Source organism: Podarcis erhardii (genome assembly GCF_964252035.2).
Source record: "Podarcis erhardii genome assembly, chromosome: 1".
Lineage (NCBI taxonomy): Eukaryota > Metazoa > Chordata > Lepidosauria > Squamata > Lacertidae > Podarcis > Podarcis erhardii.
This window is the reverse complement of record NC_138497.1, coordinates 50,143,943-50,288,121: the sequence shown is the minus strand read 5'-3', so window position 1 is coordinate 50,288,121 and position 144,179 is coordinate 50,143,943. Positions and strand designations below refer to the sequence as shown.

Here is a 144,179-nt window from a genome sequence, read left to right as displayed (position 1 = left end):
CAACTTTTTCTTGTATTTGTCATTTAAGAGCCCTGGCTAGGACCACGGTGACCCCTTCTCTTATCTTAACTACACATCAAGTTCAAACCTCTGTCATATGCATAAGACATGTTATTAAAAATTTCCTTTTAGAGCTGTAATCTTGTTATACCTCTGATGTTGCAAAAGATTAGTTTAAACCTTCTGTCTTGGAAATGATGTACTCCAGATGGTTTGGACTACAGATAACTCCCATTATCCCTGACCACTGGCTATACTGGTTTTCATGGGTTCAGCAGTACAAATTGTATTCCAGCCGTAGTGTCATCCATGTACATGGTGCTTTGCAAAAAAGGAAAAATAGTGGCCTTGTTATCTAGATAATGACTCAGGGAGACCACAGAGGTTGGGAAATGAAAGGAGAGGTAAACAGGAGAACATGTGACTGTTGCTTTTCCCAGTATTTATGCTTAGTTGCAACATGTTTTCCAAATCTGAAGAAAAAGAGAAGTTGCTGGTGCCACACAGTTTATGTGCTCCATAGCATTTAAGAGTGGATTGAGGAGTTACAGTGTTAAAAACTTTAATCCATGCTTTATTTTTGTAAAACAATATTTAGGGGTACTCTCATTTAGTCTGAAACTCAGGAAACACTGTGATAGGAATTGAGGCCGCCATTGAGGGTAGCAATGGAACTGACGATTCACCATGATAGAGAAGAAACTTTTTTTAAAAAATAGTTTCTTCTCCCATTAGATTCACAAAATGTTTAGGGGTGTGCGTACCCCTGCGTCCCCCCAGAATAAAAGCCATGGTCGTAAGTGCACGGCTTATAATTTTGATTGTGCTTTCCTTTCAACTGTTTTAAAATAGGGGTATTGATGGCAGCTGAAAATTTCCAGGATTTGGGCTAATCCCAATTTTACCATTTCCCCCCTCCTTTTTTGGATGGTAAGTAACACACAAACCAGGGGCAGGTGCTTTTTCAGCCCCAGGGCCACATAACCTCATAGGAAACCTTCTGGGGGGCACATTCCAGTGGTGAGGGGACACAGAGGGAAACGTCAGTGGAGCAATGGAAGAAATTCTTAGCTTTCTACAGTTGGCTACATTTCAAATACACCCAAAACAGAGGCTTCTATACAAGCCCAGCTTGCTCCATCTTCCATCCATGCAATCAAAGGCTATTGTCACAGTGAAAGGACACATTCCACCCAGCAAAATGTGAGGGGGTGGTCTGGGGAGGGACGTGGCCTAGGTTGAGTCTGGAGGGCCAAGTACTGTAGAGAGTTATTGAGGGACCTCCAGAAATCATTTCTTCTCCCACTGACCTGCTTCCCAGGGTAGACCCTGAGTGATTTTGTGCAGAGCTCTATCTCTGGTCCTTTGGCTCTCAGCCTATGGCATTTGCACATGTTATGGCAGAGATTTTTGCTCACAACTTGTAAACTTGGTATCAGGGAGGTGTTAAGGAAATCAGGTAAGTACAATAAATAACCACAGCTTGAAAAAAAAAGACTCTCAAGAGGTAGTGGTAGAAAATTGCTGCTGCCTTCCATTCCCTTTTCCTCTCTGCTATGGCACTGTGCTAAAGAGCCTTCAACATACAATCACGTCTGTTTACTTACGAACTAACGTAAGTCATCTGGAAAATGGAAGAAAGCATCCCCGGCAATTGCAGGTAGAAGACATTTCTCATTTAGTTGTATCCATAATGTTCTTTCCCCACAAATTGCTTGTCAAGCTGCCTTCAACATAATTAAGCTAAGCTAGTCAGACAAAGTTACTGTTATTTTTCAAAGAGTCTGTGCTGGTTGCCAGCTCCTTGACTCTATTTTTTCAGGACAGTTAAGCACAGTCGCCTGTGGCATCTCCCACAAGGAGTTTAACCCTGCTTGTCAAAACCTCTGAATTGCTTGAAGGTGGCTTTATTTTTATTTCGCTTTTCTGAAGGCGTGTTGCTGTTTACCTTTCCTAATAGATTTTCATTTCTTACCCACATTTTCTTTCTTTTCTTTTATTTTTTTTGATCGGCAAAGCTGATAGAACACCAGTAGTTTAAAGGAATCTGTTGTGAAGGTCTGCTATAGAATCTTTTCATTTGTGCTGCTCTTTATATTTTTTCTTTTTAAATGGCCACGTGATGAGTGGAACCTTTCACTTCTCATAGATCAGGCATGTCCAACAGGCAGATCGTGATCTACTCGTAGATCACTGGATGTCTGTGGTAGATCACTGGTAGATCACTGGCTCCCCCCAAAGAAGCTCAACAACTTTGGCCCCCCTAAAAAAAGGCTCAACATTTTTGCCCTGAATCCCCAAACACAGGGCTTTCCTTCCTAAGAAAAGTTCAACAACCTTGACCTGAACCCCCGAAAAGGGGGTAGATCACTGCCAGTTTTTAACTCTGTGAATAGATCACAGTCTCTTGGGAGTTGCCCCCCACCCCCCGTCATAGATGAAGCTTAAAACAAGAGCTTTTGTAGGAGCAGTGATTTAATCTGCCGGAGGTTCATTTTGCTTCCAACTGTTGCAGCGACACAATGCATTTCTCTGTCCCGGCCAATCCATGTAGGTGGGTTGAGTATAATTACCCATACTGGAATTTGGCCAGGATGTTGGTTTGAACATTCCTGTTTTCCACAAACTGTACGGAGAGAACTTGAATATATCAGGGCTGCCGAGGACCCATTTTCACAGTTTATTCAAAGCAGTCCCACCAATATCAAACTTTCCACCATCGCCATGCGACTGTATTGACTGGGACGAAAACTTCCCAAATTGCCACTGTGATTTTCTGCTTTAAAGTTTAACACTCTCTGTGTACCACCACCCACTGCATTTCTACTTATAAGAGCTGATGTGATTACATCTCAGAGCTGGATCACAAGAAAATAAGGTAATTTTCTGAAGAGCAATTCATTGCAATAGGCTAACCATGGTTGGTTAGAGACACCATTTGCTGCTGTTCTTGAGATAAGTAGCAGAAGATGAGCTGATGAACCTTAAACCTCGGTCCTAAACAACTTCACTTTAAAATAAGCCTCTTTGGCTTTGATGGAATTTATTTCTATGTAAGCAGACTTTAGTAGTGAAGACGAGTAATGGGGAAAATCTAGCATGCACTCATTTTTATCACAGGCCAATTGACTAAAAGTTGGTTCTCTAAGGCAGGTCTTTTGAAGCATATACAGTTAAGATCACTTTATATGAATTAGTTACACCTTAACATCCATTTTACTCATCCTGTCATAGAAAAAAAAAAGGTTGTGGAAGAGTACCCTTTCAGATCGACTTCTGTGATTGTATGGAAACATGTAGTGGTAGCACTTCCTCCAGCAGCTATGCAGTGATAATCCTCTTATCAGTTAAAGCAGTGTTCCCCAACCTTGGGCCTCCAGCTGTTTTTGGACTACAATTCCCATCATCCTTGACCACTGGTCTTGCTAGCGAAGGATGATGGGAGTTGTAGTCCAAAAACAGCTGGAGGCCCAAGGTTGGGGAACACTGAGTTAAAGGACTCAGGTAGGAGGTGATATGAAAGACCTATGCCTAAGACCAGGCATAGGCAAACTTGGCTCTCCAGATGTTTTGGGACTACAACTCCCATCGTCCCTAGCTAACAGGACCAGTGGTCAGAGGTGATGGGAACTGTAGTCTCAAAACATTTGGAGGGCCGAGTTTGCCTATGCCTGCCTAAGGCATTGGAGAGCTGTTGTTAGTCAGAGTGGACAAAACTGGGCTAGATCTGACCTGGTATAAGGCAGATATAGCTGGGATAAAGTATTATAATGCACAACAGCGGCTGCATGTCTGCAGCTGCATTGGTGGAAACACCTCAATCCCCCTTTCTGGAAGGAGAGAGCACATTCCAGGCACCCACCAATCTCTCTTGTCAGTATCTGTTTGGTGGTACTTGGGACAAGTTGGACAATGACAACGTGGACCTAGAGTACAAGGATGTGACATTGGGTATTGTAACACCTAGGTTACATCTTCTGCACTCCAACAGCCACCTCCGATGAGCAGCAAAATTGGGTTTTAATCTCCTTGTTTGTGCTATAATAGTCAAGAGGTGTTCTCAGGCTTCGGGTAAGAATAGATGCTGTTGGGTCCCATGCATTTAAAGCAGTGGCGTAGCGTGGGTTGTCAGCACCCGGGGCAAGGCAAGTAATTTGCGCCCCCTAACCTGTGGATTTGCGCCCCCTAACCCGTGGATTTGCGCCCCCTAACCTGTGGATTTGCCCTAACCCCAGATGTTGCGCCCGGTGCGGCCGGCCCCCCCTGCACCCCCCACGCTACGCCACTGATTTAAAGCACTCTTGGACCACCTGTCAAGAATGCAGAGAACTGTCACTCTGTAGGTTCGGGATTCTTAACAAACTACGGTACTCATTCTAGGCTTCTCCATGACTGTTAAAGTGGTACAAGAGTGTTTTAAATATATGGCATGGATGTGTCATTGAGCTTAATGGTTTGTTTTAAGACAAAACACAGTTGAGGCTTAGAGGGCTTCTCTTAAGGTTGGTCCAGCAGCTGGGGCAGAAGCTAGGCTGCTGTTAGGAGCAACAGTGAGGTTGCTGTTAAGGGATCTGCACTGTCTCCCAGTTAAATACTGGGCAACTGTAAGGTTTTACAGTGGTACCTCGGGTTAAATACTTAATTCGTTCTGGAGGTCCGTTCTTAGCCTGAAACTGTTCTTAACCTGAAGCACCACTTTAGCTAATGGTGCCTCCTGCTGCTGCTGCGCTGCCGGAGCACGATTTCTGTTCTCATCCTGAAGCAAAGTTCTTAACCCGAGGTAATATTTCTGGGCTAGCGGAGTCTGTAACCTGAAGTGTATGTAACCTGAAGCGTATGTAACCTGAGGTACCACTGTACTGCGGTTGTATAAAGGCCTAAATAGTCCAGGACTGTTTACCTAAGATAGTGCCTTTTCTTTGCTCGTCCTGCTTGAACCCTTAGATCATCAAGTAGATCATCATGTGAGGGCCATACATGTGGGTGTTCATTTAACAAATATCTGGGGCACAGCTTTTTAGTGCAATGTCACCCACAATTTGGAAAACAAGCCCCTGGAAATTAGAACGACACCAACCATTTGTTCTTTCAGGTGTCAGCTTCAGAGTTCTTTGGTTCAGCCCGGCTTTTTCAGGGTAGCATTGCTGCTGGGTATTATTCTTGTCAGGTTATACTTGCCAGTATATTATACTTGTCAGTTATATAAATGGATTTGTTGTATTTTTGCAGTTTCAACTTGGTAGTTTGTTTCCATTTCCTTTTTTGTACACCACCACAATATTTTCAAGCAACGGGTGGTTTATACCTTCTTTAAATAATTAAATGCAGGGGTGGCCCACCCTGTTTTGCTGTCTGAGGCAAAACAGGAAGGTGCCGCTCTCCTGTCCCCCAGCCGTAGCCTCGCTCACTGGGTTGAAATGGCAGCAACAGCTTCTGGTGAGATCTCCCTGGAAGCTGCCACCACTGTGCATCAACTTTGCCCATGGGGTGTGTGTCCTGCCCCATGGCATTCTGCCCCCCAAGGCAGCTGCTTCAGCCCACCTCATGGGCAGGCCAGCCCTGAATAAATGGAACCATCTTATCAAACAAGGCAACCATCTCATCAGTGGCACAAACAAAATGGAGGTCTCTCTCTCCCACCCTGCTTCTGGAAGGTCTATGGCTCCTCCTACAATGACTAACCCTTTTCTGTCCATGGTACTGTTGCATGCCCTCTGCCACAGTCTGAAAGGCAAGTCAAGATTTGGCAGGGCTGCATGTCATCTGAGCTTAAGCAATAGCTCACAGCTGCACACACGAACCTCTGGGTTGCAATGTGTTTGTGGAATTTAGGCCAGATGAAACAAATTGGACTTCTTTCCCTGTAATGTGTTCAGGATCAGGATGCCAGACTTTAAATATACATCCTCCGCATCTGTTAGAAGAAACTGACCCAGTAATTTTAAACCATTTTGTGATTTCTATGCTAGGCTTGTGGTTTTTATATAGACATTCATCTGAGTCTTCCCCCCCCCCCAATTGTGTCAGCTGTAGTCATCTTCCTGCAGTTAACCACACAGTGTGTCTTAGAAACCGAGCATGCCAATAACCTCAGGATGCAGTTCTTTCTCATTGTGGCTAATGGAAGAGCTGGATGAAGGACAGGAAAGCAGAATCAGCGCAAGCTTGGCTGAAATAGTGGTTAAGCAAGAAGAGATGGGCTGGGGCACGGGAGGAAAGAGGCACACATCTATTCTTGCGTGTTCGTATGAAATATTCACAATGCCATGGCTGAATGGAAGTCAAAGGACTGAGTTTAGCTTAGCTTGTCTCATATTCTGTTCTCAAGAAAAGCTCTGTTAGTATTATTATTTTTAAGAACAACAGAAAAATGCTGGCCAATTACTTTTTATAATCTGTATGGAACAAACTAAATAAGTAGGTGCCTACAGCCCATTCCTATGTTCTACTGCATGGTAGCCAAAAAAGACAGGATTAGGTGCTGGGCTCCCAACTGGAGCAAGACTATAACTATAGCTATCGAGCTATATCTTGTGCTGATCTTGATAGCTAGGTGCTGCCTGTCTAGAAGGACCCCATGTATCCTATGGGCTGTGGAAATGGGCCTTTCTCGCTAACCTGCACCAGCAAGTGGACAATCGAACACTATATTTGGGTAAAGATCCCAGGTTCCATCCCTGGCATCTCCAGCTGAGCTAGGAATGTCCCCTACCTCAATAAGCCTGGACAGCTGCTGCCCATCAGTGTAGACAACACTGAACTAGATGGGCCAATGGTCAGACAGCATTCTGTGTTCCTGTGTACACAAATACACACATACATGACACCTGCAAGTATCAGCATATTACAACAGAATCTTTATCAAGGGAAAATATTCATGGTGACCCTTCATTAAACAACTAGTTACCACAAACAGACAAAATGAAATGTGTGTGTCCCTGTCGTGCACTTGCGTGCCAAGGCCCCGTGACCCACAGTTCCCCTATGGACAATAAATTACATGGGCACAATTATATTGGTTTATGTGTTCAGATAGGCTACAACTTTATTGTTTGCAGATGTGAGCAGTTTGGCTTAGGCATCGGATGAAGCCAGGCTATATCTTGACTCCCACCTATCTGCAGGGAGTCTAAATAATAATAATAATAATAATAATAATAATAATAATAGTGATTTATACCCAGCCCATCTGGCTGGGTTTCCCCAGCCACTCTGGGCAGCTCCCAACAGAAGATTAAAAACACGATAGGGTAAACCACCAATAGGAGGAGCTCTATGACTTACCGTACATCAAATAGGGATCCCCCCAAGGAGTCTCCGTTGTGGTTGTGACATGGCCGGAGGCCCCAGATCCCTTTAACAGGATACCCTTACTGAGGAGGGGCAGGTGAAGGCTACAACCTCCCTTCCATCCAAACAAAAGTTTACCCAATGCTTAACCGCCACTCGACACCAAATGGCTCACCACCAATACCCTCACACCTGCAACCAATCCCTGATGCATTCTGAAATGTCATTCAAGCAGATATCATTGCCAGCATCGGAAAGGTGCACCCCATCACCGTGAAACAAGGCCTCCTGCTCAAAGGTGATGGCAGGGTGACGTATCACACAGCCTCTCAACTGTTGCACTTTTTGTGCAACTGCGTGGTTTGCCTTCTTTCTGGCTCTATTAATGGCAACCGGGTCTGGGCAACCACGCCAACAATGTCTCTCCAGCACCTGGTACCAAATTATGGTTAAGTTTGGGTACAGGGTCACAAGCTTATCAAGGTCCTCCTTGATGTTCCAGGTTAGGTTGACACCCTTTTCTGATCCTCTTTTCGATCACCTGGAAACCAACAATACCCATGTTTACACAGCAGTGAAGGGCCCTGATTTGACTTCTAGTGTATATCTCTAATCATTTCTCCCTTGGGTTCAGTTCCATCAACTCCTTCCTCTCCTTTATTGATTGTTATATTTATATGGCCATTCAAATGCTTCCTTATCATCCTGAACTACCACGTTAAAGCCCTACCATTGACTTTCGGTTTCCTTCCTCTGAAATCTGCCTAGCTCTCCTGCTACTGTAGTACTTCTCATTGCCAGTGAAGCAGTTAGGCCATTTTAAACATTGGACTTCATGGTCTTATTATGCTCCCTTCTTATTATATAGCAATGTGCATTACTTCACTTACTTTCAGAGTGGCAAGCCAGCCCTGCTGCGCTGGAGGGAGCTCTTGCATATTCTGCAAAATGGGACCCTGGACATCCGCCCCAATCACACCTCTGTCCATTACCCACGTGTAGATCCCTACGTATTGCTGATTACTCTGAGTTCCATTCTCTTCACTCTGCTCCATAACTGTTACTCTCTCCTGCCATTTCTGGTTTGCTCCCATCATTTATCTCCCCCCTTGACATTATCCTCACTTCCACACTTGAATCAGCGGATGTTCTTTTTGAATGATTGCAGACTCCACACGAGGACTCTTCCGTTCCCTTTATAGAAAGTTAGGCTATAATGTGGTCATGAAATTGGATCATTATAACCACAATAAAAACACAGCTGTCTTCTTCTCTGCTTCATGTTGGTAAATCTTCATTTGAGATCCCTTGTGTGAAAGCATTTTACTGTATTTGATTAGGCAATACTGTGGATACCAAAGAGGACTTTCATACTACTGGAACGCATTTCTGAACCATAGAATGTGGATTTTGCGCAAACCTTGGGCTCTGATCTGCTGGAAATATAGTTTTCATTTTATTACTTTATCTGCAATGAATGGTTATTCATTTCCCTAATATTTTGTTTTTTTAATGACCAGTAGATTTTTACAGAGTTGTTATTCACACATCATACACACACAACAGATCATCTAAAATTAATGAAAAATACAATAAAAAGAGAAATTGATTTATTCCCATTTCTTGAGGACGATTAATGATGAATTTAAACTGATTATCTGGGGAAATAACCATATTTAACATAACACACACACACAGAGAGAGAGAGAGAGAGAGAGAGAGAGAGAGAGAGAGAGAGGTGGTTAAAACAATTTGTTACGTTTCAGAATGAAAAGATGTATGGGTGGAAACCTTTTGTTACTGAGTAATTGATCATGGGAAGAAGTGTTGAAGAAACCTCTTCCTAATCCTTCTCCACATAGAATTTGATTCAACAGAGTGAGCAAAGATCAATTAATCACACCAACTGAAGGACTTCAATCACATGCATACTTCCATGGGAGAAAGCCACATTGAACACAGTGACTCCGTTCAGACTAACAATAAGCAAACCATGGTTTAGTACAAATGTATGAGCATGTGGGCTTCCAGACAGATCATGGCCACTTGCCTCCTCCTCTGGTCAGCCCTTGCTGCACTTCTATGATCTAAGCCAGAGGTAGGCAAACTAACGCCCGGGGGCCGGATGCGGCCCAACTGCCTTCTCAATCCGGCCCACAGACGGTCTGGGAATCAATGTGTTTTTACATGAGTAGAATGTGTTCTTTTATTTAAAATGCATCTCTGGGTTATTTGTGGGGCATAGGAATTTGTTCATTCCCCCCCCCCCAAATATAGTCTGGCCCACCACATGGTCTGAGGGACGGTGGACCGGCCCACGGCTGGAAAAGGTTGCTGACCCCTGATCTAAGCCATGGTTTGTCTTAGCATGCTGTCCATACTCAGACTCATGGTTTATTTCTTCCAGACAATGCATAAACTGTAAGCCAAGACAAACCTTGATTACAGCTTGTGGTTTGTTTGGAGCTCACAGTAGTGTGGCACATTTGGTGGATTGTGAGGTCCTTGGGGTGAGGATGTTAACCACCTGGTGGCACCTGGCCCAGGGGTTGCAATCTCTGCAGGTCCTAACTCTCAACAGCATGACCTGGATGCTCAAATGCCTTTGCAGTTTGTGCTACTGGCTTCTCTCTATCTGACTGGGTGTCTATATTGCTGCAGGTCAAGTGATGATTTTCATGTGTCACAGATATATCTGGGCATCACAGATATAAGACCAGGTTGCTTTCATATCTATTCACATGCAAACGAGTCATCACATAACACTTTCCGATGGAGTCAGTTCACACGTGTATTAATTTGATTATTCATTTCCAGTGTAATTCTTTGCATGTCTACTCAGAAGTTCAACAACATTCCCTTCCAGGTAAGTGCGCACGTAATATTGTAGCCTTTAAATATTTTTGCCCCCACCTTCCAATGGTGTGGTCCACAAGGCAGCATACAATTTGTTCTTTGAAACAACATTGTCATAAAAATAAAACAGCCTAAAAATAGAAGCCTATAAACACAGTATGATTAAAAATAACATAAAACACAGCACAACGGGAGGTAGTGCAAAGTTAATCAAATGCTGTTAAATGCTTGGACAATTTTTTTTAACCTGGCCAGGTGCTTGGTGAATTAAACATGTGGGATCCATGTCATTTTCTTGGCTCTTTCCAGCTGTGATTGATAAACCAGCTTGGGGAGGGTGGTTTTGAGCTAGAAAAATGACAGGAGGGTAGAGGTTTAAGCAACTTGTACCCACGCTCACTCCTCATGTTCATTCACAGCCTGACTTTTTTTTTTTAATATAAATATTTATTAAAGTTTTTTAAATATAAATGCACAAATAATAAACAATCTTACTTCTGTCACAAACATAGTTTCATCACTTCTTTGGACTCCCTCACGTCTCCCGCTCCCATTTACATCATTAAAAGTTTTTTTTCCAAACAAATTATCAACTTGTTTACAATCTCATATCCACTCATTCAAATATGATCTAGCAATTCTTCCAAAAAATTTTTATATTTTCTTTAGTCTCACTTATCATCAAATTTAAATCTAATTTAGTGGTGGCCAATTTTTTATAATCTAGCATCCTTCTTAACATTCAACCAAATTACAATGTTTTTGTAGATACATCTTAAATTTCTTCCAGTCTTCCTCCATTTTCTCTTCTCCCAGGTCTCGGATTCTGCCAGTCATCTCGGCCAGTTGCATATAGTCCATCAGCTGCATCTGCCACTCTTCCAGTGTGGGTAGATCTTGAGTTTTCCAATTTTTTGCGATGAGTATCCTTGCTGCCGTTGTTGCATACATAAAGAATGTTCGGTCCTACAGCCTGACTTTTTTGAGTTCAAATAAACGCAAAGGGGAAAACCACAGAATGCTGTTTAATGTGTGGTTTCATGAGCTTCACTTGTCCATCATCATTAAGTTTATAGTACCCAAGTGTAGAGAAATCAACCCATTTACATTCAGGAAAGCAATTAGAAGTTAGAACATTTGAACAGTTTCAGTGAAGAGGAATTATCCTTACAGGAGTCAATTTTCTCCATCTTTGCTGGAAGCCAAGCATTCCCTTCTGCCTGTTTGGGTCCAAGTGGACAGAGAGTGGAAGAAACTTGCTAGCATTTATGAGCTATCTTTTTAGTTCATGGAGGGGAAGGATACAAATGAAGACAAGCAAAAATATCAACTTGATTTTTTGGGGATCCTTAGCATTTTAGTAATCAGAAGAGGGATCAAGAAAGATCCCTGGCCAGGCTATTTGGATTCCTGGGGACAGCCATGTTTTTCTGGGAGTGATGGCATGTCATCAAACCCTGTTGCTCCCAAGGTAACTTGCTCTATGTTCAGCCAAGGTGTGCTCATTCAAGCAAAAGTCCTTGTATCCTAGCTACTCAGGTTGGCAGTGGTTGGATACATCATTTCAGAAGGTTTAAAAGGAAATTATTTTTATTTGGGGGGGGGGGCAGAATGGATAAAGTGTGTAACCTTTGGATCACCTTATAAATTGTTTAAAATTTACCTTTATAATTAGTGTTTGTGGATGGATTTTTTTGAATTTGCGCTTTAAAATCTGCCTGGAAACAGAATGGGACAGATCTCCAAGAATTGGGATGCAATGGACTTCAGTGGTTATGTCCATCCCTACATGAGGAGGGAGAAAATAAGAAGAAGCTATTTGCTTCATAGTTTATAGGTCAGCCCATAGTTTCTACAGCAGTCATCCAGTGGAACTTGCCCATAGCTGTCAACCCCTTTTTTTGTGGGAAATTCCCTTATTCCAGTGCCATTTCCCGCTGCTTCCCGCTGCTATGCCGGATTGTTAGATATCCCGTCGGCTGTCCCTGGGACAGGTGAGGCTGCTGATCCCTTATTTTCGAGGCTGCTGATCCCTTATTTTCGAGGCTGCTGATCCCTTATTTTCAAATCTGAAAGTTGACAGCTATGATTACTTGCCATGAACATTAAATGGATATTCATGTCCCAAAAATTTGGGCACATGCACCAAGCTGGGGAGTAATGATTTGCTATGACTCCATGTTGTGTTACTATACACATAAGAACATAAGAGCTTGCTGGATCAGGCCAATGGCCCATTTATTCCAGCATCCTATTCTCATAGTGGCCAGCCAATGCCTATGGGAAGCCTGCAAGCAGGAACTGAGCACAACAGCACTCTTTTCTCCTGCATCTTATAGCAACTGGTATTCAGAAGCATACTGCCTCCAGATTTGGGGTCTCTTCCTCACATGCTACCTGAATGCTACTATAAACCTGGGTGAAAACACCCGGGGTTGTACATAGTTTGAAATGGCCCTTACAAGCTACACATATATATCAACAATTTTGTGACTCGTCCATTTCCAAGTGGGTTTGGGGCCTGCCAGGAATCTCTTCTTCCAAATGCAAATAAAATAGCTGGTAATGTAGGCACACTCTGTACTTCAGAAAAGAAACATGAAACTCCACAGTGTGATAATCCCCACTATAGCTTTGACGCTGGGGCGGGGCGGAGGGGGGAGGAATGCTGGAAAATATCCAGAGATTCTTCGAGGGATATTGGGAACGCAACCGGGAAAGGGGGGAGGGAAATCTGGAATCCAAAGGGTGCAAAACTATTTTTTATCTTGTTTACTTTTATCTGCTTTATTCTTGAAGGGGGGGAACTCGTGGAAGGGAATTGGGTCGATCTTAGGGGATGGGAATTTTCGAAAAATTGGGTTATTGATGATAAGTGTAATTTGGGGATAAGAATTTGTTGAATTGATTTGTTAAACTGGAAGACAAGAGGGGGAGGGGAGGGGAAGTCCTGGTTATTGGAAAAAGATTATAAATTGGATTTAATTTGTTTTAAATTGGAAAACTTTAATAAAAATTATTTTTTTTTTAAAAAAAGGAAAATATCCAGAGATTCTTGTGGATGTCATTATTAAGTGGTACTCTCTGCTCTTGCTCTCTGGGCCTTGTCTTTTCCTCAGGCAGCCTGCCCAGCCATCACTAATCTGCTTGGACAGTGTGGTCCTACCACACACTCCAAATATTGGTAAAATATTGTTTCCTGGCAATGATGTAACTGGTATCTGGAGTTGCTGGGAAGCAAGAATGACCATGTGCCAAATGGCCTGTGACACTGAGCCCATCCTTTCCAAGTTTCATTATTCTTCCTCCCTACCCCAACTCTAAATGGCAGGTGCCAGTGTAGTAGTAGTAGTAGTAGTAGTAATAATAATAATAATAATAATAATAATAATAATAATAATAATAATAATAATAATTTTTCTCTACCCTGCCCATCTGGCTGGGTTTCCCCAGCCACTCTGGACGGCTTCCAACAAAAGATTAAAAAACATTAAAACATCCGTCATTAAAAACTTCCCTAAACAGGGCTGCCTTCAGATGTCTTCTAAATGTCATATAGTTGTTTATTTCATTGACATCTGATGGGAGGGCATTCCACAGGGCGGGCGCCACTACCGAGAAGGCCCTCTGCCTGGTTCCCTGTAGCTTCGCTTCCCGCAGTGAAGGAACCGCCAGAAGGCCCTCATCGCTGGACCTCAGTTCATTGCTAGCTTTCCTTCTAGGGCTAATAGCTGCTTGGTGGGGGATGGGCAGGAGGGATAACTTCCTCTAGACCATGACAGGGGATGAAAGGGCTTCCCCATATGTGTCATGGTCCCCATCCTGACTGTGTTTTCCTGGGACCTGCTATTTAGAGTGTGGGAGGGAAATAGCACTTGAAGTGACATATTTTGTGTCACATATAGCGTGATCACCAGGCACCAGGACTGGGTGACATGTCTAATTTGTTCAATGGGATGTTATTTATTTCAGTTTTATTGGGGGATCTGTACAAATATTTTACAATTTTGTTTAAAACATTAATGTACTGCCCTTCATTGTAAAAATCCCACAGCATCCTTTTCCAATAACATTTAACATAAGCTGGTGCTTTTTAACTGCTTCTTTGCCTCCTCCCCTTTTCATTCTCTTCATGTCATTCCAACATATGCCTCTTACAGGAAAAACAAAATGGGAATGGCCTGTATCGATTGTTTGAACATTTCTGTGAGGTAGGTTGGGTCGGGAGTCAGTTTTAAAAGTTGCTTAAGTTGTAAATAGAAATATGCCATACAAGTTAGACCTACATTTAAAAAAGCTGTGTCCAGAGAGAAGCTTTGAGTTGTTTGTCAGGGAAAAGCCCCCCTTCCCAGCATGCTCTTTTAATTTCCATCCCGTTAACCATGCTCAGTGGGAAATGCAAAAGGCTATCTGTTCGAAGTTCATGGCTGAGCAAAAATTCAAACCTTGATTTCCACAGCCCTCCTTCTATTCAAGTATACCAGAAGTGGTCTTCCAGATATGACCTTTTAATTTCATTTGTAATGTCTATTGATTTCCTACATTTTCCCTGTAGCTAGGCAAAACATTCAATAAATTATCAGAACAAACAGAGTTGAAAATGAGATCGTTTAGCTGGGCAATTTCCTTTCAATTCTGCAATGTGAGGTAGGAAAACAATGCTGCAGCCTGCTTTTATCTCATTAGAATGTTTCCACTTATGTTTAATGGCCACAATTAATTAACCTTCAAGCAAGAGCCTTTTATCTTAGATACATACCAGGATTCTGTAAAAAGAAGAAGTTTGTGTTTTAGTGTTCTCTTGTTGACTGTTGGTTGAAAAAGACAAGAAAAAAAAATACAAATGGCAAAAATTAAAATAAAGCAAAAAAACAAGTTTCAGATGGAAATTGCACTCCATTACCATTTTGCGAAAGCCTGTATTTCAGATTTGAACTGATTTCAAAATAGAAAGGCAAGCAATGAACTGAAAACTCATTTGTGCACAAAGCACTGCAAAGTGTAGGGTGTAGTTTAGCTTTTTAAAAATATTCTGAACAAAGTGGGTAAACAACCAGAGACCCGTTACAAATAGTTTTTCCACTCTTTGTTTCTACACAGCTTTTATCTCTCTCTCTCTTTTTTAAAAAGCTCTGCAATCTCCAGTTGCTTACACGATCATAGATTTAATCAATGGTTAAAAGGGTTTGTTGTAAGCAGACACAATTCTGACAATTACGGGATCTCAGCTTACTTGTGTCATATTGATAGAAAGGAGCACATCATCAATGGTGTCTTCATTATACCAAGAAGGACAGAATTCACTATTATATGACAGAACCACCTGAGAAAATAATAAGATTTTGTCATTACTCCCATGCCCTGCTCCAGAATTCGTTTAACTGCCATATACTGTTGACTCAGCATTAAAATAATGAGCAACTTTAGTCTGGTCAGACAAAAAGCAAAAGAAAAAAGCAAACATTTTCAACAAAATAACCATTTTAATTCCTTCATTATAAAAGCATTTTATTTGAAAGCTAACCCCAGATACTGGTTGTCCACACCACACCCTCAAGCCTTACTAACTGAAACTCATCCATCACAACAGGACTAGACAGTGCTCTGGACACCCCTTGAGATTCATCTGCCATCATAGCGGAGTCCCGGTCCCGGTGGAGGCAAGTGATTATTTCCTCAAAATGCTTTGCAAAGAAGTGTACAGTGAGCTACCATCAGTTCTACCACCTCCTTTGGGCTGTAAGAGGCCCAACACTGCCCAGAAGAGCTCCGACTGGATGGCAAAGTGAGGATGCAATGGAGGCAACAAGTACTGTATTGGCCTGAATATAAGCCACCCTTTTTTCCAAAATTCTGACTGTGAGAAGTTAAAGTGTGGCCTAAATTCGTGACCTTACAAAAATTGGCTTTTACGATATCGCTGCTGAAACAGACACACGGTAAAACGGAACAAAAAAAAAATATTTTATTGATAATTTGCAAGCTTGAGACTGTTATGCAATTAAGTCTAATGTCATTCATTGCTTTCCCCATATTTTACAGTGCAGTAGTGATTTTTTATTTGCATTTACGGTGCTACAAACAAGTGTTTAACCCACTTGCAGGTCCTCTCTAGTACCCGTAGGATTTTCTTCTACGTTTGCCATTTACAGGTGTGAGTGCCTGCAGAATTTTAAGGGAGTGGCTTACATTTGGGTATTGCCTGCTGAGGGCCACCTGCTGGGGGCCTGAAGGGCCCTTCCCTTGCCTCTTTCCACCTGGCTTGGGGCGGGGCCTGACAGGCCTCACAAGGACTGTGGCTGCTGCTCAGCAGAAAGGGCTCCTCTTTTAAATTGTTTTTGATTCTGTGTTGTTTTAAATGAGACCATCTTGGCTGTGAGCCCTGGAAGACCTGCACCCTGCCTTGCTGGTCCTTTCCCATCTGTCCAGGGAGAGTGGAGTGCTGACTGACTCCAGCTACAAAAACTGAGGCTGCTGAACAGATTCTTGGACTGGAGTATTTTGTATGGGAGGTTGAGAGAGCTTGTTGCTGTTATTGATATTATTGTTGTATCTCTAGTTTTAGATCTACGATTTACATGGAAATTGTTTCCATTTGGTTGTGTACTTTTTGATGTGTTTTATTTATTGCTTATGACTTCTGTTATGTTTGTAATTATGTCAGTCTTGTCATGTTGTAAGCCGCCTTGAGCATAGTTTCAACTATGGAAAGGCTGCATACAGATAAAATGATGTTGTTGATGATTGTCTTTTCTCTCTCCCCCCCCCCCCCCGAATTCTAAAGGTGCGGCTTATTTGCGGGTGCAGCTTATATTCAGACCAATATGATATTACTCAGAGCAGACCTGGCATTCAACAACAGCAGCTGCAAACCCGAAGGCTGACTGATATGACAACCACAGTTCCCCAGGTTGGAGGAGGGTCTGGCACATAGCACAGTCACTCACTGCCTGCTCTGTGTGCCCCTTACCCAGCCTGTCCCACTGTCCCCTACCCTGAACCATGGCGACTGGGCCCTTCTGCTCTCCCTAGCCCCTCTCTTCCCAGGCATACCACACAAAAACCCTGAATGTAAAAACCCTTTAAAATAATTTAAAGCATTTTAGACAATGGGGTCAATCATAACGAAACCGAAACCAGCTAAACAATACTGCAATTCAAATGTGTGTTCAGCTGCAGCAACTTTCATAGCTGCAGTTAGTCAGGGCCTCACCCTACTAGGCCAGATGGAAGAGGCCTGTCAGGCAGGGAGCAGGACCCCCCCCCCAAAGACTCACATCTGAGATAGTATCCGGCCTCCTCAGCAGCCTCAGCTGCTTCTTTTTTCTAGCTGTAAACATGCTCAGCATTTTATTAATATTTTCTCTTCTCAATTTAAACATTAAAACCTTTGAAAGCTTGCAATTTAAGTTTAAAATACCGTATTTTTCGCGCTATAAGATGCACCAGACCATAAGACCCACCTAGTTTTTGGAGGAGGAAAACATGAAAAAAAATATTCTGAATCCCAGAAGCCAGAACAGCAAGAGGGATCGCTGCGCAGCGAAAGCAGCGATCCCTCTTGCTGTTCCGGCTTCTGGGATAGCTGTGCAGCCTGCATTCGCTGCATAAGAGGCACACACATTTCCCCCTACTTTTTAGGAGGGAAAAAGTGAGTCTGATAGAGCAAAAAATACAGTATGTTGTTAACTTGCATGCGCTCTCCTTCCCCTTTCAATGGTCTTCAAACAGGTTTGGTGTCATGCTGCAAATTGAACCTAGGCACTTTTCATGGAGAATATTTACCGAATGCAGTCTGCATTTCCAGGTATCATTGATAGGAAGCTGTATCAGACACGGGGATGCTCTTTTTCTTCTCAGACAGTTTTAAGAAAGTCAATACAACTTTTTCCATTTAAATCACAATGAGCCTAGAGTATAATTTAACAAGTCCAGCCAGAAAACCAGACAAACATGGAAAGTGGCTCCCCTCCTGTTGTCAGTTACATTGACTTTAGTTAGTACTACATACTAACAAGGGCAATGTGGGAAAAGTGCCACTATAGTGCTGCAACGATTCCAGATTCACCCAACAATATGTATTAAGTTGGTTTGCTTGATTGTACTACAGCCTTATTGCCTGGAAATGTCACTCCCAGAACCAAGAAACTGATTAGCTTCATATTCATCAGCTCTAATCAAGGCTTATGACTTAGCCAGGGTAATAATACATACGGAAACCTTGTTCTCAAATTGAAGAAAATAAGAGATATAAATAGAAAGGTGGTAGTTTGTAGTTGCTTAACATGTGGAGATTATTAAAGCTCTTCTCTTGGCAGAAATACAACTCTCTCTCTCTCTCTCTCTCTCTCTCTCTCTCTCTCTCTCTCTCTCATGCACACACACAATGGGGAACTTCAGTGAATTATGATGCTTTCAGTATGAATTTGCAAAATATGCACGTGCCTGTTGGGTTAGGTCAGATAGCACTGAAAAGACAGAGGCTGACAGTGTTGGGGGTGAGACATTCATTCCCAGAAACAACACTGGAAGTTACCAGAAGCGGGAATGCAACATGTAGTCAATATATGTGGACTTCTGACAACATATATGATCATGAAACAAGATGTACATGTATTTATTTATTTCATAAAATTTCTATACTACTTTAAGGCTGCTTGGTAATGTAGCCATGTAGAATGGCTTTTCCAAAGCCTGGTCTAACATTTGAATAAGATACAGTACTGTAATATTCAATGATTGCTACTCACTGAATAGTGACAGGGATTAATGCAATGTAACCCTTCTAAAATACAAGGGCTATGATGTCAGACTTTGGATGTCAATTCCAGAAACTATTGCATTGCTCAGAAGTGGATCTGATATTTAATTCAAACTACAGATGGAACACTTCTCGCCACCCTCTTCCTTCTGTTGCAAGAGGCAGTAGGTAAGGTCTCTATCTAGCCAGATGGCTGGAAACAGGGCTGGATTTAAATTTATGTCATGAGTTTATTTATTACGTCTCTTTATAAAAAATACTATAAAGATTGCATGCAACATTTGATGGATGTTGTACAGTTACAACTGATGTAAAGTTTCCTATGGATTTTTTTTTGAAAAAAGCATATTAATGCAGGTCAATATCACTTATAAAGAGAAAATGAACTTTTTGTGTACGTGTACAAATGCGTATCAGAGAGTACCAAAGTTTCTAAAAGTATATAAAAGTACAGGAAAAAAATAAAAGTATTACAATTCAAAAAAACTATTATTATGATTCTTCTTCAAACAAATGCTTAATAAATATATTGTTCATACAAACAAGTTGGTTCAAGTTGAACATTTCTGGTGTAATCATTTTCCAAATATCATATCAGAATCTGAAAGGAACATGAAATTAATCCCTGTCCCAGAAATTCCTGTCTGTTTAATATAGTTCACAACAGAGACCCAGTCAGATCCATGGCTGAACTGTGCCTAGGGTGCTGAACTGGGGTTGGGGGAACCCTGCCATGTACTCCCGTATCCAGTCAACAGCTGAAACAAAAAGTTCATTTTCTCTTTACAGGTGATACTGACCTACATTAATATGTGGGTTGTTTTTTTTAATCCATAGGAAAATTTACAACATCAGTGCCCATCCATCGAATGGTGTATGTAAGTACTGGTGTTAGATCTGTGCATGCAAATTTATTGTCTTACAGGACAGGAATAAATCATGCATGCAAATTGTGCATCAGAGTCATGAAACAGGCTGTGGGATAACCAGTCTCATATAACCAACATGCTTAAGTCTCATCAGCCACTCTTCAGTTCCTATACCAATAATGTAGGAACTTTTGCCACTTTGTAATTAAGCTAAGTTCTACTGCTTGTGCAACTTTCTGACTGATGTATGGAAAAGCACATGAACCAGACCTTTGAGAAGTTTGTAAGTAAACAGTTTTAAACTTACCTAATGTGTGGTCTTTTCCTATGTTGTGGGGAGAGATAAGTTTTGAAACTCACTGGGAAGAGCATACTTTAAAGGTCTAGCAGCTTTACCTCGCTGCATATCTCTGCTGTGGTTCTCTCACCAAAGAGTACTTGCCTCAACCTTGGATCTTGGAATCCAGGAATTCTCCTTTCTATATTTATTTTCGCACCAACACAGGCTTCAAGTTCAATTAAAAATATGGATTTTTTTTTACAAATGAGGTGAACAAGTGAAGAATTGCCAGAGATGTTCCTTTCTTGGAGTGCCATTTGGTCTAGGGCTGGTTCTGGGTGGCTGCCGTCATATCACGAGCTAGAGGGAGCCCCAGCTGACAAAGCACCGCAGGACTGGCTAACAAAGCATCAAGGCAGGTTAAGCAGATGTGTGAGTTCAGCACAAGGTGAGGCGGCCAGGGCATCCCATTCTGCTGCTCTTTTCCTTGACCTAACCTCCCAGGATAAGGCTATCAGTTGCTACTAGCCTGATGGTTATTCTCTGCCTCCATGCGCAGTGGTAATAATGTTTCTGAATTCCAGTTGCTGGAAACCACAGAAAGCAAGAGTGTTGTTGCACTCAGGTCCTGCTTACAGGCTTCCCATAGGCCACTGTGAGAACAGGATGCTGGACTAAATGGGTCATTGGCCTGATCCAGTGGACTCTTAAGTTCTTACATTATCAAGATCTGGACCTTGTGTACAGTGGTACCTCGGGTTAAGTACTTAATTCGTTCTGGAGGTCCGTTCTTAACCTGAAGCACCACTTTAGCTACTGGGACCTCCTGCTGCCGCCGCGCCACTAGAGCACGATTTCTGTGTTGGGATTCGCAGGATGATGAGTAAGTCTGCAGGCTTCAACAGGCTTCAGCAGGCTGATGGAATACTCTGTGAAGTGCTGGGTCAGAGTGACTCAGCAGGAATGTGATTGGCTATCACCTGTTTTAAAAGGAAAGCCTGTTCAACAGTAATTGTGGTTGTGGTGTGGTGCTGTAGTGTGGTGGTGCTCTGGGGGAGAATATTCGTTTGCCTTAAGGTGCAGTTACTCTGTTTGAACTGCTTTTGTAAATACTTGTATATAGCTCACATTAAAAGACTGCGGCATTCTGTTCTCATCCTTAAGCAAAGTTCTTATCCTGAGGTAATATTTCTGGGTTAGCGGAGTCTGTAACCTGAAGCGTATGTAACCCGAGGTACCACTGTATTGTATTGAAGGCAACTGAGCCTCAAAAGTTTGTAGTTCCCATGATTCCACCAGCCTCCTGCTGTGAACTGACTCCTTCTTACTACCTGCTGTTTTGCGCTACTTATGAGGAGAACAGAATTAACAGGCAGGGCCAAACTGGTAGCTTAGAGGACACTGAGAACCTGGACACACATGTACACTCATGGTGAATTCCAGAAAGATGGGCATCATAGGGCAACAACAATTCAATTAATACTTTTTGACTAAAAGCAACACCTGCTTCCTGCTTCTGTTTTGTGTAGGATGGCATTTCAACACTTCCTCTGCTGGCTTTCTTCCCCAGAGTGATTATCACACAGTCTCTACTTGCTTTGAAATCATGAGTCCAACTTCCAGTGAAGGCCTGATACACACATCCTTTGGATATGATGCAGAATCTTACAGATATATAAGTTCATGCTCATTGCAGAGAGGCAAGAGCCCCATAAGGCACAGGGCTGCATATGTAGCATAGTGTAGACTAGAGTTCTCATTGGCTGTTATCACTTGAAGAGGAAACCCAGGTGGAGGGGCCCTGTCCCCACAACTGCACAACTCCTCAGACCCCTTTGCAATGAAATTTTACAGTGAGGAGGCTTCTCACACAGGAGGGAACCTTGATCCTCCAGTGCTTCTACTTATGTGAGGAGCCTTATGGATCACCACTGCAAAAAGTAAACATGTGAAGGGGTTGGAGAGAGTGGGGCTAAAGGTTTATCTCTGCTCTATCCATGTTCCCTGTTCATGTGATGGCACCAGAAGAAGGCTTAGGATGGCCCTGTATCATACATCATGTATCATTTATCATATCATACATCAGACCTTCAGTTGTGACTTACTTGCCAAAAAGATTGAATGTACTGTACTGATTTGACCCCACACACAGTAAAATTGACTTAAGAAAACAAAGAACAGGGAGGAACACTCAGGACAACTGTTCCTCCAGTTAAAGAGATGTCTACAAAGACTAGCTCTGTCCTGAATGCGCAGGCTTTCACAAAAGATATAAACAAGACTCAGATATCATAGATAAAATTGATTCCCCTTGGCATCCATCCTAGTTTGAGGTCTTGACTATTTCCTTCTTCTGTAGGCACAACATTTAATGTGGGTTTTGCAGGACGATCTGAAATAGAAGAGAGTGTTGTTAAACAGAAACAGGTTCTTTCTTGCATGGTAACAAGAGCTAAAGCATGCAGGAGCTGCTGCTTTTTAACTTTGTCTAAACTGAAGACTTAAACCCCCCTAAGCATTTCATTTAACATGTAACTGCTGCTTTGGGAAAACTGGCTAGGCCTGATTTTCACATGCTTAAAACCATAAGGTATAAAGATTTGTGATGCTTAGTCCCTCGGATATACCTGTGCTCGTATATACCCTGTGAAGAACTTCCAGCAAAAAGCTTAGGACTGATTATTGAGACCCCTGCCCCCGTAGCAGGATTGGAACCAAGAACCCATTCCCCTTACCTCCTTCCTGGATAAGAGGGTGCATTGTTTGGGCTTGTCCACACTTCTGTTTGGCCTGCTGTTTCCCCCCTGGGGAAAAATCACTCTTTACTTCTGAATCAGAGAAAATGCCAATCAGGTTTTCCACGGACTGACATTTGCTCTGATCAGGCAATAGAGAGTGGGTTTTCCGGGGGGAAACAGCAGGGCAAATGGAAAACTGCTCTGACCCACATCTAGAAAGCACGGGACAAGCGGAAACCTTTTGCACCTTTGCTTTCTAGGCACAGGACAAGCGGAAGTATGGCCGAGCACTTAGCTCCCATGCTGCTTGACTCCTATAAGGGATTTATACTGAACACCTGCTTTGCTCTGCCCTTATTGGGACTGATCCCAAGACTCACTCTGCTACCACTTAAGAGCTTATAATTGGATGCGCCAGGCTGCATGCCAAATGTCACAAAACATGTAATGGCACACGGCAGAAATAGACAGTATATGTATGCCAGAAACACAGGCAAATATGTTGTCACAAATGTAGGAGGCAAGATTCTAAGCTTTAAATCTAGCATATGTTGCTGCTTAAATACTTGCTTCCCCCTCCCAAATTCCCACTTTCTCTCACAATATATACAGCAGCTACATTGTGTGATTGTTTGCTTAAAAGATGGACTCGGCCTTTCATATATGACATTTTAATTTGATTTTCATTTTTAAATGGTGCATTATATACCACAGAGCATAGAAAAAGAAAAACAGTATTATCCATATGTGGTCTCATACAGATATTCTTACACATTCAAATTTTCTCCTTTCATTTTTTTTAAACAATAATATCAAAATAACAATGAAACCATATTTTAACCAATGTTATTAATGACAAAGCCAAAGCATATAAAACAGCCGCAGAGGCAGTAAAACACCATGCATTTCAGACTAAGTCCTAAAGGAAAAACTAGGGAAGTTTTTAATGTTTGATGTTGTTGCTTTTTTATTATTGTTATTGGAGTTCTGTTGGGAGCCACCCAGAGTAGCTGTGGAAACCCAGCCAGATGGGCGGGGTATATATATATATATATATATATATTTGCTTTCGTAGATTTTCACGGGTACAGGAATGCAGGTTTTGGTGTCCTCGGGTGTCTTCCCGTGTAAAAGTTGGGGTGTCTAGGCGACGTTTCGACGAGGTCTCACTCGTCATCTTCAGGCTGGTGCTTTCGGCTTCTTGTTACTGGAACAGAGCAGGATCTCAGTGTTTGAGTTCCTATAAATACTGTAGAGGGGGTGTGGTGTATAGCCTCCAATGTTCTGGGCAGAGAGGAAGTTCCCAGGCTAGTGTGCCTTTTCTTCTTTTGTTCCTTAATTACTTGAGAGATATCTTGAGTGATTTCTTGAGTGATATCCTGAGTACCACTTAGGTGGGTCATTAGGTGTGGATTAGTTGTTAAAGTCTTTGTGTCTTGACCTCTTGAACTTTGTGAAGAGTTTTCCTGAGAAGATGGCTGTACTGTACTTAGTTGTGCTCTGGCTTGGCTTCGTGTATAGGGGCGAGCTGTGGTTTTGTGGCTTGTGTCAGCCAGATCTGTGTAGGGATTGCAGGGGGGTGCAGCATCCGGAGGTGCCACCATGGATTGGCTACTGTCTCGTCCTGTGTATTCCATTTAAGCAGCAAGTTGTACATTCTCGAAAGTAGTTTATTTTTTGGCTCTAACAGTTCTGTCTCTAATTTCGATTTTTCCACCTGGAATCCAACCTTTTTATCCACTTTAAAAACCTCCTGAATTTGAGCATAGTGCAACCAATCTCGCACCTTGTTTTTTAATTTTTCCAAGCTCAGCAACCTCCAATTGTCTCCAATTTTTTCAATTATTTCCCACAGATGGGCGGGGTATAAATAATAAGTTGTTGTTGTTGTTAGAGTTTGCTTGCCCCTGCCTCCCGCTGAAGGTTGGGCTAAATTTGCATCTATATACAAAAATTATCATACACAAATTTTATGCCAAGTTGTATTACAGCCCTACTGTTGCTAGGCACTGAGCAAAGCCCTGTGTGCAGAGCTGACCATTGATAACTTCTGGGCAGGAAGAAATATGAGGACTTCCTGTTTAGGTGGTGCTTTGGTCAACAAGGACTCCTTGAGCTCTACGATGCCTTGTATTCCTTGTTCTCTGGTCCTGTCTTTTGGTTTGCATTCCAGTCAAAGTTGCTATCTAGTCGTGACTTTTGCCTTGTTCCCCAGTCCTGCTGCCTCATCTCTCTCCCATCTCTTGGGGTGAGTGAAGGAGCAAATTTGTTTGTGTATATACAAACACTACCCTTCAACAGCTTCTCAGGGTGCTTTACACAGTTAATTACAGTAAAAGAAGTTTACTTACAGGAGATATTACTGCACTGTGGTTAGGTCCATATGTTTTATATCAGGGGCAAAGGTAAAGGTAAAGAGAAGCGTTTGTCCACAGACAGCTTCCAGGTCATGTGGCCAGCATGACTAAGCCACTTCTGGTGAACCAGAACAGTGCCCGGAAACGCCGTTTACCTTCCTGCCAATTTATCTACTTGCACTTTGATGTGCTTTCGAACTGCTAGGTTGGCAGGAGCAGGGACCAAGCAACGGGAGCTCACCCCGTCGCGAGGATTCGAACCGCCAACCTTCTGATCGGCAAGCCCTAGGGTCTGTGGTTTAGACCTTTTTCACCCCAAGAGCCACATGACAGTAGTCGGAGGGGCCAGGGGCAAAAAGTGGGTGGGCGAATGGATATGACTCTTCCTTTTGTAAATAGGCTACATTATAACCAGGCAAAAAGCAGAGGTTTACACACACACACACACACACACACACACACACACACACACACCCCCCAACATCCAGGTAAGGAAGAGGATTCAAGGACACATTCCAACCAGGCAAAAGTACCGTACCTAAGAAGGGCATAGAGCAGGAGAGGTCAGAGGTGTCCCCCTCCTGTTTTATATTGCCTCACCTGTAGGTAAAAAACCTGCAGCTAAAAAAACCTGTTTAAGAAACTTGTTTATAATGCTTTACCTGTAGTTTCAGTGTTTCCGTGCGCTCTGGTTTCCATCACAGTGTTCCATTGCGCCAGAAGCGGTTTAGTCATGCTGGCCACATGACCCGGAAAGCTGTCTGTGGACAGAGGCAGTTCCCTTGGCCTGAAAGCGAGATGAGCGTCGCAACCCCATAGTCGCCTTTGACTGGACTTAAATGTCCAAGGGTCCTTTACCTTTTACCTTTACCTTAGTTTCAGCTAAAAACCGGTTTAAGAAAAGCTGCCATGTGCTGTGTCATTCAATAGAGCTGAACATATACACAACCCTTATCATTACTCGTCTGAAAAGTTTTTCTCAACAAGAAACAGATGTAGGGTGACTGCTAAATATTTGTGATATGGATAAACAACCCCTTGAGTACAGTATGTCCATTTTTGTTGCTTCCTTCCACTCTCCCCCCACCCAAAGGCAGTGCTTAGGAAATTGTAATAAATTCGCTGCATCTCCCAGAAAGGGAACTCCAGCGCTTTCTGTTTTCTTATCAATGAGTACAGATCTGGATCTATCTACCTATCAATATATATACATGAAAATGTGCCAGATAAGTAGATTTTACAGGCAATGATACCATGAACCAAATAAATATATGGGTACAAAGCTAATAGGCTTTTACATAATTAAGCTACAAATGCTACAATATTTGTTTTATAGTCTCTGAGTTACATTTATATGTATGGTAGAATACACTGATTTCAGTAAAGACAAAATATTTGTGAAACACCAGCTGTAAGGATAGAGAACACATGAGTGCACTGTGTGAAATTATATGCAACTTGTAACCACCCTGTGTCTGTGTCATTCTTTTGATGATCAGGCTGCCACCTAGTTTGTGGTACAATTCAAATTAAATGAGGTGAAAGAATCATAGAACCATAGTACTGCAGATTCATAGAGTTGGAGGGGAACACAAGGATCATCTAGTCCAGTGTTTCCAAAACTTGGGTCTCCAGCTGTTTTTGGACTACGATTCCCATCCCTGACCACTGGTCTTGCTAGCTAAGGATAATAGGGGTTGTAGTCCAAAAACAGCTGGAGACCCAAGTTTCAGAAACACTGATTTAATCTTTTTGCCCAGTGTAGGGTTTGAACTCATGACCCTGAAATTAAAAGTCTCATCTGTGGAGACTAGTTTACAATGATCCAGTTTGCATTACCAAAATCTGCACTAGTGGAAATGAACCCCAATGGCGGCAGCTGAAATGTTCTTGCATTGCACTAATGGATAGGAAAAGGTTTTAGCTTACAAACTAATTCAAATATGCAGTCCCATAAAATACCATCATAAGCTACCACAAAAAAATAGATAATCATAAATCAGTTTTATAATGGATCTTTTACGTAGTGGAGTTGGGAGTTTTTATCTATATATATATTCCACTCAGAATATGAGGCATGAAAATATGTACTTTCATATAATAACTTCCAAAGAACTTTATTTCTCATTATAAAACCATCACAGGCTCCCTGGCATGGGCTTAGTAGCTTGATCTTACAACAGGAACTTAAGTAGTGACTAAGGAAAGAAGAACTTCCCCTCAGGCCACAACATTTCACCACAGAGCCTTTACTATAATTTTAGGCAGAACACTTAGTGGTGCCTGTAGCTGAGATTATACGCCTTCATTTCCAGCTCTGACAGATTTGCCAAACTGTTTGGTTTCAGTTCTGCGGATGGAGTATTGGACATAAGCAGCATTTTTGCACTGTAGCTCTCCAGATACTATTGGACTGCAACTCACATCATTCCTGACCTCTGGCCTTCTTGGCTGGGGCTGATGGGAGCTGGAGTCTAAGAACATCTGGCAGGTCACAAGTTTCCTATCCCCATGCTCTTCCTGGACAGGCCTGTCCTCTTCTTCCCCTCCCCTCGCTCCTGTTCTTGGACTTTTCCTTCACAGCACAAGGATGAAGTTGGTTACTAGTTCCCACTTCCTGATTAGCTGAAAAGTTAGCAACCTGAAAAAGGAAGGAAAATGCACATGCCCCTCATCTCCAAAGTGTTTATCTGTCACTGATGCCCAAAATAGATGTTGGGATACCCATATCATATTTCCCCTTGATTAGGGGACTCCTCAATTCAAGCACAAGAATAAAGCTACTCAACTAAAATTATAATGCTTGCAGATGTTCATGAATGCATGATAAAAACATAAAAATTGAGTAACTGAAGGTTGTTGTTGTTGTTTAGTCATTTAGTCGTGTCCGACTCTTCGTGACCCCATGGACCCCATGTTTCTATTGTGCATCAATGGTTTTTCGAAATTCTTGCAGGCCTTATGTACATCTTCAGCAGATATTTTGTTGATACTGCATATATCATTGTTGTTGTTTAGTCGTTTAGTCGTGTCCGACTCTTCGTGACCCCATGGACCAGAGCACGCCAGGCACTCCTGTCTTCCACTGCCTCCCGCAGTTTGGTCAGACTCATGTTTGTAGCTACAAGAACAATGTCCAACCATCTCGTCCTCTGTCGTCCCCTTCTCCTTGTGCCCTCCATCTTTCCCAACATCAGGGTCTTTTCCAGGGAGTCTTCTCTTCTCATGAGGTGGCCAAAGTATTGGAGCCTCAGCTTCACGATCTGTCCTTCTAGTGAGCACTCAGGGCTGATTTCCTGTCTTTGTCCATGGAGTTTTCTTGGCAGGGATACTGGAGTGGCTTGCCGGTTCCTGCTCCAGGTGGATCACGTTTGGTCAAAACTCTCCACTATGACCTGTCCATCTTGGGTGGCCCTGCACGGCATAGCTCATAGCTTCTCTGAGTTATTCAAGCCCCTTTGCCACGACAAGGCAGTGATCCAACTGAAGGTGCCTACCTCAAAATCCTATTTAGGCCAGTGTAAACAGGAGAATGTCTCATTCCAGATGCCAATGGATCCTGCCTGGGCTAGAACTTCCTGTGGGCACATGACATAGAATCATAGAATCGTAGAATTGGAAGGGACCTGAGGATCATCTAGTCCAACCCACTGCAGGGATATGGGGATCATATGTCCCATATGGGGATCAAACTTGCCACCTTGGCATTATCAGCACCATGCTCCTACCAACTGAGCTATCCAGCTATCCAGGCTGTGCTGCATAGATATAGGCATCTATGCACAACAAAGATAACCAAAGTATGCAGAAAAAAATATGTATTGAGGAGAAGGGTCCCATTGCATAATCTGTTTCAGGCCAGGGCAAAATGTACAGCCAAGAAAATGGGAAGGTATTCTCCATAGGATGCCAACGTATCCTGCCCGGCCCAGAGCTTCCTGCGAACGCATAGCACAGTCAAGCGCACTTAGGCACATTGAATATAGACAAAAATGCAGAAAAAAGTTACTGGGGGTGTCCACCTGAACATCTGCTTTGGGGCAAGATAACTCATACACCCAAAACAAAAAACAAACCAACAAACCAACAGGAGAGTCCCCCTCTACAAAATGCTCAATAGGCTCCCTCCCAATGCCTGGGACTAGTGCTCAAATACCAGTGACCAGAGGGGGTCCACCCCCTTACCCATTGTGATGCCCCCCTCAGCTGTTGTTTTTAAATTACCAGCAGCATGATTTGTCTAACATTAGCAAATGTCATTGGGTGAGGCTTGTGGATTTCATTACAGACTTCTCCTGTAATGCAAATTACTTCCTCATAATTTAAACACTGCCTGGAGCCCCAGCTGAGGCATAGCTTTCCTGGGGATTGGCACTGGACTTGTGAAGTTTAATGTGTGTGTGATACACACACACACACACACACACTCTCTCTCTTCAGTTTCCAACAGCACCATTTATTGAGTACAGTCGTACCTTAGAAGTCAAACGGAATCTGTTCTGGAAGTCTGTTCGACTTCCAAAATGTTCAGAAACCAAAGTGCGGCTTCTGATTGGCTGCAGGAAGCTCCTGCAGCCAATCGGAAGCTGCGGAAGTCCCATCGGACGTTCGCTTCCAAAAATAGTTCTGAAACCGGAATAGTCACTTCCTGGTTTGCGGTGTTCGGAAGCCAAAACGTTTGAGAACTAAGCTGTTCGAAAACCAAGGTACGGCTGTCTTCTAAGTGTATCTTAGCTTTATATTGTTTCAATACAATAAGCCTACTGTACAGCCATTCTGCAACAGTTTGGGATGCATTTAATTTTACGCACTCGCAAGCATAATTGGACAAATCACAAGCACTCTCTGTTTATTTTAGCCCACACATTTCTGTAGGCTGAGACTACTTGTCTAGCAAATGCCTGTGCAGAAGCTATTCAGATACCTACTCATGTAACTGAGTAGCCTGACGTCTCTTCCCTGCTCCCACCCCCCGCCTGGGTGACATTTAAGCTTTCCCAACCATTGTTCTTCTGAATTTATTCAGAAGAGCCATATGGGGAAATGAAAGCAGCCACTAAGGATGAGAAGATGGATTCCACGAAATATAATGGGAATTTATTACAGTAAGTCCGGTGAATATACAGTTTCACTCCAGGTGCCTGAGAAAGGATTCTTCATCTTTTGGAAATTAACCTTCAAATTATTTAACCCCCAACTAAAGCTACCTGCAGGGATGCGGGTGGCGCTGTGGGTTAAACCACAGAAGACTGGCGGTTCGAATCCCCGCGACAGGGTGAGCTCCCGTTGCTTGGTCCCTGCTCCTGCCAACCTAGCAGTTTGAAAGCACTTCAAAGTGCAAGTAGATAAATAGGTACCACTCCAGCGGGAAGGTAAACGGCGTTCCCGTGTGCTGCTCTGGTTCACCAGAAGCAGCTTAGTCATGCTGGCCACATGACCCGGAAGCTGTATGCCGGCTCCCTTGGCCAATAAAGCGAGATGAGCGCCGCAAGCTCTACACACCGCAGAGGAAGAACATGATGTATCTTACTTCTTTGGTTTCCTGCCCCTACACCTGTGGGAGTCCCGACATACACCCCAACCCTCCAACCCTTATGCATGAAGCTGTGGTCTGTGTCTAAACTGTCAACTGTGCAATGGCTGTCTCAAACATACACCTTAGCTGAAGTGCAAAGTGAGTGTGGCTTAAGTTTTGGTTTTGGAAGCTATTCTGTGTAAAAATGCATCAAACAGCATTACAGTATATCTTAAGAAATTACAGGCTAGCTCTGCACTGTGGGTAATTTCTGCTTTTGACCCATTTTCTGCAGTGCAATGGTATTTCACGACCTGCAGTGCTCTTCCTCCCAAACTCCATGATTTCCCATGTTTACAGATGTCAAAGGAAAACCAAATTCAGGCAGCCTCAGAAAGTAATGCTGCCAGCTTTACCTCTTCCTACAGTGGTTAGCTAGTGGAATTCACTACAACAAGGTTTGCTGATGGCCATTAGTGTAGATGGCTTTCAATAATGCTCTTCACTGGCAATGTATTAGTCATGCTAGCTAAATGGAACTTCAGCTTTCAGAAGCAACATCCTTAGAAGTACCAAGTGCTTCTAGAGCAGCAGAGGAAGGTATACATTGATTTTCACTGGAGTTTCTAGCATTCAGGTGCTCCATTCATACTGAATGAAAGCGCACAGAGCGTTATACTCTCATTTTATCATATACCAGTATTGTAAGAACTGTATTTTTCTTTTTGATGCTTACTGCTGGAAAATTCCAAACCTTTTTGATGTTTTATAAATATTGCTTCACTTCACATTCCAAATAATTGCACCAAGGTCTCTTTACTGTAAAACAGTTTTATTATAAAAGTGGTATTTTAACATTCACAGTTTAAAATTTGAAGTATGAAATCTATTATTTTACGCAATTGGACCTCAGAAGGCAACCAGCCACTAGTATTCAGAAGCACTGCTGCCTCCAATTGTGGAGGTAGAGCAGAGATATATACCCAGACACAGATGTCTACATCTGTCATTAACAAAATAATGTTTTCCAAGATCTTGGGCTTATAGCAGCCTTCCCCAACCTTGGATCCCCAAATGTTGCTGGGGTACAATTAACACAACTACCACTCTGGAAACTAATCAATATAATCATTTCCAAGAAGCTGCCTCCGGAACAAATGGGAGCCAGAAGTAAAATGATGGAGAGGCAGAGTAACAATTCAGTGGGCAAATTAATATGCAGCAGCATGGATACCTGAAATGAGATTGTGACATCACCTGTTCAAACATCTGTGGTATTAATTGTTTAGTAAGTGTGTAGAGAGGGAGAACAGTCTGCCAGAGCATGCTCCAATAGACTATGATACAGGACTTGAGAGTAGATTGATACCCAGTGATTAAAATGGTATTTAATGCAGTTTTGCAGTCCTGCTCCTTAATGTGTGGGAAATACGATGTGTCCTATATGTTGCGGGCGCTTGGAAAGAAAGAAAACTGTTTGGAGCATTGTGAGGGTTCTGGGTCAACTTTGATCCAAGTTATGGTCCAACCAATGCTGGTGTCTGGCTATTTTGTGTCCTAGGCAAGGCTAAGTACTTGCACCGCCCCCCCCCCCAGTTGCTAACTTCAATTTTCAAAAACAGATGTGTTGTAGAAAAAAGTGAACAGCATAAAACTTGAAACTGCTAAATTTATTTTAAATTGCAAAAGTAAGTAATACAACAATCTTTTATTATCATAAGAAATTATTTTAGCACACAAAGCATTTTGAACGATCTTGTTATGTTGAAATTTAAGTCTCTTCTCTTAAAAGTTTCAATTTTAGGCACATAAAAATCTCACTTTATGTGCTATTTCTGTTGCAATTTCCCCCCACCAATTCCTTCAGGTCAAGTGCTGATGCTTGGGCATGTTCAATTGATATAGCTGCCAAGCTAATTAGTCTCTTTCGCAACATTGTTGAGCATATGTTTTATAAGTTTGAGCTTTGAGAACCTGCATTCATCACTTGCTTCTGACAATGGAAGTGTGAGAAGGATCCTTAGGGCAACAGAAACATTAGACACATTATCTAGGAGTTTTTGCTGTAGTATGAAGAGATGTGGTGGCATAGACTTTGGAAGCCTTCAAGCTATAAGTTTACAGCATAGATATTCAGCATCAACATATTTGTTTCTATTGTGCATCAATGGTTTTTCCAAATTCTTGCAGGCCTTATGTACAACTTCAGCAGATATTTTGTTGATACTGCATATATCATTGTTGTTGTTTAGTCGTTTAGTCGTGTCCGACTCTTCGTGACCCCATGGACCAGAGCACGCCAGGCACTCCTGTCTTCCACTGCCTCCCGCAGTTTGGTCAGACTCATGTTTGTAGCTACAAGAACAATGTCCAACCATCTCGTCCTCTGTCGTCCCCTTCTCCTTGTGCCCTCCATCTTTCCCAACATCAGGGTCTTTTCCAGGGAGTCTTCTCTTCTCATGAGGTGACCAAAGTATTGGAGCCTCAGCTTCACGATCTGTCCTTCCAGTGAGCACTCAGGGCTGATTTCCTTAAGAATGGATAAGTTTGATCTTCTTGCAGTCCATGGGACTCTCAAGAGTCTCCTCCAGCACCATAATTCAAAAGCATCAATTCTTCAGCGATCAGCCTTCTTTATGGTCCAGCTCTCACTTCCATACATCACTACTGGGAAAACCATGGCTTTAACTATACGGACCTTTGTTGGCAAGGTGATGTCTCTACTTTTTGAGATGCTGTCTAGGTTTGTCATCACCTTTCTCCCAAGGAGCAGGCGTATTTTAATTTTAGTGGCTGCTGTCACCATCTGCAGTGATCATGGAGCCCAAGAAAGTAAAATCTCTCACTGCCTCCATTTCTTCCCCTTCTATTTGCCAGGAGGTGATGGGACCAGTGGCCATGATCTTCATTTTTTTGATGTTGAGCTTCAGACCATATTTTGCGCTCTCCTCTTTCACCCTCATTAAAAGGTTATTTAATTCCTCCTCACTTTCTGCCATCAAGGTTGTGTCATCTGCATATCTGAGGTTGTTGATACTTCTTCCGGCGATCTTAATTCCGGCTTGGGATTCTTCCAGCCCAGCCTTTCGCATGATGAATTCTGCATATAAGTTAAATAAGCAGGGAGACAATATACAGCCTTGTCGTACTCCTTCCCCAATTTTGAACCAATCAGTTGTTCCATATCCAGTTCTAATTGTAGCTTCTTGTCCCACATAGAGATTTCTCAGGAGACAGATGAGGTGATCAGACTGGTTGACACAGTCAAAGGCTTTTGCATAGCCAATGAAGCAGAAGTAGATGTCTTTCTGGAACTCTCTAGCTTTCTCCATAATCCAGCGCATGTTTGCAATTTGGTCTCTGGTTCCTCTGCCCCTTCGAAATCCAGCTTGCACTTCTGGGAGTTCTCGGTCCACATACTGCTTGAGCCTTCCTTGTAGAATTTTAAGCATAACCTTGCTAGCGTGTGAAATGAGTGCAATTGTGCGGTAGTTGGAGCATTCTTTGGCACTGCCCTTCTTTGGGATTGGGATGTAGACTGATCTTCTCCAATCCTCTGGCCACTGCTGAGTTTTCCAAACTTGCTGGCATATTGAGTGTAGCACCTTCACAGCATCATCGTTTAAAATTTTGAATAGTTCAGCTGGAATATCATCACTTCCACTGGCCTTGTTATTTGCAGTGCTTTCTAAGGCCCATTTGACTTCACTCTCCAGGATGTCTGGCTCAAGGTCAGCAACCACACTACATGGGGTGTACGAGACATCCATTTCTTTCTGGTATAGTTCCTCTGTGTATTCTTGCCACCTCTTCTTGATGTCTTCTGCTTCTTTTAGGTCCTTTCCACTTTTGTCTTTTATTATGGTAATCTTTGTATGAAATGTTCCTTTCATATCTCCAATTTTCTTGAATAGATCTCTGGTTTTTCCCATTCTATTGTTTTCCTCTATTTCTTTGCATTGCTCATTTAAGAAGGCCTTCTTGTCTCTCCTTGTTATTTTTTTTGAAATCTGCATTCAATTTCCTGTATCTTTCACTATCTCCCTCGCATTTTGCTTGCCTTCTCTCCCCCATTATTTGTAATGCCTCGTTGGACAGCCACTTTGCTTCCTTGCATTTCCTTTTCATTGGGATGGTTTTAGTTGCTGCCTCCTGTATAATGTTACGAGCCTCCATCCATAGTTCTTCAGGCACTCTGTCCACCAAATCTAAATCCTTAAACCTGTTCCTCACTTCCAATGTGTATTCATAAGGGATTTGACTTAGATTGTATCTTACTGGTCCAGTGGTTTTTCCTACTTTCTTCAGTTTAAGCTTGAATTTTGCTATAAGAAGCTGATGATCTGAGCCACAGTCAGCTCCAGGTCTTGTTTTTGCTGACGGTATAGAGCTTCTCCATCTTTGGCTGCAGAGAATATAATCAATCTGATTTCGATGCTGCCCATCTGGTGATGTCCATGTGTAGAGTCGTCTCTTGTGTTGTTGGAAAAGAGTGTTTGTGATGACCAGCTTGTTCTCTTGGCAGAACTCTATTAGCCTTTGCCCTGCTTCATTTTTGTTTTTTTTTAAAGAATTTTTGTGTCTTTATTGGAATGGTGGAATACACCTATTTTGATAACTTGAATATTTGGTTGTAATTAGAAATGACACTACAGAACTGCAATACTGGTCCAACAGTCTTGTCTTTACTTCCCCCCGCCCCCAAAGCAAGAAATAGAATGAAAATGCACCGAGTAATCAGAAAGCACTAGCAGGCATCGGTTAATCCAAGATTCTAGCTCCTTAGTTCCGAAAGCACTTGCCAAGTGGCATTGTGTGTGGAACCCAAGTTTTAAGATTGGTCACAATTTGAAGTTACTAGAGATTCACATGATTAAGCTTCATGTGGGCATTGTTATTATTATTATTCATCTCAAATTCGTCACTGGTATTTCTCTTGTCAGATATTACATTTCTTTCATTCACTGATATTTTTCTCAACGTATAAAAAAGTATGAAATATAAACAAGCTCTCTCATTGTACACGTGTAAGAGTACAATTGAAGAATTATAGAGCTGACTATCTACACACCATCAAATCCCATCAAATCTTGGATATTCCATTAATATTCAAAATATCAGGGCACAGAAAGAACAAAAACCCACTTCTTTTGTTTTGTTTACGCACAGGATCAAATATTCAGTCGAAAGGAAAAAAAAAAACACTTGGAATCATTTTGGCTTCCCACTACATCTGCATGTTGAGGCACTTATTAAAATATTCCTGTTTAATTGTGTTTGGTCTTTCCCCCCCTTATTTTCAAGTCATGTTTTGTTATCTTAATACCGGCCATCCAGACAAACATGTATTGAGAAAGACCCTCCATCTCCCAGCCTCCCTAGATCCAACTCATGGCAGGTTGGATTTAAGACATAACTCCAAAAACTGGGTTGTGACGACAGATGCTAGGACCAATTTCTTCATAATCTTTTTTGGTGTGGCATACTTGGTAGAACTCAGGCGTGGAAGCCAACATTGATCCTCCAAACCAGACAGCATATCTTTGCATATGGCGTGTGATAACTTGTACATCAATAGGTTTGGGCTTCAGTCTGCCACCACTCAGTTCCTCGCTGAGTTTCAGTCTGCCATCAACAGTTCTTTTCAAGTCTCGTTGTAAACGGCGACCAAAGTCCCTGAACATTGTGGAGCCTCCAGAGAGGACAATATTCTTATATAGTGACGTCTAACATCAATGGGACAGTTCTGAATTACCTCGTCTACTACTTCTGAGATAGGCTGTGTGAAGTCTGGATTAGCAAACTCAGGATGAAAGAAGATCTCTGGCCCCAAGAATCTCTCATAGCCAACATCAATGGTAAATTCTTTCTTTGAGATTGCGTTGATTCCAGTATATTGTTTGATCCACTTGGTACCATCTGCGTCATACTTGTTAAATTCTTTTACTAAATCAGGGCAGACATAACTAAAGCGTTCCTTCACCGCTTTAGCAGTTTCCAATGATTATTCAGAAGGGATTCCTACTTCTTGTTCTCTTAGCAATTGTTGAATGAAGTAAGTTATATCTCGTCCTGCAATTGGAATATGTTTGATACAGCTTCCAATCACATAACCTTCAGCCACAGGAATGACGTGAGTGACACCATCCCCACTGTCTATAACCGTTCCAGTCAGTGTTCGCTCTCCTACTTGTCTTGATGTCCAAGATGCAGCTAAGGCAAGGACGGCCTGAACAGCAATGTAAAGCCCGGGAACATTGAAGGACTCAAACATGATTTCTGCAGTATACAGTGGTGCCTCGCAAGACGAAATTAATCCGTTCCGTGAGGCTCTTCGTATAGCGGTTTTTTCGTCTTGCGAAGCAAGCCCATTGACAGCTTAGCGGATTAGTGCTATTAGCGGTTTAGCGGCTTTTAGCGGATCAGCTGATAAGCGGCTTAGGGCTTAGGAAAAGGGGGGGGGAGGGAAAAAACCCCGCAGGAACTCGCAAGACATTTTCGTCTTGCGAAGCAAGCCCATAGGGAAATTCGTTTTGCGAAGCGCCTCCAAAACGGAAAACCCTTTCGTCTAGCGGGTTTTCCGTCTTGCGAGGCGTTCGTCTTGCGGGGCACCACTGTATTCCTTGTTTTCTGGAGTATTTAGAGGGGGTTCAGTCAATAGAAAATAATGATCTTCAGGTTCTGCCCTTAAATATTTAAAGATTACTTGTTCCATAAACCTCTCCATCAAATCCCAATCTTCAACTATTCCATGACGGATGGGCCACTTTGTTGCATATGTTGGTTTTTCTATTGCTTCATCCCCAATAAAGAAGTCTAGGTCATCCACACCTTTCATAACCCTTCTCTGTGCTTGATCGACAACCTTGGCAAATTCCTTGTTAGCGATACATGATGGAATGATGAACTGTGGCTCTGTATTACCAGCATATTCCAGTTTGGTATACCCTGTGCCACAGTCCACCACGCAGGCCGGGAGCCGCCCTGCCATCCTCCTTCGGGTTGAGACGGCGCTGGGGGAAAGGTGTGGAGGACCCCGCTGGGCTCTCTCTCTCTCCTTCCTTCCACTCTGGGGGAGCGAAGCCACCCACCTCCGCAAAAGGGAGCCCAGCCAGCCAGCCCCTCGCTGCCCCAGACGCTGCCTTGCTCCTGCCCCCCTGCCCCACCTCTCTCTTACACACACACAGCGCCGACGAGCGAGAGAGCGAGCGGAGCCCAAGATGGCCAGCCCTGCTTCGTTTTGATCTCCAAGGCCAAACTTGCCAGTTGTTCCTTTTATCTCTTGACTCCCTACTTTAGCATTCCAATCCCCTATAATGAGAAGAACATCCTTATTTGGTGTCATTTCTATAAGGTGTTGTAAGTCTTCATAGAATTGGTCAATTTCAGTTTCTTCAGCACCAGTGGTTGGTGTATAAACTTGGATTACTGTGATGTTAAAAGGTCTGCCTTAGATTTGTATCAAGATCATTCTATCATTTTTTAGATTGCATCCCAATACAGCTTTTGCCACTCTTTTGTTGACTATGAGGGCCACTCCATTTCTTTTGTGGGATTCTTGCCCACAATAGTAGATATGATGGTCATCCGAACTGAATTCGCCCATTCCCGTCCATTTTAGTTCACTGATGCCCAGGATGTCAATATTTATTCTTGCCATCTCATTTTTGACCACATCCAACTTACCAAGGTTCATGGTTCTTACATTCCAGGTTCCTATGCAATATTTTTCTTTACAGCATTGGACTTTCCTTTCGCATATATCATACAAGAAGCCAAATAGGGATTTATGTTGCTGTAGCTGTTGGAATCTCTCTCCAACATATTGAATGGCCATGTTAAAGCACAGCTGTCCAGAGTGGCTGGGGAAACGCAGCCAGGTGGGCAGGGTATAAATAATACAATTATTAAATTATTATTAGCAGTAGAAATCTACTTTGAATTTCTGCTTTGGATCTTGTGATGCCTCTTCTTGGGCTTCATACTCAAACTGACATTACAGAAGCATTGCAAAAACTACATGTTAAATGCAAGAAGGGGAGATGATATATCTGTGAGAGAAGACAGAGGTGGTTTGGGGAAGATGGTGAGCAGCTGTGCCTTACTGTGGTCAAGGACTTTCAGACAGGAAGTGGCAAAACCATTCATGAACCATCCCATAAATACAAAGTCTGCAGTCATGTAACCAACATATTTACATATTTACCCGATTGCTACAACACCCTATAACAAATGTATTCCCAAGACAGTTAATACACAATAAAGCAATCAGAGAAGCATGTGTATATATAAAAATTATAAAGCATGTTAATGAAATAATTCAGAAACAAAACAGCCATAAAAACACATTCCCAAATAAATCTCAAATGTTTCTGAACATTTGAGGCAGAACACAAATAGGACTCCTGAGAATATATTCAGGAGTATATGCCACAGGTCTGAAGCTGCAGCTGAAAGGACTCTTCTCCTAATACATACTAATCTCAACTCCTGGGAAGGCGGTACTTAGATTGGCAGTTCCGAAAGCCCCACTGGGCTCATAAGGGAGAAGGCATCTCTTTGGAATTTTGAATTAGCTTTCGAAACTGGTAACCAATGCAGATGGTTTGATATCTGTTTGCACTAGAACTGAACTAAAAAGTTCTCATGTGAGAAATGGGGAGGGATGATTCCTTTAAAAAAGTTTTAAAACTGGGGGAAACAGCAAATGCAATCTTCCTGGCTGCCTCCTGGAAGCTGCCATTCCCATCCCCACCCACAATGCCGCAGGCAGTCCACAACCATATAGTGGTCTTATATGCAAGAGCACATTTTCTCAGGACATTTGGGGGGACGCTCCACTAGTGGCTGCTCCCCCCCCCAAACTGGTTCCAAATGCCCTGCATGAGAGTAGGGTTGTAAATTGGGTGTCATTTTGATGCAGCTCTAGTTCTTGCACTTGATACTTCATGGTGTTATATGTTTACCAGATTTTTTTCATTGACTCCAGGCACACTACACTCTTTTTTTTTAAAAGCTGAGTAGCAACAGGGAGTCAGTAGTGGGGATGGTGAGGCAAAAGACCCTGGGCCTAAGCACACATGCATATTGTATAAAGGTTCTTTTGCACCCTGTGAAACATAAATGCTCAGTTTTTTAAAAACGGCAATGGCATGCTACCCACCCGTGACTCCTGAGCCTCCCCTAATCTCCTTCCCCCTTCTCCCTTTGTTTTGACTAATCGGGGGAGGTTTGGGAGTTGTGGGCAGGCGACCGTTGCCCAGTTTTATAAAACTCTGCACATTTGTTTCACAGGGCATGAAAGAAGGGCTTTGCACCTTGCCTGGCAGAGAAACTGCGTGCCTTGCACCCCTCCTGGGCAATGGCCACCCACTCGTGACTCCCGAGCCTCCCCTGATCTGTCAAAACAAGGGGGAAGGGGGCAGGATATCTGTACAGCCAGACATCCCCGGTTCCCCTTTGGCAGTGATGGCGGCAGCAAGCAGCTCCTGAAGCCAGCCAGAGCCAACTTCGCTACCAAGCTGGCTCCAGGCTGCTGAGACTGCTGCTGCCACATTTCCAGGGGACAGATTTGCAAATCTGGGGACATTCCAGGGATGAAATTTGTCCAGGGACGGAATTTTTCTGGGGACAGATTTGCAAATCCGGGGACTGTCCCTGGGAACCAGGGATGTCTGGTAACCCTATTATAGATGTGGGTAAAATTGATAAATGCTAGGATTTTGGTTATTTGTGGTATGAAGGGAGAATGCAAGCTGCATATGAATTCCTGGCTTATGCAAACCAGCGTGGCTGGCTGGGGGAAGAGCAGACCTGTTAGCATTACAGAAAGGTGTTGATTCTTTGGCCTTGGGAGTCACATGTCACAAAGGTTGCCTGTGTTTGAGGGGACAGGAAAAGGGAGGTCTGGGCAGAAGGAGGACAAAGAGAGGTCAGGATCCATCTTGGGGAGAAGAGGGAAGATTGCCTGCAATACTTTGGGCAATGCCTTAACATCTGGACTTCTTTCATGCAGTCTCCACCGTGTCTTCTATTCTCCAAAGTGACACAGACCATGTGTGTTTGTGCGCCTGTGGCCTCATGCACTCTTGCTGCTGCTTGGCAGAGAGAGGAGCAGGCACCAGGCTTTTGTAACAATACATTAAAGAGGCAGCAGTAGCATTTTAAGCTATTGGCCCATTTTCCAAGGCAGCCCCGCATGAAATAAAGTAGGCCAATCTGGAGGTCAGTCACCAAGGTATGGATTACAGTAACCAGGTTTCTCTGTTCCAGCAACTGGTGCAATTGGAGACATTGATGAAAGGCATCCCATGCTAGATACCATCTAAGATTCTGTAATTCATCATGGTTCCAGGAAGGCTTAAGCCTTGGTGTTGGGGGGGTTGTAATAAAGCCATTCGCCCTACTCACATGGCTCCTTTGTGGCAAGATGTCTTCAGAGTTATGCGATCATGGTCTGTGGAAGTGGCTCCCAGACACCACCCATCATATAAGAATTAAGAATTGGGCCTCATTCTTTCACCTCCTACTTGGTAGATGCAGGGGCAAGATTTAGATAACTGATGGTGGGAATCTGTGGCGCTCCAGATGTTGCTGGACTCAAGTTGTAGTCCACAAACATCTGAAGAGCCACTGGTTCCCCACCTCTACTCTAGAGAGCCTGTGGTGCTGTACACATACAAAAGCAGCTCCCTCAGGAAACACCATACAGGCACACCTTTATATCGAACACAGGAACCAGTTCAGCAGCTGCTTCACAAGCAACTCCAGGAAGTTAAGGTAAAAATATGAATGAAAGTAGTGTATACTAATACTAGTGTGATTTTTTTTGTTTTCAATATGACTGACACTGTTTAATAATAAAAAGTATGCATGGTGAAATCCTCATCTTCCTTTCTTTATTCAAGAGTCGTCTTCTTCACCTTGCTCCCCTGTATTTCAGTGTTGTCGCTGCAGCTCTCCTCTTGTGACCTACATTTGGGGAGCCCTGAAGTTTCAACTGGTATGGGGGCTCCTTCGCAACCAGCATTGAGGTATAGCTAGCCATTGTGATCTTCAACGGAGTTGTTCCATGACAGATTGCCACATTTTCTTTTTTTAAAAAAGTTAGCTACTACATCTCAGTTTTCGATTAAAATTGCTGTACTGGATTATCTCACATGTCAAAGTCACTGGTGTGAATAATTATTTCCTATACAAAACAAAATAAAGCAAAATAAAACTATTTCCTATACTTTATAGTTTTCAAGTTATTGGGTGTGTGCGTGTAAATTAGGGAAATGTCATATACATACATGAATAAAGTCGTTTCATGGGCCTCCGTGGGATTAGGGTCCCTAAAGCTTAAACTTCATTAATTTCATAGTATATCTCCCCTTGCTCGCGACTCTGGGCTGCTTGAGAAGTATTTCAAAAATACGAAGACGCCGAAGAGCGGCTGTTCCGCCGGGCTGAGGAATAAAGGGCTCCACTTCGCGTTCAGGATATAACAGGGCCGAGTCCGACGGACTGGCAGGTCACTCCCCGGCTCCCGGCAGTGATAATCACATTCGGCGGAGATCTCTCAGCGTCTGGCTATCCAGAACGCCGCTCCTACCCGATCCGGCCAATGCGCGTTCCGCGCGCTCTCCACCGGGCGCGGCCAAGACCCGCTTCGCCTTCAAGCGCAAACGCTAAGCAAGCCGGAATGCAAAAGCAGAGCAGCGGAGACCGCCCTACCACGCATGCGTGCTACCAGCCCTTTCGCCGCCGCCGCCGCCGCCTCCTTCTCCTCCCCGGCTGTGAAGCTAACGTTCCGCCCGCATGGAGATTTCACAGGGGCGCCTCTCCCATTGGCTGCCTCCCTCCCAGCACGCGCGTCTACGCCACACCCCCTTGGCTCCCTAGTTTCCCTTTGAGGCGTCGAGGGCCAATGCCTCGCGCTCCTCCTCCCCAGTCCGCGCGCGCCCTCGTTGCTCGTAGTTCCTCAGCTCGGATTACTTCTTCCCTTCCCTCCCTCCCTCCTTGCCTGCCTTCGGTGCGCGCGTGAGGGGAGCGCGTTTGCGCGCGCCGTTTCTCCCCCTCGCCCCCCCCCGCGCTCTGTCAGTGTCTCGCGCTCCTCCAGTCTGTTGGAGGCTCCGTTAAACGGCGGTGGGTTCCTGTTTCCGTCTTTTCATCACTCCCTTCTCCCGCCGCCGCCGCCGCTCCGTTTCCACCGCCGTCTCCCTCCGCCTCTTCTTCGCAGCCGGCAACCTCAGGAGCGCCGGCGTTGAGGAGCAGAGGTGACCAGGAACCCAGCCTGCGGGCGGGCGGCCGGGCAACACGGGCACCCAGGCGGGTAAGGCGAGGCCGTGGGGGCGCTCGGGGAACTTGAGGGATGCTGCTTCTCCCGCTCCAGCCCATCCTCCCTCGCGGGCCTGGCGCAGCAGCAGCAGCAGCTGCGGTTACTGATGAGGAGGGAGGTGGCGGGCGAGCGAGGGGTGGCTGACTGGGAAGGGGAAGGAGTGATGGTGGGGCGGGGGGGGGACAGGGACCTTCCGCCGAGGCCGCCTGGCTCTTGGGGTTCCTTCGCCTCGCCCGGGGCAAAATCCTCAGGGAAGGAGGAAGGAGGAGGTGTCGTCCTGGCCGGGGCCTGCCTGCGTGCTCCGGGAAGGCGGCCGGGGGGTGTAGGTAGGAGATGGTTCTCTTCTTGGGGCAGCAGCGTTGCTATGTGGGTGCTAGGAAAGAGGCGGCGGCAGCAGCAGCAGCAGCAGAAGCAGAAGCAATCCTGATGCACACACACAAAAACACCCAGGAAAAAATAAGGACGTGCACGAGCCAAAGCCCCGAACATCGTGCGCGGAGGCGCCCGCGAGAGACGCGGCAAGCTGTACAAAATGCAGCACGAGCAGCCAGTGTGCAAGGAGCTGGGGGTGGGGTTGCCATCTGGGGAATAGGCGGGGGTGGAAAAGGAGGGGTAGGATGTGCTGAAAGCGGGCGCTGAGGAAGAAGAAGAAGAAGAAGAAGAAGAACTGCGGGAGTGGTCTTGCTTTTCTTGCACCCCCGCCCCTTGTGTAGAAGTGGTGGCTTTCAACTTTACTTCAGAGTCAGGAAGTAGCTAGGGAGGGTGCACACTCCTTTTATTTCCTTAGATCTTGCTCTTTCATGGGCCTCATTAACAAGCATGGGCGCTTGGCCATCCGCCGTTCAGTGGCCTTGGCATTATCGTTTTTTATGTATCTGTTTTAGTCAAATTGCTTACAAAAACAGGATGCTTTTGTGTTTTATGTAATTGGTGCTGTTTGCGCTTGGATACCTTTCGCATTTAGTTCTTTGGACTTTTTAAAACTTGTGCTGTGTTGTGTGAGTGACTCAAACATGTCAACTAGAGACTATTTCAATAAAAGTCGCTGTTACATCCTTTCCAAATGTTCATGGATGATCCCCATTGCAAAAAAATTCAGAAGACTTGAGAAACTATAGACAGGGAGATCATAAAGAGCTCTAGCATAAACTGCTACTCTTTCTTTCCTCTTTATATCCTCAAAACCTGTGGACACATCACCACTTACTTCAGAAGTGCATATGGTATTATACAGCTTCCGTAACCTGTTCTTGACCTTAACTCTGCAAATATTTACACACATTCTAAATTTGATTATTGATAGTTTAACTTTTGGGCGTAGTCCTTTCAGTGGGGCTGTTGACACCAATAAAAATAGTGGTATGTGTTTGATGATCAGAACATAGCATTTTAAAGTCCTTAAAGGTACAAAATTTATTTGCTTCCATATGGCTTGAGCTTGCAATGTTGATTTAAATTTTTGCTCAGCAAGGAGTGCCAATATTGTTTCCAGTACTAATGTCTCAAATTTCCATTTGTTAATACATATTTGGACAGTCCTCATCTTTTAAAAAATCCTAAAAGCTGAAAGAACTATAACAAATTATTCATCAGACTTATGCCTTCGAGTCTTTCCTTCATATTTTTCCAAAATTGCCCTGTTTCATAGGATTAGAAAGTAAGGAACTTACAGTTTAAAGTCTATGAAGTAGATATTTAAAATCACTTGCTGGTAAGGGGTTTTGTAGAAAGATACCTGGTACAGTATGCCATTTCTTTATTAATGCAATTTTGCTTTGAGTAATGGCCTTGTTGATCATGCATCCTTTAGATGATACTCACTTGCGTCCTGCAGATGTTCATTCTTTTGTAATAAAAAACAGAAGCAAAGCCTACTTGCAGCACAATCGTAGGGCTGTCTGTTTAGAAGTAAATCCAGTGGGATTTATTCCTAGGTAAGTGTATAGAATTGCAACCTTAGATTGTATCTTCTGATAACTTTGTTATAGTTATAACTGCATTGACTTGTTTCATACTTCATATCATGCAGCTACTTAGAATGTCCAAAGAGTTGAGCTGGGTGCTTAAGTTGTGTTAAAACAGTGTTTATTTCAGAAATGTAAGTTGCTAGAAGTAAGAAGTACTAATAGTTGATAAAAGCAGAGGCTTAATTTTGGGTAAGAATTCTCGCAGAGTTTTTGTTTTAATTTGCTTAGACTATTTCTTCAGAGGAGTGAAGGGAAATACTGTACAGAAAGGTTATATGGTAGGCTACTTCACGCTACTCAGCAACCAAGTAGGCTATTTAATAACAGCTGTTCAATAATAATTCCTTGATTATAAAATTTCATTCTAAATAGGTTATGTTTGCATGTAAGTCTACCTACTAACCATTCTAAATAGGTTATGTTTGCATGTAAGTCTACCAACAGGTTAGTATAGGTACAATAAAACTGAGTGTTTCTTCCATCTGAAAGCAGAGTGTTTACTGTTAAAACAAACTGTAATGAGTGTCAGTACTGTTCCAAATAGTACTATCTTGGCAATATGGACAATACAGACACCTTTCTTTAAAAAGTAGTTCTCGTCATTTTTAGAGACTCACTGCATATTATTTGAAATTTTGAGAGACAGTTTCAGTCTCTGGCTTTTGTAGCTGTGTATTCCATAATGAAAAAAGTAATTACAGTGGTAAGTTGGTCTGGAGGGGGAGCTAGTGCTAAAGCAAAACAACATTTAAATTTATGTTAGAATCCTACAGACCTTACAGGACTGTTTCCCGTTTGATTGTGGTATGTTCCTATTACGGTTATAATTGCTTAAAATGCTTCAAGGGAAAAGAAAACTATTTTTATTATGCTGTACTCTAATGCCTATTAATCCAAATATGTTCAAGAAGTTCATATATTAGTGTTTCTCACAAACAGTGCATAAAATGTTGGCTTGGAACATATGTCTGCAGACATATCTTAAATCAATTATTTTGTTCTGAAAGTATGGACTGTGTTTCAGTGTAAAAATAGTTTTTAGTGTACTCTTCTTGTATTTCTTTTGCAACCTGGTTCATAACCAACTAAGTTATAGTACTTGGGTTTAAGCTGAGTTGGACTGCAATCCTAAACATACTTTCTAAGAAATAAGCCCATTTGAACCCAGTGAAACCATGCTTTTTAGTGTCATTGAACTCTTAAACTGTTTAAATCAAAGTACTTGCTGGCTGGTCTTACAGTATAGTAACTTCTTAACCTACTTAATTGTTTATATATTTTTTGAAATATTAAGTGCTTTATAAATGCTCTTAAATAAATAAACCCAAGATTAGTCCTTTATGCACTTACTTGGGAGTAAGCCCCAGTGAATATAGTGGGACTTACCTTTGAGTAAATATGCATAGACTTGGAAGAAGTCCTGTTGGTACCTTGAAGGTAACATTTAGGCCCGAGCCAAAATTCCTCTTGGTTCATTTGCATCCTTTTCTCATAGATAGGCTTCTTGTTTTGTTGGGGGCAAACATTGAAAAAAATGTGATAGCATAATTATTTCTTTGTATTGATCAGTATTGGTGATTTGTGTGATTTGCTGTCTTGCTCTGTATGACATTGCTGCAGTGCTCAGTAACATCAGCACCTCTTGTCAAGTAGTGGTATAATTGCTACACTGGTGGCAGCTCTGGCTTTCATGTGTTGAATTCAGTTCACTTCTATGTCACTTGTTCATGCCTAAGTTCAAAAATCATATCTGTATCTCAGATAAGGTCCTGTAATTAAGATAACTGTTCTGCACTTTGCTCTTTGTAGAAATCTTGGAACAGGGTTAAATAGTGTAAAGTGTGGGTTGTAGCTGGCTTGTCAAGGCATTTTCTCATGTGCTGTGTACAAATTTGCCCACTGTCAGCTTCTTCTGTGGAAAAAGCCTTAGCAGGCTGAGTGGTGGCATTACATATTTTTGCTTTAAAAGAATGATTCTTCACTTATGATGTAATTCTTGTGATTAACTTACAAGTAGGGACTTGTTTGTATTTTGTTAACCTGTATGCATCTTTGCATGACAGTGAGCCACATACCAAGCGGAAGTGTTACAGAAGTGTAGTAGAAATTACTGAAATACAACTTGTTGTTAAGGAAAGCAAATGGCACAGTATATGGATCCTTGTTCCTGGGTGGATTAGATTGACTTTCAACCACTTTTCTAGCCACCTTCTCTCCAAGCTTCCCTCCCTCACTGCCTGTGATAGAAATCTGGGAGCTCAAAACAATAGTTTTTGTAACACATTCCCTCATGGCTTTAAAACGTGTTTCCAGGTGGAAGATGCTGCCTGCACAGTAGTCTTAAAAGGTTAGGTTCTGTACTCCTCTTTGCCCTGGGATGCCTGCTCAACAAATAGAGAGCATTCCTCTCGTGTGTGCATATATTGATTGATATATCTGATATGGTAGCACTCCATGTGCGTATAAAATGAAGGTGTGTAAAAAGGGGCAGTGGATGCATGCCACTGAAGTTGCATATCTCTTTGGCCCTACCACAATGCATGGATGTCTGCACAGGTGGAGCCTATGTATGAATTCTTCCACATGAGCTGGAGTGCTGTGCAATTAGATACAACTTCTGGGGAAGCCTAGGCACACGTGGTTCACCTAAGAAGAGTCTTCACTCATTGAATATCCATGCAATATGTTGCCCCTTTGAATATCTAGAGCCCCTTCACACAGTTGATAATAGTTAGGAGCAGCATTTAGGAATAATTATTTAAGAAAAAAAAGTTTGACTGTACTAACAACACTTCTAGGGGTTTCAAATGTCTATGCAGAAAACAGTAATATAATTACTGTTGTTGTTGTTTTAAAAAACAACCAGCAGAAGTCCTTTAGGTCCGGGTGTGTGTGTCAAAATCCAGTTTCAGGAAATACCTTTATTTGTATTTTCATTGTTGGATTATTATTTTTATATATTTATTTGTCTGCTGCTGTAAAAAAAAAAGGCTTAGTAAATACATTTCTATACTACTTTTCCAGAATAAAATTCTTCCCAAGATGGATCAGATAATGTATCAAAGTACTCTACAACAGTAAAATACAGTAAACATAATTTAAAAGCGTCTTGTCATTTTAATACAGTATAACATAATCCTATATTGTTAAAAGTATTGACTAACATCTGTTCAGTGCTAAAAATGCAACATAGTTCAGTCACCAATATCAGATTCCAAACCATAATTTGTCACCTTAAGCGAAGGTAAAATATCCAGTGATATATCCAGTGATATATCCAGTGATATAGTTCAGTCACCAATATCAGATTCCAAACCATAATTTGTCACCTTAAGCGAAGGTAAAATATCCAGTGACAGGGCCTTCCTAATATCATTCAGGCGGACTTCTATTTGAGAGTTGTGAGACCACTGCTGAGAAACCCCTCACCTGCATGTCTGCCAGCTTAACTTCTTTTGCTGGCAGGCATTTCAGCAGGGTTTCAGATGCAGATCTGCTTTGCTTTGAGCAGTGCCTTTGGAGGGGAAAATTAGGGTATAAGTTTTAAAAATAAATAAGAACGTACCAAAATTCTAAGCAGTCTTCCAAGTTCTATTGTAACTTAGTTTTCAAAATTTTGGCTGCCTTAGAGTTATGTGGAACCAGTCAGGGATTATGAACATGTGGCACTTAACTCCCATTAGTTTCAACTGATGTGGTCTGGGATGATGTAATTGGTGATTCAGCAAAGGCTGCAAGTTTCCCATCCTTGTTTTAAATTGTGGCCCCCAGCTGTTGTTGGACTACAACTCCTATCTTCCCTAGCAAGTTAATTTATTCCCAGTAATAAAGGAAGGCAGTTCTGATAGGACAGTGAAGATGAGTTTAAGCTTCAAAGCAAGGCTTTATCTCTTTCTTTGCCACTGGATTTGCTGAAAGCACCAAAGGGTGAGTAGTACGTAATTATCTTATTCTGGTATTACTTCATCTTATCTTGCAGTGGTATGTATCCTGAGCCCTTGGGATGGGGATGGTTAAAATGTAATAAAATAAGTTTATTCTCTTCCTGTTCATCATGTTCTTGTTTCTTCTTCTGACCAGCCGTAGTTGGCTGAAAGGTAATCTGAATCAGTTTCCTTTACCATCAGAAGGGGAAATGCTACTTTCTTCATCACTTGACAATATATTTTAGAGAGAATAGTACTTTTTTGATGCTATGATGTTTATTAGTTCTCTCTTGCATCATGATGTGGAAATGATCATGATTATCTCTTCTATCAGCTTACACAGACCAGTGATGTGAGGGCACTTGCATTATCTCCTTGTTACTGGTTACCTTTTCCTCCCTTTCCTTGAAGACTAGAAGCTGATAAGAGAACCAAGTTCAGCTCCTGTTCTGTATGCTTGCTCTCTTCCGTGTTTCTGCAAAGTTATAAGGGAATTAGCAGTTTGTTTTGCAGTTAAGCATTTGCTCATGTAGAGGTAGTATAGTGAAATGTGCTGCAGAGCTTCACTTTGATTTCTACTTGTTAAAGTTTGTATTGAACAAAATCTTTGCATGTGTGGAATGACTTCTGCACATGCAGTGCAACTTTCCCTTCTTTTATTCTGCATGTCCCCTAAATCTGCTTTGAAGGGTTGGGGAAATGCATAGAGCAGGTGAAGGGGAGGAGAAGTTCCATTATGCTTATAGAAGTAATTTCTGCATGTGCAGTTATTTAGTTGAACATGACCCTAAGACTACAGTCCTGTACACATTTCCCTGGGTATATGTTCCATTGGTCTTCTGAGTAAACAGGCCTAGGATCAGGTTGCACATAACTACCGGTATAAGTTGGAATGGACAAATTTGACAACAGTTGGAGATTTTTGTGGTGGCAGTGCATATATGGTCAGAGGTTTTCCAACATCACTGTCTGCCTTAATGAAGGATTCTTGTTTCAAGTTTTCGTAGAAGAAAAACTTCAGTGGAAGGCCTTTGTCTGTTCCTTTGAATCTGGTATTTTGCTTTTGTGGGGGAAACTTTTTCTTAAAGGCAGTTCACTTTTCTTGAAGTAAACAACATCTAAGGTTTAGAAGTGGGCACTATTCAATTTGATGCTCTGTTTCTGACTATTTGTGGCTTGATTTCCAAAATATTGAGAGGCAGGAATGGGAGAGAAGGAATGAAACTACCCTGGGGTGGTGGTGCTGTTGTTAAATTTCTGTCCTTCCTATTGATGTAGAAAAAACCTGCTCCTTCTTCCTTATGGGGTATGCAAGAGCCCGTATAGAGTCCTTAAGTGGGTTCCCTATCTGTAGGAGAAAATAACAGAGGCCAACCAGAGACTAGGGACGCGGGTGGCGCTGTGGGTTAAACCACAGAGCCTAGGACTTGCTGGTCAGAAGGTCAGTGGTTCGAATCCCCGTGATGGGGTGAGCTCCCTTTGCTCAGTCCCTGCTCCTGCCAACCTAGCAGTTCGAAAGCACGTCAAAGTGCAAGTAGATAAATAGGCATCACTCTGGCGGGAAGGTAAACGGCGTTTCCGTGTGTTGCTCTGGTTCGCCAGAAGCGGCTTAGTCATGCTGGCCACATGACCCGGAAGCTGTACGCCGGCTCCCTCGGCCAATAAAGCGAGATGAGCGCTGCAACCCCAGAGTTGGTCACGACTGGACCTAATGGTCAGGGGTCCCTTTACATTTACCTTTAACCAGAGACTATTGAGAAGCAAAGCAGCTAGTAAGCCTGATCTTTATTAAACTGTTGCAATAGAGTCCTCAATCACCACGTGCAGGAGGGAGGAGAAACCCAGAACAATGGTGTGCAAGCCCTTATATACTTTTGAAATTGCCCAAAAACATCATACATACACCACAGAAGGAGGCGGTCTACAACAAAAATCCTTTCTGCCAGGATACCTGACAATGGCCAGTGATTGCTTTACTTGGGCAGCCTGCCCATTCTTTTGTGATGGTAAATACTTTAATTCCTGAATCCAGGTCACAGGCTCTCACCCTATTCATACCCAAAGATGCCCTAAAGACAGGTAAGCAAAAGACAATGGAGAGGCTTTCCCATTTCCTTCCTCCTTGCAGAGAAATATTTGAAGTTTATTTGGGAGAGTCAAAATGGTTTCAGGATTGCTCTCCTGTACTATTTCAGACACGTGGTTTATATACTTATGTATGTGTTTGCCTTGTAAATTTATGAACATTTGATTTATATATTTGAGACCTTAAGTTCTTATAACACCTCCCAAATTCTTATAACACCTCCCAACATATTTCAGCCATCAGACCTGAGATTTGATGCTAGGTCTTTGGAATTGGAAATATGTATTGGACAATTTCCCATTAAAGACTTTGAAGACTTCAGATGTGTTGTGTATCATTTAATATTCAACGCAAGTATGTTAAGAGGATTATTATCTTTGACCTTAGTAATATGTATGAAATGCACTGTAGTGTGTAAACCTCAGAGCAAAATGAAAATAAAACATAAGATGCATTAAAAGATAATTGTTTTGCAAAATGCAGCTACAGAAGCAAAGAGATCCTCATGAATCACTTCACATTATTTCATGTGCTCAGTTATCCATTCAATGCATAAATGAAACCAGAAGCTATGTTCTACTTCACTTAAATTCAATAACCAATAACAGGAGTTAAAATAAAGTCATGTGTTTCTAAATAGGAACCCCTTTTATAATCACCTGGTAAATAAACCTTAGATAATACTAACCTAGTAAAGGGCTGCATGATATGTGATGCAGACACTTTATGATGTCAGACACTCCTGACATAAAAATTTCAACGTTTGGATACTCTTGGATTTACTAATGTTCCTCTGCAGCTGTAGCTAGGAGCCAAACTCTACAGAGAAATCCTTTAGTGCAGGAACCCTTGGCCCTCCAGATGTTGCTGAACTACAGTTCCCATCAGCCCCTAAGAGCATGGCCAATGGTCAGGGATGATGGGAGCTGTAGTTCAGAATATCTAGAGACAGAAAGCTGCTTCACACTAATTCTAGAGAATTATTTATTCTACTCACATTTAGTAAGAAAAGCTAAAAACTGCTAAGGTTACCAATTTTCTGTGGGAAATAAAGTACTGGAAAATGTTCTGCCCCACATTACCCATGATTAGCATGGCTGTTTGGCACTAGATTATCAGATTAGCAATATGTGCCTTAGGGCAGGAGGAAGAAGCATAGAAGTTGCCCTTGCTACCAACTTCATTCTCTTTTAGGAACTTGAATGAAATGCTGCATGGAGAGGGCTCTTTGCTTTCCCATTCTTGACATACTCTATTGTATCTTCCCAATAAGAAAAGGTTAAAATGCTTAGTTTTTATTAAAAAAAAGTTTAGGAAAGAGGCAGCTAAGGGGAGGACTTGGCTGAGATTTATAAAATTATGTTATGGTGTGGAGAAAGGTGGATTTTTCTTTCTTTCACACAGTAGTAGAGCTTGGCCTCCCAGTGAACTTTATTGAAAACAAAATGAAGTACTACTTTACATAATAAGTTCTTAAGGAATTAGCTGCCCATGGATGGGGTGATGACCATTGACATACTTAAAATGGGTTTACACAAATTCATAAAATATGGGTATCAACACTCTGCATCTGTATTGGATATGTTATTAGATGTTATATCACTTGTGTGTTTGCTCCCCATGGCTCATATGCGATGAAGAGTGGGATACAAGTTTAATTAATAATGATGGTGATGGTAATGATAGTAGTAGTAGCTATTAGTTATCATGACCAAATAAAGCTTTGGCTATGTGCTTTGGAATGCTATCTGCTGGGTGTGGAATCTATATGGGGAGGGTTCCTTTGTTCCTTGCTTGTGACTTCTTAGAAGCATCTGCTTGATCTGTTGGAAACAGGATGATTGACTAAATGGATTTCTGGTCCAATCTAGCAGGTAACATCTGCAAACATATAATAAAATACATTAATCTTTTGTTATAGAACATGCAGCTCACAAATGATCCTTAAGTGATTAATACCTGAGTGAAAATATATTCTTGATGATGCTCTGGTTTAGTTGGATGATAAGTCTTTAGAGTACAGTGGTACCTCGGGTTACATATGCTTCAGGTTACAGACGCTTCAGGTTACAGACTCCGCTAACCTAGAAATAGTACCTCAGGTTAAGAACTTTGCTTCAGGATGAGAACAGAACTTGTGCTCTGGCGGCACGGCAGCAGCAGGAGGCCCCATTAGCTAAAGTGGTGCTTCAGGTTAAGAAGAGTTTCAGGTTAAGTACGGACCTCTGGAACGAATTAAGTACTTAACCCGAAGTATCACTGTACCTGCTTGCTGAATTGATTTCTTGACCTTATTTTGTTAGCCCCTTTCTCAGTTTTGAAATTCACCATAGCTGAATTGAACTCTAGCCTTCTGGGGTTCTTAGAGTGTCAACAAGCATGTGAATAGGAACGAAGTGGTAGCGAATTGTATACTTGGCCTTTCAAAAAGCTTTTGACAGTCTATCACATAATGCTTCAGAGTAAAATTCACAGTCATGGCTCATCTTATTGATTGGTAACTGGTTAAAGAAAAAGAAGTAGAGTAGGAAGAAATGTACTGTTATCGGATGGAAGGAGTAAAAAGTGGGGTATTTCCAGACTTATTGAATGGGCATTAAAGTGGGCAGTGTGTTCATTGTTTGCAAGATTGTATCACTTTAAAAAAGAAAAGAAAAAGCCTAACTGCACATATACAGTAATGAGAAACCGAACAGGAAAGGATTCTTAGGGTTGTGATGTATAGTTGAATGAAAACACCACCTTGACGTCAGATTCAACTAAACAGTTATGCCAGTGGGACCAGGTCAATGAATGTCACAAGCGCAACGAGGATTTCCCTCCCCAACCCAACTCACTACACATGCCCCCTCTACAATGGCTGTGCACTGACAGAATGATCATCTTAACACAACTTTGAATTCCACCATTGGTGTGTGCCAGCTGTGATGAGGGCAAATCCAATGCTCGGAATCATTAAGCAATGTACTGAAAACAAAACTTCCAGTATTGCGATGTCCTTATATAAATGTACGGCACAGTCACACTTGGAATACTGTGTATAGTTCTGTGTATAGTACCCATTTCTCCAGCAGTAAAAAAAAGTTTTAAAATACAGTGGTACCGTGGGTTAAGTACTTAATTCGTTCCAGAGGTCCGTTCTTAACCTGAAACTGTTCTTAACTGTAATAAATTTCAATAGGACTGGTCTAGGGAGACTAGGGGATCCTTTTGAACCTCCATCTTGATTTTATTTCCCTTCGAATAAACTCGAATCAATCAGGAGTATCTCAGAAATGTAAAGAAAATTTTATAACACTAGGACAGGACTATGAAGATCCTTACTTGCTATGTGTGTTTAAACAAGATTGAGAGAGAATTACTGAATGATCAGACATCTAGGTTCCTGTTCACTGCTGAAGAAGCGTGACTTAACTGTGTGCACACTCATGAAAGCGAGCATACAACTAAAGCTCTGTTGGGTGCTAAGTATTAATAAACAGCAAGGTTAGAGTGTTCACTGTTTCTTTGCTGAAAGAGGAGGATAGGGAAAGAGCCAGAACTGGTGGAGGCCATGCAACTTTTCTCATATCAGAAAACTGGGACAGCTGTAAAATACTTTTCAGTTAGATGCTATTTGCAAGGGAGCAAGTTGTGGAGAAAACTGGAAGTTGGCCACACACCCTGTGACATCTTCCCAGGTCTAGTGGGCACCAACTGCCACTGTTCCAAACTCTTACCTTGCTTTCTTTACTGGAGCAGGTAGGGGAAGAAAAAAGTTCCACAACCAGTAGTTCTAATGGACAACCCCTTATTTTAGCCTGCAAGGAGTGGGAAGGAAGATGGCTATATTTTCATCCTCCAAGGATGAAGGAGGATGAACCCTTCTTCAAGGGTTAAAAACATTGGGTTAGAGGTAGAAGGCATGTGAAACCTGGTCACTAATGTTTTATGTCTGTAATATATTGCCCCAACTACTTTCCTGAAAGAGAATTAGCTAGCTTCAGGTCAGGAAAACATTGTGGTTTTTTAAAACATGTTTTTATTAAGATTTTCTTGTGTAACAATAGAACATACAAAACCTCTGTTTTCAAGTCATAGAACCATTCAAACAGATCAGTCATATTCAGGGTGAGACATTACTGTTCCAGGCAATATGGGGTTGTGGGAAATAAGTTTCAGAGAGAGTTCTCTTCTTTTGGCTGAGATAGTTTTAAAGGGTAGCTTGGTTGATGACCTCCATTGAATGTGGTAGCTTGCAGTGTGGGAGAGTCTGCATAGTTTCCCTTCCCACTTAAAACAGGATTCTTATTACTTCCAATCATTCACCATTGTGTGAACCAAATGCTGTCTCCCCTAGTCAGTATATTATAAAGATGATAATATAAAAAGTGCTCTCCATATGTGCAAACCAAGCAAAGATATAAAGCAATCAAGGGAGCAAGTGCTTTTAGGTCACCATAGGTTTGAATTTGAGACGCGGGTGGCGCTGTGGGTTAAATCACAGATCCTAGGGCTTGCCGATCAGAAGGTTGGCGGTTTGAATCCCCGCGATGAGGTGAGCTCCCATTGCTCAGTCCCTGCTCCTGCCAACCTAGCAGTTCGAAAGCACAAAGTGCAAGTAGATAAATAGGTACCACTCCTGCGGGAAGGTAAACGGCTTTTCATTGTGCTGCTCTGGTTCGCCAGAAGCAGCATAGTCATGCTGGCCACATGACCCTACTGCCTATCTGCAAGCCTTCTTTCAAAACTTAATTTCAGCAGGTAGCGTGGTAAGGGGAGGCAACCATGCAGATTCCAGGGAAGGCTTCTTCTTCAGGTGCATATATGAAAATGACTTTAGAAAATGACTTTGGGCTGATAACTGGGTGAAGTGTTAGTAGATGAAAACATACTTTCCAAATGGTAATGGTTGGTTATGGAAAGAGCTTTGAAAGTAGAGCTTTTTAAAGTTTCGACTTCTTGAATATTGGCTGTATTAATTTCTTTTCCAGTGATGCAAGATCTGTTGAAAGCATAATGTAGACTTGGGAGTAAGACTGCATCTTGCTGCCCTTCACTCAGGACTCAACTTAAAAAACAAAAACAGATTAGCAAAATTTGCTGGTGTTTATGGGTTACAGGGAGAGCTATATTGAGAGCTATAAAAAACGAAAAACAAAAACAGATTAGCAAAATTTTCTGGTGCTTATGGGTTACAGGGAAAGCTATACTGAAGTTCTAGTTTGAGGATCCTCCTATTATATTGGTCTCTGTAGGTCAATATAATAGACTGTTGTATCTCCTTCAATGCTTTTCAGAAGATTCTTCTCCATTTCTTGCTTTGATATGTGTGACTGCAGAAAGAAACACTGGAAGAACACTAAGAAGTAAACAACTCTGTTTTTCTTCTACATGCCTCCATAGGGAATTCTGAATAGATGGTACCTTTGAAAAGCTTATAACTTAGCAGGTAGCTACAAGTTCCTTTCCCAGGGGATGGGAGAGGACTTGGAGAGCTGGTATCAAGCTAATTCTTGGCCCCTTTGCAGTTTGTCCCACCACCAGCCAGGGAATACTTCCTTCACAGACTGAAGTTGGATTCTCTCTTTCTTTTTGACACTTCCTGCCATTCTCAGTTTCTTATTAAGATTTGAAACCATGAACCGCCTGCCATACCTGGTATTTCTGCTCCCCCTCCCACCATATATATGACCATTAACTCCTGGCTGTTTTACATTTCTCCAGGACTCTGGTGGTGCTTCCTCCATACTAAACCTTTGTGGTAAGCAGCCTCCCTTGTCTCTTGTTTAAAATATCATTCACTTATACTGAAAGAAGTGGTCATTGTTTATACATAAGATCTGATAAAATATTTTAATTGTCTCTCAATCAGTCTCAGTTTTCTTAAGATATTTGAATTTCATAACTTGAGAAATCAAATTTCAACGTTTTTTATTTAATTCATCCTTTCATTAGACTTTGTATGTGTGTCCCTCAGGAATAAGTATTATACAAAATTATTTCCTAAGGGCAAAAATAGAATGATCAAGTGCTAGTGTAGTAATCAGTACAGAAAATATCAAATTCTGCCATTTAGAATCCATCATATAAGTATGTACAGTGATGGGGAGCGAAAAGTCAGCTATTGAGTTCTTGGTAGTTTTCCACTCTAATGTTAAAGAATTGTGAAGTTAGAGATGGTATGACCTTCTTCAGCAGTATTTGAGCACAAGTGCAGGGGATATTCAGCATGAACACATGATTATTTCACTATTTTAATTCACTATTGTGTTTATCAGTCTCTGTTTTCTGGCATTTAAAAAAGTGATTGTTGTTTTTGACCACTTCCCCTCCTTAAGAAGATTGTTCTTCATAAGCACATCAAAATTTCATTTTCAACATGAGTAGAACTGGAAGAACTCTTTTGACTCCGTTCATGGGTAAACTTTAAGTCTTCATATTGATGGAAATAAGTAGTCAGCAGAGGTGGAACAACTTGAGGGCATCCACTTTCAATTGTGCGTGTCTTGAATTGCACATCATTTCCAGTGAGATTGTTTCTTTGTGTAAACTAATAATACACCTAGAATTTTCTGCAATGATGTGGGGGACTGTGTGACTAAATGTTAACCTTAATGCAATATCCTTGCCTGTCCTGTGTAGCACACTAAAAAAATATATCAGCCAGCCGTGCATGTAGAGCTAGAGTCTGGGGGCTTATGTAGTTACTTTTACTCAAGTGTCAGTGCCATAGTACACATAAATGTGTATCACATTGGATATGAATGAACTCATGTATAAACTGTTTCCTTTTCGAATGAAAGCAAGCAGGAGCCAGATCTTTTTTTAGGGCTGTGGATGGACACCCTGTTACAATTTGCAGCTCCAATTTGTGAATCTAGATTGGGCACAATCTGGTTTTAACCATTCTAGGACCATTGTGAATCTGAATTTTGCAAATTGCCAGAAATCTCATTGACCTGTATAGTGAAAGGAAAATAACCATACCTTTCTTGTTTTTGACACAGGGGCATGAAATTTGGGGACATGGTAGCTTTTATAGAGGGGATTAACCCTGCCAAATTTTGGATCAATAGCGCTATGATTTTATCAGAGCCACCTTTAAATTTAGCTTTTTCCTAAAAAGATTTTTTAAAAGAATGGACTACGAGTGCTCAGTCACACCATTTCCCATGTATGTGTATTTGCCCCATTCCAGAATGCTGAGGTTTTTGTTTTAAAATAGGTTTGAGATATGAGGCACTGGTGTAAGGATCTGACTATTATAAGCAAGCAGCAGCATAGAGATAAAAATATACATAGGGACATGGAATTTGAAGATATCATAGTTCCTATAGAAATGATTAACATGTTCAATTGGAGGTGGGTAATTCCAGGGATCTTCATGTTTGCCATCTTTACAGTTTACTACCCCTCCTTTTTCTTAAAAAAGATCCTGCCATATTGAGGGCAGATTGCAAGCAGTAGCCATGAGTGAAGGGAAAATCAAAATACTATTTAATAATAATCACTGTGGGTTGCAACTGCAAGAGCAGTAGTAATTCTGAAGTCAGAATTCTGGCTAACATGCACATTAATTTTGGCTGACTGGTTAATAATACAAAAGTTTTGTGTAAACCCACTAGGTTACACCTCCCAAGCTGCTTAGCAATTGCAGCTGCTCCCCTACCTCTTACTCCTCTCCTCACTCTAGCATTCTCCTTGTATCAAAACAAAACAAATTCCTTCCAGTATCACCTTAAAGACCAACTAAGTCAGTTCTTGGTATGAGCTTTCGTGTGCATGCACACTTCATTCTCCTTGTATGGTGTTGGAGAGACGCTGGTTTTCTGAGATATTCCTTTGAGCTATAAATCTGTACAAATCTGTATGAACCTATTTGGGGAAAAACTGGACCCACTCTGTAATTTTATCTGCTTTTACCCAATCCAAACAGGATATAAATCTGCTTGGACAGGCCTGATTTGATTCAGAATTTAGACAAATCTGGTGCACAGGCCTAATCTTTTTACAGTTGATGTTTATCAGTATTTTAGAGAGGAAAGTAGTGATGTATGTACATATGTGCACTCTTTGTATCTATTCTGTGATTTTATTTTAATTTTTTGCACCACGGGAATATGTGCTCTGCCTAACTTGGTTGGCAGGATAGGCACAACTAGTTTAGTTTTGGATGTAATTGCAAACTATGGGTTACCACAAACTAGGACATGTTCAGAGCATGTGAGGGGAGGAAAGAGTGGAAGGATGAAATAAATGTGTAGAGACTGGAGTGTTTGAGCATGAAATACTGATCCATGATTTACCGGTAGTTTTAAATGGTAACTGATGCAAACTGAAGAAATCTTTTTAAAATGTATGCAACTAATGGAGGGTGACTGCAAATTCAGTGTGCTCCTTGTTGGAGCCTTGTTATTTTCCTGATTATGCTAGGTTGGAGAGGATCATATATGTCTGGCTGAGCAAAGTGAGGACTTTGGTTTAACTTGCCCTTTTGACATTCTTATATGACATTCTATTTATTTTGTAATTTGATAACTCCCTTGGAGAATGAGATCTTGTATGACATTTAGTATACAAGTTGAAGATGCTTAATGTCCAGTTAAGGTTTCAAACTGATTTTAACTCTTGAAAAAAAAAAAGTGTAAACTGCTTTTAAAGATGAATTCTAATGCAGTGCATTTCATTTTGCACTCAGTGCCATCATCTTGTTATAACCAGAAGCTTTTGTTTGTTTCATTTTGCCTTATCAGCAGCTAGGTTTTTGTTTTTTAAAAAAGCTTGATGGTGTAATTCAGCATATGCACAGTTTATATGAACTGTAATAGCACATGCAGTGCTGTGCTGCTTTCTGGTTGCTGATTTGAGCTCATTTTGTAGTTTGCTATTTTCTTAAAAGAAATCTGAAGTGCCTTTCAGTAACAATGCTAATAACTATAGCATCCATTAGAACCCTTTTCAAGAGGTTTTTCCCCTCAAGCAGTTTACTAAACACTAGTTTTAAGTAGAGCATAAACTTGATCAAGTAAACATATCCTTTGTTGGCACTGCCTTCTGAAACTCAAACTCTTAACAGATTAGTTAAAGATATATAAAACTTATGGGATAGGTTGCATTTATCAGCCAATTTCTGTTTGTAGAAATTGCTCTGGATTATGTTCTGTCACAACTTCTTTATACGATAGTGAACAAGGATGCATGCATTGGATTAAAGAAGCAACCTGCTTTTGCTCTAAACATATAGCTGGTTTGGATTGTTTATTTTCCCCTGGAGGGATTTGCTCTTTGAAAGGCTGCACACACTTTGGCTTTGTAAAACAAAGTGTGCATGAGCTTGCTGGTGGTGGGGATGTGATACTGAGTTTCTACAACAGCCTCTATGTGTGCCAAAATGGATGAGAGATTCCTTAATGTTTCTATTTTTAGCTAAGAGTAGGTGTTGCATCCCACACCCCCATTAGATTATGGCTGCAATATTGTGAAAGGTGGAGTTAACGATTTCCTTAATCTAAATCTCTCCCAGAGATTGCTATTTACCCCATAGCAAGCCTACAGGGGCTTGTGTTTCCTGTGCCATAATCAGTTTTGCCTCTGTTTTGCAAAGGGAATTATAAACTGACCCTCTAAAAGAGAACATTATGTTGAGAGCAAAGTAACTGTTCCTGATAACAGTTAAGTGTGTCAAATCCAGTGGAACCTCGTGTTATGGGCGGGATCTGTTCTGGAGGCCCGACCGTAACACGGAAGTGATGCAAGCCGAAGTGCTGCGTCTGTGCATGCGTGTGGCGCGATTTAGAGCTTCTGCGCATGTGTGAGCGGCAAAACCTGGAAGTAACCCATTCTGGTACTTCCGGGTTGCCGCAGGACGCAACACGAAAACACGTAACCTGAAGCGGACGCAACATGAGGTATGACTGTATCTGAAATGATTATACTAATATGAAGCATTATCATAAACAATACAATACTACAAACAGGGTGAAATTTCAAACTGAATACCTGCAGAATCATCCAGTCATACAAGTGGGGGAAAAGTACTTGCATGTGAGAATGCAAAACAACAACAACAAAACACCTGGAGAGAGAGAGAGGACATAACTAGGGTTGTTGTTTTGCTTGTTAGGTAAAATGAGGGCCATTCTTAAAATTATATTGAGTATAGTTGCACTGGCTGCCTGGTGGAAATCTAAGGCAATATTAGCAGGCCCCTCTACCCAACTGGTGATATTGTATATAAAAAGGCTTTTGGGTGTTGAACTGCTGGAATGCATTGTTGTTATTGTTTATTAGATTTGTTAGTCACTTGGTTCCCAGAGGTAAACTTTACAATTTAGATTTGCACATTGTCCTTATATTCAGCAGAGGAGAGAGTGTTCCAACTGTGGACAGCAGCTGCTCTAAGGACTTAACTCTGCAGTGTGCCAGTCAGGCTTCACATATGTTACTTCAACACTCTTGGACTCTGTCACTATGGGGGTGTCCTTGCATTAAGATCCTTATATTCCAGGGTCCTTTGAGCTTTAGAGTAGAAAGCTTGGCAGTCTTGTTGGGAGCTGCAACATAGACTTTGAATCAATACAGAGTTCCTTTAAGTAATGGTGGTTACCACTTGCCTTGACTGAGTTTCTATTTTGGTGCGTATTGTCCCTGGGAAAGCTGCTACCTATCCTTCACCTGTTGACTGATTTGTACAGAATTGTCAAAGGTTAAGTAGAAGAAAACAAGAAAAACACTATTAGATCAGCCCAAAGGCCCATCCAGTTCAACATTCAGTCCCCACAGCAGTCAACCAGATGCTTGTGGGAAGCCCACAAGAGCACATTAACCCAACAAGTAGTATATCCCCATAACAACTGGTAATCAGTGTTATACTGACACTGATATTAAAGAAAATATATATGCTATCATGACTCATAGCCACTGATAGCATTGATTATTAAAATTCTATTTTTCCATAAGAAAATGAATTTGTTTTCTTTTCATTAAAAGGATTTTCAAATGCTATTTGAATATTGGGCAAGAACTACAAAAGAAGAAAAAGTTGTATTATAGGTTTGATTTGCTATCCTTATGTTTAAGCCTGTTTTTAATAGAGCCATTCAATAGAGCTTATATGTATGTTCATATATCACATTTTCCTATGGATATGCACACTAAATCCTATACAGTAAAATACTGAAGCTAGAAGTGTTTGCTGAATATTTCACACACAGTAGTGTTGGCCTGGACATTTTTGAAATACTTGATATTGTAGACTTGATTTAGAGCCATTCTGAGCCAGCACTGCAGCTTGGGTGATGGAAAACTGGTCACGGTGTGCCCACATAATGGCCCAAGTTGCAAATCATGGTACCATCAGTATTAGTTAGTCACTTTTCTTAAAAAGAAATCCAAAGCGACTTAAAACCATTTGAGAACAAAAGTAAAAGACAACAATACAAATTAAGAGACTAAAAATACAGCTAAACAAAAGGCAGGGCAAAAAGTCCAGCCCTACCAGAAGAGGCCACAATACCACTTTCATAAGGGCCAGAAGTCCAGGTAAAGAGAAAGTTATTTGCCTGGTGCCTAAAACTTGATAGAGATATCACCAGATGGCACCTGGGGAGAACATTCCACATTAAACAATAACTTAAGACAATTTGGTACACACTGTTTTGACGTTCCTGTGGCACTCCTATTTTATTCCTGCTGCTGCTGTGCTGCAAATGAATCAGGCCAGAGTCTGACTTGTCATGTTTAAATATGAGTTCATGGCTTGTTTCTCCCAAACAAATTATGAGTGGTAAGCCAAGAACAAACTAGGGAGTAAGTTCTAGACTTTATTGACAAATCGAAAATGACAAATCACCAAGTCCAAATGGTACCCATCTTACAATTCTTAAAGAAATCTAATGTGAAATTGCTGATCTTCTAACAAAAATGCATAACATGCCACTGAGAACGGTCTCTTTCCCAGAGAACTGCACCTAATTTGCCACCATTTTTTAAAAGTTCCCAGATCCCCACGTTGGGCAAAAAGATTATTGCATTGCAGGGGTTTGGACTGTATGACCCTTGTGGTCCCTTCCTACTGTACAATTCTTTCTCTCCTCCTCCCTTTAAAAGCCAATTGTGTGAGTGTCTGTTCCTGGTAACTTGGTCGGACACATTATAAAAAGATAAAATTGTTGAGTATATAGAAGAACAAGTCTTGCTGGAAAAGAATTAACAGGGCAAAGTTAAATTCTGTCTCACTAAGCTTGTTTTTTTGAGTGTGTGAACAAGCATATGTATAGGTATAATCTGGTATTTATCTGGAGTTTCAAAAAAGTTATTACAACTTTTCAACAAAGGTCGCTGAGCAGACTTAGCAGTCATGGAATAAGACGAGACTTCCTTTTATGAGTTGGTAAAGAACAAAAAGGTGCAAGGAGGAATAAACAGACAGTTTTTTTAATGGAGGGATGTAACCTGTGTCAGAAACTCAGATATATAAACTAGGCATCAAATGGCTCCTTAAACCTTATGGTTACGATCGCCACAACAGAATTTCTACTTGCCAGGGTTTGGGGCTAAATGATCCTCAGGATTCCTTCCAATGTTACAATCCTATGATTCTATTAGCTCAACTACATTACTTGACTATATCTTGCTCTAACAGCAGTTCATTTGTCTCAGTATTCAAGAAGGTGAAGCACACAAAGTAGAAATGGAAATGATATTAATTATGGACAAAGGCAGAGGTTTTTTAACTGTGCTTTGTGAGTTCCATTTGGGTGGCGTGTGGAAAGGCTGCAGCACAGACAACTATATATGTACTCATCCATGTGCTTAATTTACTTGATGTGATGATGGAGGATTGCATGCGAGTCAGCTGACTTGATGGAGATGTCAGTCACCAATCTGGCACCCAGAAATTGTATAGTCGCAATTGGACCCACACCAATAGCAAAATGTGCTTGGCGCATGGGGAATTTCAAACACTGCATAACATGTGGGATCTCCCTAGGAGGACTTGTATTAGAGCCAATGCTTTTTAACTGGCATAAATGGCCTAGAGTAAGGGGTAAGCAATGAGGTGGCCAGATTTGCTGATGTCAGAGTGATTTTGAGTGGTTAAAACAAAAAATGTTAGTGAATAACTCTGAAACAATCTCTCTAAACTGGATGACGGGACATAAGAATAAAGATGTTAAATCAAATTATTCCCTAGGACATTTTATTGGACATTAGTTAAATTTCTGATGCAAACTTAAATTGTCCAAAGCAGGTTACTCTTATTTGCATAGAAGATGGACATGAAATAAATGCTTAAGTAATGTTTTTTTGGAAAATGTATACCTTAACCCATGAAATATTAAATTTCCACCAAATCTGTGCCTATTCAGTATATGAGTTGCACAACAATTAGTTGTTGCTGTTCACAGAATTCACTCAAATTATCACATTATTAAGCTGTTAAATTCATAGCTGGATCAAAGAGAAGTAGTCCCTGCCCCACATATAATGTCACTTTCCTATTTTCAGGAAATAAGTAAGAGAATTTTAAAGTGCACTGATTTAGTTTTAATTTCAGCAGAATTAATTATAACTTTGTGATTATTACCTATACGGCATGCTTATTAAAACTAATGACTGAAAAGGCTTTCTATATTTATGAAGTTTAGAATATTGCTCACATGGTCATCTAAAATTCTTGCAGAGTAGATATTATTTGTATTAGGCTATGCTTGGCTGTACCCTTTTTCTTGTTATTTCTATCTCCTGCCCTGTATACCTGAAGGAGGACCTCTACCCACATTGTTTAGCCCAGACACTGAGGTTCAGCACTGAGGGTCTTTTGGAGGTTCTCTCACTATGAGAAGTGAGGTTATAGGGAACCAGACAGAAGGCCTTCTCAGTAGTGGAAATATGATAAAATGGTTTTCTTGGGCTTTTTTGTAATTACTTTCATGGCGTCTTGAATTGCAAATGTCCATATCTTGGATTTCAACAGTACTAAATGTTGCTCTGGAAAGTTTGCCTAGTTCAGAGAGAACAAGAAAACTTTAGCAGGCCACTGTTCTGTTCTTTGTATGGCTTGAATTGTTCGGTGCTGGCTATTAAGTAAACTTCATTGACATAAGTTTTAAGTGAATGGTTAAAATGCCACATTTTCATACTCTTCTTGCCCCCGCCCCCTGTAGTAGGAACATGCGGGATTATAGATGAGACCTGCGGGTATAGGGTGGTATATAAATTTAATAAATAAATAACAATAACAATAACATGAAAGCAAATGAAGTGGATCATTTTTGAGTATTTCTGTCAGTACCTTGGATATTGGAATCAATTACTTTCTTAACAGTTATAAAGATGAATATAGACAAATAGAATCCTTGATCGTGAGCCGCTGTGGAGAGGGGTTAGCATTTAGAAGAATTGACATAGCCCCCTCTGAGCCCATGGGATAGAATGGAAATATATAAATTAAATAAATAATAAAGCCACATGTATAAATGCTCTCTGAGGAAAGTATTTTTTGCATGTAGAAAGCCCACAAGTTTGAGAGAAGGGTTATAGGCTAGCTTTCTCAGTTGTATATGCATGCAGGGAGTAGTTTCTCTCCCCCTTGCCTCCTATAAGCATTCAGGCATTCAGACTAGTCCAAGTGGCATAATCCAAGAAAATGCACACTGCTTGATCTGTATGCGTAGATTAGCTTTTACTCCTCCTTGCATTTATTAACAAGAACTCCCCCCCCCTCCAAGTAGCTCAGAGCAGCTTGTGAGACTCGTGAGAACTATATAAAATATTAACATAGTAAGTGCGGAATAGAGAGAGTCTTGTTCCACAAAGGTGAACTGCATATCTGAGCAGGAGTTTGAACACAGGTCTAGTCTCACTTGCTTCTGGGAGAATTCCATCTCTGTCTGGGCGGACCTCTGTGGAAGGGATTACAAAACAAGGGTATAGAGGCAGATAACACCACTCTGTTAATTGTGCCTTGAAGGAGCATGTCAAGGCTTTGCTTGGTTGCCTATAGAGATAATGCTGATATGTATGAAGAGTTGGTCTCCTAAGAGCCCAAATTATTTAGCTTGTATTGTGCCTGAGAAGTAAAAGGTGGGTAGGTTGCCATCTCAGGAATAGTAACTACAGAAATTAATAAATTGCCATGTAAGGAGTAGGGAGTTTGGTTACAGGCTTTGGCTGGATGATGAAGTAAAACACTGGCATGAAAGCTTTGAATTAATAAGCACCTGACATCATTCAGTTGCTGCATCTTATGCTAGGATGGGTGGGGATGGGGGGAGGCACCCAGCTGAATGTGTGGTATCACAGTGTCCCCAAGTGGCCAAGCAGGAAAACTGCAAAGTGAATCTGACATTGTAGGTTGGTTTGACACACTGATATAGGTAGTAGGTATTGTTGCTTTGTCCAGTATGGCATCACTTGTATAAGGGTTTTCTGTCAACTATTTTAATGATTTTATACAAGTGTGTGTAATACCATTTTAATTATGATTTTGTGTTTGCAGCATGCTGCTTAATGCTTAATTCTTAATGCTGGAATGAATACATTTTATGTTCTAGATTCTTCCTTGTTTAAATTACTTCAAATTCGAAGTGGAAAGTTTTATACTTTGCTTCAATTTAAAGCACCAAATAATTTTGCAACAGGATATCATGGATACAATATGGATTTTTTATCATAGAATTTTGAATTCTAAGAGAACCTTCACCAACTGTTCTCCAAAGCAACTATATATTTATGTCCTATTAAGAGCTTGTGGTTTTAGTAAGAAAGTAGATCTCAAAATAAAAACACAGGAGTTTTGAATTACTTGGTGTGTGTTCCGAGCCCCAGATCTTACAAAATTGCACTGTGATGGCAACTTTGGAGACAGCAAATGTTTTGGCTGTAGTTGCTTGACACATGGATTCATTCTGGCTACATCTTTTTTAAAATTTTGCAAAGTTGTTACTGAAAGCAAATATAATGCTTTCATTTACTTTTTAACATTAATGTTGTTATTATTACTATTATTTATTTATTTATTTATTTAAATTTGTATCTGTCCTTCATTTGTCCATCTCAGGGCAGTTCGCAGCATAAAATGCAAGATAATAACAGTAGTGGGCTTTCAGAACTCAAGAAAGATTGTAATTCTGAAATGCTATGTTTTTAGTCGATTAACATTTTATTGTATCAAGAAAAATGATTTCTCCTTTTTAGTGTGATCTGTTGCTTACATTGGTTTTCTGGGGTTATAGCCAGCTTAGTGACCTAAGTACATCTTGCTAAGTATTAACCACCTTCCTTTATCTATTTAGACTTCCATTCCAAAAATGGTAAGTAGAAGGAAAAAAGCTGCTACTATTCCATGACTGCCTGTGTAAGGGGCTAGTGAAAGCTCACACAGTGCCAAAAAGTATTGGGAGTTAAACTACAGCAGGTGAAATATAAGGTAGACAAAGAAGTGGGAAGTTACTATATACTTAACACATCAAGACTCTGTTTTAATACTGTGTATGCGTATATGACTAGAGTGAGGCTGTGAAGTACATAGTGCGGATTGTCTATTTTAAGATTCTGGCTGATATAGTGGGCCTCTCAACTGAGGATGTAATGGAACATGGAGGCCATTATTGTCCTGCATGTGAATTATATGGATAGTGCTGCAGAAAAACAATGAAGGATAGTTAATCAAAATTACAACACAGACTACTGCTGTAATGCCATAGTGCTAGGCATTTGAATGCAGGACTTTTAACAGAGAACTCTGGCAAATGACTGTGCATACTGGTTCAAAGTTGCATGATAACTGGGTCTAGATGGTCCTTCTTTTTCAGGCCCTGGTTATTGATTACCCTTGGTTTTGGTTTTTGCAGGTGGTGTGGGTAGTTAATTATACCAGTTGTTATGCTTCTGTGAATCACAGCTCTTGTGGAAGTGGAAGAAAATCTTTGGAACGGATGTCACCTTTATCTTGCTCTTTTACCCTGATTTTTACAAGGGCTCTTCTGCAATAAGATGATGTTATTGACTTGGTTCATTTTCAAAATAAACTGGTTTAATGTGAATGAGGACAAACTCTGGCTTCTGTTTATGAATGGTTTGGAGTGAAGCAAGCCCCTAGCCTCAGTTCAAATGCCTCAAAAAGCCAATGCATGGCTTCTTTTGTTAGCAGCATGGCAGAAGCAAGACATCAAGACCAGTATAAGAGAACTTAAACTTCTGAAGTTGCTAGTAAGTTTGCTCAAAGAGAAGAAAATATATTATGTGTTATAAGTACTATCCATTCCACTTACAAGTGTATTGTTTTGCAAGAAAGAATAAATCCAAATCTGCTGCATAAGGTCTCTTACGATTTAGTTGCAGTTTTCTAAAGTTCAAAACAGCACTGTGTAAACAAATGTGCTACTTTTTAGTGTTTTTTTTTGTCATTTCTATACATGCAGTTGCTTAGAGACTATTCCTTTGCAAGTTGCTGAAACATTATAATGCTATTAACTGACTTGAAATTCAACACCAACTCATTTAAGCTTTACTTCAATATATGTTACTAGCTTTAAATCACAAAATGTAACTTCATTTTGTTTCTTTTCCCACAGACTATAAAAACAAAACATCTGTGACATTAGAACTTGGATTGTGCATCTTCAGTGATAATTGTTTTAAAGTTTTACTGTTGGAGAAATGCTGTGAGAAGCACAATGTGGTGAATCAAAGACACAGAAACCTTGGAATCTTTGTACTGATTGAGGAGTTACAATGTTTGCTTTGTGAACAAAAACTATTTGGTAGTGGATAGAACTTCTGAAAATGCGGCCATGGACTGGCTCCTGGCGTTGGATTATGCTCATCCTTTTTGCTTGGGGGACCTTGCTGTTTTACATAGGCGGACACTTAGTACGAGACAATGAACACCCAGACCATTCTAGTCGTGAACTATCAAAGATATTAGCAAAACTTGAACGATTAAAACAGCAAAATGAAGACTTACGACGAATGGCAGAGTCTCTCAGGTAAGTTGATAAAAACTTTCTCAATGTTGGTATACTGTACTGAAGTTGCATTTTCTCTGTGTTAATGTAAAGGACAAAATACTTTTTTGTTCTGGCATATGTCTTTTCTGAGGTCGAAGGAGACATCAGGGTGCTATGTTTGTGTGGTGGTATAGTAGTTGGCTGTTTGTACTATATTTGTGGAAGCTGATGGTGAAAGTTTGGGGATAGTGCAAATTTAATGTTCCTTTTAAGATCCAGTAATTTCAGGTAAAAACTGTAACCCATAATTCTAACTTTCTCCAGCACTTAGGGCCAGGCCCATGGAGAGGAGGGGCACAGCTGGGTACACTTGGCACTGGGCCTCGGAGGGCTAAGCACTGGCTACTTTTTTGCTTGAGTGTATAACTTTATTCTAACAAGAGTTCTGCCCTGGGCTTCAGATAAGCTCTGAATAGGCATCCTTAGGGCTTTATCTCCTTCTAATCAACAATTTATGATAGTCTGTATTCCCCAGCATACTTGCTTACCTTCCTTTTACTTGAAGAAATAGTTCTGTTAGATTATCTTCTAGTTATCATGGCTTGGAGACTCAGTACAGGTTTTTGCCCCCACCCCAGCTTAACGTTTGAATCATCCTGAGCGATACTGATTTTTCAGTACCAAGGTCCTTTCCTTAAGCCGGCTCTGGATCCATTCCAGTCCGGCTTCCGCGCTGGTCATGGGACTGAGACGGCTCTGGTCGCCCTAACAGATGATCTCCGCAGGCAGCTGGATCGAGGCGGGTCGGGGCTGCTGATTCTTCTAGACCTGTCAGCAGCCTTCGACATGGTCGATCACGAACTCCTGGACCACCGCCTTGCCGACGTGGGGATCCAGGGCACAGTCCTTCAATGGCTGCGCTCGTTTCTCTCCGGTCGGGGACAGAGGGTGGCGCTTGGGGGGGAATTGTCATCCCGCCACTCCTTGGTGTGTGGTGTGCCCCAGGGTGCAATACTCTCCCCAATGCTTTTTAACATCTTTATGCGCCCCCTCGCCCAGCTTGTCCGGAGTTTTGGGCTGGGCTGCCATCAGTATGCTGATGACACCCAACTCTATCTGTTGATGGACGGCCACCCGGACTCTGCCCCAGACACACTGATCAGATGCTTGGAGGCTGTGGCTGGATGGTTACGTGGGAGCCGGCTGAAGTTAAATCCTTCGAAGACAGAGGTCCTCTGGCTGGGACGGGACGACAGGGGGCTGAGGGGGCAACTCCCATCTCTTGCGGGGGTGCAATTAGTGCCAGCACCGTCCGTTAAGAGTTTGGGTGTAATCTTCGATACCTCCCTCTCCATGGAGGCGCAGATTGCAGCTATAACAAAGGCGGCATTCTTTCATCTCCGCCAAGCTAAGCAGTTGGCTCCTTACCTCTCACGCCCTGACCTAGCCACTGTGATCCACGCGACGGTCACCTCCAGACTGGATTATTGTAACTCGCTCTACATGGGGCTGCCCTTGAGACTGACCCAGAAACTCCAGCGGGTGCAAAATGCTGCAGCGAGACTCCTTACGGGGTCTTCGCTTAGAGATCACATTCATCCGGTGCTATACCAGCTGCACTGGCTCCCGGTGGAGTACAGGATCAGGTTTAAGGTGCTGGTTTTAACCTTCAAAGCCCTATACGGCCTAGGGCCCTCGTACCTACGGGACCGCCTCTCCTGGTATGCCCCACAGAGGAACTTACGATCTTCAAATAAAAACATCTTGAAGGTCCCAAGCCACAGAGAGGTTAGGCTGGCCTCAACTAGAGCCAGGGCTTTTTCGGCTGCGGCTCCAACCTGGTGGAACGCTCTCTCACAAGAGACAAGGGCCCTGCAGGACTTGACATCTTTCCGCAGGGCCTGCAAGACAGAGCTGTTCCACCTGGCCTTTGGTCAGGGCGCAGCCTGACTCCCTCCTCTGGCAATCTTTACAAAACTTTAGTTTATGGTTGCCATCAATTTTGATTTTAATTCATTTTAATCCATTTTTATACTGTTTTATAATGCTGTACTGTTTTAGTGTTGTTAGCCGCCCTGAGCCCGGCTTCGGCTGGGGAGGGCGGGATATAAATAAAATTTATTATTATTATTATTATTATTAAGCCAGTACAGAAGGGTAAGAGACTGGGATATAAGAGACACCTGGTTTTATTCCCCATACCTGCTAGATACAAATGTTGGACTCTTTAGAAGTGGGAAATGCCATGTTTAGTAGTCATTGTCTCATGGTCATGTACTTGGCTAACATATGGAACAGAAAGGGTAGTAATAAATAACTTTTTTACTCTGCCTACTTAGTCCATCAGGACCTGTAAAAGAACCTGAACATGTTAATAAATGGAATTGAAATATATATAGTTGAGGTAGCCCAACCTCAACTATATGAGGTAGCCCAACATGCAATGAACAATGATTTTTTCATGTTGGTAAAATAGTAAGCAGGTTGTGAAGAACTTCAAATGTCCACTCCAAAATGGATATCCATAGAAATGGGATCTATTGTAAGGATTTGTAAATGTGTAGACACTTGGGTTTTATAAGTAAAAAGGGAATGGTAGGTTTTCTGAGGGTCCCCGAAGACACTTAGTATCCTGGCAAGAAAAACAACCCTGCAGCATAAAGTGTTGCATGATTGCTTTTCTCAAATGAGGATGATTCCTGTCAGTTGAAGGTTGCACGCAGATGATAGTATTCTGCTGGGGGCTGAATTGTGTTGCAACGGAAGACTGAACAGTCTGATACTTCTCTCACTTTCTAGTTAAATATTAGATTTTTAGCTCAGTTTTGATGGTAGGGCTCATCTTCAGCTGAACCCAGCTGTGGACTGAGTTTCAGAGTGTATCTGTGGAAAGGAGAAAATTTTCCCAAGAATTTTCAGTGAGTGGTGGCTTGCTTTAGATTTTAAAAAAGAAAGTGTTGGGGAGAGGGGACTGCATTTTTTAAAAACATCATAGCTGTCCTCAGGACCCTGCTATGCAGGAGATGGATTGGATCACCTTTAAAATGAAATGACTGGGAGTTGCAGCAGTAGTCTCCATGTGGCTATGAATCTACTATATGCTGCTTTCCTCTGCCCCTCACCCAGGCATCTTAGAGATTAGAGCACCTCAGTGGTCAAAACTACTCAACTCTTGCATTTAGCTATCCAGGCACTGCCACTGACTACTGCTTCAGTTCAGCCACAGACTCAGCTGGCAATATTCAGCATTTAGTATCCATGAGACCATTTTTTCTTGTTGTCATATATGACATACCTCACTGCCCAAAGCAGGGTTTGCAACAGGAATTTCCCCACAAAAGAGGTGTTTTTTGGGATAGCACTACTTAGAATATATTGCCACACACCCCATCAGCCCTGATGGTATATTACTAGTACTATGAGTCTGAGTAAGAGCAGGACTAGATTTCTAGTTCATGGTTCTTGTCCCCAAGGGCAGTGTCCTGGGGAAAATAGCTGCAGGTGTCTTAAATGAGCAGAGGAATGGGGGCAGGGGGAGAGGGGCTACTCCATGCCATCTTTTCCATCCATTAGTCTGTTCAAAGTCCTTCCTTGTTTGTCTGCAGCTGCTTTCACTGATAACAGAAAAGCTGTACATAACATGTACCTCAGCCCTAATATCTTAGATGTGATGGGGGACAGGAATAGAGATGTAAAGTGTGTGTGTGTGTGTGTGTGTGTGTGTGTGTGTTCGTAGTTTCCGATTTCCCGCAAGAATGCTTTTAATTCAGTGGGGCACCACTGAAGGAAATTTGAAAAACTTTTTGTAATTAGTGATTTATTTATTTTTATAAAAAAGGAAAGCTATTCTCCACTCGATATGTGGTGGGAATACTTTATGTAAGACAATGCCATATAGCATTAGAGAATGACGGTTCCTATGTATATACTTCAGACCTAATGCACCACTCAGATCTAAGATTCATTTCTGCAGAGGGTACTGCCATCTTCATGAGAGTGCCAAACTAGGTGTTCATTACTTGGGGCTAGGGCGACATTTGATTTAATTTGGAACTGCTTAAAAGCAAGTAGCTCTGTACATTTTATAAATATGTAAAATATTAATTTTCTATGTTTACAAATGATGTTTTTATGAATCTAAAGCAATAATGTTGTTTGGCTTTGATAAGAAAGTCAAATCTAAAAGGCTCCCCCCCCCATAAAAAGTGAAAAGTGATATATTTTTTATAGCTTTAAAATTTATGGAAATCTTGTATCTCTATGCAGAGAAGGAATAAAGTTTTTCTTCAAGTGCTTACAAAAGAGACAAATTAATTTAACATTTCTGTACTAGCCACTACCCAGTGATATTTTTCCACATGAAGAAACACTCTTTAATTCAAGAGTAGCTTTTTGCATAACACACATAATCTGTACAAGATTTTAGAAAATCAGGATAATTATAGAGAAAGTTCTGCATGCAAATGTTTCATGCCACTAATTTGGCATATAGCTTTTACATGACTAGCTTGCACAAGCAGTAGTTTTTCCTCTGCCATTTAGCTTTCTGCATTGTGCCCATTATATGTTAAATCTAGTGTTACATTTAGATATTTTTACAATATGATCGAAAAGATCATGCTTTTAAATATGTATTCTCTTGATTTTAATGCTTGTGGCTTCATTTTATTGCATTTTATCCTGTCCTTTCTCCAAGGAGTTCAGAGCAGTATTCTTCCCCTCCTTCAGGTTATCTTTAAACAATACTATGAGCTGGTTTTCCTGAGCATCAAGCATATCAACCCAAGACGCGCTAATACCAAAGCAACATAGAGATATTGCCTATTTAAACAATCAAATGCTTTGACTGTGTTCAGCATCAGGAGAACAGTCGGTTCTGGATGTGATTGACTCCAAAAATTGTATTGAGAACCCTTCTATAATAGGGAAGGCCTGTGGATCTTTGCCTTATGAATCCATAGTTGGGTAAAATTTTTGAAAGCCTACTGGCCAATATGCCTGTAAATAATTAAGCATCCACATTAATCAATGAAATAGTTTAAGGAATTTGGCCTCTATTCTGTATTGTCAATAAACAATTTCAGAAGGGAAGGCTAATGAATCTGCTGGGACCAGAATCATTGTGGAGCTTCATATTTTTGACCCCATTTTGGATTTCTGCTAGAGTAAAAGATTGATCTAATGAATCCTGGTGAGTCTGGTTAAATCTTGGAATTATCTTTTTTCCCTAGGAGTTTTGTGAAGATTTGGGAATCCAATGGTTCAATGTCATAGAGTTTTGTGTGTGTATATATATATATATATATATATATATATATATATATATATATATATTTAATTCCTCCAAAATTTCTTTTTGTCTTTAGCCCCCCCCCCCACCTTTCGCCTTTTAACAGTGCATTACTCATTTTGCTTGCTATATGTACTTGTTTCACAAGGAGGGCAGAATTTGTTGTTGAATTCCTAATAATATGGCTTTATCTTCTGAATAGAGATCTAGGTTCTGCTCTTTTTAAAAAAAGTTTTCTGTACACTCTGGTTGCGAACATGATCTGTGCCCACAGCGTTTGCAGCCTGAAGCACTGCATCTGCGCACATGCGTGATGCGATTCGTCGCTTCTGCGCATGATGTCATTTTGTGCTTCTGCGCATGCGCGAGTGCCAAAACCTGGAAGTAACCCGCTCTGGTACTTCTGGGTTTGGCTCAGTCCACAATCTGAAAACGCGCAACCCACAGCGTTCGTAACCCGAGGTATGACTGTACCATTAAACTTTAAAAAATCAGGAATCTCTTTAAGGCAGAGGTTTTCAACCTTTTTTGAGCCATGGCTCCCTTGACCAACTACATTCTTTCTGGTGCTCCCCTGTGGGGAAATGTGCTCTGAGCCCCAGCAGCTCAGTTATGTCCTTGCCTGCAGAGCCACAAACCCTCAACCCTTTTCAAAAAACCCTCCCTTGTGGAGTGTTCCCTTTTTTCTCTCCTTGGAAGTCCTCCTGACAGCAGCTGCGCCTCCCTCCCCAAAGAGAGGTGCCTTCTCACACTGCTCCACAGTGGCCTGGGAAGAGGATACCCCCAGCCTTCGTGGCCCAATGGAGAATGTCCGAGGGTGAACGTGAGTCCAGCAGCTTGCTGACCTTGGGAAGCAGCAGTGGGTCAGCTCCCAGGCAAGCTTTTCACACAGCAAGCACAAGAAAGGCCAGTGTGGCACCTGCTGGCCTGCCCGCCCACCCAACCTCTCACTTGTGTCCATCCATTCCCAACAGCAAGGGCTGGTGGACTGGCTTGCTGGACTCCCTCACCCACATGCATGCTTACTCTGAGGCTGCCTCAGATCCTGGCAACCAGCACCCCTTGGTCAGCCCTAGAGGCACCATTCATCTGGGGAGTTTGTAGCCAGAGCTGCTGCAACAAACAACAACCATGCAAGCCTTTGGGAGGCAGAGACACAAGAGGGCATCAGAGGTGGGAAGGAAGGAAAGGCCAGTTTTGCCTGCAGCACCCTTGACAATTATTCAAGGCACCCCAGGGTTCCATGGCACACTGGTTGAAAATCTCTGCTTGAAGAAGTTTCTCTCTAGTAAACACACACACACACACACACACACATATCCAGGGGTCTAATTTCCCACAGAAGGTTTTAGGTCTGTGCACTCCCCATTGAATTCTGGTGATAACAGGGTATGGTCTGAGATATTAAGAAGACCAATCTCGTGAGTTATGAACCTGAGAGTCAAGGCCTTCTGTGATTAATAAATAATCCAATCTGGCATAATTTTTGTATCTTGCTGACATATGTGTATAGTTTCTTAGTTCTGGATTGGCTATGTGCAAAGCATCAAAGTAATTGTGTTTATGTAATATGTAGGATATTTTTAAAAAGACTGTTTACATGGGTTTTGTGATAGGTGAGATGTTCTGCTTTTATCAAAATAATCATTGAATACAAGATTTAAATCACTATCTATCACTACTTCACCTCAGTGTGTAAATGAGTGCAGCAGCAATGTAAAAAGTTTCATCCAGAAATTGTTCTTGTTGGGTATTATGCACATAAATAGAGCATAATATCAGCCAAAAGATAGCCAACAGACTTTAAGGAAGATAAATCTTACATTCGGATCACTTAGTATATCTTTTAATTGAAAATCAAGTATGGGAGAAATCCAGATTCCTGACCCCCTACTTTTGGAAGTACCTTGTGAGATGTACAATGTCCACCTCTACTTTTGAGGAAGAATTTTGCATCAGTATTGTATTTCTTTTTTAAAAAAAAACACACGGAAAACTTGTGAAGAAAAAAAAAGATCTGGGGTATCTCGCTTTAAAGCAGACCTTACCCATATTCTTCTTTTGGTTGGTGCACCCAGGCAATTCCAAGTTACAGCAGTTAACTGTGGCAGTATAAGGTTAATTAAAAATTGTACAGCATATACAGTGGTGCCTCGCAAGACGAAATTAATCCGTTCCGTGAGGCTCTTCGTATAGCGGTTTTTCGTCTTGCGAAGCAAGCCCATTGACAGCTTAGCGGATTAGCGCTATTAGCGGTTTAGCGGCTTTTAGCGGATCAGCTGATAAGCGGCTTAGGGTTTAGGAAAAGGTGGAAAAAAGGGGAAAAACCCCGCAGGAACTCGCAAGACATTTTCGTCTTGCGAAGCAAGCCCATAGGGAAATTCGTTTTGCGAAGCACCTCCAAAACGGAAAACCCTTTCGTCTAGCGGGTTTTCCGTCTTGCGAGGCGTTCGTCTTGCGGGGCACCACTGTACCAGGCAACAGATCTGCAGTCATGGGAAAAACAAAGTGCACCCTATTTGAATTTTGTGTTTCACATATGAAGACATAATAGCAATCATCTGTTCCTTAGTAGGTCTTAAAATTAGGGAAATACAACCTCAGATGAACAACAACACATAACATACTACACTGTATCATGATTTATTTAACAACCAACCTTCTGAACAGAATAATCTCTACACCTATGATTGAGAGCAGAATAGTCCCATCTCTTCCTTCCTGAGCCAAATGCTCATAAGCTGAAATTGGGGTTGTTACTCAACTAAGTTTCACTCAGAACAGACCCACTAAAATTAATAAACATGACTAAGTTAGGCTCATTAATTTCAGTGGGTTTACTCTGAGTATAACATAGGATTTTTATATTTTTGTTTAAGTTTTGTAACAAAAGACAAAGCCACTCACAACACAAAACTACACATTTTTTCTAGTCCATTATCAAGAATATCCTTTCAAAAAGCATGTAACACTAATCAAACTTATTTGATGCATTCTTTCAATTTTGCTGTAGGATACCAGAAGGTCCTATTGATCAGGGCCCTGCTGCAGGAAGAGTTCATGCTTTAGAAGAACAGCTAATAAAGGCCAAAGAACAGATAGAAAACTATAAGCAACAAACAGGAGATGGTTTGTATATAACTATTTTGTTCATAATTCTACAAATGCATTTTCTGTCTAGAGGAAAACTAATGTTGACAATTCTCTACCTTTTCCTTTTTTTTTTTAGTGGGCTTAGGAAAAGATCATGAAATATTGAGGAGGCGGATTGAAAATGGAGCCAAGGAGCTTTGGTTTTTTCTCCAGAGCGAATTGAAGAAACTTAAAATATTGGAAGGAAGTGAACTCCAAAGGCATATTGATGAACTTGTATCTGACTTGGGTAATCATGAAAGGTACTAATAACAACTACTGCTGAGTTTTGCTGTGCTATTATTATTTAATTTGTATACCACCCTTCATCCATAGATCTCAGGAATCTGAAGATAGCAGGAGGTGCCAGACCGACTGGTGTCCCTTGGAGCTGGTTCCCTTGGAGCTGGTTGGCTGGCTGTCTTCCCTTTTGGCTCCCTTTCTCCTCTTCATTCCTGCTGATGGCCTTGGCACCTTGCAATAATTGTGATGTATAATTGTGACTCTTTCCGTGTGCTGCTCTGGTTCGCCAGAAGCAGCTTAGTCATGCTGGCCACATGACCCGGAAGCTGTACGCCCGCTCCCTCGGCCAATAAAGCGAGATTAGCGCCGCAACCCCAGAGGGGTCCCTTTACCTTTTACCCTCTCTCTGCTCTGGCTGCTTTGCGTGATTCACCTCAGCCAGCTGTCAGGCACTTAACTGCCCAGCGCCTTCTTTTCCTCCTTGTGCCCCACTTTCCTTGCTTAGTTGACCAGCTGCTTTTTTACCTTGGCTGCCCCTGCTGCTTTGACCATATGCCCATCTTTACCCCTATCCCTGAGATCTCCAAGGCTGCCTGCTCCTTTGCCCACAAGCCCATTTCCATTCCGCCACCCCAGAGATCTCCAAGGCTGCCCACTCCTTCCCTCGTATGCCCCATCTCCACCGCACCACCCCCAAGATCTCCAAGGCTGTCTGCTCCTTCTCTCATTTGCCCCATCTGTACCCTCGACCTGCGGATCTCCATAGCTGCTCTTCTCCCCACCACCACGCGCAATCTTAAAGTCCACCTTTCATGTTTTAGACATTGTGATATATCACTATATTGCAATGTTTAGCTGGTGAACGATGTTTAAAATCAGATATCACCGATGTTGAAAATCAGATGTTGCCCAGCCCTAGTGGTTAACATTGTCCTTCACAGGCAACATGGAAATTGACTGTAGACACTCAGTGGGTTTCATAGTAGAAGCAGGTTGGCTCAAGGGTACTCGCTGTGAATTATACCCCACGGATGTAGATGGGTCCCTTGAACAATGAAATCAGATTTTTGGGAGGTACAGGGGGCTTCAGTGGGAAGGAGAAGGCAAGTGTCCTGTGTGATTGTCTGGAGGCAGTTGGAGGATGGATGGCAGCTAACGGATTGAAGTTGAATCCTCACAAAACAGAAGTACTGTTTCTGCGGGACGTGGGTGGGGTTGGTGTGGGGGAATACCTGGTCCTGAATGAAGTCCCCTGAAGGACTAGGTGCACAGCCTGGGAGTCATCTTGGATTCACACCTGTCCATAAAGGTGCAGGTTAATTCTGTGTCCAGGGTGACTGTCTACCAGCTCCATCTGGTATGCTGGCTGAGACCCTACCAGCCTGCTCAGTCTTGCCAGAGTGGTACATGCCCTGGTTAAGTCTTAATTGGACTGCACTTCAATGTGCTCAGTGTGGGGCTACCTTTGAAGGTGACTTGGAAACTACAACTAATCAACAAGACTGGTGACTGGGAGCAGCCGCCGGGATCGTATAAAATCAGTCCTGAAATAGCTACATTGGCTCCCATTAAGAGCACAATACAAAGTGTTGGTGCTGACCTTTAAAGACCTATATAGCCTTGGCCCTGTATACCTGAAGGACCATCTCCACCCCCATCATTCAGCTTGGACACTGAGATCCAGCACCAAAGGCCTTCACTGTGAGAAGTGAAGTTACAGAGAACCAGGCAGAGGGGCCTTCTTGGTAGTGGTGCCCACCTCAGATATGAATGAGATAAGTATACAACCTTTAGGAGACATCTGAAGGCAGCCCTGTATAGGGAAGTTTTTTTAAAATATATATATATGCTGGAAGCTGCCCAGAGTGGCTAGGGCAACCCAGTGATATGGGTGGGGTACAAATAATAATATTATTTATTTATTATGTTTTTATTAAGTGTCCTCTGCAAGCAGGATACTGCTTGCTCTTGTTAGGATTCAAGTCATTGTTTCAGACCTTTAGTTGACAGCACCCAGGTTTTTCTGTATGTGTGACACAAAACTTTCTCAAACCCTTTCTACAAAAGTCATACTATAAAATACCATATTGCCAGCCATGAATGCAGAAACTCTAAATGTAAAAAATAAAGAGAAACTAGAGCATAAAGTTGTGATGGTGTCTCTTCTTTGTTTCAGGATCTATTTTTAAAAGTATTGCCCCATGTAGTGTCTTCCTTACTACTACTATTATTATTACTACCCGCCCTTCACCAGTAAGCCCTAGGGCAAATGTTTGTAATCAGAAGCATCCAAACCATTCCATTAGCTGATTTTAAGAACCAAGGTATGGGATTAAATAGAGCTAAACTCTGAATTAAGGGAGCAGTTCTAAACTGTCTGAGAGGGCATCTGGGGCATTCTTGGATATTTGTGACTTTCTCTCTCAGCCTATGGGAGGGATGCCCCCCTGAGGCCCCTGTGCAGTGATGAAAAGCTCTGCTGCCAGTGCTCCTTCACTTTTGATGTTCCAGGTAGGAGAACGAAAGTGGCATGTTGGAAGGCTGTTATGGGGGGACACTGGATCCTTGGGATCTAAAGTCCTCTTGTTCCCTCAGCATTCCCCTGACAAGCAAGGGAAACCTCACAGCCCTGTAGTTTTGCAATGGGAGGTAAAAAAAAATTAAAAGCAAAATGGAGGAGAAAATAGATACTCTCCCACCTTCTGCCCTTGCCAGATGTGATTTTGTCTTTAGGTATGATCCATGGGACGTAACCGCCACATAAGTTGCAGGCTTACTATAGTGGGTGTTTAGGATTGTGTTTTAGCATACCATTCTGTACTGCAAAATTCAGTAAATGTCTGTTGAGGACTATTGTTATCCCTCCAAGCAGTGTGCCTCCATAGACAGTGGAGAGATACGTTTTCATTGTGAGCTCCTCGGCTGAGGCATTGTCCACCAGACCAGTTTGTTGTTGTTGTTGTTGTTATGAAGGGGTTACTATAGGGATGCTTTTATTTTTTGAATATATGGGCTTTGCTTAGAATCTTGCATATTAGATGTCTTAATCAGCCGTGACTCTGAAGGTCATACTCCTTTTTTTGGAACCACATGTTCCTCAACTTTGTATGTTTCCTCGAATATTGGTGGCTTGGGCACCTATATTTTCATTTAGCAATCTTTATATATATGACTGGTTCTGGAACATAGAGAGAATAATAGAAAATGATATTTGCAATTAAACTTGAGAACTTAATTTCACATAACAAAAATTTTGGTAGCCTCATGAGACTACACTAAGGAATTTCCTCTTTGGCCTGTTAAAAGTTATACAAAATAAAGCTATATAATTTGTTGCCTTATACTAAATTGATTTCTTTGGATATGTTTACTGTTAAAGAGGTGGTCTTTCTGGGTGTATATTTCATCATGAGAATAACTGCCAAGGTGCAAAAATCTCATAAGCTATAAAACCAAATCTAAGTCGGCTGTAATACTGAAAATGATATATTTTTTGCCAGTCTTGCGTTCTAACTGGATTAATTTGTTTACCTGAATGTTCAGTAACTGTACACTTACCTTGACAAGAAGAACATATTAAATTTGCCTGATCTAGATCTGGCATTAAAGTTAATAGCATGTGGATCATTATTTACAACCCTGGTCATTTCTGTAAAGCTGATACTTCTATGATGTTTTGCAGATGTATGTGATTGGCTCCAGATGCAGATTGGATTTCTGAGTTGGTGAAAATACTTGCTACCGATGTTGATGACCTTAATGTTATATGTTATATATATTAAACACAATAATCCCCGCTTTTACTAAAGATTTATTTGTTTCATTCAGTATAAAGTGAAAGCAAGTACAGCTAAACGCTTATTTGCAGTGCAAATGTTTAGATGTCAAACCTGTTCTAAATTTTGTAGACTAAGGTGCAATTTATCCCCACTTACTTCCACTTACACACTAACACATATTTAACACCCCCCTGGGCATATCTAAATAATGGCCTGGCACATTGAGATCATTGGAAACTGTCTCATACCATGTCAGACCATGTCCATCTATCCCAGTTTAATCTTAACTTCTGGTCGTTGCCTAGTATTTCTGGCAAAGTACGTTTCCATCACTCCTACCCGTCACTTGTTATCTGATTCTTTTAATTGGTGGTGCCAGGCATTGAATATGAGACCTTTTGAATACAAAGTATGTGCGCTACCATTGAACTATAGTTCTGTCTCCTGAGGTTTGCATTTACTAAGGCAACCAGAGCCCTAAGCCCAGTGCCATTCTCTTTGCATGCAAAAGGCTTGATGAACCTGAGATGGATCATGCATTAAGATTATAGGAGACAATTTTTTTGGGGGGGGGCAGGTACTATTTAGTCCTAAAATAACTTGAGATTCTCTAATAATTGAACAGACCAATTGCATCTAATTTGTTTACCTAATGTGATTTTTAAAATACCCGATAATGAAACCAAACGAGGGGAAATCGGAATTTTACAAGAAGTTGCATGAGAGTATGCTGGATTATCTGGACTATAACAACATCATTATGATGGGAGACATGAACGGGGTCGTATCAACTAACATGGATAAGTCACAAAGCCAAAATATTACAAAAGACGGCAGACTACCAAAGACTTTTTTTGAAATGACAGACAATATGGATTGGATTGACATCTGGAGAACGAAGAACCCCTTGGGAAGAGAAGGAACATTTTTCTCTGAAGCCCAGCTGACTTGGACAAGAATTGACCAAATATGGATAACTAGAGGTCTGGCACCCAAGGTCAGAAAGGTGGAAATCTGCCCAAAGACCTGCTCCGACCATAACGCACTGAAGATGGACATGACACTACTACCAACCGGCTCCTTTAGATGGAAGATGAATGACAATTTGTTTAGAGATCAGGAGATTATTAAGAAGGCCCAAAAAGCTTTGAAGGATTACTTTGAGATAAATATGAACACTACGGTGGAAAAAAGAACTATCTGGGATGCAAGCAAAGCTGTGATGAGGGGGTTCTTGATAGAACAGAATGCTGTAAAGAAAAGGACACAAAATGAGAGGAAAGATAAGATTTTGGAGAAAATTAAAGAATTAGAGAAGAAATTAAGATCAAATCCAAAGTCACAGCCGATTTTGAGAGAAATTAAACTTCACCAAGCACAATATTCTAAACTGATAAACCAGGAAATAGAGTGGAAGATTAAACTAATGAAACAAAAAACTTTTGAATCGGCAAATAAATGTGGGAAACTGCTAGCTTGGCAGTTGAAGAGGAGACAAAAATTAAACACAGTCACAAATCTAGAAATTGAAGGAAGAAACATTCAGAACCCCGCGGAGATCAGAAAGTGCTTCCAGAGATATTTCAAAAAATTATATACTCAAGGGCCGCAAGACGAGGTTGAGATTAAACAATTTTTGGAAAAAAATGGATTAACAAAATTGTCACAAGAAAACAGATCAATCCTGAACAGCAAAATAACACGACAAGAGATTGAACAAGCCATTCAGAACATGCAATTGGGCAAATCTCCAGGGCCAGATGGGCTGACCTCCAAGTATTATAAGACATTAAAAGACAATTTGATACAACCACTGATGGAGGTCAGCAATGAAATTATGGAGGGGAAGAGGGCGCCGGAATCGTGGAAGGAAGCTTTCATCACATTGATACCAAAATCGGAAACCGAAAAGACACAACTCAAGAACTATCATCCCATCTCCCTTTTAAATGTGGATTACAAAATATTTGCAGAAGTTTTGGCAAGTAGACTTAAAAAAGTTCTAAATGAAGTAATTCATAAAGACCAGGCAGGCTTTCTCCCAGGTAGACACATGTTTGCTAATACAAGGAACATTATTGACATTTTGGAACTTTTGCAAACAGACATAAACACAAAAGCAGTGTTAATCTTTATAGATGCGGAGAAGGCCTTTGATAATATCTCTTGGAAATTTATGAAGGGAAATTTAAAAGAAATGGGAGTGGGACGGGGTTTTGAGAATGGGATTGATGCAATATACTCAGAACAAAAGGCTAAATTGATAGTTAACAATGTGGTTACAGAAGAGTTCAAAATTGAAAAAGGAACACGACAAGGCTGCCCGATTTCCCCTTTGCTATTTATTTCGGTTCTGGAGGTGCTCTTGAATATGATCAGAGGGGACCGGTTGGTGGAAGGGATTCATGTCGGAGCGAAACAATATAAACTTAAAGCCTTTGCAGATGACCTAGTTTTGACCCTGCAGGAGCCAGAATCTAGTACAAAAAGAGTATTACAATTGATTCAAGATTTTGGTCGGGTGGCGGGATTTAAATTAAATAAACAGAAAACCAAGGTGTTGGGAAAAAATTTGAGAGATACAGAGTCAGAACGGTTTCAGAGAGAGACAGAACTAACTGTGGTTAAAAAAGTAAAGTACGTAGGGGTAAACATAACAGCAAAAAATCTGAGTCTATTTAAGGATAATTATGAAAAATGTTGGTCTGAAATCAAGAGAGACTTGGACAGTTGGACAAAATTAAAACTTTCTTTGCTAGGCCGAATTGCTGCTATTAAGATGAATGTATTGCCAAAGATGTTGTTTTTGTTTCAAACACTACAGATTGTGGACAAGACGGAGTGCTTCCGGAAGTGGCAGAGAGATATCTCTAAATTTGTCTGGCAGGGCAAAAAGCCCAGAATCAAGTTTAAGATATTAACTGATGCGAAAGAAAGAGGGGGCTTTGCCCTGTCAGACCTAAAGTTGTACTATGAAGCCTCAGCTTTCTGCTGGCTAAAAGACTGGCTACTTCTCGAAGACACTGACGTACTGGACCTGGAAGGTTTTAACAATGCTTTTGGCTGGCATGCATACTTATGGTATGACAAGGTTAAGATCAATAAGGCCTTTAAGAACCATATTGTCAGGAAAGCAGTGTTTAATGTCTGGACAAAATATAAAGACTTATTGGAAAACAAAACTCCAAGGTGGCTTTCACCTCTGGAAGCTAAGGCCCGAAAAAGACCCAATATGGAGGCCAAATGGCCAAAATATTGGGAAATATTAGAAAAAGATGGAGACAATTGGAAATTGCAGAGTTTGGAGAAAATGAAGGATAAAGTGCGAGACTGGTTACACTACGCTCAGATTAAAGAAGTCTTTAAAAATGACAAAAAGTTAGGGTTCCAGGTGGAGAAATCGAAGTTGGAAACAGAACTGTTAGAACCTAAGACTAAGGTACTTTCAAGAATGTATAACTTGCTGTTAAAATGGAACACACAAGATGAAATGGTTAAATCGGCTATGATAAAGTGGGCGCAGGACATTGGGCACAACATTATGTTTGAGGACTGGGAAAGGTTGTGGACCACTGGGTTGAACTTCACTGCATGTAATGCTCTGAAGGAAAATGTAATGAAAATGATATATAGATGGTACATGACCCCAGTTAAACTTGCCAAGATATACCATTTATCTGATAATAAATGTTGGAAATGTAAAGAAAATGAAGGAACATTCTTTCACCTCTGGTGGACTTGCCCTAGGGTGAAGGCCTTTTGGGAAATGATATATAATGAGCTGAAAAAGGTATTTAAGTATACCTTCACCAAGAAACCAGAGGCCTTCCTTCTGGGTATTGTCGGCCAGAAGGTGTTAAAGAAGGATCGAACATTTTTTATGTATGCAACAACGGCAGCAAGGATACTCATCGCTAAGAATTGGAAAACTCAAGATCTACCCACACTGGAAGAGTGGCAGATGCAACTGATGGACCACATGGAACTGGCCGAGATGACTGGCAGAATCCGAGACCTGGGAGAGGAGAGGGTTGAAGAAGACTGGAAGAAATTCAAGATTTATTTAAAAAAACATTGCAATTTGGTTGAATGTTAAGAAAGGATGCTAGATTATAAATAATTGTGCACCACTAAACTAGATGGAATTAAGATGACAAGTAAGTTGAGGAAAAATTATAAACCTATTGAAGAATTAATAGACTATATTTAAATGAACGGGACACAAGATTTTAAACAAGATGATAAATTGCGGGCAAGAATTGACAGTGATGCAAGTGGGAGCGGGAGATGTGAGGGAGTCCAAAGAAGTTAAGAAAGTATGTTATGATATATGTTACACTGTTCTTTATTTTTGCATTTATGTTTAAAAATCTTAATAAAATATATATTTTAAAAAAAAAAGATAATGAAGATTATGCGGCTGCTTGAGTAGATTATGTAACTCCATGAAAGCTGATACTCACCATGAATTCCTATTCAGTTGCACTCAGGGTCTTATGGTTTATTGAGCCTTTGACATGCTGATTTTACCTTATAACTGTATTTATTGGGCAATTATTGATCCTCCACTAAAATAGTGATAGGGAACATTGTGCCCTGTTCGTATTTTGGATTTGATACAATATACTATGAGATGTTGGGAATGTAGTTGCAGGATATGGCAAAGATTTGTGGGAGTCTTGTTGAGTAATTCTGGATATTGTTAGCCAGGAAATTTTAGAGAACATTGTTGCTGCCATCACCATAGGACCTCTGTGTGTCACTTTAAGCTTTGATTTTGTTTTTCCTTCCTCTGCTATTCTCCTTCAGGATGTATTCTTTGCATTCTGGGATTTGGCAATATTAGTCTGTTGACAATTCACAGCTATCTCTTGAATCCCAGGCAGCTGCCCTGCTGAGTTTTCGTGCAAGCCTAGTTGAATCTGTCCTTAACCCATTGAGAGTGTTTGTCCTGGGCTTAGCTCAGGTGAAGTTCACATCAGGCATTCTCCGACATGCACTCCAATGCCATTCATGTTGGTACATGGCATGTAGCACATAGACATATTGTGCTCAAAGTTATTCTCAGCACTGCACAGCCCAGGTATCATGGTGATAGAGAATTTCACTGAGATTTTTTTTTGAGGGAGTGGATGTTGATTTGACCAGCTGCCAGTTATTTATTTATTTATGCAAGGGCAGGAAAAGTATACAATCACTGGAGATATTTTCCTGTTACTTATCTGTAACAAACATGAATTTGTCTGGAACAAATAGGTAATAAATATAGCCAGGTCTGTATCAACACCTTTACCCCTTCTTTGCATTCTGTATGAATGGGAGAGCCATGAATAATCCCTAAGTAAAGGCAAAGAAGGCACCCTCTGAAACTGCTTAGGGGAAAAAGGGCAAGGCTTTAGATATAATTTTGTGGGCTTTGGGGTCTATTACTAGTTGGCTAAGGTCTAGCACAGGTGTGAGGAACCTGTGGCCTTTCAGGTGTTGCCAAACTACACTTCCTATACTCCCTAGCAATTGGCCTTGCTTGCTAGGGCAGAATGGAGTTGTACTTCAACATCTGGAGGGCCAAAGGTTCCCAGTCCTATCTTAGCCCAAATAGTAAGAACCTGCAGCACTTCTAAAATGTGTTCAGAATTTGTAAGCCTGCTGAGAAGGAACTTTCATTACTGTGGAGCAGCCATTCTAACTGTTCATTTGTCATACAAATTGTATGCATCTTCAGTGCTTTTTTGGTTGTTCTTGAAACAAATGTATGGATACTAGTTAGGGTAGAATTTCTTGTGTGATGATCAAGTAGTTTTTAACTAAGCTATGAACTCTGGGTATAATTATACACAATCACAGTTTTTTGTCTGTCACCTCCCCCCAAAATGGATTGAGTGGTTTGAGTTGGTTACTGCTCAGAACTAAATTTATTAGTATGCACTGATGGTTTGTGTCTTTTTCAACAATATTGAGTTGGCCTGCTGATTACCTAACTGCCTATAATTTCCACCATGAACCTATACTTTCTTCTCTTTTGCTGACACCTTTCCGTGATATTCTCAATGGACCAGAGTACTGGTTTTTAGTCCACCTCTGCCTGCTATCTGTAAACTGAAAACTTTTCACAATACAGGGAGATTGTGTATTAAACCTATATGCATATTTTCTTAATGTTTGATGGTAGCAACTCATTTTGGCTTTCAAGAGAGATTATTATGTTGCTCTACCTGCACCAAAAGATTTGTTTTATTATGAATATTGTTTTTGGTGCTTAGGGGAAATCAATTCCAATTCTGTCTGTGCATGTGTGTGAGCTTGGTTTTCTCATCCCTAAACTGTTCAAATATTTTGCTTAAATCAATTTGAGATTGCTAAATTTATTGAAGGTGAATACATGTGCACATACAGATATTTGGCTCTGGAAGTGGAGGGAAATTGATTTTTTAAAATTCCTATTTTAAGATCTTATAATCCTCATTTACTTTTCATTTTGCCAGTGATTCTTCTGATTAGTTAAGTTAGCCACTAAGGTTGTTTGTTTGCTTTTTTAAAAAAACAGGTCAATAATGACAGATTTGTACTACCTCAGTCAAACAGATGGAGCAGGTGATTGGCGAGAAAAAGAAGCCAAAGATTTGACAGAGCTGGTACAGAGGAGAATAACTTACCTTCAGGTAAGAATTATGGAGAAAGTGTCCTTGAATAGAAAGAAATTAAAGTAGGATTTCCTGAAGGAACATTTAATTCACGCTAATATAGAGCAGTGTGAGAGTACATAAGGCACCAGAAAAATATATGTATTTATCAGGGTTAAAGCAACTTTAGTCATTAAAATAATGAAATTAGTTTATTTAATATGTGTTTGGACATTAAGTAAGAGAGCATTTGGTAAGATCAAATTTATTTGCTGTTTGTGTTCAATTTCTGTTGAAGTGCATTTCCAGTCACTTAGCTATGAGAAATTGCTATACCTTTCATCAATATACTTTCTGGTTTTATCATTTTTTACTAAATTAAAAAGAAGAAAATCTCTTTGGCTGTTCAGTATTTTGTCTAGATAACATTTTTTCTCAGACTTTGAGGGAAATTTGTAAGGTATGTTCTTTTGGACTGAATCACATATGCAAATTCCATAAGTCCATGGCCCATCAGTCACTACCTTTATGGTTAAAAGGACATAGTGACCATAGTATCCAGGATGTTATGCTTGATTGTCCCATGGCAAATACTTTTCTGGTGACATCTTTGAAAATCATGGTACTACTGCAAGAGAGAAGGAAGTGCCCTTTCAAACATGACCTTAGAGACACTTCATGTAGTACTTTTTCTGACATCGAGATTAGTTCTAATCAGAAAAAGTATGTAGAATTATTTTAAGAAGAGGTATGTTTGTGTGTATGTATGTGTGCCTTGGTACACATATTGAGAAACAAGTTAATGTAGAGGTGCAGAACCCTTGGCCTTCTAGAGGTTGTTGGACTCCCAACTCGCCATCAGCACCAGCCATCATAGCCAATGGCCAGGTATGATGGGAGTTGTACTCCAGTTATATCTGGAGGACCTTAGGTTTTTTCATGTTGAAGAACATTGTAAGGAAGGCTTTTATGTTCAAGACTAAAACAATGGGCAAGATGATCTCCTGAGGGAGCATGATTTTCCAAATGAGGCTGCTCTATACATGTGCATGGGACGCAGGTGACGCTGTGGGTTAAACCACAGAGCCTAGGACTTGCTGATCAGAAGGTCGGCAGTTCGAATCCCCATGACAGGGTGAGCTCCCGTTGCTCGGTCCCTGCTCCTGCCCCCCTAGCAGTTCGAAAGCACGTCAAAGTGCAAGTAGATAAATAGGTACCGCTCCAGCGGGAAGGTAAATGGCGTTTCCGTGCGCTGCTCTGGTTCGCCAGAAGTGGCTTTGTCATGCTGGGCACATGATCTGGAAGCTGTACGCCGGCTCCCTCGGTCAATAAAGGGAGATGAGCGCCGTAACCCCAGAGTCGGCCACGACTGGACCTAATGGTCAAGGGATCCCTTTACCTTTACCTTTATACATGTGCATATTTAAATAATTCGGGAATGATGTAGCTAAAGTGGCAAACTTATACCTGCTGACCTCAGAATAAGCCCCAGTGAACTCAATGGATCTTCTGAGTAGAACTATTGTAATTGCATTTTTAGGAAACATGCTTTAGAACTAAAGTGAGAGCAGCCACGGTCCAGAGGACTGAGAAGCTGGGGGGTCCAGTGAGGTAGGCTGGGGTGTGGAGGTCTTTACACAGGACTTGTCGACATGAGAAACTGTCTGTTGTTAATGCTTAAGTCATAAAAAATCAGTAATGCTAAGAATTTGCCAAATAATTGTCCACAAATCCTTAGCAAATGTATGCTTTAATAGACATATCTGCTTTAGATTAACATGTACAATTGGCACCTCATTTTAAAATTTAAAGTAAACAATTGAAAAAAATTGAACTTTATTATATTCTTCGGAATATTTTGCATATTTCTTAAGGAAGTTTGTTGGAAGTTGTAGTATCATTTCAGTTTGCATCTTGATAGAAATGGTTACAAATCAGCAGTTAAGCTGTATAATATGCAAGCAATTTGAACTTGGTTTTGCCACGTTTGTGGTAATTTAAATCTTATCTCTAAAATTCTGCCTCATGATTCTAAGCAAAGCAGTCAGTACTATGGAATTGTGACCATGTAAAAATTTGAAGTGCATTAGTTTTCAAAAGGCACTAGACAACTCATGTAATACATTTTCCTTAAAAGTATTTAGATAAGTTAAAAGCCATTGAAAAATGCTACCATTCCAATTTTAATATGCATATAGAGCAGTGCTCTCTAGGGATGATTGCTTGAAAAAAAATGGAATTCTTACTGTGAATTCTTGTTTCTGGATTGGGCTGAAGGACATTCCTGTGATAGGGGTGACATCTCCTGGTGGTGGTATCCTAGAAAGTCTACTGCCTCCTCTCCAGGGGGTGGGGTCATTCCTGTGAACCACCCTGAGATCTGTGAATGAAGGACAGTATACAAATTTAGTCAATAATAATCCCATTCACCAGAGCGATTCTTTCTATTGCCACTGCTGGTTGGGTCTGACTTGCTCTCTTCAGAAGCTTGTTTTCTTGACTTGTTTTTTTGGTTAAATATATTGCCAGCCTGAGCCGGCATAAAAGTTAATTACAACTTGATTTCATATTTTGCTAGGATTGTGACCATTCCATTTGCTCAATTTTACTTCAATATCAATTCATTATGGGTGGAATCCATTTGGTATTCTTGTGCTCATGGAAGGGCTTGGGCCAAAGCAATCAAACAATGCAAGTGAGGCATCAGGTAATGGAAGAAGAAAGGTTATTTTTGCCATTTCCTCCTACTGTCTCCAGTGCCCCTGACAATCAGCTCCAGAGAGTCGGGGAACCTTCCTGAACAATGTAGAAGATGGCATGGAATTCCCTCCTCTTCCCTTCCATTAGCAGATGCCACTACTGGTTCACTTATATTGTTTGTATGGCACGAGCAGTGTCAGATACAATTTAATAGTCTTCTTTTTCTCTTCATTAAGCTGAGTTCCTGCAAAACTGAAGTATCATAATGTACGTTCTCTGCAGAATTTTGAATTTGTAGTTTCCAGTGCCTTAAACAAATGGTTATCAGGGTGTATTTGTTTCATTTATATTCAGTAAATAAAATCGAACCTATACATGTTAATGTTCATGTTGTATAAAGATCTGAAAAGTTCTTTCAGTAGCACTTGAGCAGAAAATTTTGATTAGAAAATATTAGAAAAATGTTCAAGTCTGCTTACTTGAACAATATTCATATAATCTAAAAGCTTTAGTTGATTTTTTTAAAAAAAATTAGAATACATGTGAATACCTTAAAACACGTTGAAAACTAGATGCAGTCTGAGCTGGATCATGGGTTCCCTCAATCCTGCTGTGCCACTTCAGCAGCTGGCCAGAGCCTGCCCAGCTGTCAGTCACCTGATGTTACTATGACAAAAGGCAACCCAGTTTTCCTTTGTAGCATAACAAATTATGCAGCAAAAGAAAAGCCAAGGATTGAAGTAACCATGGGGAACTTGGTAGCGAAGCTGATCCCAACAGGCTTTCTCTCACTGCTGATCAGCTCATCAGCACTGACAGCAAGTGCACAGTTTGGAGTGTTTTTTAATGCTCCTGATTGTGCACTGGCAGCTGTGTCTTCACCTGTGACCCCCGCCCCACGTCATATCACATCTGATGTCAGGTGTGGGACAGGTAGACATGCTTTGTGGGAAACAGCCTTTTGAACAAAGTTGGCATCTTTGCCAGGCTTAATTAGGTCTGTAGGCCAGAGCTTTCCTGTTGCTGTTGTAATACATGATCATTCAAAAACATGCATTTCTCTTAAATTGTTTAAAGGGGGAGAAAGCATTCTGTATAAACTTAGCGTTTCAATGAGTAGTGTTAGATATCTGATATCTAAAAGATATCTAAAATAGATAGATATCTAAAAGAAGTTAACCTGAAAAAGAAGTTAACTTTGAAGTGCTGCAGTTGGTATTTATTTTATTACAGAATAATCATATCCCATTTAGTCACCACTCAGGGAAGCTAGCAACATTTAAAATCAGAAAGAAATAGAATATATTTTTTTAGAAATAATAAATGATAAAAAAGTTGAATCCAGCATCGCACAAATGGAGATCTGCTTGGATAATGGGACTTCTTCCTCTCCTCTCCCCCTACAGCACCACGTGCTTCCCCAGAATTGCTGTGGAGGGTCCCCCACCTTCTAAAACATGTGGGAGGCTGCAGGGAGGAGGACAGGAAGTGGATGTCCTATTGTCAAAGTGGAACTCAGTTTGGATGCAAACCATAGACAAGCAGCAGCAGCAGCTAAAACATAGCTATTGAATACATGCTAATTACTGTCAGAGCCCGTAGTGTTGATGACCAACACCAACCTCATACTTCACTGATCTACAAGACCACCTACAGGGTAACATCAAGGTCAGTAGTGAACACTATTTCCTGGGATATGACTTTTGGACATAGCTCAACATCTGGTGGTCCAGATCTAGATCTGGCCCTGATTTGCTTTGGAGCGATCTAGTAATCCAGATATTGTACAGTGGTACCTTGGGTTACATAGGCTTCAGGTTACATAGGCTTCAGGTTACAGGTTACATACGCTTCAGGTTATAGACTCTGCTAACCCAGAAATAGTACCTCGGGTTAAGAACTTTGCTTCAGGATCAGAACAGAAATCATAGTGTGGCAGCAGTGGGAGGCCCCATTAGCTAAAGTGGTGCTTCAGGTTAAGAACAGTTTCAGGTTAAGAATGGACCTCCAGAACGAATTAAGTACTTAACCCGAGGTACCACTGTAGTCCCATTCACTTGCGTTGGGAAATCAAACCAGGAACAGCTATTAGGTTTTTACACATGAGTGCATCAAATTAGAAGAAAAGATAGCCCCCCAAAGAGTAGATTAACCCTGCTAAATTTCAGATAGGTAGGTCCAGGAGATTTTATGCTATGGGATTTATTTTTCAATAAAGAAAGTATTTTAAAAATACTGTACTACATTGGTGTATATATTTCACTGGTATGTGCTTGTACACTGATCTGGTATGTGCAAAGAATCATGAAGTGTCTGGGGAAGGTTATTAACATGTTTCTTTGAGTCATGAAAATTGTGTTTGATTGTGTGGCTATGCATTTAAAACTTTTAATTTTCTAAAACTGGCACTTTGCCAATAGTACCCAAAGTAATATGGAACAAAATAAATAGAAACAATACAGTATTGTTAAACAACCTCACTAAAACCTAACACAAACAATTAGATAATGCAAAGCACACAGCAAAAGGAATCCCATCTCTTCTCTACCTGAGATGCAATCTTCTTGTATGCAAAGTATGCACCATGCCATGTGAAGCATGGCTCCCTAAAATGAGTCATGTTGGTAATAATCCAACTCGGTTCATTTTTGTAGGAAGTGAAAAACATGTCTCTGACCTGGTACAAATTTCCATGGAGGTGGGTATAATGTGCAATAGAAAGTGGGATTGCATAGACACAGTACAGCTTAATTTGTTCTGGAGGTCCGTTCTTTTTTTTTTTTTTTTAATTTTTATTAACAAACCAATCAAATCACATTAAATCCAAATTACACAGCCAAATTTTAAAATTTTTGTTGGGGGTACCCATGCTTCGAGCTCAGAAAGGGATCCAAACATCTCTCTTGCTACTGCTTTAATGTTCACAATTTCTGTCCAAATAGTATTCACAGTTCTAATCAATCTTCTCTTTATTATTTTCCTTATCTTCTTCTTGTTGTTGTCATATATTCCTTTCTTTGTGACCTCTGGTAGTCTCCACAAGCGGGTTGAAAACAAACATTGTTATATCCTGTGTGGATTTTCTGTTCTTCCAAGAGCCATATTCAGACAGACAAACACCATTTCCTTACTTCCGTACAAAACATTCTTAAAGTTTGTCCATTAATCTTCACAGGCCAGTCAGTCTCTCTTAGGGGGTTCTGCCAGATCAAACTCACAGTCCGATATAATAACAAACCTTGGTCTCCTCCCCCTCGATTCCTGTAGCCAGGCCTGCCCCAACAAGTCTCTTTTTATAACTGCATCACAGTTCCTTTCCAAATATTCCTTTCCAAATATTCCACAAGCCATGTCTTTGAGTAGTAATTTATTTCCACACAGTTCTTAATCATCCTGCTTGTAATCAGTAATTGCAATGATTCTTCTTGGGGGGGATTGTTAGGTACTCACATAAGATAAAACAGAAAAGTCCCCCCCCTTTCAGTCCCATTCCAACATACCAACATCTTTGATATATCTTCTTTTTGATATATTGTTGAATCCAGCCCGTTGCTCGACTTCACTGAGGTCACTTCAATTAGCAGTCTTAACTCGCTAATTAGCTTCTCGCTAATTGTTTATTTTGAGCTCCTGCAACCAGGCACGTGATCAGAGACAGCGTCAGGGAGAGCCGTCCCACGCGAGGGCTGTGCGCCTAGTGCCCTCACCCCCTTCTTTCGAATCCGGGGGTGATTTGTGGCAACCGCAGGCGAGGCAGTGTTCCCCATTCCCTTGGGGTAACAAGGGAGGCTACATACTCCCATATCAGCCTTGCGTGAGACGGAGAGATGGTATTGTCGGCCATCTTCCAATGCGCCCCTAGCGGCCCCCCATTCTGGAGGTCCGTTCTTATCCTGAAACCGTTTTTAACATGAGGCGCACTTTCGCTAATGGGGTCTTCCACTGCATGTGCGCCTCCGGCATGCGACTTCCGCTTGCACCCCGGGGCAAAATTTGCTACCAGGAGACCTACTTCCGGTTTAGCAGAGCTTGTTACCCGAAGTGTTTGCAAGGAGGACGGTACATAACACGAGGTTCCACTGTACCTTGTGTCTTAGAGGAGAACAGACTGTAGACAAGAGGATAGGTGGTGCAGGAAAGGCAGATAAATGTTAAATGAACAGTTGGATTTTAAAGTGTCACCCAGGAAGAACTGGAAAGGACAAAAAGTCCATGACTACAGCCAAATCAATCAGACTTCCTTTTCTTAATTGCTGCCTATATTTGTTTTGATTTTAACTTGATTTATTTAATACCCCATTTGTATTGCCTTCCCCAGAAAACTGTTATTCAATTTTATTCTCATAGCAGTGTTTTAGACCAGGTTAGGCTGAAAGATGGTAACTTGCTCAAGGTCAAGCATTGAGCCTTATATTTGCATGGTAATTCTAACCCATTCACAAATGGTGGATTTTGGCAATTGCAAGGGGGAGACCTTCAAAATTTTAGGGAGCACATAACTCATTGCAAGAGTGGTACTTCCCTCTCATTTTTGCTGCTGGCCACTTAACTCTCTGCTCCCCGATGCTATCAAATGATGCAGTTTCCAAGCATTCTGGGTAAAATATTGGCACCAGTGGCTGCTGAGAAGATCTCTGTTTCCATAAATAACAACACTAAAATAATGGGGGAAGGGAGAGATCACAAAATGACCTCAGTTCAGGAGTTTTGCTTTCTCAAATTTAAGTCAAAAGTTCTTTTCAGAGAACTTTGATCTCAGCACTGTTGGATTGGGATTTTGAGCTTGGGTCTCCTTGATCCAACTCCAGCTTTGATTAAACCAATTCTCACTTCATATTGTACCACAAACTCAAGTAATCCCCTCCATTATACATCAGATCCTTAACGTCCTTTTTGAAAACTGATGTGCCTGTGTGTGTGCGCGTGTGTGTGTGTGTGTGTGTGCGCGCGCACACCTGCATTTGTGCATATGTGTGAGAGAATGTTATTACGTGCATGTATGTTTTACTACTCTCCTGGACCTTCCATTGTAATAGTCTCCAGAGAGGGTAGCATCCAGGTCTGTATCTGCTGAACAGATTCTTGAGACTCCTTAAGGACCAACAAATTTCAAGCTTATGCCACAATAAATGTGTTAGTCTTTAAGCCACAAAGCTCTTTGTTCTCCTGGACTTGTCTTTTTATTCATACATCTGTTTCTTTGTCCTTGATATACAAAAATTAACATACAAACAATTAACATTTGTTTAGTGTTAACAATACAGGCAGAATTGCAGTAGGATGGGTGGGTGGTTATGCATGTTCACTGAAGCAAGCTAAGAAATTTGGAAAGTAGCCATCTGCAATAGGGAACATTCCACTTTCAAAGCAGTACTGGTGGCATGTGAGCATTGAGACCAAAAGTTATAATTCTGATGAATTCAGAAATAAAACAGTAATTTAAAATCATAAAATCATTTTATTTTATATTAGCTTAGTGAAGAATGTGCATAAAATTTTGACGGAGCAGAAGTCTATTCCTGTATCTGCATATGAATTATGATAATTGCTATATAATTTATGATAGTTCTCATTTGCTCTGAAAAAAATTATTTCTTTTGTGTCTATAATGTCTTCATGTCTACTTTCTCATTTGTAGAACCCTAAGGATTGTAGCAAAGCCAAGAAACTAGTTTGTAATATCAACAAAGGCTGTGGTTATGGTTGCCAACTTCATCATGTAGTCTACTGCTTCATGATTGCATATGGTACTCAAAGGACGCTAATTTTGGAGTCTCAGAACTGGCGATATGCTACCGGAGGCTGGGAGACTGTTTTTAGGCCAGTGAGTGAGACATGCACAGACAGATCAGGAAGTACTACTGGGCACTGGTCAGGTAAGTCCCATTTCATTACAGCTATTTTTCTTTCTGGCATAAGGGGCATGTTAAGAGAAATCTGATACCATTTCAGTCCCAGTTACCATTTGGGACCCAGTCTGCCTTTCCATTGTAGAGGAAAGATAATTTATGTTAGGAAATAAAGAAAAGCAATGGAAAGAAGAAAAGTTAATATTATCAGGTGGTTCAAGAATTTCCTCAGATTGCCCCATGCTTAATTGGCTGTTCTGATGTTTTTATCAATTGCTCAGACACAGAAAGTTGTATTCAGCAGTGTGTGAATGGACTTCTCTGCCTGCGAAACAAATTTCTCCTTCTCCCCACATCCCCCAAATCTGTTTCAGAGGTTTGGGGAGCCCCTTCAGTCAGATTTGGAGGGCACAGAGGAGGAGAGGAAGGGGGATGTTCCATTGAACAAGCAAAAGTCTGCTTATTTAGCATTTGACCTTCTACTCTGGGTAGTATCATTCTTCTCATAGCAATTCAGATAATCTACTGGTCAAAAGAGTAGAGAATGGAGAGTTTTTTTAATGATCTAAGGTACTGTTTCATGAAGCTAAGCCTTGTGATATAAGACTGAAGTCCAATGCTCTAACTCTGGTTCATCAGATGTACTTGGGAAGCTCACAGATGAGCATACAAGAGATATCCCTTATTTTGGTCACATCATTTGAAAAGAAGATGTGTACCGTCAGTGAATGTTATGTCGTCTGGGTTTTTTTTTTTTTAAAAAAAAAACTTTGGCTGGTAGCCAGTCATGTTATCAACAGTATCTAGGCTAGCCTTCAACCCTTATTCTCTTTCTAATTGAATAGCTATATTAGGCATGTTGGCTGGAATCCAAAAGGCAATGGCGAGAGCCTTTCTGTATTCATTTGTATCAAAACAAGGGTCACTTATTGCACCAAAGAAATACATTGCTGAGAGCTGTTTATATATAAACAGTTTAAGAGAGATGGGTAGGAATCTCAGCCTAGTATGGCATAGCAAATATTTAAAAGCATATTAGATATACCAGGCGTAAACATCTTGGTTGTCTGATCTTTGTTTGGATCTGATTTTATTGTGCTTCCTCTATACTTTATAGTTTTACTTCTGCAGAGATTGATCTTGTTGATAAAAAGCTGTGATGAAATTTCTCCTCTTGGAATGTTGTTCAAAAAGTAGCTCTGGGTTATCATCTGAACTACCAGGTGTTTGGTTGAAAATCAGTTACACTGAATACTTTATCTGGCGTATATAAGAGTTCCAGTTTGACCTATGTTTTAGTTAGATGACTTGTAGCTTTTTGTTTCTCTTTAACAAATGTTCCAGTCCTAGAATCCTGGCTTCTTCCTTCTTTCTTATTTAGGGCCACACTTCAAAGTGATATTAGCCACATAGTTCCATCCATAACTGAAGCGAGTCTTTTTGTTCTTGTTTTGACCAGTAGCCAGTGTGGAGGCTTAAATCAGATTGTGATCCTGGTAGAGAAAATAGGGGCTCTAACTCCCCCCCCCCCACACAAATACATACTGCAGCCTGATCTAGATCAAGGTCACCACACCTGAAATTTGCATTGCCCCAAAGGGGTGTTTTTTTGTTATACAAACTGCGGGTGCAGGGACCCTGATCTGTATCAGCCCACAGTGGGGAGGGCAAAAGGGTTAAAGCCACATTCTTTGCACATTAGGGTCCTGGTCTGGTTCAGGTCTCATGCTATTTGCTCCCAAACTCTTTGCATTTAATTTTTAATTTATTAAATTTCTATATCACCCTTCATCTGAAGGTCATAGGGTGGTTTACAATATAAAAATACAAAAATATATATAGCATAATTTTTGGATTGGATAGCCATCTGTCATGAATGCTTTAGCTGAGATTCCTGCATTGTAGGGGGTTGGACTAGATGACCCTTGAATCCCTTCCAACTCTAAGATTCGATGATTCTATAAATAACAAACAAAAACAATACCCTCAGTTTAAAAGACCATTGATTTGTTTTAGAGCACATATGCACGACTAAGGGGTCATCCAAACTTACCTTTGTTCTGCACTTTCTAGTCATAGGTCTTCACTTTCCAGGTCGGTGACGGAATGGTTTGCTTGTTTTTGTCCCAGCGCTTTTATTACTGAATTGTTACAAACAGCAATCTGAGGGGAAAGCCCATTGCTGTTTGCTCCAATTTGGTGGTAAAATGTGGGGTTTCCTGGGGAAAGTGCTGGGACAAAAAATAATAATAATAAAAATCAGACAGACTTGGAAAGCCCAAACTTTTTGCCTAGACACACGGCACAAAAAGAAGTGTGATTGCATGTAATTTGGCTCAAAGTTGCAGGAAGTCTTTCAGAAACACCTTTTTACACTACTTGAGTACTTGATAATGAACTACTTACTTTGAGCCAGTTACTGGTTTGTTTTGAGAAGTTCAATATGAGTCAAGGAATCTGCGATACTTTAGAGTTGGATTTAGCTGCTTCTCTGAAACAACGCTCTCTGAACCGGTTTCCAGGTTCGGTTTCAGGTTCGATTCGACTCTCTGAATTAGACTGCAGGATCCTCCAACTGCGAAACATCAGTACATGTAAGGTTATAAACACGTGTGTGTGTGTGTGTGTGTGTGTGAGAGAGAGAGAGAGAGAGAGAGAGAGAGAGAGAGATTTTAAAGATGATTTGGAGTGAGTGAACAACATGCAACTTGTATTGAATTCATAATTTCAGACTGATAACATTTCCCTCTTGTTTGTGATTTGCTTGTTAGTGATTTGGCTTAGTGCCAGTTGGAAAGAGGCTTCTGTTCTCACCAGGGCTAATGGGGAGCAAATGGTGGCTTGAGCTTGTGTTGGCAGCTGACAAATGATCACATGTAAAATTATGCATTAGCATACTTATGGAGTTCTTGGCCTCTCAACCCCATGAGAACAAGTAATCTTTCACTGAGGGCAGCCAGTGGTATACTCAGGTTTGCTTCGTCTGTGCAATTATAGTGAATCCGTTCATTGTCCATTCATCTGTTGGTTGAAGTTCCAGGACTATAAAGTTCCAGGGCACATGCAAAGTGTCATCTGCAGAGAGTGCCTTACTGTCATAGTGAGTCTTACTCTCTTATTTTGGGCTGAATGAACTGCTGCACAATTCAAACAAGAACACAAATAGAAAGCAGTTCTTTACTAGACTGCTCCCCTAACCACACAGGTGATTAAATTATATGGCAGGGTTTGTAACAGTCTTAAGATGGAATGTGGGAATTGCTAAAAGGACTTGTTTTGCTGTCCTTGGTACAAAAAGGCACCAAAAACATCAGGGGCAGAGAAGCTTAGGTGTTCTCCCTCTGAAAAGAGTAGAACCTAGCAGTTAGTTCAGTTTTGTATTCTTCAATCCCTGTGATGCAACCTGAGCAACATTTTATTTTTTGCACCAAAAATGGCCTAACAGTAACATAACCTTATAAGGACCCATAGTTGAAGATCTTCCTTTGCACAACTAAGAAAGTCTAGCATGAATTAATGGTGACAGGAAGATGCCCCAGTTATGTTGAGTACTTATGTTTGGAGTTCTGAAGCAGGGTAGCTTGAAACGTTATAGTTTGAGAAGTGTTTTAAGTGGGCTCAAGTTTCTCTGTGTTCTGAGGCAAGACTTTTGTGGGAAATGCCAAAGCTTCCATCACCAGAGCTTCAAATATACCCAACTTGAATCTGGAAAGTATACCCAACTTGAATCTTGTGCTGTGTGCACTGTCATTTCAAGCTTCCTGTCTGGATTTTATAGACAGGTGTTGATGTGATTGAGTTTAGGTGTAAGGTTAGGGTCACCCCCAATCTCTTACTCTACAATGTGCCCGGCAGTGCAGGGGGCATTTTTAAAGTGTGTTTTTCTTCTCCATTGAATTGAGTGGGAGATATTTTCCTCCCATCAGCTCTTGTCACTCAAAATCTATTTTGCAAGGAAAACTTCAAAACATGGGGGTGGGTGGGATTGTGTTTTGCTGCTCTCTGAAAGCGAAGTATTCATATTCAAATATATTAACTTCTTTCTTCCTGTTTCTTTGAAGTAATAAAACTTTTCAACTTAACTTGTGCACACAATAAATAGTTATAACGATCTATGCCAATGCTCATTCCATTAGTTTTCCTTTTGCTGTTTCTATGTAGGTAAGAGCAGTGTGAATGCAGAGGCAGTGAGCCTGGCTTCACTGGGGGCCAACAGTGTGCAATTACCATAAAGACAGAGCAACAGTTTGGGATTAAAATGGCCACAACTTTATTGATTACAAGATATAAGAAGGCTTTTGGCAATAGGCACTTGATATGTGTCCTGAATCAGCCTAGCCTGATTGCTTGCTGATTGCCCATTATGGTCAATCCTGGGTTAAAAGATCACCCCATGATGCAGATCAGATGGAGAAGACCTGCTAGGTTGCCATTTGGGAAGTTTTATGGCCTGTTAGTCCATGTCTGGGCCTCCGGACAAAACTTTTCCCATGGTTTGTTGCCGAGTGCATTGTACCACTCACGGTACAGCATGAATGTAAGGTATGGAAGTGGACCTGAGTGAAGACAGGCTCCCCCAGGTCTTCCTCCAAACCCATTCCCCCTAGACTGGCCATGATTGGCCGATTTGAATTTAAGTTTTGGTGGGACTTCCCAGAGCACCCTGTAAGTGGCCAAGATTGTTAACAGTGCCGGCAGCTGCATGGGTCAGGACAGCTGGCTCCCCTGAGTCTGCACCAGTCTTCAATGACTGCCATTGATGATATGGTAAGTGGTCCTTCTAATAAGTATGCAAAGGGACAAAAATTAAGAACTCCTTTAAAATTTGTTTTAGTATTTATATTCCTTATGCAGTGCTCTTTCATTGTGTTAACTTGCAGTCAATGACATTAAACAGCAGTTACTAAATTGTTTGTTCCTATCAAGCAGAGTGTAGTGCATTTATCTTCATACTAATGAACTGAACTGTCCCTGTTGGAAAATTTTAATTAATTTTGATTAGTAATTATTTAAATATGTTCAAAGCCTGGAATGGATGAAACAATTTATATAGTTACCTAGTGTGAAAATAATTAAGCGGTTTATCTGTGTATTAAGAGGATTTTTATTTTTAAGTGCCATTGTTGATGTCTTTTCTATTTATGTGCACTAGTCATTTGTGTGTATTCCAGTGGCTAATTAAGTCACTTCTAGTATTAAGGGAAATAGCATGAATTCTAATAGGGTATTTGACTGTAATCCTTCAGCATTTAATGAGGTAGCACCCCCACCCCACTTTGTAGTCTTCTGGCAAAGAATCTACTCCTATGAAGTTCAAGCTGGGTATTTCTAGAGAGTTGAGAAGACAACAGTTATAGTTAGATCTGTTGATCAACTTTAAGTGATAAAACATCCAGAAAGACAAGTATATTTATATGGGAGTCCATCAACATTTCTAAAGTACAGTGGTGCCCCGCAAGACGAATGCCTCGCAAGACGAAAAACCCGCTAGACGAAAGGGTTTTCTGTTTTTCGAGGCGCTTCGCAAGACGAATTTCCCTATGGGCTTGCTTCGTCTTGCGAGTTTTTTCCCTCCCCCCCCCTTTTTCTAAGCCGCTAATAGCCGCTAAGCCGCTAATAGGGATGCTTCGCAAGACGAAAAAACCGCTAGACGAAGAGACTCACGGAACGGATCATTTTCATCTTGCGAGGCACCACTGTAAAACATTTCACCTGCCATTCCCAGTGGGGTTCAGGTGTGGACAGAGGGTTGACCAGCGTGGATGGAGGCAAGACCTCCTCTGCATCAGCATGCTGACACAAACCATGCCCAAACCAGGTTGGGGCAGAGTCAGCAAAGTTATGCAAACATGTACAGTCCTATTTGGATTTTCATCACTTCTCTTGGGTCACACTGTAGGACTAGTTGGTTTCTGAGGAACTGAGTATCATCATCATCATCATCATAACCAATTAGTTATAGTTGGCAAGTTTTTTTCACTTTCTCTGTACTACACACAGTGGAATGTTGCAACTAGTGCAGAAGTGCCTTCTTAAACAGTTGGCAAGTTGGTTCTTTGTACAATTTTGAGCCACTAACGTGCCATTTTACTATCTAAATTCTAATCCTAGCAGACAGTTTATGTAATCCAGGCCAGCCCTCGTGATGTATAGCTTTTTCACTGCTTATGTTTAGGAGGTCAGTTAAACTTCTTACAAGTCTTTAAGGTCTCTAAGCTATTGTAGCGTGCTGTGAGTTTGGTGGTACTTTGTTTTTCAGTTTGTATTGCATGCTGTACTGATATCCTTGGGGAGGAAGAACAGGATATATTGTAAATTATTTGAAATAAACAAACTGGTAGGTTAGAACCTGATTGCTAGAGTAAAAGGATTGTATAGATGGAGGTGCTGAACCCTGCTTATACCTGCAGCTTACCTCCCAGCAGACTGTTCCCACACTCTGTTCCTCTGCATCTGAATTCAAACATATTACTGGATATTAGCTCAGTTCAGAGATTTTGGGAATTTTGCCCTCTTCTGCTTTAGTTTTTCAGATTTTCCTTTTGTCTTACATTTGCTGGTTTTAAATTTTGCTTGGGTTGTGCAAATGAGTTTTAGTCACATCACACTGGAATCTTTTTATAAATATTGGTTAAAATATTGTAAATAAAAGGGAATGTATAGAGTAAAATCTTGACTGTCTGCTAATGGAATGAGACATGAAGGAGGAACAGATGTTATCAGCCCCATGGAGCAGAAAATGGAAAAATATAAGAATACTCCTATACAAATTAATGCATCTTTACTCCTAACCATGGTGGGGTCCAGATGGGCATGGCACATCTTATTTCAAAAAATATGCTGTAAAAGTTTATGATGAAATGCAGCAAGAAAGTTCAGAGATTTTGAACTTAGCCATTCAAGTAAAAGGAGTAAAGGTTCCAGTTGTCTAGAGGGCCAGCTAATTTTGAATAGTGATGTACAAAATATATTGTCACATGATCTAGGTGATTTGAAAAGCTAATTTAAAAGCTAATTTCAGAATGTTGACCTTCCAAGCTCTTCTCACAGAAATAAAGGTATTATTCTAATGTGGAATGCCTGTTAACCTACAATGCAAAGTAATACATGCTGTGTGATCACACACTGCCCTCCAATTTTCCTAACCTGTATACTAGAAACAAACCAAAATGACTTACGGCTTTATCTCTGATCTTTTCACTTATGTCATTATGTGTTGGGCTGAACTTTTTGAACATGAAATGTCAGATAGGCTTACCTGTATCTGGTACTAGATGTCAAGTACTCTTCACACTGATGATAATTAGAGGAAACACCTCATGAATATCAAGCTCTCGAAGTGTTTCATGTAGATCGATTGTAGGGAATATAGCCAACAAGCCTAATTGGGCCCGCCAAGCCTCTGAATGTGTCCTGCTAGGTCATTTTGGACAATCCATATCTTACAGCCCACAGTTGTCACCTGACATGATATCAGATCTGTTATCGCCAATCTAAGCATTATGATCAGGGGTAAATAATTGATTATCTCTAATCTTAATGCTATGTGATTAATTCTAAAATTGGGGAGAAGGCTCTGTCTCCTCTTTAAAAGGCAGCAGGCACAGACTTTTCTCAGAACTCAGCTCTGTGGTCCCATAGTGCTAAAAGCAGATATAACAGAAATGCTGCCTGTTTTTTGACAATAAAAAGAAATTCTTTCTTTGTATTCCTGACTTGAGTTCAAGCTTCAGTTTGAACTTTGAAGCACCTGACATTATATGAATGGTATCAGGTGATTGACTCATTTGTCAAAATTGCCCATGGATCTTCCCCTTATGTGTGTTGATACAAAGGTACACTTTGGATTATTTTCTTTTGACATTCTAATAGCAATGGAGAAGGGGAGACTTGCAGTGTTGGTTTTGGAGCTCCTAGGCTCTCTTTGTAGATTGAAGTCAACTTTTGGTTTTGCTCATTGGGGCAGTTGTCCTTGTAAATCAGAGGAGAGTGCATGTGCAGCAGTGACTGATGACTTGGAGTATTTTTTCCCTTTATCTCTCATCCTAAAATTAAGTAATATACATCGCAACATAGGTACAAAACATCACTACTGTTAGCTGTCTTGGGTACCTCCCATAACAATACTTATAAACAATCAGATTGCCTAACAACAATCTGTGATGCGACATAACCTGATTTCCAATACTGGAAGCAGACAGTAGAGTGTTTTGAAGATTGAAGGGCACTTCATGGGCACCTCCTTTCATATAGTATATATGCTCTTTTATTTTGCCCCAACTGTTGCTTCTTGCAGCAGGTTTGTAACTTTTTTAAAGCATCTAAAAACCTGAAAAATGGTTTTACTACAGACTATTGTGGTATGAATGTGCATGCCACCAGAAATAATGCTTGTATTATACCACATCACCTTTGACTTTTTGAGAAACTATTGCCTATCTTCAGGCGAAGCCACAGGAGGATAGAATTTAGATATTTCTGTTCAACAATAGTGGTGCTCTGAACCGATATTTAAGGATATGTCAAGAATCCATTCTTAATCTACAGCATTAAGTCAAAGCCATTCCTTTGAAAGGATAGGGTTAGTAATATAAGAATTGAATATTATGGATGAATTCTTGGAGCAAATGCATTTTTGCTGAAAAAAACAATAAATGTTTAGAACAGTCTACTAGGCAGGAATAATGAAGCAAAGAATTTAGTGCATTTCAAAAACAATTACGGTATATTATATTCCAGTAGAAATCATATAAGTCTTAGTAGAGCATTTTCTTGCTTATGTGTGCTGGTGTTTGCAAGAACAGTCTAGAGAATATACCATGCCTTCCAATTCAAATAGTAATGTACTGTACTTTGAGAATTGGATTATAGCAACAAAACTGAGATTATTTTAAGGGTAAGTGGACTGTAAATGAAACCTGCTTTTGAGACTATGACCAGCTTGCAAAACAATCATAATGTCAAAGACAGGTTTCATTTACAGTCCACTTACAATTAAGATAATCTCTGTTTTGTTGCTATAATTTAAAAGCTATGGAAGTTGGGGTTGTAGATAATTTTATAAACTACTAAGAAAATGTAATTTTTCCAGTGGACAAGCTGGCTGCCTTTTAGCAAAAATGAACAAAAACTTATGTCTGTGTCACAGGAGGTGAAATTTTTATACATAGGATTGAATTTGATACGGTTAAAAAGATGAACTTGAGCACTATTTATGTACATCTTTTTTTGTTTTTTAACAAATGAATGATATAGAACGAGGGATGTATGACCTGATAGTTCTTTCATGGTTACTTGTGGCTGTTATATGTTCTAACGAGAACTCTTCAATATAGTGTTAGAATATTGAAAATTTCAATAAAAATAGTTTTGTTTTGGGGTTGTTGTTTTTTAAAAAGAAGCATAATGTTATAATGGAAGTACACCAGTGTTCTGAAGGATTGCATAAAAAGATAGGAATTGAGTGTCATATGGGGGTTCCCAATTTGAAAAAAAACCACACCATCTAAACGTAGACTGCCTTCGCGTGCTGAGATTAATGAATCGTCAGGAGCCCCACTTTGGGAAACTAGCTTCAAGGAACTCACAGGGGAGGAGAGGCACCACAGCAATTTCTCCCCTGAAATCTCCAATTACAAAAGGATGGGTGGGAACCCTGAAAAGGTACCTTCCGTAAATCATGAAGTCCAATTTTGCAATAACTCACCCAAAAGTCTATAGCAGCAATACAAGATCCTGTAACTCAATGGAACGCTAAAATTTTAAAGATAAGCCAAATTAGAATTTTAAGAACATTTGAATCTCAGTACAGGCACACACACACCAAGAAAATAATAAGTAGCTTAGGCTAGAATACTTATTTCCACCACTTTCCAGCCCCCCCAGTGAGAAGTGGCTTGACAAAACTGGCCTTGAACACAGCTCCAGGAAATCAGGCAAGGAGAAATAGCCAGCAGAAATAACTCAAGCAATAACTTCACAGCAGAAGGAGTTCTAATGGCTGGCAGGGGGCAAGAAATCTATGAGGAAGAGATATTTTATACCAGTTCACACAGAGACAGCACAACCTGCCCTCAACTAATCCCCAGAGTTTTATTGAAATTTCCAGAACTAGTCAGAAGATGAACCCCATGACAGGCCCAACTGCAAGATGTTCCTCTACTGATTTTGGAATGCAAGGGGGTGTTCTTGAGTTTTTGGTACCAGACTCAAGAGATAAGGGACTGTAAATTAGTAATTACTACACCAGATCACTAAATTCCCAGGGAACCTGGGTCAACCCAGTAGCTTTAGCTGCCAGTGAACTGAAGTTGGCTCAAACGGCCCCAATTTGCTCAGTTATAATACATACCAATTCCAATTAATAATAATCACATCACAAGATTCACCCAAACCTTACACTGAACACTAATGACGGACATAAAATCAGTATTTCTGTTACTTGTGGCACCAGTATAAGTACTGTGGATGATCAAAATGTAAAAAACAGAGGGGAAAATAGATATTAGTGTCATTGATCCTTTAGAGCAGGCTTCCTCAGTCTCGGCCCTCCAGATGTTTTTGGTCTACAACTCCCATGATCCCTAGCTACCAGGACCAGTGGATAGGGATGATGGGAATTGTAGTCTCAAAACATCTGGAGGGCCGAGGTCAAGGAAGCCTGCTTTAGAGGAAACTGCTGTGGACTTTTTGACTTATCTTTCTTTCCTTCAACAATGCCATGTAGAGGAATGGAAATGCTATGTGTGTGTGTGTGCCTTCATGGTTTGTGTGTGAGCTTCTGTTGACTGGAATTTTCCATTCCATTATGTGTCACTTACCTGAAATCTTGTTTGCCATTTTGTTGCCATTTCACTTAATTTGGAGAGAGTATCTTGGAGTGATTCAGTTTACTTGACTTTTTGCGATCCTGAATAATTTGGTGTCATCTTCATACTTACTGCTCACCCTGACTAGTTTATTTATATACGGTACAACTTAAATGTATGTATTAAATGAATTTCTAATCAGCATTTCAGGGCACATTGCTCTTACAAGGCAGGTTGCAAAAAGATCTTAAACACACAGACACCATAAGCAACCAATATATACAAAAAACAAAACAAAACACACTTTCAAAACTATTAATTAAAACTAGCAGCAGCTAAAGTTCCCCCCCCCCCCAAGCATGACACATCAACCAAGTGTGGACTGGAATAATGCTAGTCCTAAAACAAAACCTTAGTGAAAGACCTACACTGGCTCCCAGTATGTTTCCGAGCACAATTCAAAGTGTTGGTGCTGACCTTTAAAGCCCTAAATGGCCTCGTCCCAGTATACCTGAAGGAGCGTCTCCACCTCCATCGTTCTGCCCGGACACTGAGGTCCAGTGCCGAGGGCCTTCTGGCGGTTCCCTCGCTTCGAGAAGCCAAGTTACAGGGAACCAGGCAGAGGGCCTTCTCGGTAGCGGCACCTGCCCTGTGGAATGCCCTCCCATCAGATGTCAAAGAGAAAAATAACTTCCAAACTTTTAGAAGACATCTGAAGGCAGCCCTGTTTAGGGAAGCTTTTAATGTTTAATAGGTTATTGTATTTTAGTCTTTTATTGGAAGCCGCCCATAGTGGCTGGGGAAACCCAACCAGATGGGCGGGGTATAAATAATAAATTATTATTATTATTATTATTATTATTATTACTTAGTAGACTCCATTGTTTTCTTCCATTGATAACTGAAAACTATTCATAAACCTGTTCTCTCTATATTTTAGCTAGCTGCTGATCAGTTACCAGTCCATAAGACAATCCAGTCTATTATAGCATTACCGCTAGGAGCGTTTGGTGAGTGCCTTTCGAATGTCCCAGTACATAGACATATGACCACTATATACCTGTTTGCTTTAAGCTCTAGGTGTGTAAGCTGAGTTCTGAGGTTACTGAGGTAAAACTTTCCTTCACACAAGTGAAGTTAACTTCATCGTAAAAGGCATTTAAATTATTTTACTTGACCAGTTCCTATGATGCTTATGAACTACAGTTTGCTCATTAGAAATGATGGCAGAATAAAGCTTACATATAAGTGAGAAAATAAAAACCCTAAAAGACTTTATTCAAACTTTCTGTGTAGGATTTTTTCATTTATTTTCTCACCAGTATTGCCATCAAAGTGTTGGGATACTGCCAGGGAGACAAAGGCCATCATGACCCCACGTCGATTCCGGATGATCCATCAATCTCCCGTAGACACGCAGTATCATTCAATTAGCGACACGAGCTCCAGAAATAGCTTGCCACATTCCACATTGCCACAATTTCCTGATTTCCAGAGCTGATGCACGCTGTCAGCAGAATTCGCACAGCGAAAGATGCATGCAGGAGAGCATTATTTACAACTTTATTCAGCGTTGGTCAGAACAAAGAAAACATGACTGCCTGCGTTGATGTCTCAGGCACAGAGAGAGAAACGAAAACATAGACACAACAGAAACATCCTGTGAACAGGAAATACGCAGGCTGTGACACAAACATCCTGCTCCCTTTTAAGGTGGAACAGAAATATCCTAACACTAAGACTTTGAAAAATGTGTTGTGTAGGAAACATCACCCCCCCAAGCTTTTCATTATGTGAATCATGGTGATAGGAATCAGGGGCCCTGCTTCTGGTCTTCCCATAGAACACAGTGAGAGCAGCATGCTGGACAAAATGGATCTTTAGTCTGATCCAGCAGGGACCTTCTTATGGTCTTAATTATTGTGTACATGGAATAAAAGGCAAAAGCTTTTTCTTCTGCACCTCTGAAACTATTTGCGATCGTGTTAAATCATTCACATTAGTTTATCCTTTTCATCTGTTCTTTAAAGAACAAGCATTCAGTGTTAGTGTTAATAGTGTAAAGCTGCTGGTGGGGCGTCTCCAACTGAAAAGGTTAACAAAAGGGAAGAGTCTCATAATTTGACTGAAGTTCTGTGCTCTGCAATGATAATTCTTAGCATGAAGGTTGTGTCTGCAATTCCTGTTCTTCCTATGTCAGTGTGGCAGGAGGAAGCAGTAGAAGAGTTCTCGCTGTCTTACATAAAGTATAAATCAGGTATGATATGTATAACGATCTTGTGCCGATAGACAGCAGCACACGCTTGCAATGCTGCCATTATTTTAAAGATCAATCAGAAAATCAGCATTGGAACACTTCAAATCATAATCCTATACACAGATTTCCTGGGAGCAAGCCACAGTAACCATTATGAAGCTTGCTTCTGAGTCGACATATATAGGATTGTGCTGTGAGCCTGTAAGCATGCAGTTACGATTTGATTAAATCTCCAATAGGCTTGTAAATACTAAAAATTCATGAGAAAAAGTTTACATCATGACTGAATAGCATTAAGAAAGAAGATTTAAGCTTCATACTCCTAGCAGTAGGAAGTGCATTAATGTTTTTGTTAAAATATTCCAAAGAGAACTTACTGCAATAGTAAGATGTGATAATTACAATTAAGTTTGAAGAGGAATGAAACACTTTTCCATTAGTGCTCAATAATAGTGGTCTAATTGTTCCATGGAAAAACTAAAACTTGTTCCATGACAATTAATGGATATTAATTGAGTGGATAATTGACTAGATTGTATTTTTCAGCTACTGTTCAGGATGCATATAACTTTAAAAAAAAAAAAAATACTGCAGAAGCATGTACAGTGGTACCTCTAGATATGAATGGGATCCGTTCTGGAGCCCCGTTCGCATCTAGAAGCAAACGTAACTAGCGACGGCACGTCTGCACACGCGTGTGTCGCTTTTCACCGCTTCTGACGTCATTTTGAGCGTCTGCGCATGGGCAAGCGGCAAAACCCGGAAGTAACGCGCTCTGTTACTTCCGGGTTGCCGCGGAGCGCAACTCGAACGTGCTCAACCCGAAGTGTATTCAACCCGAGGTATGACTGTACTCTCAACCTGATTATCTGAACCCTAGAAGGAGTAACCTTCAATTTCCTGATTTCTTAAAATCATCCTAATTTTTTAATTTTGTTTACCTGAATGCAATTGCATGCATGTTTTGTCAGGACTATGTGGGGCTTCAGCTATTGCCAAGCACAAAGCCAACCCTGTCTAATCATTTCGCCACCAGCTCATAGGTCCTTACACTGCAGCATGAGCTGAGAGAAGGCTCCTAGTTCAAGGCCTCCAGCTGTGCTTTATTTAATGGGCAGCCAGGACCAAAACAGGCAGAGGGGGAAATTGGACAGTTCTAAAAGATTTGTGTAGTTCCAAAGTTCATGTCATTCAAAAGTTGCATTTTGCTAGGTGATGTAAAAGTGACTGTCAATATGAAAAGTAAATTACATGGTCCTGACTCTCCAAGAACCCCAGACTCTGACCAAGCAAATTTATTTCTCCCCTTGCTCCCAAATACAGTGGTATGTGGGGGTTACAAACTCCGCTAACCCAGAAGTAGTACCTTGGGTTACAAACTTTGCCCTGGGATGCAAACAGAAGTTGCACAGCAGCAGCGGGAGGCCCCATTATCAAAAGCGCACCTAAGGTTAAGAATGGTTGCGGGTTAAGAATGGACCTCTGGGACGAATTAAGTTCGTAACCCGAGGTACCACTGTACTCTGTGCAGACTCCACTGCTATTCTCCACAGGATATTCACCAATATTTATAGTTTGAAGGATAAAATTACTGAATTTGAGCTTCAAAAAGAAGGAAATCTATCTAGATTTATCACTATAATGAGAGTCAACCACATTTCGACCCCAAAAATGCACTTGGGAAGTATGCTGCAGTGTAAGGACCTATGAGCTGGTGGCGAAACTATTAGACAGGGTTGGCTCTGAAGATCCCTCTTCACTAAATGGAAACAAGCTCTTCTTACCAATCAAGTATCAGCCCACAACCACCACCACTGCCACACACGTTCCAAGTTCTGAGGATTTTCTCCCACTGTGTGTAGGCTATTAAATGTCATGAAATGTGCCCCTGAGCAAGAAAACCTTTATGTGCACATAAGGACAGGTGCCAAAGTGGTATGTGCTTTGTACACAAATCGTAATTGCATCTACTGGGCAGTTCAAAATTTTCCTGGCTTCCTGTAGTGCTCTGCCAGCCCAGGTGTTCATGTTAGGTTAGTTTGATTTGGAAGTTTAAAGACTGTGGCTTAATGTCAGTTTACTAATCAGGATCTCAAACCAAATTTGGATTTAATGGCAAGCTGAAGTTTAATTAAACCAGGATAATTATAAGAGGAAGAGAGGGGCATCTCACTTGTTCCCAACTCCCAACATCCACTGACTAATGGTTAGGTTGGCTGAGGTTGATAGAAGTTGTGGTCCCACAATGTATGGAGGGCCACAGTTTCACCAGCCTTACTTAAACATGGTTTAGTGTGATGGACAAACAAGATCAGTTACCTGGATAACTTCATTCTGGAATTCATTTATGTGATATCAGATGCTATTTAGCCCCCAGTCCAAAGAAGTTTAAAAAATGTGAGGAATTTCACATTTAACACTTTTCAAAGTGAGAGAACATTGTGGATTCCTTGTTGTCCATAGTGTATGTAAATACACCTTTGCTATCCCACTGTAGCTTCTGGTTATGTCTGCATTTAGGAAAACTAGATTTGTCCTGGAGGAAGATGAACACTGGTTCTAAAAATGTGTGTGTGTGGCTGCTGCAGCAGCTGTCTATCTGCCATTCTGCATGGCATCACTTGTGCCAAGCAGTACATTGCTATTCTCCCCCATCACCTCATAACCATATACCTAGAACCATTTTGCAGTTGTTTGAATAAGGTCAGTAAGTTCCACTCAGCCGCCCTTCTTTTTTCAATAACACTGTCTCCCCAAGCCATTTTGCACTGACAAGGTGTTGCACTGGAGCTAGGGTTTATGTATTTTATTTTTAGAGCAAGCAAGTACATCTAATGTATTTCAGAATTAATGAATTTTACCCCTTTGGTCTGCTTCTGGGCTGTAGATTGAGGTCTAGCCCATGCCTTAGCAGTGTTGTTCCCATGTTTTCTCGCATCTTGTCCTGGAGTTGATAGGGCTGGGAAGGAATTTCACTTTGCATTCACACAGCTTGGTGCTGTAGCATTTTTGCCTGTCCAATAGCAGTGTCTTTCTTGGTTATTTGGTTATGTTGTCCTATAATTTTGCAAGCATTATACTCCATGTTTATTATAATTATTTTATTATTAAGGTACTACCTTATGAGATATTGGGTGTCAGTTCAGGAGCCATCTCAGAGGGGACTAGCATGCCTACCACATCCATGTTTTTAGTGATGGCATATGCCCTATTGCAGACCTGGACTCGCCTTCCACCCATTTATGTTTTTCCCAGCAAGCGAATTGGTGATTTTGTCAGTAAGCAGCTTGGCTGTCAGTGATCCTTGCCCTATGCCATGTCAAACTTTGTAAGTTGTAACCAATAAAGTAGCTATTTTAACCCATTTTCTGTCTTGATATAATTCTTTCTCTTCCATTCCACCCTGCTTCATGTTGTGGAACAACTATTTGCAAATACTTTTTGAGTTTTCAGTTTCTATCTTAATTATTTTCAACAGTAGGCATGGTGAGAAATATACTAAAGTTAAATTGTTTCTTCCAGAACATCCAATTGGGAATGTGTCTCATTAGACCAGTCCATCTCTGTATTAAATCAATTATTTTGATATTTACAAAGTATGATAAATTATTTCTAGCATCTTCTGTTTAAGATTTAATTTTCCTTTTCATCTTAATGTGGTATAATGAATATGTGTTATTTCTGAAAGGCCAGTGTTTTTTTCATTTTCATTTTTCATTATATGCCCAAGAATAAATGATTCTGGGAGTATGCTATTTTTCAGATAATCATTTACAGTGTCTGCTAAGTGAAGAAATCTCAGTAATAGTTGTCAGGCAGTAAATCACCCCTTCAAATGAGTACTTTTATATTGGCATTTTTTAAGATGTGGTAATTTATGTGTTTCCTTTGTGTAGTAGTCAGTTATTATTTTGATGCTAGTAGAAGTTTCACATGCAGCTCTTGGGGGCTCCTACAATATACTTATTGTACTTAATCTCCATATAGAGTAACAGTGAAGCAGGTCAGGCCTTCAGCATCCATAAGGATGTTGGACAGATCAGTTGAAAACAGCCTTTCAAATGGATTTCCTTCTGTCTGTCCCCCCGTCCCCCCAGTTGATCCCCATCACGGTATGGATTCTTCTGAGGGGTGCTTTTAACCATAGTTGTCTACAACAAAAATATTTTTTTAAAAAAATATGCACACATTATGTGTATGCATATTGATTTGCCATGTACATTTAGATGTTCACTGATGCATAATTGCCACTGTCCCAATGGGTGCCTCATTGTTTTTCTTTTTTTCTGAAGTATTTAATTGTGTAAATTGTTTGTTCCTAGACACCACCTATATGCACTAAGGCCGAAATCCTAACCATGTCTAATCAGAACTCAGTTGGACTTGTTTCTTTGGGGTTAGAATTGCAGCCTTAATCTGCTTCCTACAATGAATTTTAATAACCAGTGGGATGCATTGTTCATTATTGTTTTTACCCTTTTTGTTACCTGTAGACTTTATCTGTGTTCCTCATTTAAAAGTCCAAGCCTCTTTGTCAAAAAAGATTTGACTGCTCGTTTTGAACAACCACCTGCCCTTTAAACATTTGTTTTATTTTATTTTTTTCATTTAATAGCATCCAAACCAATGAAACACATAATTCATTGTTGTTCTTTTTCACATGGCAAGAATACATTGGCACTAAAAAGGATTTAAAGCTGCCAAACAGGAATTAGCTTGAGCATTATGCTTCTGCATACCCATACAGTGGTACCTTGGTTCTCAAACTTAATCCGTTATAGAAGTCTATTCCAAAACCAAAGCATTCCAAAACCAAGGTGCACTTTCCCATAGAAAGTGATGCAAAATGGATTAATCCATTCCTGACTTTAAAAAATAACCCTAAAAGATCAATTTAACATGAATTTTACTATCTAACAAGACCATTGATCCATAAAATGAAAGCAGTAGACAATGTACTGCAGTCACACAATCAATCCATCAGTAGTTGAACTGGGTTCCACACAGTCACAAAAACAAGAGCTGCAAAAACAAAAATGCAAAATAAATAGCAAAAACAGACCTCAGCGTAACACTCAAAATGGAAGTGTAACACTCAAATTGGAAGTGTAACACGCAAAAATGGAGTGTGTTCGGCTTCTGAAAAAAGTTTGCAAACCGGAAAACTTATTTCCAGGTTTGCAGTGTTTGGGTTCCAAGTTTTTTGAGTACCAAGGCGTTTGAAAACCAAGGTACCACTGTATATGACTATTTTCTGTATAAAATACAAATTTATGAAATAAGATGTTGCAGTAAATAGAACTTGTATGTCTAAGAGAGACTGCAACTCCACTTATCTGGGAGTAAGTCCCATTGAACTGAATGGTACTTCCTTCTCAATATACTTGGATAGAATTGCAGCCATAGGTGGCTTTGTGATGTGTCATTAGCCAGTTCATTAACTTTGCCTCCTTTGTAGCAAAATCCATTATTCTTGTGGCACCTTAGCCATAAGAATAACTGATTTTGCTACAAAGGAGGTTTACTCCCTCTGGAAAGTCACTAACTTTGAAAGATAACACACAGGGAAAGTAGTTGATTTGTAAATATATTTTGACTGCCGAGAGTTGCGTGTTTCCTGTGTGCTATGATATATATGAAAAAAATATGTATATTTCTACACCAGAGGATGACAAAACAGAAGAAAGACTTGTGCAAAATAAACCAATTGCCATGGAATGGAAAATACCAGATCAAAGTGTGAATGAACGTTGGAATGGATTGAGGCATGTTCATACATCTCTGCTTGTACACCAAACTTAGCTTTATTGCTGAAAATACTTGTTGCTGAAAATATGGCATGATGTCCCCAGCTCTGCCAAGCGTCCTCTGCTGCTGGTATGTCTTGTGTTTTTGTCCTCAAGACGCTTGCACACCCATGAAGTTCTCATACTGTGAGAAACTGAATCAATATGTTTGGCTGCCTCGACGTTAAGTCGCTAAATAGCACTTAAGCCAATTATTTCCGTACTTGAGACCAAAGTCCAAAGAGACAGATGAAGACGGAGGAGTGCTCTGACTTTACAGTGATTCAGAAACTCTTTGGAGGATTGCAGTGTGTAGCAGTTATCCCACTGTATGCAAAATGTGGAAGGTTTTTGTTCTGATTACATCAAAAGAAGGCTTGAGAGGAAACCTTAACTGTGTAGCTATAGCCTTAATCCATGGGGTGGGTTTTTTTTTTTTTTTTTTTTTGCAGAATAAGCAAATTTATCTTACATTCAGAGAGTGGCAACATTTTGATTTTTGAATTACCAGTTTTATTTTACTTTAAGAGAACCTTCCTGTGAAATCAGTTGTTGAGACCAGAGTTAAATAACCATCTACTGAAATAACTGATCTTTTAGAATTAGATTTTTACACACACACACACACAGTGTATAATCAATCAAATGAAGTGTTAATGCATTGAATTTTGTTGTTAGGGAATGTTCAGTTCATTCTTTACAATTTCTTCTTGCTCACTACTATTAGCATTACTTCTCTCATGTAATTATTTCCATTCTTCTTTTCATGTGAGAATTCCAAATCTAATTATTCTTTATTAAATTTAATTTTGTGTGTGTGTCTACACACACACACACACACACACACACTGCATCATTCTGTCTCACTTATAAATTAGGTCCTTTCTTCACAAATCTCTAATAGAGGTGCTTTCACATGCTTTTCAACTAAATTGATTAAATTTTTCTTTAATCAATATTTTGTTGATATTACAGCAGCAGCTAGCGAAGACAGACTTCTAATTTTGCAGAAATTGTCATTGGATCTTTTCCTGTTGTTTTCACCATCTAGGTGCAATATTCAGTTTTAAATTGTGTCTACAAACTACCAACTATACATGTGTCGGAATCGGATCCACCATCAAAATGTCTATAAAGTGTGTGTTGGGGGGGTGTGTGTGTTCAAAACAGGGTAAGCTGGAGAAATGCCAAACCTTCCCCGGCCTGTGCTTTGTCTCCACTTACCTCTCACTTGCTTCTCTTTTGTAGACCCAAAGTAACTCTTGCAGAGAATAAAACTGCTGGCGGTATGTTTTAGGGGGAGAAAGCTTTGACACATAATAGAATTATAAAATTGTAGAGTTGGAAAAGATCCAAAGAGTCATCTAGTTCTTGCAGTGCAGAAATCCCAACTAAAGCTTCCATGACAGATGGACGTCCAGCCTCTGCTTAAAAACCTCAAATGAAGGAGGGAGTTTGTTTTGCTGTTGAAGAGCTCTTACCATCAGAATCCCCCCCCCCCGTTGTTTACTTGGAATCTCCTTTCTTGTAACTTGAAGCCATTGGTTTTGGTCCTACCCTCCAGAGGAGGAGAAAGCAAGCTTGTGCCATCTTCCATGTGACACCCTTTAGATATTTAAAGATGGCTATCATATCTCCTCTCAGTCTCCTCTTATCCAGGCTAAACATGCCTTTCCTCATGCACCATATATAATGCCATCTATTAAAAGTTCTAAGTTTTAGGCTTGTGGGGTTTATCTGTCTCCCAGCTCCCATTAGATATTATCATGTTGATCAGCAAGCTCTAAATGAATCTGCTAACTACCATTGCCAGATATATACAACATTTTACATAAGTTCTTGAACAGTGGGCACAGACGAACTGGTGAAATGGTCATTTAGTTTGCAACCAATCTAGAATATTTATTGTGTTCTCAAATATATCTGATGTTGCTGCTGAATCTTTTGCCAGAACTCTGAAATATTGCAGGTGCCACATGCAAGATATTAATTAGAATGGGTGCTTGGGAGTGGATGGTTTTCAGCTGGGAACTCTGAGGGCAACAATAAGTTCTAAATTTTGTGATCCAGCCTTTCTTCAGTAATAGTTGATAGTGCGGTCAGGCAAGTCACTTGGAAATCTTCTGTTTTGTCATCTTCATTTTCGTATGCCCATACCAACATGCGACTCAAGCCTCAGAAACCTTTAGGGACTGAGCACGCAAGCCAGCAGAGAGAAGAACTCTGTCCGCCCTCCTGTTGCAAAGAGTTCTTATCTCTGCTGGCTTGCGTGCTCAGTCTCTAAAGGTTTCTGAGGCACGAGTCGCAGTTTTGATGCTGTTTTGAGAACCGGAGTTCGCCCAGCTGCCAACCAGTGGGCTGGAGTCAGCTGGGGGCCTGCCAGTGGCCCACGTCTCCCAGGACGAATCCCAACAGTCATAAACTCAGACTTGTTCAGATACTGTAAATTGAATTATGGAACCTGCTCTTTCTTTGGCACCTCTGCCAGGTTTATGAAAGTTGTCTAAACTCCAATAAACTTCTACCAGGGATGAGTCTGATTTTGTTCTGCAAAATAATATTGGTAGTGCTTTTCTGTCACATTTTTGTGCATATATATTCTTACATACTTTATTTCTTTGATTCTTAATCTGGTGATTTATCAAACAAGAAAACATTGTATGTTAGGTATAAATGATCTCCCAATTAGTTGTATGGAAAACTATGTATCTGTTTTTGAAGTATTAAACTATACTGTATCTTTTATAGGTGAGGCAAATGATAAAGAGGTTCAAGTAATAGAGCTACCCATAGTTGACAGTCTACACCCGCGACCTCCATATTTGCCATTGGCTATCCCAGAAGACTTGGCTGACAGGCTGATTCGCGTCCATGGGGATCCTGCAGTGTGGTGGGTCTCACAGTTTGTCAAATACCTGATCCGTCCACAGCCTTGGTTAGAAAAGGAAATAGAAGAAGCTACAAGGAAACTTGGCTTTAAACATCCAGTTATTGGGTAAGGTATTTTATTATGCGCTACGACTACAATCTTAGCCATATCCCTATTCTAAGGTTTCCAGATTTTTTGTCAATGAATCCAGGGACACTTTTCAACTTCAATGGATTTTGTATGGGGACTGATTTGTAAATCCGGGGACCGTACCCGGGAAACGGGGACGTCTGGTAACCTTACCCTATTCATGCTTAGTCATATATCAAAATTAGTAGGACTTCTGAGTAAACAAGAACATTTCACCTTCTTTAGCATTCTTTTTCACATAGAAGGCTATCAAGTTTTCAAGTTTTATTGCGGCAAAAGCCAGTGACACAGAACACCACAAGATCAAACAAAAGGAAATCAACAACAGCATCAAGAAGAAAAAAAAAAATTATTACACAAGGGAGCTTCGCAGTGTGCCATTCAACAAAAGAGATTTATGCTTCCTGATTGCTAAAGTGCAAAATTTGGCCACCTCATATGATATTGAGCTTGAGGAATCTTCCAGAAGGTATTTTCGTAGAATTTCGGGGGAGGATTCCAAATAATGTTGAAGGGGTATAAATTTTGATAAAAGCGGCAAAATAAGTTGAACTCGTTCTTCACTATAGAATTCGCAAAATAGAAGGATGTGAGTGACAGATTCTACCTTATTAGACATACAGGGGCAGAGACGCGCATGCATTGGTACCCGTGTAAATTTGCCGTACAGCACTGCTGAGGGCATTGTCTCAAAGCGGGCTCTGGAGAAAGCCCATCTATAAGCTTCGTTAGTGATGTTAGTTAAGTAAGGGGCAGCTGAAAAATTAGACCAAGCTTTTAAAGATCTATACGTCTCCGGGAGTAGGGCGTCTTCTTGTTGTAATTCGACATCGTAGAGTCTCTGAGTGATAATTACTTTAGCCTTGTTCAGAGTTCCAATAAGAAGATTTTCAGGGTTTAGGCCAATTTGTTTGATCTTGTTAGTTATTTGCATAAGCCAAGGAGGATAGGGAACTGCAGCCAGGAAGTAAGGTAACAGTCCCTTAGGATTGTAATGGATTTTCAACCAGAGGGATATTGCTTGCTCCCAGACTTTTAATTCCACTCTGGGCAGTCCTGCCTCTTGCCTTAAGACTGCATTAGGTGTACACTTTGGGGTAGCAAATAATGATCTTAAGAATTTTGATTGTACTGTTTCAAGGGGTCTTAAGGTTGGTAGAAGGGCTAATTTGAGAGCCATACAGGAGTTGGGCTAACGATTTTGCCTGGAAAACTTTAAGGGCCATCGGGAGGAAGCCAGCTCCTTTCCTTCTGAATAATCTAAGGATGGCATTTGCACTTCTTCCTGCTGATATAGCTGATGTGGTCAGGTGTGTTGACAATTTGGCATTATAAGAGAAAGTAATGCCTAGGTATTGGAAGATCTTAGTCTGTTCAATGGCGTTTCCCTTTACGCTCCAATTATCTTTCCTGAAGGAGCGGTTAAAATGTACAGTTTTGGTTTTGGCAAAGTTAATTGTTAACAGCTCAGTGTTACATTGGTCACTAAACTTTCCTAAGGCACGTTTCAGACCCACTTTGGTTTGAGAGAGAAGAACAGCGTCATCCGCATACATTAAAACTGGTACTTTTCTGCCGTTAGAGAACACGGGGGGATGGGTTTCGATTTCACGGCAACATGTGACCAGGGAGTTAACATAGATGTTAAATAAAAATGGGGCTAATAGACATCCTTGTCTGACTCCTCTATGGACTGGGATTTCTCTAGAGAGTCTGCCGTCCTGTGCGACTCTTATCTGGAGGGTATTGTTCTCATGAAGCTTGATCATCAGAAGTAATAACCTTCTGTTAATACCCATATTGGCCAATTTGGCCCAGAGCCTACCCCTGGATACAGAATCAAATGCTGCCTTTAGGTCCACAAAGGCCGCATACAATGACTTTTCCCAATGTTTCACATACTTATAAACAAAATAATCTAACACTAAGCAGTGATCAGTGGTGGAACGTCCAGATGTAAATCCTGCTTGTTCAATTTCTAGCAAATCATTATGGTCTAACCATTCACACAATTTTAGGCATAGGTGTTTTGTATAAAGTTTGCAGATCACATTCAGAAGACTAATTGGTCTATAATTAGATGGATCAGAGGGGTTGCCCTTTTTAAATATAGGAACAATTATAGCCAGTCCCCAATCTTTAGGGATTTCGGTTGTCTTATCTATATATGAGAATAGATTTGCAAGAACCGGGGCCCACCAGTTTATTTGCGCTTTCAGAAGTTCAGCAACAATGAAATCACTTCCTGGGGCTTTGCCAGATTTCATTTGCAGAATTAACGAAGTGATTTCAGAATGATTCAAGATGGCGACAGAGACAGCAGCCTAGTCAGGCTCCTCTGCTTTTAGTTAAGTTTTTAAGTAGTTTTTAGCCACTCCCTGGTTTTAAACTCTCAGTTTTAATGTCTTACCAGCTGTTTTACTACCTCCTCGCTTCTCTCTGTTTTTAGTTTATTGTTTTATTGTTTTACTGTTTTACTGGAGAACGGCGGGGCGGAGCAGTGGGTTGAGCGAAGCCACTTTCTACCTCCGAATAGCGAAGCTCCAGGCTCGCATAGAAGGCTATGAAACACTTCTTGGAAAGTCAGAACTCAAAATGCATTGAGAATAAAGGGTGTTGTCCTAAACCTATTTTGCTACTTTATTGTTTTAATACATGAAGGCAGCAGCCTCCAGGTTTCTGTGTATAGTACTATGCAAAAAATGGGTCACCTGGCATCATTGTAATGGCAGTTACATATTTTGTTGTAGAAATGTAGGCTCCTGCCCACCCTTGCTTGGTTTAGATATGAAAAGAGAAGGCATACTTAATACTTTTATAAGATTTCTGTGACTTAAGCTTACACCCAGTTGAAGACCCATTTAAAATCACAGTAATTAGATTAAAATCACAATAGAAATCAATAAAGTAAATAACAAAGAAGACATGACGTATTAAAGATGAAGTCCTCAATGCAGATCCTTATCTAAAGTGATGCAGCAAAGCCTGTTGGTACAGAAAGTTTTCACTGACCTGCAGAAAATAGCAAAAGAGGGTGCTACTTGAACCTCAAGGGATAAAGTGTTTCATAATCTAGGTGCAGCCACAGAAAATGTTCTGAATAAGCATTTCCCTGTCCCTGTCATATCTAATTTGGCATTAATGGTCTTAATAATACTTTGATACAGTGCACCAAGAGTTCAATGTATAGAATTGTTCTCAGTTTTTATTATAAAAATTAGTATAATTTTTGTTCCACCTTTTTACATACTAATATTGTTATCTATCTGCATAGGGACGCAGGTGGCGCTGTGGGTAAAACCTCAGCGCCTAGGACTTGCCGATCGCATGGTCGGCGGTTCGAATCCCCGCGGTGGGGTGCGCTCCCTTCGTTCCGTCCCAGCGCCTGCCAACCTAGCAGTTCGAAAGCACCCCCGGGTAGATAAATAGGGACCGCTTACCAGCGGGAAGGTAAACGGCGTTCTGTGTGCTGCGCTGGCTCGCCAGATGCAGCTTGTCACGCTGGCCACGTGACCCGGAAGTGTCTGCGGACAGCGCTGGCTCCCGGCCTCTAGAGTGAGATGAGCGCACAACCCTAGAGTCTGTCAATACTGGCCCGTATGGGCAGGGGTACCTTTACCTTTACCTTTTTATCTGCATTAGCTCCTTGGGTTTCAGAACTCAGCCACTTGCATAATATTGGTTATATATTTGAAAATAACTTAGTAACATACTAAAAATAAGACACTTCTAGTTTGAATCTATTCCTATCATTCAGTCATCAGTTTTGTGGGGAAATGAACAAGATGTTAAAGAAAATTGAAGTTTAATAGGGGACTTTTCAGTAAACATTTCTTCTTGTTTGTTTTTATATCCCACCTTTCAATCTTGAGGTGGATGACAGCAACAGCAGTGGTGTCCAAACTTTTTTCAAAGAGGGCCAGATTTGATGAAGTGAAGGGCCAGGGCCGTGGGGGCTGGCCAAAGTTTGTTGAGCTTTTCTTTTAGGGTTGGAGTTGTTGAGGTTTTTGCCACAGGGGCCAGATTAAACCGACTGGCGGGCTGGATTAGGCCCCCAAAACGGACTTTGGACATGACTGAGTTAAAACAAGACAGAGCACAATTAAAGCCATAATTGAAACCACAGAATCACAATCAAATTAGCAACAGTAAGTAACTATAGTACTTCCCCAATAAAAGACAGCTTCCTTTCCAGAAACCCTGGAGAAAATTAATTTTACTCCAGTGTTTTAGTTCAGCAGGCATGTTTTAGTATGGATGAAACTGTAGAGAAGTGATAAAAATGCCTTAAGAACCCTCTTGACAAATACACATTTATGATACATGCAGTGTCTTTTCACACAAGGTTAAATTCTGTGAGCTGGTGACTATATTTAAACCTACTGGATATGTGTGTAAAAGGAGGCCATGCTGACCGTGTGGCACATTAGTACCTTGAAGGTATTTGCAAAATCATAATGCTGTGATTCTACTGTGACATGTGTAAAATATATTAGCATTTGGCCTCCAACCATCTATTTGGTTTTCAAGGACTGAATAGTAATCTTTACTTCTCTCCACCTAACCTCAGCCATGTAACTAATCCAAGCCCTTGCTCTGCGGTTTTTGATAAATGTATTCTGAAAATAATACATATTCTAATGCCAATTTATTTTGCAGTCCATTCTAATGAAAGTAAAGGACAAACAAACAAAAAACAAACAAATCCTGATCAAGAGAAATGTGTGTTTGCTTTTCATTGCAGTATTCATGTCCGAAGAACAGACAAAGTGGGAACTGAAGCAGCATTTCATCCCATTGAAGAATATATGGTACATGTTGAAGAACGTTTCCAACTTCTCTCCCGCAGAATGCATATTGACAAAAAACGAGTCTATTTGGCTACAGATGATCCTTCATTATTGCAAGAGGCAAAATCCAAGTAAGACCATCTTTGTACATAAGTGATTTTACATGAAGTGTGGCTATTTAAACAAACAGCATATTTACTTTTAATGCCTATATGATTACCTGTGTTTGAAACTATTTGCAAATAGCTATAACCTCTGAGTTTTATATACATGCTTCCAAAACAGGTATGGTAGAACAAGGCTCAACTAATAGTAATTCTTATCAGATATAGCTGAAAGGCTTCCGATTTGTTCTTGAATTTGCAGGTCAATTATGACACACATGAGTCATGGGTTTCTGTTTACAAGAAGTGGATAAAAATCCTGCAAAATTTAATTTCTCAGTAGGGCTACAAGCTATGAAGGCATACCAAACTGCTAAGAGGTGAAAAAATCTGTTTAATTTCAGTGTGGTATCCAATTAATGAGTCCTGTCAGTGCAAGAATTTCCACTTGTGCAGCAAGGCTCCCTCCCACCCTGCACCCACCCCTAGAACAGATTTAGAAGGTACTTGAGGGGAGGCAGAAGTTCTATTGCACAAGCAAAAATCCTTGCACTGATGGGATGTACTACTTTGGGTGCAACCTCCAAAACTGAATGCTGATATTTATGATGCATTTCCCCCTCAGGTATCCAAATTATGAGTTTATTAGTGACAACTCCATTTCGTGGTCAGCTGGTCTCCATAATCGGTACACAGAAAACTCTCTACGGGGTGTTATTCTGGATATACACTTTTTGTCTCAGGCAGACTTCCTTGTCTGCACATTTTCTTCGCAGGTAAGGTGGTGCACATTATAAAGTTCTGTATATCAATACTCCAGTAGCACAGTATAAACCTGAATGGCTATAGTACTCAGTGGTTTCCTATAACCAACAGTAGTACTATGAAATACTTGAAATATAAAAGCATTAATAATTCCTTTAAAAAATTATTCTCTTTCATAACATGCAGAAAATCAATGCAAAACTAACATCCCTAAAAACAAGAGCAGAACTACTATTTAAAAAAGGGAACCACAGCAATGTGTAGCTCTGCTTGTTACATCTCAGAAATAATGAGCTGCGTTCAGACATGGCCTTTGACATACAGAAGGAGGAAGAGGAAGCAATTTTAGCTGATCCCCAATATTCTGGAATTTCCCCACCCTTCCAGAGCAGCTTGCGAGGATTGGAGGAAGAGTCAGAAAAAAATTATTTCCCCCCTCTTCCTGTAAGTGTGTCACATTAGTGGAACTAGTTTTCATGATTACTCTAGATCCAATCCATGGTATGTCTCATGAAAATATACTGGGTTTAAGAGAAGTGATTGGAAGTTAAAACTCTGCCCCTTTGAAAAATATGACCATGGGGAGCAATGGTAGAGAGATTTGTTGGCATCTGTCTGTCTTGAGAGGCAATGGAGGAGTGCGCCTTTGGGGGGGGGGTGAAGTCAAATTGTTGGAAGGTTGCAGCACCTGCTGTGGCTGTAGAGACCAATATGGGAGATACATCAAAAGAAATGTAAATGATAAACAAGGTGAACAGCTGGTAGAAAAAGGTATTAAGGCAGAACATTGGAACTCAGTGGATCTCTCGCTGCAATTGATTTTCTATTGGTTTAGGACAAACAAAAGGAAATACTTTTTTCAAACAACTTGGTTACTAACTGGAAGACTAGATTGCCAGATGTGGTGATGGCTGCTAATTAACCTTAAAGGGTTAATCACATTCATGAAGAGGATACTGTTATGGATCATTATTATTATTTGTGGATCATATGTCTTCAGAGATATATTGCCTCTGCGGACAAACATTAGGAGATGGTTCTCTCAGTCACATAGTGCTTGAGAACTTGCTAGTGACATCTTAATGTCACTAATGGAGACCACTAACTAGCCTAAATGAATCAATCTAGCAGTTCTTTTCCTGTATTCTTCTAAGAAGTCTACCTTGAAGAGTGAACATCAAACCAAGTGCTGTATTCCTTTCTTGAGCCGTTAAATACCAGTGATAGATCGTTTTAAAACAATTTTCAAAGTCTCCCTGCAATATTTAAGGGTTTGTATTTTAATTATTTTTTTATTTGCACATATAACAAGGGGAGGAGAGAAAGAAATAAAATAACATTAAAGAACAAAACGAAGAAAAAGAAGAGAAAAATAATGATAAATAATAATGGCCTATCACTATTAGTAATATTTGTAAATTATTATTGACCCAAATTTGAGAGTTTCTTTAATATAGGATTTCTCCATCAGCATGAGCATTATTGCCAATAAAAATATTTTCATAGCTTCCTTGCTATTTTAAGCGCTTTTGAGTTTTATTCCCCAGCTTTTCCCATTTCCTTAGTTCCTTGTTTCCAGGGCCACTTTTTATTTATTTATTAGATCTATATAGATTTATATTCTTTCCTCAAGCTTTGTTTCCCTTTTACTTTCTTTCAGATTCTTCCTCACTCGGTTGCCTATTCTGTATCCTCCCTTCAGCCTCTTTCCTGTGGCCGCCCCATGTTAGGTTTTTACTCTCTTCCAAACTGACAGTTTCCCTTTCTGTCAGAAGGTGGACTGCAGACTATTTGATTTTTTTCCCATGCAACAAAATATTCTTTTTCACCATTTTAGTATCAGAGGATTAATTCCCATGACAGCAATGCAATATATATTTTAAACTTCCTTAGTAGTTTTACGGTGTTCCCCATTTACTGCAGTACCTGGCACAATGCGGATTAGCTCCCTGCATTGATGGTTTTTAAATTGCCCTTTTCTGCAGAGAATTTGCCTTGATGGTTAAGCATGATGGAAGAGATTATAGGATTATAAAAGATTACAAGCCTTTTCAGGTATGCTGTTCAAGTATATGCTGAAGAGTTGTACTTTTTATAATCAAGAAGTGAACAATATGCACTACAAAGCATTAAATTGTTTTTAAAGACTGACATTTTGACAAACCATTTCTTAACTTCATTCAAGGCAAAAATGAAAGAAATGCCTCTTTCACTGTGAACATTTCATGGTTAGCTTTTTAATTATGGACCCAGAAAGTATTCTGTTGCACATAAATCATCTCTGCTACAGAATTCATTTCTTCAGGTTTGGAACTATAAAGTACTGTTACTTTACCATTCATATCTTTCATTTGTATATTTTATAACATTTCCATTAAGAGAAAAAAGTATCTGATCAATTCTTAATGGTATTCAGAAATCCTCTTAAATGCTGTAGCTTTTTATATTTTTCACTGTCTTGTATTGTGTACTACCTTGGAGGTCAGAAGTTGGCATGTAATTCAAATTAAAATATTAGATTTTGAAAGTAGAAATAGGTGGGGTTTTTTAAAACTATCTCCAGTTGCCTTTATTGCTGCAAAGTTTTTCCACACATAAGCTGAGGTTCTCAAATGCCAGTAGTGTGAGGATAGATGCGGATAGCAGACCAGCATTTGGTGATGTGCAACAATTTTACCAGTTTAGAACATGAGTTTAAATCTTGAACCTCACTCTACACTGTGCCTCATAGTATAATAGGATAAAAAATAAATATATATTAATTTCCCTATGAACAAGGAGATTCCAGAAGTGAAATAAACAAATGAAGATTACACTCGATACTTCTACTTTCTACCTTAGTGTTGACTTGCTTTTCAACACAAATAGCAACTTAGTATGAGAACAGATAATCAAATATGAGGTGGCACCAGTTGTTGTGAACTGTAGTGACTCTGTATTGGTGAAGAAACACCTACCTTTATTCATAGCTAGGCAAACACTGAATTTTGTTAATAATTAAACCATTCAAATTTTGGTTTTGTTGCTTACTTTAGTACCGATTGTATTGTTTTTTCAGTTGATGATTGACCAGATTTGCTAATGAGGCAAGGCTTTTTAATGTTTATGGATTTTAAACTTGGTTAAAAAGAGAAAAGTATGTTATAGAACCATAGAATTGGAATCATCATGAAAGTTGTAGCAGTTGAGAAAGTCAGCCAGCAATACCATTCTGTACTTGCATGCAAAAGATATAGTTGAGCATCATAGAAATCTGCATATATGTGAGTCTTAAGGCTGTTTTCCACATATCACTTTAGCAGCAGCATAACATGTGACTAAGGAAACTTGGAGTGTGGCTACAGCCCTTTCCCAATTATTAGAGTTTCAGACTGTTATCTAATAATTCATTCCCAGATACTTTGTGATTGGGTTAGAGGTGTAGAAGGTCAGTATCAAATTATGGATGAGTCAGCCATTCTTCCTAGAGTATGACAGTGCCATCCAACTTGGGCTGGGCAACATCTGGTTTTCAACATCACGATTTCTATCTGTGGTGGCGGAGGGCTTTGTTGGGCCTCCATGCGGGGGCAGAGGGTCCCTCCACATCTCCCCACAGCATCAGTGGGCTTTGTCATGCCTCCCCACGGCAGCAGAAGGAAGTAGTACATTTAATAAAAATATTACATAAGCTTCCATATATTATATTTAATATATTTTCAACTAATTTAAGAGTAGTGTAAGTGATTTCTTATTCGAGTTGCATCTGCTTTCCCACTGAGAGGTCTGAGTGGAATCTGTGCATGCATAAGCCCCACTGAGTTCAACTAAACTTTCTTCTGCTTTCCTGAGAGTAAGCCTCATTGAATTCAGTAGGGCTTGCTTGTGAGTAGACACACATTTCCTTTCACTGCTTACCAAAAAACACCCTCCCCATCATTCTCACACAGTACCCAACCTTCCATTTCAGCATGAGGCAGCCAGCTAAATCTTCTTCCCTCCATACTCCCCCCCCAGCCCTCATCCCACCAAACTCTCCTTTTTATCAAAGGGAGGGCCAGCAAGCAGAAAGATAGTCTCCTTTAAATTAAAAAACACCCTTTTTAATGTGGAGGAAAGCTATTTAGGGGGAACCAACAACATAAACACCCCCAGAAAATCAAAAATAAAAACTCTCTTCCCTCACCAGTGAAAAAAAGAGGGGGGAAAGAAGTGCTTCCCAGTTCTTTGTTTACTTTGCCTCTTTGATTGTCTAGGCATGGGGGTCCCTCTTAGATTGTTAGCAGGGTCTGCATAATTAGCTGAGCTCTAATGACGCGGCAGCTAAAAAAGCCAATGCAATTCTGGGCTGCATCAATAGGTGTATAACATCTAGATCAAGGGAAGTAATAGTGCCACTGTATTCTGCTCTGGTCAGACCTCACCTGGAGTACTGTGTCCAGTTCTGGGCACCACAGTTCAAGAAGGACACTGACAAACTGGAACGTGTCCAGAGGAGGGCAACCAAAATGGTCAAAGGCCTGGAAACGATGCCTTATGAGGAACGGCTAAGGGAGCTGGGCATGTTTAGCCTGGAGAAGAGGAGGTTAAGGGGTGATATGATAGCCATGTTCAAATATATAAAAGGATGTCACATGGAGGAGGGAGAAAGGCTGTTTTTTGCTGCTCCAGAGAAGCGGACACGGAGCAATGGTTCCAAACTACAAGAAAGAAGATTCCACCTAAACATTAGGAAGAACTTCCTGACAGTAAGAGCTGTTTGACAGTGGAATTTGCTGCCAAGGAGTGTGGTGGAATCTTCTTCTTTGGAGGTCTTTAAGCAGAAGCTTGACAACCATATGTCAGGAGTGCTCTGATGGTGTTTCCTGCTTGGGAGGGGGTTTGACTCGATGGCCCTTGTGGTCTCTTCCAACTCTATGATTCTATGATTCTAAGTGGAAAGATCAGGTGAAGCTGAAAGAGTTTGCTGGTTTGTATGAGGGCTTATCTTCATTTCTTATTGTTAGAAGAGAGGAGGGAGAGAGCACAGCCCTACTCCCAACCAGATTGGATAATACAGAATTTAAGCTATATTAATGTATCCAGGTCTGTGTCCCTTGTCACTGAATATGTTGCTTATTCTGTCTAGAATTGGTCACAGACTATGCAAAAATTTGAAGAAGTGTGAAAAAGCATGCCTGCTTTCTTGAGCAATTCCTATTTTTTTCAATGGGCCTTGTGTTCACAAGTGGATCATGCCCATATTTTGTGACCTTGAGGACAAATTCTTCCATTTTAAATATATCTGAAAGTAAACAGTGTGCTTTCAAAAGTCCTTTTCCTGTGTACAAGATTTTTTAAATTTATGAAATAGATGTTTTAAAAAGCTACAAGAAATTTAAATACCATTTATCTTAATCTGAATGAGACCTAATAATATCAGGAAAGATAATGGTTTTGCTTCTGCCTTGTAAATAAAAATGAGCAGAAATGGCTTAAGTAATAGATAAGGCTGCAGTGTTTGTTTTTTTTTGGGGGGGGGGGGGAAAGTTACCCACTTCTAATTTTAGAGTGTCAAACCTCTCTTGATTATAACGAGACACCTGTTATACCAAAAAGAGATACTAGTCTTCAGCCTTAGTGGTAGCATATTATAATTGTTGTGGCCACAGAACTGCGGTTTCAGAGCGAAGCAGTCAGAAATAGTGTTTAATAAATCATATATGCACTAAAGTATTATAAAATATTAACAGTTATTACTGTTTTTGTTAGGAATAGATGATGAGGGAATGTGTAAATCTGAGATTTTGATGAATGGCTGTGCTTTAAGTTTATTAAAAGGGATACATGTTTGATCACTCTAGATTTGAATTTATTTTGTTTACCTACTATCCATCTACCTCTTTTATTAAAACATTTATCACCACTCCTGACCACCTTCTACAGCATACAAAGGAAATAAAAAATTGGTGATTGGCCCAATTTTTCTTTCCGTGTTCTCTGGCACTTGTATACTATTCATTTTTCATTTCCTTTTTCCTTTTGCTACTCTGCTTTGGACTTGATATTCATATTCCATTTAATCGATTTAGTGGCAACTCTGAAAACCAAGAGGGTTTCACATTGCTCTGAAGGTCATGAGATTATAAGTCATTCTAATATTCTCCAATTATCCAGAGCCTTGGGCCTGTTGCCAAGACATTACTATCTCCAGTTCTAAGAGGGCTTGTACTTAAGCCTGACAGCTTTGGAGTTGCTGAAGGATATCACTGCCAAGCCAGATCATAGTCAGAGGGTTGTCTAGATGCCTTGGGCCAATTTTAAGGAGGTTCCACAGAGTAGTACTAAGAATTTGAATTTGATCCAGTGAAGACCCAATGTAGTAAATGTCCTTTGGGCTTCTAGTAGGTTCTGAAGTTTCTTACAGAGGATGAGTTACTTTTTTATTTAATTGAAACTTTTTTAAGGTTCAGCAAGTCAGGCTTGGGGCTTATAATATAAACTGCTGTGGTGTGAGTTGCTCAGTGGTAGAGCTCATGCTTTGCATGCAAAAAGTCCCAGGTTCAAGCCAACAAAGTAGGTGCATCCAGTTAAGTTATATTCAGAATAGGCCCATTGAGATTAATCATGTCTACTAATTTCATTGGGTCTGAGTATGATTAACATTGGATACAACCCAAAATGCCTTTGTCTCATTCTCCAGATGTAAGCAAATTAAAATTACTTTAAATTGAATGTTTTAAAAGGCTTCTGTAAAACATTATACAAGGATTAACATTGTTGCATTCTGTTGCTAATTGCTTAATGTTGAAGTAATATGCTTTATGAATGATTGGAGAAGAAAGAAAGTTGGACAAGATACACTTCTGTAAGGAATACTTAACTGATGTACTGTCATGCTGTTTGCTAATTAATGCTTTTTGTTACTACTTTCCCTAGGTTTGTCGAGTTGCCTATGAAATCATGCAGACATTGCATCCAGATGCATCAGCCTTTTTTCACTCTTTAGATGATATCTATTATTTTGGGGGACAAAATGCTCATAACCAGATTGCCATTTATGCTCATCATCCCCGAACTGCTGACGAAATTCCTATGGAACCTGGAGATATAATTGGTGTTGCTGGAAACCACTGGGATGGTTACTCCAAAGGCGTCAATAGAAAATTAGGAAAAACAGGCTTATACCCCTCCTACAAAGTAAAAGAGAAAATTGAGACAGTCAAGTACCCCACATATCCAGAGGCTGACAAATAAAGACAAGCAGGACAGCTCGCCGTAACACTCACTTTGAAGCTATTTCAACCAACCATACTGTTGGCTTTTGTGGGATATGAATTTGCATTTTAACATACAGTTAAAATGAAAGCCTTTTATCATTCGGACTGGATATACTGCTTGGAACAATTCAACGGGCCATGGTTTGGACTTCTTTTGTTACATGCACTTGCACTCATGCACACTGATACACATTCAACAGGGAACCTGTTGTTTTATACTGTTTGTCTCTTTGAGGACATGTCCCTCCCATGAGTCATATATGAGCCTTGGGCTCAGTTCTTTGCCATTAATAGACTATAATAAGACTTTTAACACTGCTGCATTGTGTAATTTGAGTGACATGAGCATATTTTGTATGTGCAGAATTTAAAACATGGTGCCTCTCTTTGAAAGATCCAGTGACCTTTTGGAAGAGCCATGCCTAGTTCTGTCGATGGGTAAGAGTTGTACTTGCCTTTAACTGATGATGTTGTTATGACCACTGAATATGCTCCAACCAACAGATTCAAAACTCAGTCTAGACCTTTCTTTATAGGAGTTTTGTTAGCAATTTCATTGATTAGTTCATCTCATCATTAATAAAGAGTACATCCAACAATAAAATATTTGTCTGGTAGGAACTTTTGTAAAACAATGCCATGAACAGATTCTTTGGTACTGTTGCTGGACATTGTCTTTGATAACAAAAAATAAATTCAAAAAAGAAGTAGCTGGAGTTATACAAGTAATTTGATTTTAAAATTTGGAAGAACCAACAAAGGTCTATCTTTCCAGATCCTTGATCTCTTTATTGGGAAAATTATTTGTGATGAAATTTGATAACATTTCGGATTTTTTTCTGGTGTTCTCAATCAGCAGGAAACTGCCAGTCAAGACTGTTTATTTATTTCTTGACCAAGTGACAAGACTGCAGCCTGTTGGCCTCTGAATAATAAAAAAAAATTAAGTGAGTGCACATGCACACAAACACTCTCTCTTACCTCTCCTGTAGTATTTCTTTCCAATTTTTCTTTATGGCCACAACACAAAATCAGCCGTGGGTGAAACAACTGTTGGTATAAGTCTTTGTGAAATGCTTTTGCTGTTTATTATAATTAACTCTAGTGTCATATATATATGTGTGTGTGTGTGTGTGTGTGTCAGTCATATATATATATATATGTATTGAAATAGATCACTTGAGATAGCCCAAAACATTATGGCATAGTATTAATCTGAGCCTGCAAAGGAAGGGCTGTTGCTTAGGGTACAGCACACATTTTGCATACAAAAGGTCACAGGTTCAATCCCTGGTGCCTTCAGGTAGGGCTGGGTAAGACTCCTGCATGAAACCAAGGTAAGCTGCTACCGGTCTATGCTCACAATACTGAATGAGGTGGGCCAATGGTCTGATTTGGTGTACGGAAACTTCCTGCGTTGCAGGAGGTTGGACTAGATGATCCTCTGGATCCCTTCCAACTCTATGATTCTATGATTTTCCTGCCCAGGAATTTGTTCTCTCAAGGGTTGTTACATGTTTATATCACACTAGCCTTGCTTTTTAAATGTTTCTTGCTAGAAATTTTGTCGTACTGAACAACTTGACACAATTTTTTCCCAGTGAACTGATAAGAGCTTCTAGCAGTTATACAAAAACTTAAGCACATAAGCAAGCAATTCATTTCTGTGGGATAGTAGGAGTTGAAACATTGAGTACTGAAATGAACATATTTGTTATAAAAATACTTATTTGTTAATGGCCAGTAATCTGTCTGTTGACAGATACATGGTGTATCCATAGCCATACCTCTTTTCTTTTCAAGCTGACATAGAACCGACCTTGAAAATTTTATAGTGCTGGTAATAGTTCAGTGTCATCTATATAACCTTGTTCTTTTCTCCCTTAAATCACAATGGTGTCCAGAACCTGAATATATATTTTATGTTCTTTCTTTTAAGCTGAGTTACACAAGCTGCTACTTTTCTGTTCCCGGTTCTGGCTTGTGCAGTTGGCCACTGTGTAGCAACCTGCTCAACTTCATTCCTAATAATGTGAAATGGCACAATGGAATCCTAGGTCTTAACTCAAATAACTCAAGACAACTGTTGCATATGGTTAAAGCTTGGGCCAGACTTGACATTTCTGTGCAAACAGCAGGGCTAATGGAAAAGGAGATAGTCAATTCTAACATATTTTCCAATGAAGATATGAATAACTTTTAACAGCAGTTGCTCCAGCGTGTTTTCATTCCAATATAAACTATTTAGCCAAGAGTATTATAGAAATATCTTGTCTTATCAGTCAGGATATTTATGAGATGTCCTTTGGTGTGAACTACATATAGTATCAGTGTGAAAGCATCAGTTTGTGTAAATATTTCTTCTGAATGGTGGTAGAAGTCTATTTTGAACATTATCTGGATGATCCCCCCCCCCCCGAGTTAATTGTTAGAAGTTAAAAGTACCGTAGGTTTTGCCCTATAGGACATACTTTTTCCCCTCCAAAAATGAAGGGGAAATGTTTGTGCGTGCTATGGGGTGAATGCAGGCGTTCGCTGAAGCTTGGAGAGCGAGAGGGGTCGGTGCGCACCGACCCCTCTCTCTCTCCAGGCTTCAGGAAGCTATCCGCAAGCCTGGGGAGCCCGCAGGAGTTCCCGCAGGGCTCCCTAGGCTGCGGATAGCAGCCTGCTTGCCCGGAGCGCGGGGCGCACTGAAGCAGAGCGCCCCGCGCTTCGGGAAGCTATCCACAGCATAGGGAGCCCTGCGGAAGTTCCCACGGCTAGGGGGGGGGATAATTTTTTTTTCTTTATTTCCCCCCCAAAAAACTAGGTGTGTCCTATAGGGTGAAAAATACGGTAATTAGAAAAGCCTAAGACAAAGACATTGCTACATGATCATCAGTTCAAATATCCTTGGTGAGACCATAACCAACCTTTGTTATAGAGAGGCTACTCCTGAGACCAAGGGAGCCGGCGTACAGCTTCCGGGTCATGTGGCCAGCATGACTAAGCCGCTTCTGGCGAACCAAAGCAGTGCACGGAAACGCTGTTTACCTTCCCGCTGGAGCGGTACCTATTTATCTACTTGCACTTTGACGTGCTTTCGAACTGCTAGGTTGGCAGGATTAAGAGCAAATAGAAACTATGGAAAAAACTTGCTAACTTAAAGGCTATGAGTGAATTCAGAAATGCTTGCTATTTAGTCTTAGGCCTATTCTATATGCTACAACTTAGTGAGAGTAGCATATTTTAATGATCACAAGTATATGACAGGTATGTAGTACATACACACTGTAGGGAACTGAGCCAGTTACAGTTTTCTCCACCCCACATTTTATGATGTATCTCTTTTGGATATTACAGCATACATTTGCTGTGCTCCTTATCTCTGCAACAAGTGAAAGGGCCTCAAATCTCTTGATCAGTTCTGGTGGCAACCAGGGCAATCCTATGCATGCCTACTGAGAAGTAAAACACACACAGTCCAGTGTGCCTTACTTCTAGGTAAATGGGTTTGCAATTGCAACTTGTGTCACTCCTTTCCCATTAGGGGGGTGTATCTCATTAGAGCCACTCTGTGGGATCTGATCAGAGGCCTAACTAGGCTAGTATCCTGTTTCCCCCAGTGGCCAGCAAGATTCTTATGGGAAGCTCACAAGCAGGACCTGAGCGTAAAACCCTTTCTGCTATTGTTCGCCAGCAATCTCAGCACTTCAGCATTGTGGGGTCACTAAAAAAGAAAAGTGGTTGACACTTTATTTTCTTCAGCTGGTGCAGTCTTTCTTAAAGCACAAGTTTCCACTTCAGGTATTCTCCAGTCACATCATGTTCACTTTGCTCTATGCCTCTACTTTAATTTTGATTTGATTTTATTGCATAGCTTCCTGCATTAGCATTTCTTGGCAGATGGTCAAATGTAACCCGTTTTCCTACTCAAAAGGAAGAAATATTATCTATTCGCCAGGTCAACAAGAAGAAAAATAAGACAGTCTTTGGTTATTCAATAGTAGTGAGAAATCTTTCTTGGCTCCCTGTAATACATACTTTGGACCTTATTGCTACTCTCCTACTCAGATAAAGTGGCAACATTTTTATATATGAATTATTTAGCTCCACTCTACTGAAAAACAGCATCTCTCTCAAAAGCTGGCAGAAAATGGATTCTGCTCAAAGAATAATTAGCTTGTAGGGAAGGCAGAGAACTTTCTGGCTTCTGTCTTATAGTCCATTTCATTAAACTCTTCCATTTAAACGTCTTGGAAAATTGTGATAAAAGGTATACAGGTTTCTAAATGTAATCAGGCTTACCACTAAAATCTTAAATGAAAAACATACTCGTAAAGGTGATCTTAGGCTTTGCATTTTGCTTCCACAGTTGAATTACTCAAATAAAGGAGACTGGGGAAACTAGTCCCCCGCCCCCATAACATTTATATCCTGCTTTTCCTCTTTCATTAAACCCAAAGTGCTGTGCATATCCAGCTAGGCATGGACCGGATCCAGACCTGCTTAGCCTCAGCAAGGTAGAAGGCTCATATCATAAAGCCAAACCCTGGGACTTTGTAATTACATATAAGTTTTATATACTTTGTATCTGTTTTATAAGATTCTCTCAAATAGGGAAATGTAGAATTGTGTGAGTTTGGATTTATTCAACTATAGTGTATGTGGCAACATAATGTTTAGAAAGGATTCAGTGAGAGTCAATGATTGCTGATCACCTTGGTGCATACAGTCTATGTTTGTAGTTGCTATTTTGATCTGAGCTAAGAAGCTACAGAAATTCTCATTACTACCACAAGATATACAAAAGAGACATTCAACATTTCTGCTTGTAGCACAGTTGATAACTTTTGGGTTTTATGTAGGACAACTCCTCTTAGCCATGGGACCCACTTAATCACCTTGGTCTCTTTTTTCAGCCAAACTTGTCATAACAAAGATGCTCTGTGAGGATAACAAGATGAGAGTTGTGAAATACTTTGGACACTATGAGGTAGTACAGTACGGTGGCTAATAGCATGAGCTTTGAAGTCACCACTTCAGATCTCACGTCAGTGATTAACCGCAGGCTTGTCTTACAAAATCAACTGTTCCTTACCTTCAGACAGACACTTGCAATACTGGAATAATAATTAGCGTTGAGTGGCTTTGCCCTGGCTTAATATAGAATGGGCTAGTGATTGTGAACAAAAGTACAGCACACAAAGGGATTTTATTTGAATTCTCCTTCAACTGCCATCTCTCTGAGACCTCAGGGTCCTGTACCTTGTGCTAGGGAGGAAGCCCCCCCCCCCAAATAGTTGATTGGACGGAGGTTCTCCCTACTCACCCCTTTCTTCTGTGGTTGACTAGGAGGAATATTGCTTTTCTACCCTATTCTCCTGCTGCAGCTGGAATGATGCTACAGCACTGAGAGGTGTACTTTTCCTGAAGAAGAAGAAGAAGAAGAAGGAGGAGGAGGAGGAGGAGGAGGAGGAGGAGGAGGAGGAGGAGTTTGGATTTGATATCCCGCTTTATCACTACCCTAAGGAGTCTCAAAGTGGCTAACATTCTCCTTTCCCTTCCTCCCCCACAACAAACACTCTGTGAGGTGAGTGGGGCTGAGAGACTTCAGAGAAGTGTGACTGGCCCAAGGTCACCCAGCAGCTGCATGTGGAGGAGCGGAGACGCGAACCCAGTTCCCCAGATTATGAGTCTATCGCTCTTAACCACTACACCACACTGGCTCTCCTGACACCTGGCAGCCATACTAACAGGTGCTCTTTGAAAATGACATACCTGATGGCTCCTGGATGTCATTCGCAAAAGAAAGAGAAAACCAGGTAGAGAAAGGAAAAGAGCATGGGATAGGTATCTCAATCACTGCTGCTACCTGGCTGTTGCTGTGGTGGTGAGAGGGAAGGAGAATTCCCGTCCCCTCTGATTCAGATTCAAACCTCTACCTACTTGTGAGTTCTGAAGAGAGATGGTTCTGCACATTTTTAGCATAGTTCATTTTGAACTGGGGAGAACAGCTATTCTGAGTGCCTTGAGTAGTGATTTGCAGAAGTGAGTCTCTGCTGTACCTCATTCTAAAGGAAATATGACCCTTGGGTAAGTGCCTGAAACGCCTGGAATCTCGTACCACTTGGAGATTGTGGTGGTGTACAATAATAACTTTGCTAGTTCAATGGAAAAATCCTCATCTTACACTGATGATAAAAATGATGACTAAAGTATCTCTTTCAATGGCAGCATTAATGTAGTAAAGGGATGGTGTTCACCATCACATTTTGTACCCTTATGAAAGAGGCTTTGGTTATGTAACACTCAAAGGCTTCATATCAGTCATTTGTCCTGTTCCCATCTGTATCCAGCCATGCTATGTTTGTGTCTCTCAGCATTGTCAAAGGAAACATTAATAGGAAAAGTTGTGTGGAAGGACAGCCTGACCTGCAAATTCTGTTTGGCTTCTTAGTTTTTTATATCAAAAAAACTGCAAAGCAATCTCAGATTTATTGAGAATTTTGAGTGGTGTGTGTGTGAGAGAGAGAGAGCGCGAGAGAGAGCGCGCGCGCACAACTTTCAGAATTTGGACACAATGCCTTACAAAACTTTAGCCTTCTTAAGGTGTTCAAAATAATGCATGAGAGCTCATATTGGGACTGGATAGAAGTGGATAATTTGTCTAATTTGGTTTCTTTTAGTTTCTCATTTTTCTGGTCTTAAATTCAGTTGGCCACATTTCCACATCAGTTTGTGGTTTGTGTGTGTGTTTCCTCACAAAGAATAGTAAGGATTTTAGTGTGTATTTTTCTTAACATATACAATATTGTATGCACAGGGATGTTAGCCCCAAGGCCAATTCACACCTGCCCTTCCTCTGTAAGCCCTCATGCTCTCCTGGAAGGCTGACAAGGTCCTGTGTTTATAGTGAGTCTTTAGTGTGTAGAGTGAGGGTTGAGATGGGGGGTAAATGCTCACAAAAATCTTCAAATCCTGTGTAAAGCTTGATGTTCAATGTTTGAGTCACAATTTGACATTTAGCATTCGGAGCTGTGACATACTTGACTTAAAATGAATGATAATTAGCATTTGTTTATTATTGGGACTCAATATCACATTTGGTACTTGATTGCTTATACTATTTTATGAGATAAATGGCCAAAACCCAAACAAATACACAACAGTGCAATAGAGATTTGAGAGATCTCTAGCAAGACCAAAGCATTCAAATTTTGAATTCAAAATCTGACTTCCTCCAAAATGTTAATTTTAGTTTTGGCATTGGCACCATATTTGTGTTCTTAGAGAGCAAATGTGAAAACTCAAGGAGTACCTGTGTGGTGAGGCAGGCCAAAAGAGAAATGACTGGGATCTGTGCTGTGAGGAGAGAGGGATTTAATCCTCTGCCATACCCTTCTGCTGATGACAATACTCCCCCAAGGCTGCCATTTACCCCATTAGGAAGACCTGTGTGTGACCAATGGATCAAAGAGCAAATTAATTGGGGAAAAGGACTGAACATTTGTCTCCCACTGCTGCAGTCTTGATCCTAGTTCAGTTCAGTTCAGTTTGATTTATTGTGTTTAGCGAGCAGCCATTTCACACACAATAATAACAAGAATACTGCTAATAATAGTGGTTTACATTTCTTCTCCCCCACCAATACAGAATAAACCATTTCCCATTCCCCCTTTAAGTGTTACTACACAAATTTGTAAAGCCTTGGTAAGAAATCTGGATGTTCTAATAGGATATACACCTCTACAACAGACAACAAAAAACAGGTCTTTGCAAGAGACGTCTTTCCCTAATTGGAGGATTCCATAGTTCTGAAATCACAGATCTCAATTAACTTGCCTAGTCTGGGAAGTAAAAAAATCAATAAATAAAGGACATGCTTCTTAAGAGTTATTTTTTTACTTAAATAGTTATAAAGAACCTGTTCCTGTTTTAGTGGAAGAAATACGTGAATTGCAACGTAACTGGAAATGTTGAACAATTCACACAATGGTTTAAATTTGCACTACAGCTAGCCCCTAAAATGGAAAAGAGCTGATTAGGCTACCACAACTTGCTGGTGGTCACAACAGAAGCTTGCCTTTTGCTCTTTAGAAAGCTGAGTCTTCTGCAGCTTTTGTGCCCCTTAGGGAGGAAGAGACTGTCTAAGAAAACAAATCTAAATGCCTCTTGAGCTTGTATTCCTTGCTTGGTGTTTCTTTGGACCCTGGGCATTGTCCCAAGTGTACACACTGATGTGTAACAGCACTTTCCAGAGGGATCTGGCAGAGAAGGCCACAGAGAAGGAGAAGACCATGCCTAAATTTCCTATAGGTGTAGCAGGGATAGAATAAGAGTGGCTTCCAGGCCAGGAACCTCTTAGTAGTAGATGTGGGCTTTGAAGGGAGGAAGTGTCTGTGACTTGATGGTACAGTTCAGTGGTAAGAATACATACCTTGCATGCAGAAAGGCAATGATCCCTGGCACTTCCAATTGAGAAAGAGTTGAGAAGTAGGTGATGGGGAAAGGTTCTGCCTGAGATCCTAGACAGCCATTGGCCACCCAGAAAGCAGGTAATACTGGTCATGAGGAACCTCTCATTCCGTGTAAGGCAGCATTGTACGCAAAGACTAGAAGAGAGAGATTTTCCATGCACAGGCAGTAGGGATGTGGTAGGCAAATCCTTTGTACTTACTGATTTATCACACAACGGTTTAAACAAGCATCAATCAATTATATAAACAATATAAAACAATGGAGACAAACAGCATTGCAAAGTGCCTTTTGAAAGCTCAGTGTCTTCACTCCTCAAGGCATGATGGTTCTTGAGGAGCCCTCTGGTGGCAGTTTGAGAGAGGCTGTGTTTTCTGCTGTTTGCTATTATTAAATAATAGGGCCCTTGTCATATCATCTTAGATCTGAATGTTTTCTAAAGGTTAGCATGGCTGGCAGTTTGAAATGTTACATTCCTGCAATTCAAATCAGAGAAAATCTCCCTCCTCCTCTTCCAGATTTTTATGACAACAATCATCAGTGTTCATTTTGGTTGTATCAAAGTCCTACTTAGAGTAAACCCATTGAATTTAATGAGCATTCGTTTCAGTGGGTCTTCTCTGAGCATAGCTAAATTTTGATTCAACTCCTTGGCAAGACTTTCCTTTCAAGCATACTTTTGCATAAAAAATGAAAGATAAGTGCTGCACACAAAGATCATTATGGAATATGGATCTTTCTTTGGGCTCTGAGAAATCTTTCTGAATATGTTTCACTTCTGGAACATTATTTCACAATGTACAAAACATGAGACCATGTATTTCTTCGTCATGAAATGGTGATAGTAAGATGCGTTCTGATACACTGTTCTGAGGATATATTAAGCCATAAATTTAATAAGGTCATCATAAATGTGACTAGCATTTCCCATCTTCAGATCTGTGTCTTGCTAACTCAGTGTTAGCTTACTAATGTTAGATCATTGCTGATGTAATATCACCTCAGGAAAATGAACTTTTCACTATATAATGACTTAATTCCAATTAACCAACGCATTGAGTGTACTGTGGATGATTTTGAAGGGTGGTGTTTATAAAACATTGATCTGTCTTCAAGGCAAGTCTCATGCTCTTTATACTGAGAATGACCCAAAGCCATTGCTGTCAGTTTTCAGCAAAAGGCATCCCCCTCCCTGCCCCACCCCCCAGGTCAAGATGCATGGAAACCCAAGGCCACTAAAGTTATTTTGGCACCTGAGAAGGAAAGTCACCCAAGCTCATCTTCCTGGAAGTAAAAATACAACAATTAATGAAATAACAATTTGACAGGGAAGTGGGCTGCCTCAGACGGTTGATTTTAGGTGTCATAAAACAACAGCAAAATGTTCGGTTTTTTCTGTTGTTTTAGGACACCCAAAATCAACAGTCTGAGGTGGCCATTTTCCTGTCAAACCATAGGGTGGGCCATGGCCTCTGTTTCAAAGAAGTAGACATGGAAGACGTGATTGGCCATCTCACATTATTTCTAGTACATAAGAGACAGACAGGCTGCGTTTGGATAACCCATTATGGCAGAAGAAATGGCTTACCATGAACGGGGAATGTCTTGGTGCTCCTCTTGCACTTCTTCCTTCCTGCAACCTTCACATGTTTGCTGCTTATGGATGTGATATGAATTGTGTGAAATGAATTAATGCACAGCTTAAAAAAATTAAATAGCAGCGGAAGAATCCCCTGGAAAGTACTAGCAGCATGGTGCATAAGGAGAGGTATTAACCGTGGGGGCAAAACTCCCATTGGCACCTTGAGGAATCTTCTGTCCCAGAAGTAAGCGTGCTTACAATAGGTGCAGGGGGTTAACTTCGCCTTCCCATTTGCAGTAATCCCAATCCTGCTTCAATTCATCAGCAGACACTATATTGTTCAAAAGTGCACATTAATTGTCTTCCTGCAGCTAGCTTCATGCCTTGTCTGGCTGTTAAGAAATGCTTTGCGGCACCAGCCTTGAATCTAGATCAGAGATGTTGGTTTTAGAGGTTAATCTATTTCAGCCAAGAAGACAAGGATTTCTGAGGCACCGTGCAGGCAAAAGTCGCACCATAGGCAAAGCTGGAACATTTTGTTTACCTTTCAGTGATTTAAATGGGAGAGGGTTAAGGATCTTTATGATTCTTCCATTAAAAACCAATGAGGCTTAAAAGTGTTTGGCTGTAGTCCAGCACAGAATCAAGCATGGTTTAGCCCACAGATTTCAGTAGGCTTTACAGTGCAATTCTAACAATGCTTACTCAGAAGTAAACCCCTCTAAGTTTAATGGGAGCTTACACTTTAGTAAGTGGGTTAAGGTTGGCATTTTTTAGCATGCTGTGCTACAATTGTGGCTCCCCCCCCCCCTTTGGTTGGATTGTGCTCAGTTGGTTAGAGTGTGGTGCTGATGAGGTCAAGGTTGCAGGTTCAATCCCTGTATGAGGCAGCTGCAATTCAGGGGGCTGGACCAGATGATCCTTAGGGTCCCTTCTATGATTCTAGAATTTTAGTGTGATAATCTGTCAATAGGTGCTTGGTCTAAAGGTACTTCAGGGGCTGCTCCAGATGATCATTTCACTGAGCATCCTGATTTGCTTGCAGAAAGCTTGTGCAGAGGTAATACCATGCCTACACATTAACTAGGATTTCTGTTCTGATTTGTTTGCATGGAGGTTATAGTCTTCCCATCAATCTTATCCTACAGCCTAACAACAAAAAGTATCCCTTTTTTCATTAAAGTGAACTTGCTGCCCCAGAGTGTTTTAATCAACTATAATCGCACAAACCTAAATTTCCGACTGAATCCTATTTGCAAAACGGTGAGAGGCTGGAGGAGACCCAAAACTCTACTTCAGAAGTCCTGGTAAGAACACAGGTAGATCAGCAGTGAGTGCTGGGAGCCACATTTCACCTTTCACATTCTCTAATCTAAACACAGATGCTAATTCTGTGGTCAATCCCATGTATATCATTTCAAGAACAATACAAATAATTGTGAACTGCCTTTAGCAATTTGTGAACAATTGGAGATGAGTTGCCGGGGAATAAAGCAGCCAAATTTGACAACTACTTAAGCAAAGCTGTTGAATAGCTTCCATGAATTAGCCATATAAATTGCTGCTTCAGTGATTCACCTGTCCCAAATTAACCCTAAAACAAAAGTGTATCTGTCTATATCCACTTACCAATATGGTGTTCTGACTGCTAACAGGGAGCCATTCATACAGTAAACACATTCATAAGCAAAATTATGCCCCGTATGGCAATTTTGTTTATAAACTTCCAGGCTCACAAAGAACTTAAGTAATACATTGCATTCAGCAGGGGCTGGCAATTGGTAACTCACAGCTGAATAGATTAAATGCTAATCCCTTTCAATAGCTAGCGACTATATTATGCACAGCATACAAATGAATGAATATGGTTAACACACTTTATTAACAATAGCATAGCCCAAAGATTTGGGGGAGAATCTCAAAACCCCCCCCCCACTTGATACTAATTTTGTTTGCAATTTTTTTTTGTAAGTAGAATAAAAGTGTCCTCTCATTTTCTCCCTCCTACATTCCCGAATTTTATTCTAAAGATCTTTGCTAAAGCTGATGGGCTGACATTTTTGAGGAACAATTCATCACTTGTCATAAATACCTGATTGGCTTGGGGTTGTGTTGAAGTTTTGATGTGGGCCAACCAGAGAATGCTGGTTATGGTGCAGCATAGCAACGTAATATGTAGTTAGTTATTTGTATCCCACCTTTTATCCAGGGAGCTCAAGGTGGCATGCATGGCATCCCCATTTTATCCTCAGAAGAACTGTATGAGGTACTCCTCATGCTCCCTTATGACTGCTGCTGGAGCCAGTCACCCCAATGCTACTTCCAGAGACAGATGCAGGCGGAAACTGCAGATCCATTCCAGCTTTTTTCTTCTGCCTGCTTCTGCATCCGTCTCATAGCTCTGTCTCTGAGTGAACTCTGATCTGGCTGGCTGGCTGCAGAGGGGTGGTGGGAGGCACCAGCTGGGGAACCCCCAAGGGAGGAAGGCTCAGAACTTGGGGATTGGTGGTGGGATGATGATGAGTGGTCAGAAAGAGAAGAGCAGACTGGGAGGAGGAGGTGTTAGAAGCTGGAGAGGTAATAGGGTTTAGTGAGCAGGAAGAGACGATGGCAAAGACCTGGACTATGCAGAATTAAACTAACAGGAAGGATTTGAAACCTGCAGGACCAGAGATTCTCAGAAGACGAGTAAATTTATGGACTATTTGAAAAGTAATTGTGATGGACAGATTGCGCTAGTAGGTTTGCAAGAAGTTTTGTGAGGCGAATTATTTGAAATATTGCAAAAAAGACAATGAGGAGAATTATTAGTTAAAGATAATTAAAGGTAATATAAAATTAAGAAATGCATAATAAG

At 40.8% G+C, this 144,179-nt stretch overlaps 2 protein-coding genes and 1 long non-coding RNA gene across 4 annotated transcripts; 1 reads left to right on the top strand and 2 right to left on the bottom strand.

Moving 5' to 3' along the window:
• Positions 1 to 14,919: 14,919 nt before the first annotated feature.
• LOC309339003 lies at positions 14,920 to 15,884 on the bottom strand. The gene is made up of 3 exons (XR_014155135.1): positions 15,859 to 15,884; positions 15,380 to 15,469; positions 14,920 to 14,954 (listed from the first exon to the last, which is right to left on the bottom strand). It is a non-coding gene; the product is annotated as an uncharacterized lncRNA (long non-coding RNA).
• A 20,074-nt stretch (positions 15,885 to 35,958) lies between these two features.
• LOC309337762 (actin-related protein 3-like) lies at positions 35,959 to 37,765 on the bottom strand. Its single transcript, XM_081854575.1, is given in 4 exon segments — positions 35,959 to 36,388; positions 36,391 to 36,670; positions 36,674 to 36,945; positions 37,279 to 37,765. Coding segments are annotated over 4 exon segments (1,248 nt in total). The 5' UTR covers positions 37,658 to 37,765; the 3' UTR covers positions 35,959 to 36,071.
• Positions 37,766 to 42,557: 4,792 nt separating this feature from the next.
• Positions 42,558 to 131,993, top strand: FUT8 (fucosyltransferase 8). Of its 2 annotated transcripts, XM_081855912.1 has the most exons (11): positions 42,558 to 42,982; positions 68,529 to 68,942; positions 77,207 to 77,322; positions 77,423 to 77,588; positions 87,892 to 88,006; positions 96,306 to 96,543; positions 99,039 to 99,110; positions 118,116 to 118,362; positions 123,131 to 123,307; positions 123,906 to 124,056; positions 130,943 to 131,993. In XM_081855912.1, the coding sequence occupies exons 2-11, from the start codon at positions 68,740 to 68,742 to the stop codon at positions 131,258 to 131,260; spliced, it is 1,803 nt and encodes a 600-aa protein (XP_081712038.1). In that variant the 5' UTR covers positions 42,558 to 42,982; positions 68,529 to 68,739; the 3' UTR covers positions 131,261 to 131,993. The 2 variants fall into 2 exon arrangements, with proteins under 2 accessions (XP_081712038.1, XP_081712039.1); XM_081855913.1 differs by lacking the exon at positions 99,039 to 99,110 and having other exon boundaries at positions 42,564 to 42,982.
• Positions 131,994 to 144,179: the final 12,186 nt, after the last annotated feature.

Coding starts and splice junctions, on each gene's coding strand:
- FUT8 (XM_081855912.1), top strand. CDS start 68,740: ATGCGGCCATGGACTGGCTCCTGGCGTTGGATTATGCTCATCCTTTTT. Junction 99,111..118,115: donor ACTGCGAAACATCAGTACAT/GTAAGGTTATAA, acceptor TATCTTTTATAG/GTGAGGCAAATGATAAAGAG. Junction 123,308..123,905: donor TTGCAAGAGGCAAAATCCAA/GTAAGACCATCT, acceptor TTTCCCCCTCAG/GTATCCAAATTATGAGTTTA.